At 40.8% G+C, this 144,179-nt stretch overlaps 1 protein-coding gene and 1 pseudogene across 1 annotated transcript; both read left to right on the top strand.

Moving 5' to 3' along the window:
* The first annotated feature begins 25,261 nt into the window (after positions 1-25,261).
* LOC124550960 (poly [ADP-ribose] polymerase tankyrase-1-like) lies at positions 25,262-136,540 on the top strand. The gene is made up of 6 exons (XM_047125775.1): positions 25,262-25,280; positions 35,433-35,997; positions 54,845-55,315; positions 78,582-79,154; positions 105,450-106,016; positions 136,251-136,540. Exons 2-6 carry the CDS (start codon positions 35,444-35,446, stop codon positions 136,252-136,254), a joined length of 2,169 nt encoding a protein of 722 aa, XP_046981731.1. The 5' UTR covers positions 25,262-25,280; positions 35,433-35,443; the 3' UTR covers positions 136,255-136,540.
* LOC124551439 lies at positions 65,305-65,422 on the top strand (annotated as a pseudogene).
* Positions 136,541-144,179: the final 7,639 nt, after the last annotated feature.

Raw genomic sequence — 144,179 nt, 5'->3', positions numbered from 1 at the left:
TATTCCTACAGGCTGGATGATGCAATAATTTGGAATTTTACAGAGACCAGGTTTTGAAATTTGTATATGTTCTAAAGAAAAATGTATTATTTATAGTAGATAACGATGATTTACGTATCACTGCTGCAGAAATTAACTGTTAGAGCAATGATATATTGTTCGAGTTTCCACTATTTAAGGCCATAAACTCCAGTCTCTGGGTCATGGAGTACATCTGTATAAGTTTGAAAGCTGTAATGTTTAATGATGATGCAAGGGCCCAAAATCAACCTTGGCAGACACAACTCACAAAATGGGTGGAGATGCCAACAAAGAATATTATGTGTAGTAGGTAAGCATAATCTTGCAGAAGCCTTTGTAAAGATCTTGGAATTTGTGCTCACTTTCCAATACATTTACTGTTTATCTGATAATAAAAAAGTAGTTTGAGGCGAACTGTGATTCACACAGTCAAAAAACAGTACTCGGAAATAATTTTCAATGTTGGTCCAAAGTCATGTCACACATTCCTGTGCATAGATTTTCCACAAGTTATCGTATAAATCAAGCAAGCAACTGGTAATCCCAACCAGTTCAAAAGCCACTGTGTCTACAAATTACCTGTATACATAAATTCAGAGGTACATGGTAAGTAGTAATGTACTGTAAGCAGGACTCAGTACGTATACACATTGGTAAATATTTTCTTTGAAAAATACCAGTGTAATAAAGTAAATATTAAGCTACAAACAGCAGCTGTATAATAATACTGAAGAGGCAACGGCTTGTTTCATAACAACAGCTTTGTTAGTAATTCATTCAATTACAGATTTCAAAACTAGATTTTAAATTGCAAACCGCTCTGTGTCAGATGTGTTCTCTGGCCATGATATATTGGTCATGAACTCCAGATTAAACCCAAAGAAATTAAAGAGATTGGGCCTGGATAAGTTGAAAGAACCAGAGGTCATTGAAAGTTTCAAAGGGAGCATTAGGTGATGAATTTCTGAAACAAAGGCGAGGAATACAATAGAAAATTAATGGAGAGCTTTAAGGGGTGAAATAGCATAGAAAACAAGAGATATTGAATCTAATTGACTAAAGGAGAAAACATAAAAATGGAGCGGCAGAGGAAAAACAGACAAACAAATAAAAAATTCCAGGAATAAGACTAAAGCAACCTGGAGTATCATAAAAAGAGAAACAGGTACTACATCATTAGCCCACAAAAATATAGAACTTCATGAAAACAACAATAAAATAATTAACCCCACAGTAGTGGCTAATAAATTTAACTACTACTTTTCTAATGTAGCACACCACCTGATTACTAAACATTACAACTCACAACGAGACAGCAATACACTCCAGTCAGATACAAAAATTTTTACAAGAACCCTATTCATGTCTCCAACAACACCTGAGGAATTATCTGTCATTATAAAAAGTTTACCCAATAAGTATTCAGCAGGTCCTGATGAAATACCAGATATTATCATCAAAGCAAGTGTAACATCTATCGTAGAACCATTAACGGATATTTTCAATTCATCGTTCGTGAGTGGTATATTCCCGAAAAATCTGAAAATGGTAAAAGTGACACCACTATACAAGAAAGGGGACAAACATGAAGCTGCAAACTATATACCTGTATCAGTATTGTCAGGCTTTGGTAAAATTCTTGAAAAACTATTTCTTAGAAGGCTGAGAGCCTTTCTAAATAAAGAAAACGTAATAAGTTATGCGAAGCATGGATTCAGAACTGGCAGATCAACACAGTCAGCTATTTATACCTTCTTAAATGAAATTCTAACTGCAGTAGATAATAAGCAACATGTGTCTGGCATATTTCTTGACCTTAGTAAAGCCTTCAATGTAATTGATCATAATACTCTGTTGCAGAAGCTAGGTAATTATTGAATACGAGGCCTGCCAAACAAGTGGATACATTCCTACCTTCATGACCGTCAGCAGGTCACTCAAATAAAATCCAAAGACATAAAAATACAAAAAATTGTAATTTTTACAGTAATGCACAAAACATTACATATGGAGTTCCTCAAGGGTCAGTCCTTGGACCAATTCTTTTCATTCTTTATGTTAATGATTTGTCAGAAAAAATAACTAAAGGGACAACAGTACTTTTTGCAGATGACACAAATATCCTAATTAAATCAAGTGATGAGGAAAGCCTACAAAAAACAGCTACAGGTATAATACAAAATTTGACACAATGGTTCAGAACAAACAAGTTAATAATAAATAATGAAAAAACAGTGACAGTCAATTTCCACAATTCACAGAAACTACATCCTGCAAGACCAATTTTTAAAATTGATGGTAAAACTGTCTCATCTGTGAGCGACACAAAATTTTTAGGTATACATATTCAGCAAAACCTAAAATGGGAGACACATCTTAACCATGTAAATAAAAAGCTAAACACACGTATGCAGTAAGAATCCTCGCACAAAATACAAGCCATGCGTATGTGATCACAATGTACCATGGCAGTATTCAGTCACTGCTGATGTACAGCACTATCTTTTGGGGGAACTCCGTAGGTACAAACAAAACATTTAGGCTACAGAAAAAGATTGTTAGAATAATAAACCATGCTACGTACAGAGACTCCTGTAGACCAATATTTAAAAATCTCTGTATTCTGCCTCTTCCTTGCTTATATGTGTATGAAATATTAAATTTCACAAAAGGAAGTATTTTGAAAGATGGAAATATCTTCAAGTATAACTGTGATTACCACCCTCATGATACTAGGCAGAAGCATTACTTGCATGTCAATACAGTAAGTACAAACATTTGTAAGAGAGGAGTGTATCATATTGGCATAATGCTGTACAATCACATGCCAACCTATTTGAAACAGATGCAAAATTTACAAAAGTTTAAAGTGAAACTGAAAGAGTACTTGCTTGACCACTGCTTCTATTCTGTTTCCGAGTTTTTAGAGTACCAGAAAAGTGTAGTGTAATTGCTCAAATATTCTTAATAAGTCTATCATTTTATTTTATTATATTAAATTTGTCATCAATATTCAACATGTATTGAATAATTTTTAATTATTTATCCTTTCAAAATAACAATGTGTATGATGTTGTATATACTGTACCAACCTGACTTGTCGTACATCGTTTGTGCAAAATATGTACCTAAACAAGACATCTAAAAAGATTGCCACAAAGTGCAAAATGGCAAACCAGGTACAGCTAGGTGATAAATGCAAGGCTGTAGAAGGTAGATACCATCTGTAGGAAAATTAGAGTGACGTTTGGTGAATAGAGAAGCAGCTGTATGAATATCAAGAACTCAGATGACAAGCTAGTAGCAGGCAGTGAATGAAAAACTGAAAGTTGGAACATACAGAAAACCTATACAAGGAAAATGAACTTCAAAGCAATATATCAGGAAGGAAAGATGAAGAGTCGAGAGATATGATACTGCAAAAAGAATTAGATAGAGCCCTGAAAGATTTAAGTCAAAACAAAGCCCTTGTAGCAGATGCTTGTTTAATGTGAAGGACAGAGAAATTTGTGTAGCATACAGAGAACAAATTTGACCTTCTTGAACATAAAGACTGTACACATGTAGGAAAAGGAATTGTAAGAAAAACTGGTGATTGGGAAGATAATGATAAATCTGGAACAAAAGTGGACAAAAAAAGTTAAGTGCATATGACCATGAACCAAAGAAAATTCACAATACATGTTTTTGCAGATAGCCTTGGTAGAGGAATTGCCAAAATTTTACATAATGCTCAAGAGAGGCTTGAAATACCTGGCGCTGTCAAACCAGGAGCACCTTTATCTGAAATTCCAAAGAAATGTGAAAGCTTCTTACAGTCTGAAAGCAAGTGTATTGTGATAGGGGGTGCAAATGGCATCAGCTGTAATGAAAGTAGGCAGCTAATGAGGATTTTGAAAGATAAACTTTGAAGTAACAGACATATTCCATGGAGGCATGGTATAGTAGAATAATTGTGTATTAATATTGAATCACAAACACCAAAAGGAAACTACAAAAAGTTGTAAATCATTTCCCAATGCAACTTTCATTTCGGTTGAAATCTCTGTGAGAGAGAACATTACAAAACATGGTCTGCACTGAAATAATAAAATCTGTTCTGTCAACAAGTAAATAGAAGAATCAACGGGGATATTAGTATAAACTTCAGGTGTAGCAATAGTGGTCTCAGAATCTCCAAATGTAGCCATCAAACCGACAACTAGCACCCCCTGCATTCACCAGCAACAGTGTCAGAAACTTCATCTGCTGTTGACCTCCCTCAGTGGCTCAAGACCTCTCATCAGTGTTACTCCCTCCACAATCTTCAGGAAGCTTGCATATGTTACTGCTGATGATGGTGGAGATACACAAGGTGGGGAAGGGTCTTGCTGTGGTGTCACCGCCAGACACCACACTTGCTAGGTGGTAGCCTTTAAATCGGCCGCGGTCTGTTAGTATACGTCGGACCCGCGTGTCGCCACTATCAGTGATTGCAGACCGAGCGCCGCCACACGGCAGGTCTAGAGAGACTTCCTAGCACTCACCCCAGTTGTACAGCCGACTTTGCTAGCGATGGTTCACTGACAAATTACGCTCTCATTTGCCGAGACGATAGTTAGCATAGCCTTCAGCTACGTCATTTGCTACGACCTAGCAAGGCGCCATTACCAGTTACTATTGATGCTGTAAAACATGTACCGTCAAGAGTGATGTTCACCAGTTATGGATTAAAGTTAAGTATTCCACAAGCTACGTACGTTTTTTACTAGTCTCATTTCCGTGTCCTGTTCCAGACCTCACGCCAGCCTGCGTGAGCTTAAACGCGTGCCTTTCGGCTTCCTCATAGTGGGTTGCTGTCTTGCCAATTCACAACACTTGCACTCTGGGGAACCGATAACATAACTACCAGAGTCTTGGGTTTCAGGACTAACTTAAGTCAGTGACCTGCATGTGCACTTCCTATAATTGCTAATTGCAATTTACAACAAAACAGTGACATCAGAACAAAGAGTTTAGGGAACGACAAACTTCGTATTTTTCACCAAAATTTAGTGGGTCTAAGAAACAAACTGGACCAGTTTGTTTGAATTAATGACAGTGATCCAACAAGCAATGCCCGTATATTGTCAGGGTGTTGATTCTCCTAGAAAACCTGCAATGCTAAGGGAATTAAATTTTACTTGAAAAAATCAAGGAAATCTCAGGAAATTTAAGGAATTTCATAAAGTCACAGGGAATGCTGTGTTTCTAACCTAGCATTCAAATTTAATTTTATTGAGTTTTATAAATAACAAATTTTAAATTACTTAATGTTTCGAAGTGTGTTAATTATATGATACTAAGATGGTATCAGTGACCAAGCAGCTCGTTAGAATGAAATTACATCCCTTAGCTGCTTACAGGCGTTGACATACATCAACGGGGACAGATGAAAATGTGTGCCCCGACCGGGACCCGAACCCGGGATCTCCTGCTTACATGGCAGATGCTCTATCCATCTGTGCCACCGAGGACACAGAGGATAGTGCGACTGCAGGGACTTATCTCTGGCATGCCACCTGGGACACTCACATTCTCAACGTATTGTCCCACACTACATTCGTAGTGCCTCCTGGTCGGGGCACACATTTTCATCTGTCCCTGTTGACTTATGTCAACACCTGTAAGCAGCTAAGTGTTGTCATTTCATTGTAATTTAATTATATGAATATTATTCCATATAAATTATCTATGTTTAAAAATTGTAGTTAAACTATGCACGATACTTGCTGACTTAAATGTAAATTTTCTTAAGCATAATAATTGTAGAATATACATTGATAATGGAATGAGCTCTTTTACTCTTAGAGCAGTCATTGAAGTACTGCACAGATTTGATTGACAATGTTTTTACATGTAATTGATAACATACATGCAACACAATTCTTAAAAGGCCTTTCTGACCATGATGGACAGCTGTTAAAAATGCATGATGTAAGCCCTCCTAACAAGAGTAGTTTTACAAATAGATCTTTTATACTAATCAACAGTGAGAAACTGGAACCTTCAGCAGATATTTGCAGCAGTTAGATCGGGACACAGTGTAGCAGGCTAAAAGTGTCAATGATAAATTCAATCTATTCCTGTACGAATTTGTTACCCTTTTTGAAGTGTACTGAGAATTCCAAAAAGTACCAACCAGAGTGATTGCAGGAGACAATAGCACTCCTAATGCTAAAGCATTGTAAAGAATGTAATTAAAAAATCAAGGAGTGTGTTTGTTAAATATGAAATTGATAGTTGAAATAATAAAATAAAAGCTGGCAAACATTATCAGGGAAATCTTAACAGGTACAACTTCTAAAGTGAAGTTTATGGGAGAATTGTCCCAACCATTTGAAATGAAGACAGGGCATTAGATTATCACCAATACTATTTAACTGTGTCCCGGAGAAGATTGTGAGAATTTGGAATTCCAAACTGTCTAGGAAGAAAATCGGGAGGAATAAAAGTCAACTACTTTGCTTTCACTGATGGTTTTGCAATACTCTCAGAGAACTTAAAAGAAACGGCCATACAGATCAACCTACCAGAAAGGATCGCTGACAAGACAGGGCTTAAGATCACGAAAGAGAAGACCCAATTCACGACAAGTGACAAACATGGGCCACAATTCCTTGAAACAGAGATTGGACAGATTGAGAGGGTAAAAAAATTCAAATACCTTGGTGGAGCCATACAGGAGAATGGGCTGGAGAAAGCTGCTGTGGGGGACCGGATTTCAAAAATAGAGTGCGGAGGGATTAACTAAAAACATTTACAACAAAAAGTGCAACTCTTGGAATGCCATAATAAGCACTACAATGCTGTGGTAAAAACAGAGTGCCTGTATGTCAGTGAATGTCTCTCAATGAATTACAAGTTGGAGATACTAGAAAGAAGAATATTACAGAAAATCATGGGTCCAACCCAGGTTGAAACTGGCTGGAAACTAAGCAGCAACAAAGAAATCCAAGAGGTGGAGAAAGTCACAGAGGTCATGAAAAAGAGGAGGTTATCATTTATAGGAGACCTGTACAGAATGGACAAAACCAGACCAACCAAAAGGGTATTCGGCTACCTGTGGAAATAGAAGACAACGACATGGATTGAGGAAGCTTGTAAATACCTGGAAAGGTTCAACATTCAGGAAGTTCAGACGTTACATTTCAGACCATGATTCAAAATTTGGAAGGATTTCAAGTGAAAAGAACTAAGAAGACTGGAAGAGCCTGGACGGATGAACAAAGCAACAGCACAGTGTCCATGTGAAAGAGTACTGGAGAAAGAGGAAACTTCAGACAAAGAAGAATAGAAATTGTAGCGTGATCTTGAGTGGTCAATTTGCAAATAAAAAAAGGTCATAAAAGCTATTTAGAAAGTGGTCAAAAGGGAGACAGGAAAAAATTCAGAAGATACAGTCAGTATTGAAGTGTCATATAAAAGCATTATAGATGAAGATCGTATAGTCAATATCTTCAAAAACCATTGTTTGACATTTGCAGCTCACATTGGTTGTAAAGAGCTTATGGTTGAAGCCATGAATCTGTTACAAAAAGTAGTGCCGAAAAAAATTAGTCAGATGTGTGTACCATATCCTATGTTACCAGTGAGATTGAGAAAGTAATAAGCCAAATGAAAAATAAAAATTCCACTAGTGTGGAATATATATATGTACATCAAAGGGTGTGGATGATATATTTATCAAAGTACTGAAGCACTACTACAAATTTATTCTTACAGTTGTTTGTCACATATATAATGCATCTAAAAATCAAAGTATTGTACCTAATAGACTCAAATATGCAATTCTTAAATCACTGTTCAAAAAAGGTGATAAAGCAGAGGTTTACAACTACTGGCCGGTTTCATTGCTAACACATCTTTCTAATATCCTAGAGAAACTTGTGTTCAAGAGAATTGTGGATCATCTTAACAAATATTACATCCTTAATAAAAATCAGTTTTGATTCCAAAAGGGTATTTCAACTGAAAATGTGATTTTCTCATTTGTCAACAAACTCCTCGACTCCATAAACAATAAAATGGTGCCAGTTGGCATCTTTTGTGATCTGTCTACAGCAATTGACTGTGTACTCATAGATCACAAAATTATACTTACAAAGGCAGAGCACTGTAGCTTAAATGGTAAAGTAGTAATGTGGCTAGAATCATATCTAGATGACGGAAGGCAGAAGGTAGCATTGAATAATTCTGCAATGGCAACTGCATGCTCTTAATGGTGCACAGTGAAATGTTGAGTACCATAGGGCTCAATGCTTGGTCCATAATTTTGCCTGATCTTTATCAGTGACCTGCCATGGTTATGACACAAAAGGCACACTTCATCCTATTTGCAGACTATACAATTGTTCTGACTGACAAAATACCCAGTTATAGTCTAGAGAACACTGCAACCACTATATTCAAAGAATCTCTGGTCAGTTCATTTCAAATGGTCTGCCCCTCAGTGTTAAGAAAACTCAGTTCATTCAGTTTCAAATAGCAAACAAAAAACAGTAAAATATTGAAATAAAATGCGTTGACAAAGAAGTATTGAGAGTTAGTTGAGTCTTCCATATTCCTGGGATTACACGTTAACACCAGTATAAACTGGTCAGTTCACATCATCAAGACTGAATTCAGCAGCATTTTACATTCGCTCAGTGTCGTATGTTTGTGGCTTGGAAACAATCAAAGCTGCATACCTTGGAGATTTTCATTCACTTATAGCATATGGCATTGTGTTCTGGAGAAACCAGTCATGGACAAATAAAATGTGTATTGCATAGAAGAGTTTCATCAGAATTATGTGTCCTAGATGCTGTTGCAGAAATTTATTCTAACAACAGCTGGAGACCCTCACCGTGCAATGCCAGTACATTTTTTCCATAATGTGCTTTGAGAACAATAATCATACAATTTACAAAACAAACAGTGATTATCTTGATCATGATACAAGAAGTAAACATGATCTTCACAAAGATGTAGAAAATCTCAGCATGGCACAGAGAGGAGTACAGCATTAAAGCACAAAAGTATACAATAAACTTAACAGTTCATGTTAAAATGGTCATCGGGGGGGGGGGGGGGGGGGGGGCTTAAGAACTGCCTGTGTAGCACTGGTATAGCAATTTTGACAGAATTCTCTTTATATGAACTGGAATATAAGTCTTACAATTTGTACACGTAACCATCATTACTGGTATAATCTGTTTTGTTATATGAACACTTGAACCCCATTTGTTTGTTTACATATGATTTAGATTATAAGCATCATGACCATTTACATGCAATTATTACTAGAATGATCTGACACATTCTACATCCTGCTGGTACACTCACATTGAAGATCCAGTGGAACTCAAAAATAAATATTAATATAATAAACATTTCCTCATAATTAGTGATGTCCTTGGAAGTCGGCTACAATAAAACTATTCCATCTGCTGTGCAAGATATCAGACATGCAAACTCTTAAAGAAGAGTGCAATAATTCCAATTCCATAGAAGGCAGTTGTTGACAAGTGAGAATATTAGTGAACTATCAGTTTAATAAGTCATGTTTACAAAATACCTGCAAGAATTATTTACAGAAGAATGGAGAAACTGCTAGGTGCCACCTTTGGGAAGATCAGTTTGGGTTCTATAGGTGTGCACAAACTTGAGGCAGTACTGCCACTATGACTTATCTTAGAAGATAGGTTTAAGAAAGACAAACCTATGTTTGTAACATTTGTAGATTTAGAGAAGCCCCTTGACAATGGAATACAGTCTTTGAATTAAAAACACAGGGAGCAAAAGTTTATTTATAAGTAGTACCAAAACCAGACTGCAGTTACAACAGTCGAAGGGCTTGAAAGAGAGAACTGATTGAGAAGGGAGTGAGACAGGGTGGTAGCTTATCACAATGTTATTCAATCTGTATGTGGAACAAACAGCAAAGGAAACAAATGAGTGATTTGGAAAGGGAATTACAATTCATGGAGGAGAAATAAAAATTTTGAGGGTTGCCCATGACATTGAAACAGCTGGATAGTGTCCTGGACAGCAGTTATAAGATGTACATAAAAAAAAAGTTAACCAAGATTAATGGTATTTATTCAGATTGAATCAGGAGAAGCTTAGAGAATTAGATTATGAATTAAGACACCAAAAGTATAGATGAGTTTTGCTATTTGGGCAGCAAAACAACTGAAGTAGACCAGTCTAGACAAGAACATTTGTAACAGTTGGGAACTAGACAGTTTGTTTCTTTCTTGGTGCACATGTGACTATCGATCACAGAGCATGTTGTAGACGAACCTGCAACTCCACTCTTAACCACTGCCCTTTCTCATTGCAGAGTAATTTGAAATGGACTGTAACGAGGAAGTACTGAATTGAATGAAGGCATAAAGGAAGTTTATAGCATAACTTGACTAAAAGGATGGATCAGTTGATAGATCACATCCCAAGGCACGAATGCATCATTAGTACGGTGATGGGAGGAAGTGTGTGGGTTAAAACTTGTAGAGGGAAACTAAGGGATGAATACACTAAACAGCTCAAATGAATGTCAGTTGCTGTAATTATTCTGAGATGGACATACTTGCAAACAATAGAGGAGCATGGAGAACCAGCCGTTGAACAGAAGATAACTTTAATGGGAACTAAGCAGTATAGTGATATTTTATTTGTGGTGCAGTATATATGTTAAATTTCAGTGATTTCCTTGTCTTTTCTTAATGTAGACCTTGACTCACTGCATATCACTGAACGTTTTTCTTCATGGGATGTACAGAACACAATGAGTGAACAAAACACCTAAAAATTTTCTAAATATACGCCTTTATGTGATAGCAAAAGGAAATAAATATTACAGTTCTCATCCCTCTTGGAGCCAACAGTTTGCAGGTATTGATTACAATAAAGGAAGAGGTTAATTTTTGCAAAATTTGTGTAGAAGTATTAGAAGAAAATTATTTTAAAACCGAATATTAATACATTTAGTGAGACCTCCAAAGAAAATCTGACACAAATGAAAGAAAACTGAGCTCATTTCATAAAAATCGCATCTTCCCTCCATTACTTGGGGCTGCAATGACTTGCAATGCAGGGGCATACTGATGAAATAAGTAACGTGGACAATTTTTTGCACCTTATATGTGATAACCACCAACTTTTAATATGGCTGTAGAGCAGATCTTATTAGTGGACATATTCTGGTGTACAGAATGAAATTTTGGTTATTTGAAGTCATACACTTCTTAGAAAATTACTGAATGATGCCAAAAGTGCAAAGTATTTCACAGTAAAACCAGATGAAACAACAGACATAGCCACTAAAGAGCAATTTAGTGTCTGTAAAACATTTGTTTTATGCTTTCTTAGAGTAGAAGTAGAAATTGAGAAGAGTGTGATATTTCTGTACTGCCATGCACGCTCTTTACGCCAAACACTACAAGACACTGTGAAAACAGTCCCAGAATGATCAGATGCATTGAATGTTATGCAGGATTTAATACAATTTGTTAGAGACTCAACTAAAAGATTAGATCTCTGTGTTCACTTAAAGGCAGATCCCTCTACAAGTTTGAAACCACTCAGTCCTACAAGGTGGGCTATAAGGTACTGGATAGCATCTTACAGAACTTAAAAAGATTTTTTTCTAAATGTTTTAAAAAAATGAAAATTCACACTGACTTTTTAATTCATGTGGTGACTTTTGATTTCTTTTTCAAGTTTTCAGTTTTGATAGAACTGGTCACATTATTACAGTAAACATAGCACTACAGAGGAGGCCTCTACAGTTAGAGAAGGCCAATAAAATGAGTTTCACACTTGTAACTTTGATTAAATTTATGAAAAACAATTTTGAATCATTCTGGGCTGAAACTACTTCAAAATGTAAAGATATTCTTGTCAATTTCCCAAAATTTCTCCAATAAAAAAATCCCTAAGAAATACAATGACTCAAACATTTCATCTGTAGATACATTCACTGAAGTGTGTGATAAATACAGAATATTTTATTACAAAACAATGGATTCATCCAAAAGCTTCTTGGAATCACACTTCAACACTCAAGTTATTCATGTTTGTAAAGTAAATTCCAGAGGTAAAATAGACCCCCATTCGGATCTCCGGGCAGGGCTACTCAGGAGGACATTATCAGGAGAAAGAAAACTGGCGTTCTACGGATCGGAGCGTGGAATGTCAGATCCCTTAATCGGGCAGGTAGGTTAGAAAATTTAAAAAGGGAAATGGATAGGTTAAAGTTAGATATAGTGGGAATTAGTGAAGTTCGGTGGCAGGAGGAACAGGACTTCTGGTCAGGTAAATATAGGGTTATAAATACAAAATCAAATAGGAGTAATACAGGAGCAGGTTTAATAATGAATGAAAAACATAGGAATGCGGGGTAAGGTACTGCAAACAGCATAGTGAATGCATTATTGTGGGCAAGTTTGATACGAAGCTGACACCTACCATACTGGTACAAGTTTATATGCCAACTAGCTCCACAGATGACGAAGAGATTGATGAATTGTATGATGAGATAAAAGAAATTATTCAGATAGTGAAGGGAGGCGAAAATTTAATAGTCATGGGTGACTGGAATTCGATAGTAGGAAAAGGGAGAGAAGGAAATGTAGTAGGTGAATATGGATTGGGGCTAAGAAATGAAAGAGGAAGCCGCCTGGTAGAATTTTGCACAGAGCATAACTTAATCATAGCTAACACTTGGTTCAAGAATCATAAAAGAGGGTTGTATACATGGAAGAACCCTGGAGATACTAGAAGATTTCAGATAGATTATATAATGGTAAGACAGAGATTTAGGAACCAGGTTTTAAATTGTAAAACATTTCCAGGGGCAGATGTGGACTCTGACCACAATTTATTGGTTATGAACTGTAGATTAAAACTGAAGAAACTGCAAAAAGGTAGGAATTTAAGGAGATGGGACCTGGATAAACTGAAAGAACCAGAGGTTGTAGAGAGTTTCAGGGAGAGCATAAGGGAACAATTGACAGGAATGGGGGAAAGAAATACAGTAGAAGAAGAATGGGTAGCTCTGAGGGATGAAGTAGTGAAGGCAGCAGAGGATCAAGTAGGTAAAAAGACAAGGGCTAGTAGAAATCCTTGGGTAACAGATGAGATATTGAATTTAATTGATGAAAGGAGAAAATACAAAAATGCAGTAAATGAAGCAGGCAAAAAGGAATACAAACGTCTCAAAAATGAGATCAACAGGAAGTGCAAAGTGGCTAAGCAGGGATGGCTAGAGGACAAATGTAAGGATGTAGAGGCTTATCTCACGAGGGGTAAGACAGATACTGCCTACATGAAAATTAAAGAGATCTTTGGAGAAAAGAGAACCACTTGCATGAATATCAAGAGCTCAGATGGAAACGCAGTTCTAAGCAAAGAAGGGAAAGCAGAAAGGTGGAAGGAGTATATAGAGGGACTATCCAGGGCTGATGTTCTTGAGGACAATATTATGGAATTGGAAGAGGATGTAGATGAAGATTAAATGGGAGATATGATACTGCATGAAGAGTTTGACAGAGCACTGAAAGACCTAAGTCGAAACAAGGCCCTGGGAGTAGACAACATTCCATTAGAACTACCTGCAGCCTTTGGAGAGCCAGTCCTGACAAAACTCTACCATCTGGTGAGCAAGATGTATGAAACAGGCGTAATTCCCTCAGACTTCAAAAAGAATATAATAATTCCCATCCCAAAGAAAGCAGGTGTTGACAGATGTGAAAATTACCGAACTATCAGCTTAATAAGTCACAGCTGCAAAATACTAACACGAATTCTTTACAGATGAATGGAAAAACTGGTAGAAGCCGACCTCGGGGAAGATCAGTTTGGATTCCGTAGAAATGTTGGAACACATGAGACAATACTGACCCTACGACGTATCTTAGAAGAAAGATTAACGAAAGGCAAACCTACGTTTCTAGCATTTGTAGTCTTACAGAAAGCTTTTGACAATGTTGATTGGAATACTCTCTTTCAAATTCTTAAGGTGGCAGGGGTAAAATACAGGGAGCGAAAGGCTATTTACAATTTGTACAGAAACCAGATGGCAGTTATAAGAGTCGAGGGGCATGAAAGGGAAGCAGTGGTTGGGCTGGGAGTGAGACAGGGTTGTAGCCTCTCCCCGATGCTATTCAATCTGTATATTGAGCAAGCAGTAAAGGAAACAAAAGAAAAGTTTGGAGTAGGTATTAAAATCCATGGAGAAGAAATAAAAACTTTGAGGTTCGCCGATGACATTGTAATTCTGTCAGAGACAGCAAAGGACTTGGAAGAGCAGTTGAACAGAATGGACAGTGTCTTGAAAGGAGGGTATAAGATGATCATCAACAAAAGCAAAACAAGGATAAATAAGTCGGGTGATGCTGAGGGAATTAGATTAGGAAATGAGACACTTAAAGTAGTTTTGCTATTTGGGGAGCAAAATAACTAATGATGGTCGAAGTAGAGATGATATTAAATGTAGACGCAATGGCAAGGAAAGCGTTTCTGAAGAAGAGAAATTTGTTAACATCGAGTATTGATTTAAGTGTCAGGAAGTCATTTCTGAAAGTATTTGTATGGAGTGTAGCCATGTTTGGAAGTGAAACATGGACGATAAATAATTTAGACAAGAAGAGAATAGAAGCTTTCAAAATGTGGTGCTACAGAAGAATGCTGAAGATTAGATGGGTAGATCACATAACTAATGAGGAATTATTGAATAGAATTGGGGAGAAGAGGAGTTTGTGGCACAACTTGACTAGAAGAAGGGATCGGTTGGTAGGACATGTTCTGAGGCATCAAGGGATGACAACTTTAGGATTGGAGGGCAGCGTGGAGGGTAAAAATTGTGGAGGGAGACCAAGAGATGAATACACTAAGCAGATTCAGAAGGATGTAGGCTGCAGTAGGTACTGGGAGATGAAGAAGCTTGCACAGGATAGAGTAGCATTGAGAGCTGCATCAAACCAGTTTCTGGACTGAAGACCACTACAACAAAGTAAATATTACTAGTGCTTGGTGTCTCAAATTCTTGAAGAGAGCCATCAGTCTAAGAAATTCAAAGTTAGTGTTCTTTCTCCAAAAGGAACTGGTGCAGCATTTTTATCCTTATTTAAACACTAATATCGTAGATAAGCTAACTGGTTTTATTGGCTGACCTAATTCCTGTTTGTGTCATTTAATGTAATTATATGTATCACAGTTCAATTGAAACTTATTTTTATTGTCAGCAACAAAAGCAAGTAATTGTGATTTTAAGATTAGATTAGATTAGTACTTGTTCCATAGATCATGAATACGACACTTCGTAATGATATGGAATGTGTCAGGTTAATAAAAGGTGTCTATACAAGATATTACATTACACAAAATGTTACACCACACTTAATATTTTTCAGTTTGTGTGTGTGTGTGTGTGGGAGGGGGGGGGGGGGGGTTTGAGTAAATTACCTACTTACTATATCCAAAAATTCATCTAATGAGTAGAAGGAGTTGCCATTAAGATCATCCTTTCTCCTAGTGTTGTAGCCACGTACACCGCTATTACTTTTGAATTCATTCGGATTGTTAATAACAAATGTCATAAGTGAATATATATATATTGTGAGGCTACAGGGAAGATCTCTAGCTTTTTAAATAAGTGTCTGCAGGATGATCTTGGATGAGCTCCAGCAATTATTTTGATTACATGCTTTTGTGCAATGAACACTCTTTTACTCAATGATGAGTTACCCCAGAAAATGATGCCATACGAAAGCAGAGAATGAAAATAGGCGTGGTAAGCTAATTTACTGAGATGCATATTACCAAAATTTGCAATGACCCTAATAGTGTAAGTAGCTGAACTCAAACGTTTCAGCAGATCCTCAGTGTGTTTTTTGCAGTTCAACCCCTCATCAATGCATCACCTAGAAATTTTGAATATTCTACCTTAGCTACCAATTTCTGATCAAAGTCTATATTTATTAATGGTGTCATTCCATTTACTGGGTGGAACTGTATATACTGTGTTTTGTCAAAGTTTAATGAGAGCCCATTTGCAGAAAACCACTTAATGATTTTCTGAAAAACGTCGTTTACAATTTCACCAGTTAATTCTTGTCTGTTGGGTGTGATAGCTATACTTGTATAATCGGCAAAAAGTACCAGCTTTGCATCTTCGTGAATGTATAATGGCAAGTCATTAATATATATATTAAGAACAGCAGAGGACCCAAGACTGAACCTTGCGGCACTCCTTTCTTGATTGTTCCCCAGTTTGAGAAATCACCAGTTTTTTGCATATTATGTGAACTGCTTATTTCAACTTTCTGCACTCTTCCAGTTAGGTATGATTTAAACCATTTGAGCACTGTCCCATTCTAGAAGTATTCCATGATTTACACAATCAGAAGCCTTTGATAGATCACAAAAAATCCCAACAGGTGACTTCCGGTTACTCAGAGCATTTAATATTTCATTAGTGAAAGTATATATATTATTTTCCGTTGAAAAACCCTTCTGGAAACCAAACTGGCACTTTGTTAAAACTTTATTTTTACAAAGGTGTGAAGCTACTCTACAATACATTACTTTTTCAAGAATTTTGGATAAGGCAATCAGAAGAGAGACTGGGCGGTAGTTGTTGACATCAGACGTATCCCCTTTTTTATGCAGTGGTTTAACAATGGCATACTTCAGTCTATCTGGGAAAATACCCTGCTTCAGAGAGCTATTACATATGTGGCTAAGAATCCCACTTATTTCTTGGGAACAAGCTTTTGTTATCCTGCTGGAAATGCCATCAATTCCATGTGAGCTTTTATTCTTGAGAAGAGTTTATTCTCTTCCTAATTTCAGAAGGAGAGGTGGGTGGAATTTCAATTGTATCAAATGGTGTGGGTAAGGCCTCTTCCATTAACTGCCTTGCTTCTTCTAATGAACATTTAGATCCTATTTTCTCTACAACATTTAAAAAATGATTATTCAAAATGTTTTCGACTTCCAGCTTGTTGTTTATCAAGTTTCCATTCGCTTTGATGGTGATGCCGTCATCCTGTAATCTTGGTTGCCCTGTCTCCCGTGTAATAATATTCCAAATTGTTTTGATTTTTTTATCAGAGGTATTAATCTCAGACATGATGCACATGCTTCTGGACTTTTTAATAACCTTTCTTAATGTAGCACAGTAGTTTTTATAATATTTGGCTGTTTCTGGGTCATTACTCTTTCTTGTTGTTAGATACAGTTCCCTTTTGTGGTTACAAGATATTTTTATTCCTTTAGTAAGCCAAGGTTTTTTTGCATGGTTTCTTGTAATTAGATTTAACTACTTTCTTGGGGAAACAGTTTTCAAATTCTCTTACAAGCGTATCATGAAATAAGTTATATTTTAAATTAGCATCAGATTCATTGTACACCTCATCCCAGTCTAACTGCTGAAGATTTTCTCTGAAATTTCTAATTGTAGAGTCATTAATTGAACGCACACTTTTGGAGGGTAGTTTTGAATTACTGAATGGAGCTATGTCATATACTGTAACTAGCTGAGCATCATGATCAGAAAGGCCATTCACAACAGGACAAGAATTTATGTTTCTAAACCTATCTTGGTCTATAAAAGTCCTATCTATCAATGTGCTGCTGTCCTTTACTACCCAAGTAAGAAAATTAATGACAGATGTCAAATTGAAAGATCCAAGCAACACTTCCAGGTCATTCTTCCTATTACACTCTTTCAGTGAATTGACATTGAAGTCCCCACAAATAATAATTTGCTTTCCCCTATCTGACAGATAGCACAACAGGGCATCTGAGTTTTCCAGGAATAAATGAAAGTTTCCTGAAGGTGACCTGTATACTGTTACAATTATAAAAGCGCCCTCCTTCAATTTAAGTTGACAGGCACATGTTTCTATATGTGGCTCTAGACAAAACTTTTTTGTATCGAAGCTTTCTACACAGTGATAACTTTTGACATATACGGCAACTCCTCCTATCACCTTATTCTCTCTACTCATATGTGCAGCTAGTTTATAACCACTGATATTTACCTTTTCCATATCAGACACAATGTGATACTGAGACAGGCATAGTATATCTATTACATTATAAGATTCAGTGTCATCTAAACAAACCAGGAGCTCATCTACTTCATTCTTCAATCCCAGGATATTTTGGTGAAAAATGGTAACATTATTTTTTACTTTACTTTTGTGAGAATCTACTTTTTTCTTTACTCCACCAATATTTTGGTTAAATATACTAACATTATTATTTACTTTACTGTTGTGAGAATCTTGTGAGTTTTGGACTTCTTTAGCACCTGCCTGCCTGAACTTCTCATTGGACACTGATATCAGTGTAAAAAAAGAGGTACATCCATGAGTACTAGTGTCCCCCCTTATGGATTTCGCTAACAACCCTGCCAGTTTACCCTTTCCTATTGATATGTAGGCCATGCCTTGTGAAATCCCCCCTATCAATGGCCTCGACAGGAACCAATTCAATGTCTGACAGAGTGGCCGCCCTATGCAACTGACCCAAGTCCATATTTACCCTCCTGACAGAGCGGTTCAACTGGGGCTGATCATGCCGCACGAAAGCAGGCACCAGCCCAACATTGGTAAGGGTCATTGCAGAGGCTATTTTCACCAGGTCGCACTCAATACTGTAGCCCTGATCCCTATCAATACTGTTTCCCACTCCACCCACTATCATCACATGATCCTGCTTTATGAAACCCTTGCGCAAGGAACATATATCCTCTACCACTTGGCTTGAAAAAGTTTGTGACCTGGTACCTGTCACCTAATTTTTCCTGCAAAATCTGGCCCACACCTCTTCCATGGCTGCTACCTAGCAACAAAACTTCCCTCTTACTTTCTACTTTTTTTTCAAACAGTTGGTTTCCTAGAGAAATTCTGTTGCATCTTAACTACATCTACTTCTACTGCAGCCTCTTCCTTGCTTAATTGTGGTTGCAAGGCAAATCTATTGGTTGTGCCAATTGGGAAACTGTCAGACACTGTCCTCTTTCTGTGGCCCCTGTTCCCAACTACCACTTCCCACCACTGTTTACCCTCCTCCCCTCTTAACATCTTCAGTTCCTCCCTCGCTCTGTCCAAATCAGCCTGAAGGGCTCTAATTTTCTCCTCCTGTTCAACTATAATCCTATCTCTTGAGCAAACCCTGCAAAAGAACGGAAGAGCCTTGTTTGCTTCCCAAATTCTCATGCCACCATGGGCGTACCCAGCGAGGGGCAGGGGGGGCAGCTGCCCCCCCCCCCCCCCCCCCCCCTAGAAGATATTTGAACTCGTTCGCACAGATCCGGGAGTAATTTTTTTGTCTTCGGCACGTTACTGTCGGCAAATCCTAGAAGATTATTACTGAATTAAAAAGTTGTATTTTTAAACAAGTGCATTCTTATACTTAAAATGTTTATTGAAAGCAGTTTTTCACTAGTTCAGGTCCTGGGTACGCCCTTGCATGCCACTACAATTTCCACAATGAAACAACCTGTCACAACAGCTGCACAAAACCCCTGAACTAACTTTTTACTGCAGCTCACACACTTAGTATCCATAATAGTTTGGAAATTAGTTAAGAGACTTACTAAGTGATAACGATAATATATTAAATACAGATGCAAAAGGACACTAAATATGTTTTGGAAACTAATATGTAAGTAAACTATTACCAGATGCAGTTAAATTTGTGGTATAATACTAAATATGCACGATCAAAAATCATGCCTAAACAGCCGAATGTAACCAAAATGAACTTTTTGCGATAAGTGGAAGAATCCGTAAATAAAAGAAAAACCTTTAATGGCAAGCTTGAAGAGTATACTAATGAACATATTTAATTAGTTAATCTATACCAAATGCACTTAAGATTGCGGTATAAGCTAAGTATGCACACTCGGAAAGTAAGGCAAAGCCACAAAATATAAACAAAATGAACTTTTTCGCAATTACTGGAACAATACGCAAATAAAAGAAAAACCTTTAATGGTGAGCTTGAAAGGCACCCTAATGAACATACTTAATCAGTTAAACTACAGCAAATGCACTTACAATTGCGGTATAACGCTAAATATGCACACTCGAAAAATTAGGCCTAAGAATTCCAAAATCCTTAAAAAGGTTTCTGCAAGATGTGTGATTATCTATTTAACACGATATTCTTACCTAATTACAGCACCTCTTGTACCCATGGAGTGAATGACAGCTCTTTGCAGCCTGAAGAAAATCCAAGTAATTCAAAAGAACTACCAATAAAGGACAAAAAACTGGAATTCAACAAAAAGATAAAAACAGGTTCAGATTGGGAACATCAAGTGTAATAACCTTGCCAGGAAAGAGTGAAGAGGTTGTAGATATGATGGAGAGGAGAAGGATTCCTCTCCTTGGAATGAGTGAGACCAAATGGAGGGAAAAGAACGCAAGACTGCTGAGAGATGGGTACAAATTATACTGGCGTGGTCACAATAAAGTGGAAAAGAATGGGGTGTGCCTTGTGTTTCACAAAGACATTAACCTGATGTAAGTTTTATAAGTGAAAGGATAATTAAAGACAGAGTGAACATGGGAAAGAGTAGTTTCACTGTACTCCAAGTGTATGCACCTTAACAAAGGTATAGTGAGGGCAAAAAAGTGAAATTCCTTGAAGAACTGGAAAATGAAGTAAGAGAGGATAACATAATGATAATTGGGGATTAGAATGCTCAGATTGGCATGATAGAAATGGATATGAGGTACTGATGGGATCCTTAGGATGTTGTTGTTGTTGTTGTTGTGGTCTTCAGTCCTGAGACTGGTTTGATGCAGCTCTCCATGTTACTCTATCCTGTGCAAGCTTCTTCATCTCCCAGTACCTACGGCAACCTACATCCTTCTGAATCTGTTAAGTGTATTTATCTCTTGGTCTCCCCCTACGATTTTCACCCTCCACGCTGCCCTCCAATACTAAATTGGTGATCCCTTGATGCCTCAGAACATGTCCTACCAATCGATCCCTTCTTCTGGTCAAGTTGTGCCACAAACTTCTCTTCTCCCCAATCCTATTCAATACTCCCTCATTAGTTATGTGATCTACCCATCTAATCTTCAGCATTCTTCTGTAGCACCACATTTCGAAAGCTTCTATTCTCTTCTTGTCCAAACTATTTACCGTCCATGTTTCACTCCATACAAATACTTTCAGAAATGACTTCCTGACACTTAAATCTATACTCGATGTTAACAAATTTCCCTTCTTCAGAAACGCTTTCCTTGCCATTGCCAGTCTACATTTTATATCCTCTCTACTTCGACCATCATCAGTTATTTTGCTCCCCAAATAGCAAAACTCCTTTACTACTTTAAGTGTCTCATTTCCTAATCTAATACCCTCAACATCACCCGACTTAATTTGACTACATTCCATTATCCTTGTTTTGCTTTTGTTGATGTTCATCTCATATCCTCCCTTCAAGACACCATCCATTCCGTTCAACTGCTCTTCCAAGTCCTTTGCTGTCTCTGACAGAATTACAATGTCATCGGCGAACCTCAAAGTTTTTATTTCTTCTCCGTGGACTTTAATACCTACTCTGAATTTTTCTTTTGTTTCCTTTAGTGCTTGCTCAATATACAGATTGAAAAACATTGGGGAGAGACTACAACCCTGTCTTACTCCCTTCCCAACCACTGCTTCCCTTTCATGTCCCTCGACTCTTATAACTGCCATCTGGTTTCTGTACAAATTGTAAATAGCCTTTCGCTCCCTGTATTTTACCCCTGCCACCTTAAGAATTTGAAAGAGAGTATTACAATCAACATTGTCAAAAGCTTTCTGTAAGTCTACAAATGCTAGAAACGTAGGTTTGCCTTTTGTTAATCTTTCTTTAAGATACGTCGTAGGGTCAATATTGTCTCATGTGTTCCAACATTTCTACGGAATCCAAACTGATCTTCCCCGAGGTCGGCTTCTACCAGTTTTTCCATTCATCTGTAAAGAATTCGCGTTAGTATTTTGCAGCTGTGACTTATTAAACTGATAGTTCGGGGGGATCGTTAGGATATGGAAAAAGAAATTTTGAGGGTGAAGAAATTCTAAATCTGTGCACAAGGAAAAAGCTTTTAGTAAAGAAACCATGCTTTAAAAAAATGAGATAGCCATAAACTTATTAGATACGGCTGAGATGGAAAATCTAGGTTATCAACAATGTCTTAACAGACAAATTAATTGGAGAAAAAGTGAGGGAATGAAAGTTATACCAAGTGAGTGTTTGGATACTGATCACAGGTTAGAAGTAGCTGATCTAAACTGTCAGATTAACAGTGAGACTGCTGTGCAAAGAATGCTTAAAATTAATGAATGGAAGCTTAAAGATAAAGAAAATAAGAAAAGTTTTCAAAAGTTAGTAGCACAAAAATTGCAGGAACATATACCGGTAATGTGGACAAAGAATGGAACGTGTTTAGAACATCAATAGTCAGTAATGCCATGCAAGCATGTGGCAAAACAAAAGGCAAAGTGAAGGAGAAAGAAACAGTTGGTAGAACTTAGCAAAGAAAAAACATGAAGATTGGAAAAAGAGAGCAGAACCAAGGGCTGGTGCCAAAAGATGAGCACAAGGTGATTACACTGAAGCAGGAATACACAGAAGAAACTCCAGGCAAAGAAAGTAGTGAAAGAAGAAAAGGAGACGAGTTGCTAAATATTCACCTAGGAACTAGAGAAAGACAGCAAGGGAACCAAAAACTGTTATACAGGTTATTGAGGAGTAAAAGAACTGACATAGAAGATATGAAAGTAAATAAATGTAAATGTCGTGCGACTAGGGCCTCGCGCTGGGTAGACCATTTGCCGGGTGCAAGTCTTTCGATTTGATGCAACTTCGGTGACTAGCGCGTCAAGATATGAAAGTGACTGAAACAGAGGATGGGAATATTATCAGGTACATGGAAGGCATCAGGGAAGTGATGAAGAATTATTTTGAAAACTTACTGAAAGAAGAAAATGAACAAAAAAGTGACATCAAAATCGTTGAAGTAGAGGAAGAACAGCAGCCAATTTCTTGGACAGAAACTGAAAATGACCTAAAGCAGATGAAAGGCGGGAAGGCAGCAGGAGTGGATGAGCTGATATCAGATATGATTAAGGCAGTTGGAATTCAAGGAATACGGTGGTTACATTGGATGCTAGGGGTGATATGGAAAGAGAACAGAGTGCCAAATGATTCAAAAAAAGGGAACTATAATACCACTGCCTAAGAAAGGAAGTAAAAAGAAATGCACCAGTTTCTGCGGAATCACACTGTTATCATATTGCCTTAAGGTAATGGAAAAGATCTTCGAAAAGAGACCGAGAAAAATCCTAGAACATCAATCTGAGGAACAACAGCATGGTTTCAGAAGCAACAGAGAATGATAGATATCATTTTTTCCCTTTGTCAGTTAATGGAGAAGCACTGAGAAATAGAAAGGATCTGATAGTAGTGTTCCTGGATTTGGAAAAAGCATATGAGAGTCTACCAAGGGTTAAAATATGGGAAGTCTTGAGAAAAAAACTAATGTCCCTGAGTTATTAATTAAAGAAGTTCAGATACTGTATGAAATTTGTGAAAGCAGTGTACAAGTCGGAAGTGAAAGATCAGAATGGTTTAAGACAAAGCGAGGTGTTCAGCAAGGCAGTTTGCTTTCACCATTATTCTTCTTTACGCTTACGGTCACAATCACAAAAGAAATCAAGGAAGTAGAAAATGAGGATCTCAATGCTTTTGCTTTTGCTGATGAAATCACCATTTGGGGAGAAACAGGTGTGGAGGTTCAGAAGAGGCTAGACTACAGGAGTAGAACACACACACCTAGTAAGATCATACTGGAAGGAGAGAATGTTGAATGTATGAAAAGTTTCCAGTTTCTTGGTAGTGTCATATAAAGTAATGGAAGTGCCAAACTAGAAGTTTTAAACATAGTAGCTAAAGGATCCAGCTCCTTCCATCAAGTAGAAAACCTAATCTGAGACAAAGGAGACCTTTTAAGAGCTAAACAGACCATGTATAAAATGTATCTTCTGCCAATCATGATATCCAGTCTGGAAAAGAAGAAGAAGAAAGAAAGAACAGGAGGGACAGAGTCAGAAATGAATATGTAAGGAGAGACCTGCAGGTGACCTTAACAATGGAGGAAAGAATGAGCACTGCAAGACTGAACTGGTTAGGTCATGTGAAGCGAAAGCATCTGCCGCTAACTCCGTGTTCAGAATTTGGAGATGGAGGTACGCGTTATGCAGATCTTGGTGTCTCTTGTGTCCATCTAGAAAAGATAACCTGAAGATGCCTAAACAAGGCGAAATTCATCGTTGAAAAATAAAAAACTAAAATTGCAACCAAGACTGTTTTTAACCAACATGGAGGTACTAGGGAAAAATTGACTTGGAGCCTAGTAAGACCCAACAGACCAGAATAATGAAGCTCTCAAGAGGAGAGGAGTAATGGGGGATGCAGTGGAGAGAGAGAACAGCTATACCAAGACAGAAGACAATAGAAGCACATCATTCAAAAAGCTCCTAGAACTAATTAATTAGTTTATCCATTTATTGACCCCATTAAAAATTATTATACAGCTGGAGGCAAAGTTATTTTACACATTTTGCCTCATTCAGTGTATGACTATTAATATCTAAGACTGGTGCCAGATGTCATTATTGCTTGTTTGAAATTGCAGAATACAAGTCTTTGTGAGACTCAGACTTAAGTCTTAGCTGTGAATCACCTGCAAGCCTGTTCAGTCCTCCTATGAGCTGTGTCTTATAGGATTGAGTTGGGACTCTTGATTAGTATGATTGTGTCATAGACATACATAACAATTTTTGCAGTTCCCTTTGTAGCCATTGGAAAATAATTTATGTAGTTTAAAATCAAGAAAGGGCCCGGTGTCAATCCCTGTGGCACTACGCATTGTGTGTTCCCCAATTCTGATGTTATTTTCATGTACAAGATACATTGGAGATCCTATGCTTTCTGTTGGAGAGTTAATATTCTATCTATATTAGAGGGATGTCATTAAAGCCATAATACTTCAGTTTTCCATGTAGAATTTTGTGATTCACCCAGTTAAAGACTTTGACAAGGGCACAAAATATACTAACAAGATAATTTTATTTTTTCAGCTGGCTAGCATTTCATTTGTAAAAGTCTGTCATGCTTTCTGTGGGGAGAATCCTTTATGGACAGTAACCTGTGAGGGTGTTACCAAGTTCTGCTAAGTTAGGTGAGTTAGTATTTTATTATAGGCTGCTTTCTCAAATGCTTTTGAAAAGCCTAGGAGGAGTGCTGTAAGTCTGTAACAAGAGGTGAATGTTTAATCTCCAATTTTGTTAATGAATGCTACTACAGAATATTTAAGTTTGAGAAAATGTGCCCCAAGTTATTGATTGTTTACAAAGATAGCTTATAGGTAAACTTTGAAGGAAAATTGAGGATGGAATATTGACAATATTATGAAAAGCATAGATTGCTACTCGCCATATAGTGGAGATGTTGGGTCACAGACAAAGTACAATAAAAAGACTGCTAAACAGGTAAGCTTTTGGCCAAAAGGCCTTTTTCTGAATTAGACAAAACACACACACACACACACACACACACACACACACACACACCTGACCCTCTGGCTGTCAAGGCTAGACTGTAAATAACAGCGTATGATGGGAGAAGCAATCTGGCTGGTGGGGTATGGAATCGGCTAGGGTGGGGAGGGGGAAAGATTTATTTATTTCATTTATTTATTTTCTGTCCATATAACAAAAAGTTTTCGGACATTGTCAGGAAAATTTAGATTACATTACACATACACAGTAAAATATTTACATTTTTTCATAACAACATATGGATCAGACACATGTCTGTACACATTATTTTTCAAAAGGGCACTACAAATATATTCCTCTATAGTGTAACACAATTTAGCTTATATTTACAATAGTACAGTACACATAATACAGTGTATAATTACATTCCTTCATACCACTGATAGATCGGAGACATTGTCTATATACACTGTTTTCCAAGATGGCACTACAACTTAAAGTCCTCTATTGAGTAACAGTTTTTCTCTATTAATAATTGCTTCAGTCTACTCTTGAGCATATTTAGATTTACTTTCTTAAGTTCACATGGTAGTGCATTGTAGAAAATTGATCCCATTCTGTGTGGGCTGTGGTCCGTTGCCTTTTTATTGGTCACAATTCTATGAAAATTTTCCTTTCCCCGTGTATCATAGCTGTGTACATTACTGTTTTTCATATTAAATTCAGGATCTTGTTTCATGATCATGACTGTCTGCAGTATATACATGGAGTACACCGTAAGAATTTTATATTTTCTAAAGATGTCTCTACAAGGCTCTCTCTTCTTTACCTTCGCTACTATTCTTACTGCCTTTTTTTGTAATCTAAAATGTCTATCTATATGAACTGCTGATGCCCCACCCCATATCTCAATACCATACTGAAGGTGCGGATGAATTAACCCAAAATATATTTGCCTTAAAGTATCGTGGTATCAAGATAGCAGGGTAGGGGTGGGTGGCAGTAAAGTGCTGCTTTGTGGGAGCAGCAGGGATGAGCTGGGAGAGGGTAGGGCAGCTACGTGCAGTTGTGAGGTTAGATGTAGGATTGGGGGTAAGGTGGGGGTGGCAACAAAGGAGAGAAGTAAAAAGACTGTGGGTGTGTTGGTGGAATAGAAGGCTGTGTAGTGCTGGAGTGGAAACAGGGAAGGCAATAGGTGAGTAATGAAGGAAGTGACTAATGAAGGATGAGGCAAGGAGGGTTACGGGAATGTAGCATATGTTGAAGGGAGAGTTCCCTCCTGCGCAGTTCAGAAAAGCTGGTGTTTTGTGGGAAGGATCTGGATGGCGCAGGATGTGAAGCAGTCATTCAAATGACAAAGCTGGTGTTAGCCAGCGTGCTGGGCAACTCGGTGGTCCAGCTGTTTCTTGGACACAATTTGTCAATGGCTGACAGTTTTTTGGCCTTGTCATGCCTACATGGAAAGCAGCAGAGTGCTTGCAAGGTGGCTTGTATATTACATGACTGGTTTCACGGGTAGCCCTAGCTTTGATGGATAGGTGGTACTTGTGACCAGACTGGAGTAGGTGGTGGTGGTGGTGGTGGTGGTGGTGGGAGGGCATACGAGATAGGTCTTGCATCTAGGTCATATTACAAGGATATGAGCCATGACACAAGAAGTTGTTAGCAGGGGTTGACTGGGGATGCATGAGGATATTGTTATTGTTCTTGTTATTTATTGAGCATCCATTTTATCATATACAATGATATAGGAGTTGTCATGTTACATTATATGAGTTTGTAATTACACAGTAAATTAATAACAGGCCTACGGTGGTAAAACATATATAAATATATATCTCGTGTAGTGCATAGTAGAGAATAACAAAACAAACAATAATTAATTATTTGTAGTGCATACTATTTTCATACATTTGTTTTTTATATATGACTTATCATTATCATTGACCACTACAGTAGAGAATAACAGAACAAACAATAATTAATTAATTACAGTGTGTACAGGCAGACTATTTTCATACATTTGTTCAAATATGAATTATCATTATCATTGACCACTATGTCCTGAAATCCATGTAATCTGTAACACTGTAAAAACATTCTCTTAATAACATTTTTTAAGCTCATTTTTAAAAATATAAAACTTTTCTATCTTTTTGATGCTTAATGGAAGAGCACTAAAAAGGATTTTGCGGTGATATGTTCCACTTTTGTGATATTGGGCTGTTTTGTGTGTTTCTCTGTGGAAATCATTCCTGTGTCTTGTTGGGTAGTCATGTCACTCACTATTTAAAGAAGAAAATTCGGGGTGAGATTTGAAAAAGCAGATACTTTCATATATATATATAAAGGTGGAAGAGACATTATTTGAAATTCTTTGAAAATTTCCCTGCAGGGCTCTCTTGGTGCAGCCCCTTTCATTATTCTTAATGCTCATTTTGGAATAATGAATGACCGGTTTGCCAGACTTGAATTACCCCAAAATAAGACACCATACCGCAATAGACTATGCATAAGAGCATAATAAGCACATATTACTGTTTTTTCACTGCAGCAGTTTTTCAGCATTCTGAGTATGTAGCAGCATTTACTTAGCTTTTTATTGAGCAATTCAATATGTTTATCCCACTTTAGATGCTCATCTAGCCAGATACCTAAAATTTTTGTGCTTGAAGTTTGTAAAATCTTCTGTTCACCAAGTTTCCAAGTTATATTGGGCTTCACTTTATTCGATACGTGGCTGAAATTCATCCATACTGTTTTTTCTCATTTACAAATAAACAGTTATCTCTAAACCATTTCCCTGCTTCTTCTTTTGTTATTTCTACTTTGTGTTGCAAGTCAGTCTCATTTTGAGCTTTAATAAAAAGACTTTTATCGTCCGCATACAGTACAGCATTAGCTAGTGTTAAACAGTTTAGTAGGTCATTTATTGTGTAGATTTGGTGGGCAGTGGAACATCACTATGAGAAGGGTGGAAAGGATAATGGGCAGAACATTTCTTATTTTAAGCCATGACAAGAGGTAGTCAAAACTCGGTGTAGAATGTGATTCAGTTGCTCCAGTCCAGAGTAGTGCTGAGTCACAAGGGGAATGCGCCTCTGTGGCCAGACGGTGAGACTTCGGAGGGTAGTGGCTGACTGGAGAGATAAGGTGTGGGAGATGTGCTTTTGCACAAAGTGGGGCAATAATTGTGGTCTGTGAAGGCCTCGGCGATCCTCGGTGTATTTTGAGAGAGACTGCTCGTCACTACAGATGTGATGCCACAGGTGGCTAGGCAGTATGGAAGGTACTTCTTGGTATGGAATGAATGGCAGCTGTCGAAGTGGAAGTATTGCTGGTGGTTGTAACATTTGATGTGGACGGAGATACTGACATAGCCTCCTTTGATTTAGAGGTCAACATTGAGGGAGGTGGCTTGTTGGGTTGAGGAGGACCAGGTGGAGCAAATCGGGGAAAGGTGTTGAGAGGTTACGGAGGAATATGGATACGGTGTTCTCGCCCTCGATCTAGATCCCGAAGATTTCATCAGTGAATCTGAACAAGAAGAGGGGTTTGGTGTTTTTGGCAGGAAGGATTACACTAGATGGCCCACGAGTAGATTAGCATAGTATGGTGCCGTGCGGATACCTATTGCCATACTCCAGATTTGTTTAGAGGTGATGCTTTCGAAGGAGAAGTAACTGTAGATGAGGTTATAGTTGGTTGTGGTGACGAGGAAGGAGGTTGTAGGTTGGGAATCCTTCGGACATTGGAAAATGTAGTGCTCAATAATGGCAAGGCCGTGCGCATTAGGAATGGTAGTGCAAAGGGCGGTGTCATTAATAGTGACAAGCAGGGCGCCATGTAGTAAAGGAACAGGAACTGTGGAGAGTCGGTGGTTGGTGTCTCTTACAGGTAGGTTGTGGATAAAAGGCTGAAGGTGTTTAGAAGAGCAGAGATTCAGTGGGGACAAGATAACCAGCCACAATGGGGTGGTTGGGTTTCTAAACTTAAGAAGCATGCAGGAAGTAGGCGTGTGGGGAGTGGTAGGGGTGAGCAGAGAAATGGACTTCAGGGAGATGTTCTGGGATGGGCCTATGAGGAGAGACTGCTGGATTTCTGAAATAGGATCACTGTGTCAGTGACAAATCTGACAGCTGGTGGAGTCCTTCTGCCTAGTAATCCCTGCGGTTCACAACAACGGTAGTGGAGCCATCATCAGGTAGGATTATAAGATGGGGATCAGTTTTTAGGTGTGAATTGCAATTCTTTCTGTGGATAGAAGGTTAGCTTGCATGTTGAGGGATTTGAGGAATGATTGTGAGGCGAGGTTCGAGGTTAAGAAATTTGAAAAGTTAATGGGGCAGTAGGGGTGGGTCATGGTAGGATGGAGGAGTGAACTAATCAGGCAGGGCTCAACACTGGTTGGTTGAGTCTGAGATATGGTTGGTGGTGAAAAAATGTTTCTGATGTAGGGACTGGGAGAAGGAGTGGAGGTCTTTAACAAGACTTGCATGACTGAGTTTTAGAGTGGGGCAAAAGGTAAGGCCTTTGGGAAAGATTGATACTTTTGTTGGACTAAGGCTTTTGGAGGAAAGGTTCATGATTGTGTTTGACAACTGCATAGATTCTGGATGGTGGTGGGAGGGAGTTTTTGAGTATGGGGTAAATGTAGTAGGTCAGCGAAGCAAGGTTTGTCGGCTGTGAGGGGATGTTGGGGAGATTTGGAGGCTGTTGTAGAGATGGTGTATAGTAGTAGTCCGGGGTGAGAGTAATTAGTGAAGAGGTTGGGAAGTTTTTTGAGATGACATTGTGCATGCTCCTCTAGATCCTGGAGATGTAAGAGATGCAATCCAGGAATTTGGGACTGCAAAGCAGGAAAGTTTTATGGATGGAGAGGAGATATTGCAAGGAGGTTTGGGCCATGGTTTTTCAGGACTGAGTTGGTGAGGGTTAAGGACTGCTGGAATCTGAACAGATTGAGGTCACTGTGAAAGGAGGGGTTGAAACTGGAGATGGGAAATTCGATGGTAAGGTCACTTGGAAATGTGGATTCCATGAGCCAAGTGACAATGCAGGAACAATATGTGGGACTGGGTTCTTAATAGGAATAAGGAAACATTTCTGTATTGGTTTAAATGGAAGGAGCAAAGATCCATGGTGGAGGATGAGGATAAAAATATATTAGTAACATAGAAATACGTACAAAAGAATTCGCAAAAATATGCCAAAATGCAAGGGAAACATCACAAAAGGGACAGAATGAATGAAGTATGAGGAAATAAGATGAAACCTGAGGGAGTAGGCTGATAGTGAAACTGAAAGTGATGTGAAAACACAATGAGATCAAAGATAAAAGTAAATATAAAGCTTATATTTTGGGTTGCAGGTTGGTGGGCGGATATGACAGCTGCCATTTATTCCATACTATGAAGTCGCGTCCATATAGCCTAGCCACCCAGAGCGATGAAGAAGAGAAATTCATCTGTGGTGAAATTATGCCTTAAGGATCAAGTTGAACAGCTTAACACTTTCTTCAGTGTGGCTGTGCATGATATCCATGCAGTATGTGACACACTGTACATTGTTTGGATGCCTTATACACTCACATATTAATTAATAAAGTGCAGCCCATAGCCTAAAATCCTTTTGAATTCATGTATTTTTGAGGGAAAGTTGCAACAGTGATTCCAGCTCACACAAAATAATGAAGGCAGTGATCAAATGGATAACAGAAAGAAAGGTATTCATGTGGGTTCCTTTGTTGTTAAGTTTGGAACCAAAGAAGTAAAATAAACACTTCATAGAACGAGTTATAACAGTAGACATTGCTGAACAAGAAATGATCTTTCTAAAGAATGGCACAGACAATAAATTTGCGATTTAAGCTGATAATACTCTCTGAGTGCCAAGGTCTGATATTGATCTAGTGTTGTATGTATATACCTGATACTGACCTTGAACAAAGATTCTCATTCCCTTGCGCAGCAATCAGTGTTATTTCATAGGCTTGAATATTTTCATTAATATTCAAATTAAAACACATTAAAATGAAACTGTTTTACTCTAGTTCTACTTTGTCATCATGACTGTCCCATAACTGATGGTAGTAAAAGAATATTATTGCACATCGAATTACTGGCTAAACGTATAAAGCACAAAAAATTTCACAGTCTAGAGTGTAATTTTACAGATTTTGATACTGTGTTACCACAGATAGATTGTATATCCTGTCGTAGTCCAGTTCAATCACACACCTATTTTCACTTATTTACAGAGTACTGAATAAGATTTCTGTAATTTTATTTTACTAAAATTATATTTAGGCTAATAACGTTTTATGGTCACAGAAAGAGTATCTGCTTCAGTATAAATTAAATTTTGTAATGTATAACATATTAAAATGTTAAACAAATGTCTCATTTCATCACATGGAATCCCCATAACTCATGTGTTATTGAAATGTCCACATAAATAATTCAAACATATTAATTTTCATTTAACTAGTATTGACAAGTTATTATTTCCCACCACACTGTTGAAACTTTCAAGACCAGAAGTTTGAGATTTCTTATAATGCTGTGACTTTATTGAGTACTTGGTAATTTTTGTAATTCTGCCAGACATATCAATGGATCGGTCAGTATAATTATATATACGTCTAGTGAGGTCCACAGGCACAGTGCAGAAGGATACTTTGGCCAGCTCCAGATTTTGTTGCAGAACACCCATGGCAGATTCAAGGCCTGCTGCAGACCACCACAGTCTCACTTGCCACAACTAGCCTATTGACGATGACTCTGCCTTATGTGTTTTCACCTAGACTGTGATTTAGGCCTGTTGTTAGTTGTTACCTGCTGTTGACATATGGCTTGCACACAGGCTTGCCTGTCTACATACTACGGTACTGTCTTCACTCACCATTCATCCGACAGTTCCGTTATTCAGTGTACAAGCCAGCATACGAGAGCAATGAGAACACGATTCGTATTTGAATGCTTCTCAGTTGAACCTATGTGTAGTTTTCTTCTGCACGAAATGGTGAGTTACATGAAAAGCTTCTGGAGTGCTGTGTTGGCCAATAGGTATACATCTGCAGGAGCTTTTGTTGTGCGTATGTCCAGAAAAGTCAGGCACATGTCACTTTCTGTGACATGTTTCTAAATAAAATCTGAGTTGTTGAAGAAGCTGATTTACAGGTATCGCCCACCAGACTCATCTCCTGATGTAACCGAAAACATCAGAGAAAACCTCAGGTCACTTGTACCTAAGTTCCCCAATCGTACAGTAATCATTGGCAAAGACTTATAATCGTTTGAAAATTAATAGGGAAAATTATGGTTTTATTAGTGGTGGCATGATAAGACATCATGTGAAACTTTACTAAATGCTGTCTCTGAAAACTACCTAGAACAGATAGATAGGAACCCATTAGATATATTGGATCTAATAGCAACAAATAGTCCTGACCTCTTTGAGGATGTCCACGCAGTTGTGGCATCAGTGGTTACCAAAGTACAAAGGACAAATAAAACAAGCATATGTTCAATAAATTAGATAAAAAATCAGTTATGTCATATCTCAATGAAGAGTGTGAAACTTTCAGCACAGGTTGGGAACATGTAGAGGAACTCTGGCTCAAGTTTGAAAGAATAGTTGGCCACACACTGGATAGATATGTACTCCATAGAACAGTTCATAATGTGAGAGAACCTCCACTGTATACAGTCACGGTAAAGAAAATTCTAAAGGAACAGAGATTACTGCATAATATGTGTAGGGCCTAAAACAATGTGTAGGGCTGTAGATAGACAGATGTAGAATGAAATATGTTCGGCTGTCAAGGGAGCAATGCATCATGCTTTCAATGATTACCTTAGCAGAAAATTGTCAAACGACATTTCACAAAATCCAGACAAATTCTGGTCTTATGTAAAAGCTGTTAGTGGCACCAAAGTTAGGGTCCAGTTTGCTAGTGAGGGAGACAGGAACTGAAACTTAGGGTGGCAAAGCATAATCTGAAATTCTTAACTCCATTTTCAAATGTTCCCTTACAAAGGAAAACTGAGGAGAATTGCCCATTTAATCCTCATACCTCTGAAAAGATGAATGAACTAAGTATTAGTGTCAGTGGTGTTGAGAAACAGCTGAAATCATTAAAACTGAACAAAGCTCCAGGCCCCAATGGAATCCCTATCAGATTCTATACTGAATTTGCAGCTGAGTTAGCCCTCTCCTAGCTATAATCCATCAAAGATTCCTCAAAAAACTGTACCCAGTTGTTGGAAAAAGATACAGGTCACACCCATCTCCAAGAAAGGTAGTAGATGTGATCCACAAAACTACCATTCAATATCCTTGTCATTGATTTGTTGTAGAATCTTAGAATATATTCTGAGCTCAAACATAATGGGGTATATTCAACAGAACGACCTCCTCAATGCCAACAGGCATGGACTTTGAAAGCATTGATCATGTGAAACCCATCTCATCCTTTTCACACTTGACATTCTGAAAGCTGTGGATCAAGGCAATCAGGTAGATGCAGTATTTCTTGATTTCCAAAAAGCATTTGACTCAGTACCACACCGAAGCTTATTGTCAGAAGTACAATAATATGAGGTATGAAGTGAAATTTGTGATTGGACTGAGGACCTCTTGGTAGAGAGGATGCAACTTGTTATCTTGGCTGGAGAGTCATCATCAGAAGTAAAAGAAACTTTGGATGTGGCCCAGAGAAGTGTCTTCTGACCTAAGCTGTTCATGTTGTATATTAATGACCTTGTAGTCAATATAATAGTAAAATCAGGCTTTTGGTAGATGATGCAGTTACCTATAGTGAAGTACTATCTGAGAGAATCTGCATAAATATTCAGTCAGATATCGATAAGATTTCAACATGGTGCAGAGATTGGCAACTTGTTCTAAATGTTCAAAAATGTAAAATTTTGCACTTCACAAAACGAAGAAACATAATGACCTATGACTATAATATCAATGAGTCACTGTTGGAATTGGCCAACTCGTACAAATACCTGGTGTAACACTTTGTAGGGATATGAAATGGAAGGATCACATAGGTTCAGTCGTGGGTAAAGCAGGTGGTACAATTCAGTTTATTGGTAGGATATTGGGGAGGTGCAATCAGTGTACAAAAGATATCGCTTACAAGTCACCCGTGCAACTCGTCCTAGAATATTGCTCAAGTGTGTGGGACCCATACCAATAGGACTAATATGAGATATTGAACATATACAGAGAAGGGCAGCACGAATGGTCACAGGTTTGTTTGATGCATGGGAGTGTGTCACAGAGATACTGAAGGAACTGAACTGGAAGACTCTTGAGGATAAACTATCCTGAGAAAGTCAATTAACAAAGTTTCAAGAACTGGCGTTAAGTGATTACTCTAGGGATATACTACACTGAGAAAGTCAATTAACAAAGTTTCAAGAACTGGCGTTAAGTGATTACTCTAGGGATATACTATAACCCCCTACGTATCCCGTCACAGAGGGATCGTGAGGATAAGATTAGAATAATTACTGCATGCACAATGACATTCAAACAATCATTCTTCCCACGTTCTATAAGTGAATGGAAAACAACTGGTACAATAGAATTTACTGTTGCTGTGTACCACACAGCAGTTTGCAGAGTATAGATGTAGATTTAGGTATCAATACATTTGATATCGAAATAGAAGTATTGGTGCTTAACTCCTGTAAGTTATATTGGAATGTCCCTAGTGAGTTTCAACCCTTCAACTTGTTAACATGAGCTTGTGTTTTTAGGGGTTCAACTTTTTAAGGACAAATAACAGCATAATCTTTGTGTGTTTGGTGTTTCAGGTTCAGCAAAGATGTCTGCGTTAAAAAAGAATCCAAACACTCAGACGTGTGACTTTGGCGGTCTGCTGGAGGCCAGAGATGTGGCGCTCATAACTTTGGTAGTGGGAGAAACACACCTGGTGGTACACAGGTCTGTCTTGGTGGCCAAAAGCCCAGTGTTCGCTGCAATGCTGACCCACGACACAGTGGAGGCCAGCAGCAGTCGCATCGTCGTCACAGACGTCGAGCCAAAGGTGCTGCAGCAGCTGCTGCTGTTTATGTACAAGGACTGTGTTCCTCAGCTTTGCAGTATGGCAACACAGCTCTTGGTGGTTGCAGACAAATATTGCGTTCTCGACTTGAAGGCACAGTGCGAACTACAGCTGGTCATAGATCTGGCTGTGGAGAATGTCGTGTCGAGTGCATTGCTCGCATTGCGCCATTCCTGCCCACGTTTGAAGGAAACTGCTGGGCACTTCCTTAAGGCTAACCTCACCAGGGTGATGGACACAGAAGGATGGGCAGAGGCAGTACGAAACAACCCAGAAGAATTCATGGAACTCAGTCGCCTGCTCGCTTCGACCAGGTTTGTGACTGTCATAAAAGACAGCCTGAGAAAAATTACCGACATCTGTACTGTATTAATCACTATAAAATGTGCTGCAGGATGTACTCTTTACTGAACAGTAAGTTAGGGATTTCGATTTTCATTTCCAGGAGCATTTTTATTATACGGTAGGTAGTAAGTGGTACTAGGTGTCAGTATTTGTGACTGTCTGTCATATTCCATTTGTAAATGGTGTGAGGAAACAGTTACAGGGGACAACTTTTCTCTCTCATATTTATTTCCCATTATTCTTGTGCAAGACATTTCATATGGTTGCAGCAAAATTTTTGCACAGTTTTCTTCACACAAAAAACTAGCTTCCTAGACATATATACCTCATACAGTGTAGGCTTTCACAGCTGGTACTGACTCCACTTAAAACTTCCAGGTCAATAAGCCTCAGTTGGTGTATAAAACATTTCATCTCCAACTGCAGGAGACATTTAAAGGTGAAACAGCAAACTGCAGCAGGAACTTGAGGGAGCACCGAATGTATAAGCAGTTTAAAGGGTACCACAGTCCATCATGTGACATAGGTTAAGAGATTATCTCTGGTAAAGCCAACATTCTTGATTGAAAGTAATCAATTGCCATTCTTACAGTGCAACATAACATCCACATTTATGTAATTAAACACCTTCCTCTGTTCTGTTAAAATTATTAGATTGTTTATAAATCTCAATAGCCTCTCTATACACACATGCATGATAATGCAATTTTTTCGATATGACATTCGTCTCACTGAATTTTATTTCGTGATTACGCTCTTGGTAAACATCCAAACATGACTCATGATCTGCCCTCACAGCTTTACTTTTACTTTTCCAGGAAGTTTTGGACTAGTGAGCACTCCACTGCAGAGTTGACATTCATTCTTAAAACAGTTCCCTAGACTGTGGTTGGGCCATTTCTCCACAATATCCTTCCTTCTAAGAGTGCTAGTTCCATAATATATGCAGAAAAAGTTTCTGTGAAGTTAGGGAGGTACTGACTGGTGATTCCCAGACTGGCACTCTTTTAATTTGCAGGGAGTTAAATTTGTTTTCATGGGAACTTAAAGTTTGGTATTCTGTGACTCTTTACATCTTGTCTCTAAAATATTATCCTGTTTTATGGAGATTACAAGGATAATCCCAAAAGTGAGGTCTCCTATTTTTTTGTAAGTACATAGACCTGTTTATTTCTACAATGGTTTACATCAGTTTACAGCTTGAACATTTAGCTATTTTTCAACATGATCACCATTTCTATCGATGCATTTCTGTAGGCAGTTTTCGTATGGCCATGCCATATCAGCTCGCCACCATGCTGTTCAGAAAGTTGTGAACCTCTTCTTTCACCTCGTCGTCTGAGCTGAATCGCTGTGACTACAATTAACTCTGACAGGTACTGTGAGACTCTGAAAAAACTCAAACGGGCAATTCAGAACCAAAGAAGAGGAATGTTGAGCAAGGGCATACACATTCTCCATGACAACACTTGCCCACACATTGCTCAGCAAACCGTTGCTCTCCTGCAACAGTTTCAGTGGAACATTATCACCCACCCACCCTATAGTCCTGACTTGGCGCCCAGTGACTATCACTTATTCCCCAGGTTAAAAGAACATTTGGCTGGAAAGTGATTCAGCTCTGACGACAAGGTGAAGTAAGAGGGTAGAGCAGAGATTCTCTCAGTGTAGGCACAGTAACCGGCCACAATGGGGCATCCTGGGTGGTTAGGTTTATGGGCTTTAGGAAGCATGTAGAAGGTAGGAGTGCAGGGAGTGGGAGAGGTGAGTAGAGAGATGGACTCTGGGGAGAGGTTCTGGGATGGGCCTAAAGATTTGAGTAGCAACTGGAGATCCTGCTGGAGTTCTGGATTGGGGTGGTGGTGGTGGTTGTTGGGATGTTTAAGGGGGACTAAACAGCTAAGGTCATCAGTCCCCCATTCCAAAAACAAGCGAGACAAAGTCGCAGAGCAGATAAAACCCCAAGGGGAAGGAGACTGCCCCCCCCCCCCCCCAGGTGCTAAAGAACACAAATTAGGCAACGAACACTACAGAAAAGAAGAGTACAGACGAACACCAGACAGAAAGAAATAGAAGAAAAGAAGATGGCCGGAGACTGGTTGACTGACCACGACAACAGAAAAGGGAAAGAGTCAACCATCTGATGAGACACCAAAACAGCAACAAATATGGAGAGACGCGAGGACAAAAGACACAGAAACGGAAAAGTGCAGGACCCCCCTAAATGGATCCATAAAAAGGACTAGCACGGATAAAATGTAAAACATTGTCAGCCATGGGGGCATCGTCGCATAAAATCAAAGGCAAGGTGCCCGGGAAATTAAAAGACTGCCGAAGGGTGCGCAGTTGGGGACACTCCAATAAAATGTGGGCGACCGTCAGCCGGGACCCACACCGACACAGGGGGGGATCCTCCTGATGCAAAAGATGGCCGTGCGTCAGGTATGTATGGCCGATGCGGAGCCGGCTCAGGATAACAGTCCCTGCGAGAAGACCGCAGGGAGGAGCGCCACACATCGGTCGTCTCCTTGACAGCCCGCAGTTTATTAGGCATTGTCAAGCCTCGCCACTCAGCAGACCACACCCCAAGCACCTTACGGCGCAACACCAGCTGCTGATCGGGAGCCGTGAGGCCGATCTCCAAAGCTGGGACGTCGAGCGCCCCTTTGGCCAGCCTGTCAACACGTTCGTTCTCCGGGATGCCAACATGACCTGGCGTCCAAACCAAGACCACCGAACGACCAGAACGGGCAATGGCGGAAACAGACTCCTCAATAGAGGACACCAGAGGAGAAGAGGGATAGCAGCGGTCGATGGCCTGAAGGCTGCTCAGGGAGTCACTGCAGATGACGATGGACCTACCTGAGCAGAAACGCATATGCTCAAGAGCGCGCAAGATGGCCACCAGCTCTGCAGTAAAAATACTGCAGCCAGCCGGCAAGGAGCGTTGCTCAACATGGGCAGCATGAGCAAAAGCGTAGGCAGTGCGACCATCAACCAGGGAACCATCAGTGTAGACAGGCTCACAGCCCGGAAATGATTCGAGGATCGCAAGAAAACGGCGACGGAGGGCCACAGGTGGAACCGAGTCCTTAGGTCCCTGTGCCAAATCCAGACGGACGGACGGCCGGGACAAACACCAGGGAGGCGTAGGTGTACGGACCCGGAAGGGAGGCAGAAGAGGGAATGACCCCAGTTCTGACAGCAGGGACTGGACACGGACAGCTACGGAAAGCCCAGACCTAGGTCGCCGTTCGGGCAGATGGAGGACCATGGCAGGGAAAAGCAGGCGACGATTGGGATGGTCTGGCGAGCAATGCACGTGGACAGCATAGTCGGCGAGCAGTCGATGGCGGCGAATCCGCAGTGGGGGAACCCCGGCCTCCACCAGTAGACTATCTATGGGGCTGGTACGAAAAGCGCCAGTTGCAAGCCGAACCCCACAGTGGTGTATGGGGTCTAACAACTTCAACACTGAGGGTGATGCAGACCCATAGGCCAGGCACCCGTAATCAGGCCGGGACTGCACAAGGGCTCTGTACAATCGCAGCAGCGTGCAGCGATCTGCACCCCAAGACGTGTGGCTAAGGCAGCGGAGGGCATTGAGGTGCCGCCAGCATTTTTGCTTCAGCTGAGTAACATGAGGAACCCATGTGAGCCGGGCATCAAACACGAGTCCCAAGAAGCGGCAAGTGTCCACCACTTCAAGCAGGTGGCCGTCAAGGTAAAGTTCAGGATGAGGGTGGACCGTCCGACGCCTGCAGAAGTGCATAACTCGAGTCTTGGCTGCAGAGAACTGAAAACCATGAGTCAGAGCCCATGATGCTGCCTTGCGAACGGCGACTTGCAGCCTGCGGTCGGCGACTCCCGTAGTCGTGGAGCTAAATGAGATGCAGAAGTCGTCGGCATACAAAGAAGGAGACACCGACGACCCCACTGCTGCAGCCAGACCATTAATGGCCACTAGAAATAAGGAGACGCTCAACACTGAGCCCTGCGGGACCCCATTTTCCTGTATATAAGATGAACTAGAGGTGGCACCGACTTGCACCCGGAAAGAGCGGCGCAATAAAAAGGTTTGAAGAAAAGGCGGGAGCCGACCACGAAGACCCCACTCATGCAACGTGGCAAGGATGTGATGCCGCCATGTGGTGTCATACGCCTTCCGCAGATCGAAAAATACAGCAACGAGATGCTGACGTCGGGCAAAGGCCGTACGGACTGCAGATTCCAGCCGCAACAAATTGTCCGTGGCAGACCGGCCCCGACGGAAGCCACCCTGGGATGGAGCGAGGAGACCGCGCGACTCAAGGACCCAACACAAACGCCGCCCCACCATACGTTCGAGCAATTTGCACAAAACGTTGGTGAGGGTAATGGGACGATAGCTGTCCACCGCCAGTGGGTCCGCACCGGGCTTCAAGATGGGGATTGGGGTTACTGTGGCAAGGTTTGTAGATGGAAATATCTGACAGCTCACAAGAGTCCTTCCGCCAGGTAATCCTTGTGGTTCAAAACAACAGTGGTGGAGCCTTTGTCCACAGGTAGGATTATAAGGTTGGGATCAGTTTTTAGATTGTGGACTGTGGTTCTTTCTGTGTATGTAAGGTTAGTTTGCATGCTGAGGAAATTGGGGAATTATGGTGAGACAAGGTTCAAGGTTAAGAAATTCTGAAAAGTTAACGAGGTGATTTGGGGACAGTGGCGGTGGATCACAGTTGGATGGAAGAGTGAACTGAGTTAGTTAGGATTCAATATTGGTCTTTGATTGAGTCTGATGGGTAGGGTTGATGGCGAAAAAGTATTTCCACTGTATAGACTGGGAGAAGGAGAGAAGATCTTTTAGCAAGTCCTGCATGATTGCATTTAGGATTGGGGCAAAAGGTGAGGCCTTTGGAAAGGATTGATAATTCTGTGGCACTAAGGCTTCTGAAGGAAAGGTTCATGACTGTGTTACGGGTCTGTTTGGATTCTGGATTCTGTGTGGTGGCAGTTTTGGAAGGTGGGGTATGTGTAGTAGGTCAGCTATGAGGGGCCGTGGGGGAGATTTGGAGGTTGTTGTAGAAGTGGTGGGCAGTGGTACTCCAAGGCGGGAGTAGGAGCTGAGCAGGATTGAGAGCTTTTTGAAGTGGTGTTGTGCATGTTGCTCAAGTTCCTCCAGGGCAAGAATTTTGATGTGTGTTATGGGTTTCAGGAATTTGAGATTGTATAGCAGGAGAATTTTGTGGATGGATAGAAGGCACTGCAATAAGGTTTGGGCTTGGTTGATGTGGCTTTGCAGGACTGTGTTGGTGAGGGCTAAGGATTGGCGGAATCTGAAAAGGTGGAGGTCATTGTGGAAGGGAGGGTTGACAGCCAAAGATGGGTAATTTGATGGTAAGGCCATTTTGGGGGATTGCACAAGCCAAGCAACAATGCAGGAATAGTATGTGGGACTGGTATGTGGTTGGCATAAGGAAATTTTTCTGTATTGATGCAGATGGAAGGAGCAAGGATTCATGGTGGTGGGAAAAATGCGAAAAATCACTGAAATAATGTAGAATTACATCTGATAAAGCTCACAGAAATGCACCAAATACAATTCACGAAAAGGAGGGAGTCGATGATAGCAAAAGGTGAAAACTCACTAAAATTCATGAGAAGTCACAAGGATCAAAGTGGAGAATAAATAATAAAAAACTATGTATTACTGTGAGTAGCAGGTTTGAGGATGGATTAGTGTGAAGAAGGGGGACGGCAATGTGACAGGATGAGGTGGAATTAGTGGGTGCAGACTGGGGTAGAATAGAGAAAGAGTTGGGGGTGGGGAGGGTTTCATAGAATGAGATATAAGATCATGTGGCACCGCAAAGGTGTGGGAAATAGCTTGTGAAAATACAGGAGACTGAGGCGGGAAGAGTGATTAATTGAAAAGTATAGGATTAATTACATCAGTGGGAGTAATGTGGGACATAAGACGCTGCACCAACAATCAGAGTGGTCTTGTAGCTGTCTGTTGTGCACAGCCGAAACGGTTGATACAGTGTGGCTCAGAAGTAGAGCATGCAGTGTGGTTTGTAGGCTACAAGAGAAACACAGGGAAGAAGAGAAAGAAGGACGGACACTGAGTAGTGGCACGAAAGAAAATAGTAGCAAAGAAAAACAGCACTGGGTTACGATCGAAGAAAAGCCATCAGGAAAAAATCAAACAGTGGAAAATCCAGGATGGAATGCAACAATATTATGAAAAGGAAAGTTGCTACTCACCATATAGTGGAGATGCTGAGTTGCAGATAGGCACAACAGAAAGACTGTCACAGAGAAAGCTTTTGGTCATTAAGGCCTTCGTCAACAGTAGATGTATATACACACACACACACACACACACACACACACACACACAACTGCAGTCTCAGACAATTGCAACCACACTGCGAGCAGCAGCACCAGTGCATGATGGGAGTGGCAACTAGGTAGTTGCCCCTACCTAGGAGGCTGGGGTGGGATAGTGTGGTGGGGGCGGCAGAAAGTGAAGTGCTGCAGGTTTGACGGAGGGCTGGGGAGAGATGTGGGAGGAGGAGGGAGGGGGGGGGGGGGGGAAGGTAGCGGAAAAGGACAGCGAGTTACCACCTGCGCAGTTCAGAAAAGCTGGTGTTTGTTCGTGGAAAGGATCCATGTGATCACTAGGGAGAGATGTGGAGGGGAGGGGGGGGGGGCGGGGGGAAGTAACAGAAAAGGGCAGCGAGTTACCACCTGCACAATTCAGAAAAGCTGGTGTTCGCGGGAAGGATCCATGTGACAAAGGCTGTGAAGCAGTTACTGAAATGGAGGATGTCATGTTTGGCAGCATGTTAAGCAACAGGGTGGTCCACTTATTTTTTGGCCACAGTTTGTCAGGGGCCATTCATGCGGACAGACAGCTTGTTGGTTGTTATGCCCACATACAATGCAGCTTAGGTTGTAGATCACATGACTTGTTTCACAGGTAGCCCTGGCTTCGGTGGGACAGGTGATTTTAGTGACCAGACTGGAGTAGGTGATGGTGGGAGGATGTATGGGACAGGTCCTGCATGTAGGTCTAGGGGTACGGAGTTGGGAGCAGGGGTTGTGTAAGGATGGACCAATATATTATGTAGGTTCGGTGGATGATGGAATACCACTGTGGGAGTAGTTGAAGGATAGTGGGCAGGACATTTCTTATTTCAGGGCACAACGAAAGGTAGTCGAAATGCTCGTGGAGAATGTAATTCAGTTACTTAAGTCCTGGGTGGTACTGAGTTACAAGGGGACCTTGCCATTGATTGGGAGGCTTGCATGTGTCAGCGATACAGATAGCCAGTAGGTGCAACCACAACAGAGTGGAACCTGTTGAGAGGCCAGACAAACATGTGGTTCCCGAAAAGGGGCAGCAGCCTTCTCAGTGGTTGCAGGGGCAACAGTCTGGATTATTGACTGCTCTGGCCTTACCGCGAGCAGCTGAAAGCAAGAGGAAACTACAGCTGTAATTTTTCCCAAGAGCATTCAGTTATACTGTATGTTTAAATCATGGTGGCATCCTCTCGAGTAAAATATTCCAGGGTAAAATAGGCCTGATTTGCATGTCTGGGTGGGAACTAGTGAGGAAAATGTTATCAGGAGAAACAAAACTGGCATTCTGCAGATAAGAGCATGGAATGTCAGAGCCCTTAATCAGGTTGGTAGGTCAGAAAATTTTAAAAGGGAAATGGACAGGTTAAATTTTGATATAGCGGGAGTTTCTGAAGTTTAGTGGCAGGAGGAGCAGGACTTATGGTCAGGTGAATACAGGGATATAAATACAAAATCAAATAGGGGTAATGCAGGAGTAGGTTTAATAATGAACAAGAAAATACAAATGTGGATAAGCTACTATGAACAGCATAGTAAGCACATTATTGTAGCCAAGATACACACAAAGCCCACATCCGCCACAGTAATGCAAGTTTATATGCCAACTAGTTCTGCAGATATGATGAGGAGATTGAAGAAATGTACAATGAGACAAAAATAAAAGTCAAGGGAGATGAAAATTTAATAGAATGGAGTTCGATAGTAATTTTGCACAGATCATTGCTAGTACTTGGTTTAAGAATCATGAAAGAAAGTTGTCTATGTGGAAGAGACCTAGAGACACTGGAATGTCTCAGAATGATTATAAAATGGTAACAGATTTTGGGACCAGATTTTAAATTGTAAGACATTTCCAGGGGCCGTTGTGGTTTCTGCCCACAATTTATTGGTTATGAACTGTAGATTAAAACTGAAGAAATTGCAAAAAGGTAGGAATTTAAGGAGAAGGGACCTGGATAAACTGCAAGAACCAGAGATTGTGAGAGTTTCAGAGGGAGCATTAGGGAACGATTGACAAGAACACAGGAAAGGAATACAGCAGAAGAAGAATGGGTAACTTTGAGATATAAAATAGTAATAGCAGCTGAGGGTCAAGTAGGTAAAAAGTAGAGTAATAGTACACTGTATGAATATCAAGATCTGAAATGGAAAACCAGTCCTAAGCAAAGAAGGGAAAGGTGGAAGGAGTATATAGAGGGTCTATACAAGATATATGTACTTGATGGTAATATTATGGAAATGGAAGAGGATGTAGATGAAGATGAGATGGGAGATATGATACTGTGTGAAGAATTTGACAGAGCACTGAAAGACCTAAGTCAAAACAAGGCCCCAGGAGTAGGCAACATTCTGTTAGAACTGTTGATAGCCTTGGGAGAGCCAGCCATGACTAAACTCTTCCATCTGGTGAGCAAGATGTATGAGACAGGTGAAATATCCTCAGTCTCCAAGAAGAATATAATAATTCCAATTTCAAAGAAAGGAGGACTGACAGGTGTGAATATCACCAAACTATTAGTTTAATAAGTCATGGTTGCAAAATACTAACACGATTTTTTTTTTAATTTTATTTATTTATTTATTTATTTATTTATTTATTTTTTTTAATAGAAGGATGGAAAAACTGGTGGGAACCAACCATGGAGAGGATCAGTTTGGATTCCAGAGAAATGTAGGAATGCACAAGGCAATACTGACTCTACAACTTATCTTAGAAGATAGATTAAGGAAATGCAAACCTACGTTAGCATTGGTAGCCAAAGAGAAAGTTTTGTCTATGTTTACTGGAATAATCTCTATGACATTCTGAGGGTGGCAGGGGTAAAACACAGGGTGTGAAAGACTATTTTCAACTTGTACTGAAACCAGATGGCAGTTATAAGAGTCAAGGGGCATGAAAGGGAAGCAGTGGTGGAGAAGAGAGTAACACAGGGTTGTAGCCAATCCCAGATGATCAAGCAGTAAAGGAAACAAAGGTAAAATTTGGAGTAGGAATTAAAGTTCAGTAAGAAGAAATAAGAACTTTGAGCTTTGCCTGTGACATCATAATTCTGTCAGAGATGGCAAAGGATTTGGAAGAGCAGTTGGACAGAATGGACAGTGTCTTGAAGGGAGAATATAAGATGAACAGCAACAAAAGCAAAATGAGGATAATGAAGTAAATCAGATGATGCTGAGAAAATTAAATTAGGAAACGAGGAACTTAAAGTAGTAACTGAGTATTGCTATTTTGGGAGTAAAATAACATGACGGCTGAAGTCGTGAGTATATAAAATAAAAACCAGCAATGGCAAGGGAAGTGTACCTGAAGAAGAGAAATTTGTTAACATTAAGTATAGATTTAAATGTCAGGAAGCATTTTCTGAAAGCATTTGTATGGGATGTAGCCATGGAGGTGAAACATGGATGATAAACAATTAAGACAAGAAGGGAATAGAAGCTTTTGAAATGTAGTGCCATGGAAGACTATTGAAGATTAGATGGGTAGATCACATAACTAATGAGGAGGTACCAAATAGAATTGGGGAGAAAAGTAATTTTTGCCAGAGCCTGACTAGAAGAAGAGATCAGGTGGTAGGACACATTCAGAGACATCAAGGGATCACCAGATCACCAATTTAGTATTTGAGGGAAGTGTGAGGGGTTTAAAATTGTAGAGGGAGACCAAGAGATGAATACAATAATGAGATTCAGAAAGGTGAAGGTTGCAGTAGTTACACAGAGATGAAGAGGCTTGCAGAGATAGAGTAGCATGGAGAGCAGCATCAAACCAATCTTTGGACTGAAGACTACAACAACAATGCTAAAAATTACAAGATATTAATATATAGTGTTTGTATTAAATAATCTGGTTTCATTATCATTACGCAAATATGGTTTCATAAACAGTAGCTTTCTAATAAGATAAGTTTTGTCAGTTCTGCCAATATTAGCGCATAACTTTCCTTAAATGACATTTGTGGGTAACATGTACATTTACAAATATAACCTCCAGGACAGAGTTCAAGTTACAACAGTGCGTAAATATAATAAACAGTTTGTGTTTTCATTGATACAAATTATTTTTGATCTCTCTGCATGTTGTTATATTCATTCTGATATTACTATTACTCTGTCTGCAGAGCATTGCATAAACTCATAAAATGTGACAATATTAAATAATAAAAATCTTTTGTTCAGTTGTGGGAAACATTGCACATGCTTTTATGCTAATGTCCCTCTCATGTCAGCAAAGTGATGCATGATAAGGTAATACAATTAGTAATTAAAAAATTCCTTCCTTCAGTTTCTCAGTACTGTTAAGATATCATCATCTAAGGTAAGGAACACTGTAGAGGTACACGTTCTTGTGCAAGTATTCCTGTCATTGATATTTTATAAATCTTCATACAATGACAGATAATTATGTTTTGTGTTTAAATTATAAGATTAATACTTATTAATTCTTGATGTCTAATTTCATTGGGATCTGTATGCACCTCTACCATATTATTGTCAATATATTTTAGATGAATGAAATCCTTTATTTTACAAATTGATTTTGGTCGCTCTGTGACCATCTTCAGTGCAAGACTATCCAAATCTTGTAGGCCCATATCATAATAGCACAACATTTTCTATGAGGTGTAACATGTATGTGGGATCAGCAACTGTGAAGGTTAACTGTAAATTTAAAAATTATTGTATGCAATAAAAATGAAGATACCTGGTGGAAGTAATCATCACAGTATATATTACACCTCATAGAAAATATTGTGCTATTAAGATATGGGCCTACAAGGTTCAGATAACTAGCACTGGAGATGATCACAGTAATCGAAATCGATCCGTAAAATAAACCATTTCAGTATTTATGATTGATGCTGCCATTCATCCAAAATATATTGAATTATTAATCCAGTCAGATGTCTCTCTACAAGTGATAACTTACATGTAAATTCAGTTAAACCAACTCCTTCTCTGAACCAATTAAGTTACATTACAGTTAGGCAACAAATACCCTTCACAATTTATCTCCTCACTTATTATCAGCAATTTCACAAACATATAATCCAAAGTAACCCACCTTTCAAATTACTTCAAATGTATTGTGTAAATAGCATTCATATTGTCTGTGATACAAATATTCTTTTGATGTAACATGCTGAAAGTGTACACATCATGGCTGAAGAGTAAACTTTCATTTCAACATCTCTGTGACCTACCATAAATTATTCATATAAGTTTTGCTAATACACATCTCTCAGGATGAAATAAAAGCAAAATTAAGTATACAAGTGCATCTCTCAACAAACAAATGAACTCAAGTGTAAGTTTATAAGTGTGCCACTAAGGCTATGTGCCTTTAACATACAAGGGTAATCCCAAAAGTAAGGTCTCCTATTTTTTTATAAGTAAATAGACCTGTTTATTTCTACAATTTTTTACATCAGTTTACAGCTTGAACATTCAGCTATATTTCGACATAATCACCATTTCTGTTGATGCATTTTTGTAGACGCTGTGGCAGTTTTCGTATGCCCATGTCATACCAGCTTGCCAACATGCTGTTCAGAAAGTTATGAATATCTTCTTTCACCTTGTCATCAGAGCTGAATCGCTTTCTGGCCAAATGTTCCTTTAACCTAGGGAACAGGTGATAGTCACTGGGTGCCATGTCAGGACTATAGGATGGGTGGGTGATTATGTTCCACTGAAACTGTTGCAGGAGAGCAACGGTTTGCCGAGTGATGTGTGGGTGAGCGTTGTAATGGAGAATTTGTACGCCATTTCTCAGCATTCCTCTTCTCTGGTTCTGAATTGCCTGTTTGAGTTTTGTCAGAGTCTCACAGTACCTATCAGCGTTAATTGTGGTCCCAGCGATTCCGCTCAGACGACGAGGTGAAAGAAGAGGTTCACAACTTTCTGAATAGCATGGCGGTGAGCTGGTATGACATGGGCATACAAAAACTGCCACAGCGTCTACAAAAATGCATCAACAGAAATGTTGATTATGTTGAAAAAATAGCTTAGGAGACCTTACTTTTGGGATTACCCTCGTAGTAAAAGGTAAAATACAGGTGGAGTAAAATACTGTAATACACAACAAAACTCTCTAATCATCTTGGTCCCTGACCACTGATCTTGCAATACATGAACAGTGAACAACTCATAAATACAAGGAAGGGCATTTATATGACAAGATTATTGACTAAAAGGGTTCACAATGTGCTGTGACTTGCATCACAAAATCTTTTCTGCATGTTATTCAATATGTCTCTGCATAGATTCTGTACATGTCCCATAAAACATAGATAACTTATGCCTTATCAGTCAAATATTTCCAGTAACATAATGGGGTATGTAGACATTCATTTCACTGAAAATAATTTTTAGTAGTGTGTGCAGCATGGACAGTGTAGAACTCTTTCATGTAAGAATGTTTGAGACATTATATTGATAAACCCTAATTATTTCTCCCTCATGGTCTGCTAGACACTCAGCAGCTTGATGACAAGAACAAAATTGTAGAGTAACAATGTGTATCACAAACTCTGTTTTCCCTTTATCAGCAGCATTGAAATCATGTGAAATTTGATATGAAGCCAATATGTATCTATAAAGTAGCTTCAAATGAAATTGTGTGCATTGTTTCAAAACAGTAACCATCTCCTTCCTACTCAATACAACTGAACTACAAAATTATTCACAATATATATGTGAAGTATGTAACGTGAATTTGTAGCAATATTCTCATTATAATATGGTGATTTGTAATAGAGTAATTCTTGCATAGTAACATTTAAACAAAGTACCTCCCTCTCATCTCTTAATAGTCTGAAGAAATGTATCTTCCAGCATCAGTAGTAATTCATGTGTGTAGCATGTTTCTATGATTGCTAGTACAACTGACTGATTTCAAGTATATAATTACATGTGCGTAGTTAACTATTCGCTTCAGTTTGACTCTGCATAATTTAATTTTAAGCAGTATGTATACAAATATGCTGAAATTAATTCAGAAAGAAAATTAAAAAAAATGTTTTTGTTCACAGATGAGATTTTTTGAAAGATTAGCATTTCATCTTCTGTAACTGAGTAACTTTGCTACATGACTTTCTGTTGGATTGGTAGCCAGAAAATATACAGAAATTAATTTGTTTTATGTTTTCATGCCTCAAGAAGCTTTCCTCTGTGTTGAAAGTGAATTGTGCCCCTATATCATAGAGCTTTTCTCAGTGGGTCTTGTGATTAATTTTGAGAATAGATCAACCATTACAAAAATGTAGCTGTAACCACCTTTAGGTTTTGGTAACTGGCCAAAAAAATTCACCCTTACTAATTCTGTTTGTGTTTCAGGTAGAATGTTTTGCATATACACCACTGGCCATGAAAATTGCTACACCACGAGGATGACATGCTACAGACATGAAATTTAACCAACAGGAAGATGTTGTGGTATGCAAATGATTAGCTTTTCAGAGCATTCACACAAGGTTGGCGCCGGTGGCGACATCTACAACGTGCTGACATGAGGAAAGTTCCCAACCTACTTCTCATACACAAACAGCAGTTGACCAGTGTTGCCTGGTGAAATGTTGTTGTGATGCCTCGTGTAAGGAGGAGAAATGCATACCATCACGTTTCTGACTTTGATAAAGGTCAGATTGTAGCCTATCGCGATTGCAGTTTATCATATCGCGACTTGCTGCTCACATTGGTCTAGATCCAATGACTGTTAGCAGAATATGGAATCGGTGGGTTCAGGAGGGTAATATGGAATGCCGTGCTGGATCCCAATGGCCTCGTATCACTAGCAGTTGAGATGACAGGCATCTTATCCGCATGGCTGTAACGGATTGTACAGCCACATCTCGATCCCTGAATCAACAGATGGGGATGTTTGCAAGACATCAACCATCTGCACGAACAGTTGGACAACGTTTGCAGCAGCATGGACTGTCAGCTCGGAGACCATGGCTGCAGTTACTCTTGATGCTGCATCACAGACAGGAGTGCCTGTGATGGTGTACTCTACGATGAACCTGGGTGCACGAATGGCATAACATCATTTTTTCAGATGCATCCAGGTTCTGTTTACAGCCTCATGATGGTCGCATCCGTGTTTGGCGACATCGCAGTGAACGCACATTGGAAGCGTGTATTTGTCATCGCCATACTGGCATATCACCCGGCGTGATGGGATGGGGTGCCATTGGTAACACGTCCCGGTCACCTCTTGTTCGCATTGACGGCACTTTGAACAGTGGATGTTACATTTCAGATGTGTTACGACCCGTGGCTCTACCCTTCATTTGAACCCTGCAAAACCCTACATTTCAGCAGTATAATGGACGACCGCATGTTGCAGGTCCTGCACGGGCCTTTCTGGATACATAAAATGTTCGACTGCTACCCTGGCCAGCACATTCTCCAGATCTCTCACCAATTGAATATGCCTGCTCAATGGTGGCCGAGCAACTGGTTCGTCACAATACGCCAGTCACTACTCTTGATGAACTGTGGTATCGTGTTGAAGCTGCATGGGCAGCTGTACCTGTACACACCATCCAAGCTCTGTTTGACTCAATGCCCAGGCATGTCAAGGCCGTTATTATGCCCAGAGATGGTTGCTCTGGGTACTGATTTGTCAGGATCTATGCACCCAAATTGCGTGAAAATGTAATCACATGTCAGTTCTAGTATAATATATTTGACCAATGAATACCCATTTATTATCTGCATTTGTTCTTGGTTTAGCAATTTTAATGGCCAGTAGTGTAGTCTGTACATGTTTTATTACTAACTGTTGTTCTCTGACATATCTGTTACAAGTTGCTAAAAGATTTTTATTCCTTCTTGTTGTGTTATAAAAATACAAATTAACTTGATGTACAGTACAACTTTTGCTTTTCACTTCATTCCAATATAGCTTTTTACTAGTTTCCAATTTGCATCATGATTCTGATTCCACTTGATGTCCTTACAAATGTTAGTTATCTCCTTCTCATCTTTAATTCCCCTTGTAAACATAATTTTGAAATTTTTATCATATTTCCCCACATTCTTTTCATTCTCAGTCCCATGCACACACACCCCCCTCCCCTCTCCCCCACCAGTGGTGATCTGGATATGCATCAGCCATCATATTTGCTTTGCCATTAACATATCTAATGGTGCAATTAAGCTGTTGTAGAAAAATTGCCTAGGATGTGATCCTCTTGTGGTATAACAAAACATTCCTGTAAATAGCTCAGTGCTATTTCTAACTGTGTAAATTTTTTTCATGTTTCTGTAAAGTTGTACTTGCAAAAGTGATTGTACAGTGCTCCACCTTCCCATCTACAGATTTTGTTTTAAATAAATGGGGCCCAATCTTTACTATGCCTGCTATCACACGTTATACAAAACAGTAGCGAAAGATCAGGTGTGTATAAGATTTTGCAGTCAGTAAGTTGTTTCTTTCTTTTCTAAAAGGCTTACTGGCAATTTTCATCCCAAATCCAAATACTGTTTTTCTTAAGAAGAGTATTTAACCCTTTCTGCATCTTGATTCCAAATGGCATCACTAAGTATTCCTGGCTTTTTTGAGCTTCCCAATGCTTCAATGATACCGCTTGGCATCGCTTCACGTAGTTCCAAGTTTGGCCAACAGATCACAGTGGCATTTGCTTTCATGACTCACCATTTGTTTGAAGTGCAGAACAGAAAAGTGTCGTGAGTTGTGCTACTGCATTTGTGAGTGAACAATAACTGTTGTGTTTAGTTTAATTTTGTGTATACTGAAATTCTTGGTTATGGAACCAACTGTACTTAGTTCCTCAAGGGCAAGGGAAAGAAATACGGTAAGTTTACAATACAGTTATGTATGCATCTTTTTGAGTAATTATTATGTAATTTCTAATGATGCCATTTGGAATCATTGTTTTATTTATTAACCAATAGCTTCAAAAGAACTTTTGCAATGGATATGGCGTATGTGGAACATATACAGTAAATATTCATCACAAAAAAATTTTCCCCAATTTTTTTTCCAAATGTGATGCACAAAGGGTTAAACATGGTGCATTAAGGGCTTGTGTTTTTACATATTTTCTGTAGAAGTTAATTAACACAATGAATGACTTAAACTCTTTTTATAAAAGAAGAAATTTTGCTGTGACCGAGGTTTCTCCTCATAGGGCAAAACTCCCTTCTTTGTTAAGCTGTGTCCCAGAAACTTCAATATTGTCACTGCAAACTTACTCTTGTCTAAGGTTATTGTATTCACTACATCCCCTTTCTATGCTCCCACCCCTAGCTGTTCATTTTTTGTAGTTCCCCCTCAACAATTCCTATTTTTCAAATTTGAATAGAGTAAGGTTTTATGAAAAATGGCTCAGGAGGTTTCAACTTTAATTTACACTCTCAGTTCCTCATTCTTGCAGTCTTCTCACTAAACACATCTTGATATTCAAATAAAAATTCTTTCAGTTCCTTTTTCTGATCTAGTCAGGCCGAAATGCCTCATTAACTTTTGAATTTGGCAATTCATAATACCCATCATTTCTTACTGCATTCTTCATCAATTACATATAATTGTTTATGTATTCTTTAAGTATCAATTAACAGCAGTTGAACCAGAGCAGATGTTTTTGTACTTGATAAAACTGAAATGAAATCGATAACCAAATATGAAGCAACACAATCAGTTGAGTTTTAAAATTAACATATAAATGGAATAAGAATGTTACAAATTTATGTAAGCCTGTGAATGTGGCAGCCTGATATCTCAGGTCAACACTTCCTGTCTTTCATATTATAACAATCAAATATTGGTACATTTCATTTTGTTATAACATTCTCCCATGTCATTGACCTATCCCCCATTACGCCCAGCAATTTATAACTTGCACTCTTTTAGATCTGAGCCTCTAAGCTTGAAGTAATATTGTTAAAGCTATGTGCTTCGTTTGCATGTACTTTCATTTCATCATTTTCTGAGTATTGATAATGTATTACTTTCACTGAAGTAATTGTTTCCATTTGTTCATATTTAGAGACCTTCTCTTTTGTAAGTTGCCTTTCGAAGCACTGCTGATGGCAAATGAGTTATCATCTGCTTACATGACAGCATTTCCACCTATTATTTTGGATATATTATTTTCATATGAAATAAGTTATATGCCAAGCACTGATCATTGTGGCACACCATATTTAACATATTCAAAATTAGAATACACTGATCCACCAGAACATTATGACCACCTACCTAACACCCGATATATGCACCTTCGGCACGGATAGCAGCGGTGATCCATTTTTGGCAAGCAAGTAATAAGGCTTTGGTAAGTCACTGGAGGGTGCTGGCACCACACTACACAAGTGACCTGATTCCTGTAAACTCCAGAGAGGGGTGCAATGAGCTATGATGCCATGTTCAATCACATCCCAGATGTGTTCAGTCTGGTTCAAATCTGGTGAGATGGGGGTCAGCACATTAATTGGATCTCACCACCGTGTTCCTCAGACCTCTCCATCACACTCTTCGCTTTATGACATGGTGTATTATCTTGTTGAAAACTGCCACTGCTGTCGGGAAACACGATCATCATGAAGAGGTGTACATGGTCTGCAACCAGTGAAGATACTCCTTAGCCATCGTGGTGCCTTGATGAGGTCAACAGGACCATGGATTCCCATGTGAATGTTACTCAGATCGTAATACAGCCACCACTGGCTTGCCTCCATCCTGCAGTTCGGGTGTCAAGGAGCTGTTCCCCTAGAAGAAGAAAGATTCATGCCCTCCCATTGGCATGATGAAAAAGGTATCAAGATTCATCAGATCGTGCAACACTGCCACTGTGCCAGTGTCCACTGCTGATGGTCACGTGCGCATTTCATTTGTAATTGCCGATGTCGCGGTGTTAATGTGGCTCGTGCACAGATTGTCAGCTACAGAACCCATCGTTAGGAGCATTCGGTGTAGTACTTGTTCAGACACACTTGTAATATCCCCATCGCGCTTAGTTTTGCCACAGTTCGCTACCTGTCCTGTTTCACCAATCTGTCCAGTCTGCAGCATCTGACATCTGTAATGAAAGGTGGCTGCCCAAACAAGACATCTGGACTTGGTTTCGCCTTTGTTTCTCCACATGTTGAAAATACTCATCATGGCACTCCTCAAACACCTGACAAGTCGTACTGTTTTCGAAATACTCGTCCGAGCCTCTGGGCCATCACACTCCACCTTAAGTCACTCGGGTATATCACGCACCTTCCCTATTCTACACAAGGAAAGCACATTCACTGATACTGTATGCTCCGTGAGTGTGTCGGACTAGCAGTCATTCCTCACTAGGTGCCGCTGCTATTGCCCGCACGAGGTTACATCTACAGTAGGTCAGTGGTTGTAATGTTCTGGCTGATCAGTGTTTACTCTTGCAATAGTACCTGTAATATGCATGTGTATTTACAGTGGAGTGTCAGATATTAACTTCTTTTTTACAGAAACACTTGTCAGGAGGAGATGGACAGAAAACTACTCCAGGCAGTTGAAAACAAGGGGCCAAAGGAGGTCGAAGATCTGCTAGCCACAGGAGCATACGTGGGGGCACGGGATGCGAGCGGGAGGAGTGCCCTGCACAGTGCAGCTACCACGGGAATTGCATCGTGCCTGCTGGAGGCTGGTGCGCTTGTCAGTGCGAGGGACAAGTGGCACCGTACGCCTCTGCATGCAGCCATACAGAGGGGCAACACAGATGTGGCTCGTCAGCTGGTGGGGGTCTCTGGTAATGTGAATGCTGCTGACTTGTACGGGGACACGCCACTGCACTTGGCGGCACAATTGGGCAAATACGATATCGTAAAGGTGCTGCTGACTGTGGGTGCAGATAAGGGTGCTAGAAACAATTTGGGTGAGACACCCTCGGATGTGGCTGAGCGTTATAAAAGTGAGAGTCTAGTACTGGCCATGCTCAGGTAATTCTTACTTTCTAACAAAAACATCAGTAAAATAAAATGTACACAATTGCTTCTTTGATTTGTTATATGAATGTTCACACAACTGCAATAAACACTGTGTCCAGATGGTGTAGCAGTTCATGCAGCTGCCTAGTAAGCAGGAGATCCCAGGTTCGAATCCCAGTCCAGCTCACATTTTTCACTCACTGCCATTGGTTCCTCATAGATAAAGTCCCAATGCGACTGACATCAATAGTTCCTTCTTTTTTCTTTCCTTTTCATTCTCCCCCCTCCACCTTCAATTTATGTAATTTGCTTTGTTAGTTAGTCTAACATCGTCCCCTTCGTCTTCACCTAACGTCCCCTCTCTTCTTGGAGTCTCAATAGCCTGCCCTTTCTTTTTAACATCCAGAACTATCAGTTCACTTTTACTTTCTATGTGTCCATTGGCAGTACTACACAGTTCACCCACAATACTCTCATAAGTTATTAGCTCCCTCGACTGACAAGTGGATAACTGCCCACTACTTCAACTGTTTTTGTGATTGGGCTATGTTTGACATTGCTGTTGTTTAAAAAGGATGATAAAGAGTCGGAAAACTTATGTTACATTAAAAAGTGTAGTGGGAAAGACGAGACGTTTATCGATAGCAACAGTGTATTTTTGTGCATCACATTTGTAAGATATTAGATGACACCCATCTGTGGTCCTGAATTTGATGGGAAAAAAACATGTTCTTTTAAGGACACACGGATGATTTGTGAAATATACAAATATGACAGGGAACAAATACAGCATTGAGGGACTAAATGGTGTTAATTTTGTTTCCTGGTCGTACTAAATGGAAATGATGTGATATATTCTGATTCATGAAGTATATTTGAGACTGACAGAACAGAATCTGGTGAAGATGGATCATTTGTTGAGATATATATATAAAAAAATAGAGGGAAACATTCCACGTGGGAAAAATTATATATAAAAAAACAAAGATGAGGTGACTTACCGAACGAAAGCGCTGGCAGGTCGATAGACACACAAACATACACACAAAATTCAAGCTTTCGCAACAAACTGTTGCCTCATCAGGAAAGAGGGAAGGAGAGGGGAAGACGAAAGGAAGTGGGTTTTAAGGGAGACGGTAAGGAGTCATTCCAGTCCCGGGAGTGGAAAGACTTACCTTAGGGGGAAAAAAGGACAGGTATACACTCGCACTCACGCACATATCCATCCACACATACAGACACAAGCAGACATATTTAAAAGACAAAGAGTTTGGGCAGAGATGTCAGTCGAGGCAGAAGTGTAGAGGCAAAGAAGTTGTTGAAAGACAGGTGAGGTATGAGTGGCGGCAACTTGAAATTAGTGGAGATTGAGGCCTGGCGGATGACGAGAAGAGAGGATATACTGAAGGGCAAGTTCCCATCTCCGGAGTTCGGATAGGTTGGTGTTGGTGGGAAGTATCCAGATAACCCGGACGGTGTAACACTGTGCCAAGATGTGCTGGCTGTGCACCAAGGCATGTTTAGCCACAGGGTGATCCTCATTACCAACAAACACTGCCTGCCTGTGTCCATTCATGCGAATGGACAGTTTGTTGCTGGTCATTCCCACATAGAATGCATCACAGTGTAGGCAGGTCAGTTGGTAAATCACGTGGGTGCTTTCACACGTGGCTCTGCCTTTGATCGTGTACACCTTCCGGGTTACAGGACTGGAGTAGGTGGTGGTGGGAGGGTGCATGGGACAGGTTTTGCATCGGGGGCGGTTACAAGGATAGGAGCCAGAGGGTAGGGAAGGTGGTTTGGGGATTTCATAGAGATGAACTAACAGGTTACGAAGGTTAGGTGGACGGCGGAAAGACACTCTTGGCGGAGTGGGGAAGATTTCATGAAGGATGGATCTCATTCCAGGGCAGGATTTGAGGAAGTCGTATCCCTGCTGGAGAGCCACATTCAGAGTCTGGTCGAGTCCGGGAAAGTATCCTGTCACAAGTGGGGCACTTTTGTGGTTCTTCTGTGGGGGATTCTGGGTTTGAGGGGATGAGGAAATGGCTCTGGTTATTTGCTTCTGTACCAGGTCGGGAGGGTAGTTGCGGGATGCGAAAGCTGTTGTCAGGTTGTTAGTGTAATGATTCAGGGATTCCGGACTGGAGCAGATTCGTTTGCCACAAAGACCTAGGCTGTAGGGAAGGGACCGTTTGATGTGGAATGGGTGGCAGCTGTCATAATGGAGGTACTGTTGCTTGTTGGTGGGTTTGATGTGGACGGACGTGTGAAGTTGGCCATTGGACAGGTGGAGGTCAACGTCAAGGAAAGTGGCATGGGATTTGGAGTAGGACCAGATGAATCTGATGGAACCAAAGGAGTTGAGGTTGGAGAGGAAATTCTGGAGTTCTTCTTCACAGTGAGTCCAGATCATGAAGATGTCATCAATAAATCTGTACCAAACTTTGGGTTGGCAGACTTGGGTAACCAAGAAGGCTTCCTCTAAGCGACCCATGAATAGGTTGGCGTACGAGGGGGCCATCCTGGTACCCATGGCTGTTCCCTTTAATTGTTGGTATGTCTGGCCTTCAAAAGTGAAGAAGTTGTGGGTCAGGATGAATCTGGCTAAGGTGATGAGGAAAGAGGTTTTAGGTAGGGTGGCAGGTGATCGGCGTGAAAGGAAATGCTCCATCGCAGCGAGGCCCTGGACGTGCGGAATATTTGTGTATAAGGACGTGGCATTAATGGTTACAAGGATGGTTTCCGGGGGTAACAGATTGGGTAAGGATTCCAGGCGTTCAAGGAAGTGGTTGGTGTCTTTGATGAAGGATGGGAGACTGCATGTAATGGGTTGAAGGTGTTGATCTACGTAGGCAGAGATACGTTCTGTGGGGGCTTGGTATCCAGCTACAATGGGGCGGCCGGGATGATTGGGTTTGTGGATTTTAGGAAGAAGGTAGAAGGTAGGGGTGCGGGGTGTCGGTGGGGTCAGGAGGTTAATGGAGTCAGGTGAAAGGTTTTGCAGGGGGCCTAAGGTTCTGAGGATTCCTTGAAGCTCCGCCTGGACATCGGGGATGGGGTTACCTTGGCAAACTTTGTATGTGGTGTCGTCTGAAAGCTGACACAGTCCCTCAGCCACATACTCCCGACAATCAAGTACCACGGTCGTGGAACCCTTGTCCGCCGGAAGAATGACGATGGATCGGTCAGCCTTCAGATCACGGATAGCCTGGGCTTCAGCAGTGGTGATGTTGGGTGTAGGATTAAGGTTTTTTAAGAAGGATTGAGATGCAAGGCTGGAAGTCAGAAATTCCTGGAAGGTTTGGAGAGGGTGATTTTGAGGAAGAGGAGGTGGGTCCCGCTGTGACGGAAGACGGAACTGTTCCAAGCAGGGTTCAATTTGGATGGTGTCTTGGGGAGTCGGATCATTAGGAGTAGGATTAGGATCATTTTTCTTCGTGGCAAAGTGATACTTCCAGCAGAGAGTACGAGTGTAGGACAGTAAATCTTTGACGAGGGCTGTCTGGTTGAATCTGGGAGTGGGGCTGAAGGTGAGGCCTTTGGATAGGACAGAGGTTTCGGATTGGGAGAGAGGTTTGGAGGAAAGGTTAACTACTGAATTAGGGTGTTGTGGTGCCAGATTGTGTTGATCGGAATTTTGAGGTTTTTGGAGGGAGTGGAGCTGGAAGTGGGAGATTGAGTAGATGGGAGAGACTGGGTTTGTGTGCAATGAGAGGAGGTTGAGGTTTGCTGGAAAGGTTGTGAAGGGTGAGTGAGTTGCCTTTCTGGAGGTGGGAAACCAGGAGATTGGATAGTTTTTTGAGGTGGAGGGTGGCATGCTGTTCTAATTTACGGTTGGCCTGTAGGAGGATGCTCTGAACAGCCGGTGTGGATGTGGGAGAGGAAAGATTAAGGACTTTTATTAAGGATAGGAGTTGACGGGTGTGTTCATTGGCTGAGTTGATGTGTAGGTGAAGGATTAGGTGGGTGAGGGCAATGGATTGTTCAGTTTGGAACTGGTATAGGGACTGATGGAAGGAAGGGTTGCAGCCAGAGATGGGAACTTTAAGTGTGAGGCCTTTGGGGGTGATGCCAAATGTCAGACAAGCCTGAGAAAATAGAATATGGGAGTGTAATCTGGCTAGGGCGAAGGCATGTTTGCGGAGGGAATGTAAATAAAACTTAAAGGGGTCGTTGTGGGGGTGTTGTGAGGGTGACTTGGTATTAGACATGAGGTGAAATGAAAATGAAAATAAAAATATATGGGGAGAGATGAAGGTGAACCGGAAAGTAACTGGAGATCTGTTTAGCCTCATTTTCATAATCTGCCACCCAATACCACTCCTAGCAATTGTTAGCCTCATTTTCATAATCTGCCACCACAATACCACTCCTAACAATTGTTAGCCTCATTTTCATAATCTGCCACCACAATACCACTCCTTTTAATATACTACGCGCAGTTTTTTCGAAATTTTCCCGAATTTCTCCGTCCTTTAACATGTTTTGGCGGCAACACAACCACCTAACCTTTATGCACATCGTTGTCTATCAACCCAAGTCCAACATAGCCCAGCTGTACCCAACACCTTTTCGCCTTTTTTCATTCCAGATCTCCAGTTACTTTCCGGCTCACCTTCATCTCTCCCCATATATTTTTATTTTCATTTTCATTTCACCTCATGTTACACTTTCCACCTTCTAATACCATGTCACCCTCACAACACCCACACAACGACCCCTTTAAGTTTTATTTACATTCCCTCCGCAAACATGCCTTCGCCCTAGCCAGATTACGCTCCCATATTCTATTTTCTCAGGCTTGTCTGACATTTGGCATCACCCCCAAAGGCCTCACACTTAAAGTTCCCATCTCTGGCTGCAACCCTTCCTTCCATCAGTCCCTATACCAGTTCCAAACTGAACAATCCATTGCCCTCACCCACCTAATCCTTCACCTACACATCAACTCAGCCAATGAACACACCCGTCAACTCCTATCCTTAATAAAAGTCCTTAATCTTTCCTCTCCCACATCCACACCGGCTGTTCAGAGCATCCTCCTACAGGCCAACCGTAAATTAGAACAGCATGCCACCCTCCACCTCAAAAAACTATCCAATCTCCTGGTTTCCCACCTCCAGAAAGGCAACTCACTCACCCTTCACAACCTTTCCAGCAAACCTCAACCTCCTCTCATTGCACACAAACCCAGTCTCTCCCATCTACTCAATCTCCCACTTCCAGCTCCACTCCCTCCAAAACCTCAAAATTCCGATCAACACAATCTGGCACCACAACACCCTAATTCAGTAGTTAACCTTTCCTCCAAACCTCTCTCCCAATCCGAAACCTCTGTCCTATCCAAAGGCCTCACCTTCAGCCCCACTCCCAGATTCAACCAGACAGCCCTCGTCAAAGATTTACTGTCCTACACTCGTACTCTCTGCTGAAAGTATCACTTTGCCACGAAGAAAAATGATCCTAATCCTACTCCTAATGATCCGTCTCCCCAAGACACCATCCAAATTGAACCCTGCTTGGAACAGTTCCGTCCTCAGTCACAGCGGGACCCACCTCCTCTTCCTCAAAATCACCCTCTCCAAACCTTCCAGGAATTTCTGACTTCCAGCCTTGCATCTCAATCCTTCTTAAAAAACCTTAATCCTACACCCAACATCACCACTGCTGAAGCCCAGGCTATCCGTGATCTGAAGGCTGACCGATCCATCGTCATTCTTCCGGCGGACAAGGGTTCCACGACCGTGGTACTTGATTGTCGGGAGTATGTGGCTGAGGGACTGTGTCAGCTTTCAGACGACACCACATACAAAGTTTGCCAAGGTAACCCCATCCCCGATGTCCAGGCGGAGCTTCAAGGAATCCTCAGAACCTTAGGCCCCCTGCAAAACCTTTCACCTGACTCCATTAACCTCCTGACCCCACCGACACCCCGCACCCCTACCTTCTACCTTCTTCCTAAAATCCACAAACCCAATCATCCCGGCCGCCCCATTGTAGCTGGATACCAAGCCCCCACAGAACGTATCTCTGCCTACGTAGATCAACACCTTCAACCCATTACATGCAGTCTCCCATCCTTCATCAAAGACACCAACCACTTCCTTGAACGCCTGGAATCCTTACCCAATCTGTTACCCCCGGAAACCATCCTTGTAACCATTAATGCCACGTCCTTATACACAAATATTCCGCACGTCCAGGGCCTCGCTGCGATGGAGCATTTCCTTTCACGCCGATCACCTGCCACCCTACCTAAAACCTCTTTCCTCATCACCTTAGCCAGATTCATCCTGACCCACAACTTCTTCACTTTTGAAGGCCAGACATACCAACAATTAAAGGGAACAGCCATGGGTACCAGGATGGCCCCCTCGTACGCCAACCTATTCATGGGTCGCTTAGAGGAAGCCTTCTTGGTTACCCAAGTCTGCCAACCCAAAGTTTGGTACAGATTTATTGATGACATCTTCATGATCTGGACTCACTGTGAAGAAGAACTCCAGAATTTCCTCTCCAACCTCAACTCCTTTGGTTCCATCAGATTCACCTGGTCCTACTCCAAATCCCATGCCACTTTCCTTGACGTTGACCTCCACCTGTCCAATGGCCAACTTCACACGTCCGTCCACATCAAACCCACCAACAAGCAACAGTACCTCCATTATGACAGCTGCCACCCATTCCACATCAAACGGTCCCTTCCCTACAGCCTAGGTCTTTGTGGCAAACGAATCTGCTCCAGTCCGGAATCCCTGAATCATTACACTAACAACCTGACAACAGCTTTCGCATCCCGCAACTACCCTCCCGACCTGGTACAGAAGCAAATAACCAGAGCCATTTCCTCATCCCCTCAAACCCAGAATCCCCCACAGAAGAACCACAAAAGTGCCCCACTTGTGACAGGATACTTTCCCAGACTGGACCAGACTCTGAATGTGGCTCTCCAGCAGGGATACGACTTCCTCAAATCCTGCCCTGAAATGAGATCCATCCTTCATGAAATCCTCCCCACTCCGCCAAAAGTGTCTTTCCGCCGCCCACCTAACCTTCGTAACCTGTTAGTTCATCCCTATGAAATCCCCAAACCACCTTCCCTACCCTCTGGCCCCTATCCTTGTAACCGCCCCCGATGCAAAACCTGTCCCATGCACCCTCCCACCACCACCTACTCCAGTCCTGTAATCCGGAAGGCGTACACGATCAAAGGCAGAGCCACGTGTGAAAGCACCCACGTGATTTACCAACTGACCTGCCTACACTGTGATGCATTCTATGTGGGAATGACCAGCAGCAAACTGTCCATTCGCATGAATGGACACAGGCAGACAGTGTTTGTTGGTAATGAGGATCACCCTGTGGCTAAACATGCCTTGGTGCACAGCCAGCACATCTTGGCACAGTGTTACACCGTCCGGGTTATCTGGATACTTCCCACCAACACCAACCTATCCGAACTCCGGAGATGGGAACTTGCCCTTCAGTATATCCTCTCTTCTCGTCATCCGCCAGGCCTCAATCTCCGCTAATTTCAAGTTGCCGCCACTCATACCTCACCTGTCTTTCAACAACTTCTTTGCCTCTACACTTCTGCCTCAACTGACATCTCTGCCCAAACTCTATGTCTTTTAAATATGTCTGCTTGTGTCTGTATGTGTGGATGGATATGTGCGTGAGTGCGAGTGTATACCTGTCCTTTTTTCCCCCTAAGGTAAGTCTTTCCGCTCCCGGGATTGGAATGACTCCTTACCCTCTCCCTTAAAACCCACTTCCTTTCGTCTTCCCCTCTCCTTCCCTCTTTCCTGATGAGGCAACAGTTTGTTGCGAAAGCTTGAATTTTGTGTGTATGTTTGTGTTTGTTTGTGTGTCTATCGACCTGCCAGCGCTTTCGTTCGGTAAGTCAGCTCATCTTTGTTTTTTTTATATATATATATATATATATATATATATATATATAGTTACAATAGAGGGAAACATTCCACGTAGGAAAAATATAACTAAAAACAAAGATGATGTGACTTACCAAATGAAAGTGCTGGCAGGTCGACAGAAACACAAACAAACACAAACATACACACAAATTCAAGCTTTCGCAACAAACTGTTGCCTCATCAGGAAAGAGGGAAGGAGAGGGAAAGACAAAAGGATGTGGGTTTTAATGGAGAGGGTAAGGAGTCATTCCAATCCCCGGAGCGGAAAGACTTACCTTAGGGGGAAAAAAGGACGGGTATACACTCGCACACACACACATATCCATCCACACATATACAGGCACAAGCAGACCCACGTGATATATATATATATATATATATATATATATATATATATATATATATATATATATATATATGTGTGTGTGTGTGTGTCACGTCAAGGTAAGGGGCTAGCAAAAATTTCACTCCCTATATGCAATGAACAGCAAATATGTGTATGAAACTTTGCAAATCCAAAAATAGTATGTGAAGAACTTCAACCTTATGCACCCCAAAGGGTAGCAAATTCTGCATTGTGCAATTGAAATTTACTAAAAATGAACACTTGTAAATCTATGGAAAGTTATCTGGGACTAATAAACAACACTGTAGCAGATCTAACAAACAATGGTGACAAAACTGAAGATGGAGGTTCTAGCAATTACTATTCAACATGGACTTCCGGACGAATGGGATGCAGTATTTACAGCTTTATGAAATTTGCTAAATAATGATTTTAGGTGTGGTATTATTAAAAGGCATCTGCTTGCTAAATGTGGTAGACATTATGAATATGATAAGATGAACATTGTGCAATGTCATTGAAAGCTAATACTGGTGATCAAAGATACCAAAAATGCACCATTTTCAGAACATGGAAAAAGGACAGGAACAAATAAAAACTGTGTGGTGTTGTGGTCACGTGACGAATTTTTCACGATACCACGATCATGATATGCAGTCTGTTTTTCACATTTACTCAAGTTCAACACTACGGAAGGATCGGAAGGGGAACAGTGACACTAGCATGGCTGAGAGCTATAATGATTGTGGAGAAGGGAGTGGTGAGCATGCAGCAAATTTCATTGTGTTGCCAACAGCGGTAATCTGTACAATGTACTTTGGCATTTTATGAACATCTGCCACATTTAAAGTGCAATTTGCCTAAATCCCTTTGGAGTTCAAACTGAACTGACTTTAAAATTGGACAAATGCTTAACAACAGTACTCATTTCTGTGAGACACTAGAAGACTAGATAGGGGCCAGTGGTGCGCTTACATTTTCTTGTTGCCATGCTGTCAATGCTTGCCTTGGAGTATGATGGGAATGAAAAGGGGTGTACCAGATGGTTCAACACTGACAATGAGAGAGTGGCGGGCAGGCAGTATGTTTGGAAGCAAGAGACATTGTAACATTCTCACGTCATATGAAGACAGTAAGTGTTCTCCTGCTTACATGGCAGATGCTCCATCCATCTGAGCCATCGAGGTATATCAACAACACCTTTTGGCAGCTGAGGTTTCAATTAATTATCATTTATCCTAGAGAAGCTGCACGGTCATCAATGATATCTGTTCTTTCGAGAACAGTTACTATCTTAATATATATAGTTAAAGGCTACCCAGCCATTAAGCTCCGTCTGTGCGAATGCGCACAGGTTGCCCAAACTCTTACAGGAATCGACACCTTAGTGTGTGTGATTAATGAGTGGATGGGAAATATCTACTACAAACATTACGTATGTAGATTGTGGACAATTGGGAATGTGGGTCTCACAGGAAGCATGCAAGGGATAAGTCCCTGCAGTCGCACTATTGATCTGTGTCCTCAGTGGCTCAGATGGATAGAGCATCTGCCATGTAAGCAGGAGATCCCGGGTTCGAGTCCCGGTCAGGGCACACATTTTCAGCTGTCCCCATCGAGGTATATCGACACCTGTTGGCAGCTGAGGGTTTCAATTAATTATCATTTATTCTCACATCAGTATAGAAATGAATTCCAATATGTATTGGGAGAAAAACGGCAATGGCCTTGCCGCAGTGGATACACCGGTTCCCGTGAGATCACCGAAGTTAAGCGCTGTCGGGCGTGGTCGGCACTTAGATGGGTGACCATCCAGGCCGCCGTGTGCTGTTGTTATTTTCCAGGGTGCACTCAGCCTCGTGATGCCAATTGAAAAGCTACTCGACTGAATAGTAGCGGCTTCGGTCAAGAATACCATCATCACGACCAGGAGAGCGGTGTGCTGACCCCACGCCCCTCCTATCCGCATCCTCCATTGATGATGACATGGCATTCGGATTGTCCCAGTAGGCCACTTGTGGCCTGAAGATGGAGTGCTGTGTCCTCAAGTTCCATCAAAATGACAGCCTACAGAAATAGCAACATATTTGGAAGAAACAGCCAAATATTTGTGACAGTGGAGATAGAAATTTCACAGACATGCTATTAGGATCATGATGATGATTACTATTATTATTATTATTATTAAAAATAGTGATATCACAGACTACAGGTTTAGTAAGCAAAAAAAAAAAAAAAAAAAAAAAAAATAGGTAGAAAAGGGAAGTCCAAAAATAAAGGAAACCCTTTCTTTTTCTTTCCTAATATGATTAAAATTCAGACAATGAATGCATGGCGTAAGTTTTCAATGGATATAATATTAACTTTTTGCAGGTACTTCATGTTAATAAAACAGTTTGTAGTTTTGATTAGTCATCACAAGTTAAAAAATAATTTTTTTTTCTCTGGGAGCCTCTTATAGGAAAGTGGGTCATCTCATATTCAGTGTCATTGTATACTCAGGTAAATCAGTAATAATATCCATTCAAGAAAATGACAAGATAGATGGGATTTCAGCAGACTTATGCATATCAGAACACTGCATGAAAATTGTTGAAATTGTACAGATTCATTTTTCTGGATAAAAGGTAACATCATACTTCTGTAGAACCAATAAAATGAAAAGGAGGGCTGTATGTGTTTATTCTTGGTAGGTCGTGCTAAACACTTGCCAGTGCCGATGAATTTTCTCCCTTCCAGTTTCGCCTGCACAAACAATAAATGGGTGCACTATCCCATGTTCATCCTTACGCCCTGCTTTAACATAATGCGTGTTTGAAATGGCTGGAACACAAGGATCTGCAGACTTTCATAAAATTCTGGAGGCACTACATATCCCTACCCTTAGCTCGAACACTCGTTATTTTGCACACAACATATATTTTAATAATTTTTTTTCTTAACGCTTATCTTGTTACTTTGTACTACATAAAAACATTAGGTACAAAAACTCTCTTCCATCTCCGGTATTTCATTAAGCTGTTGGTAATATCTTTCATAGACATAGTAGTATAATAAACTAATAGTACAACAAGTATTAGCTATTTCCAATAGATTTATCTACTCTTGCTTCCAGGATTGAGCCAAAATAAATCCCTCCCCTTAACCAGTTTCAAAGTTCAGACATTATTCTGAGCCTTTCTTTTTTTTTTTTTTTTAAAAAAAAAAAAAAAAAAAAGCTGTTGCAATGATAACCACTGGTTTTCCAGGTCTGAAAAAAATTTGTGGTACTGGGGGTTTTCTATTTTGTCTATCTCCTCGCGCAGGACTTGTCTTTTCTATTTAAAAAAAATTTTAGAATTCAAATTTACCAGAAGAAACTTCCACTACAATCTCAGGTCACTATACCACCCTCTCCCTTTGGGTTCCAATCTACGTAAGGGTTGATACTATGAAAACATCTCCTTCCTCATCGTTGGGTAGGTACGCCCCTTCCATTTATACTAAACTATGGTACCAGTCAATCCCCTTTTTGGTGCCCCTGCCCGCACAGTATAGGTCACCCTCCTCTGGGTCTGCCTACCTGCCTCTCTTTCTCTCATTTCTTCTATATTCGATGCACCCTCCCGATCTTCTCTAACAATGATTCCTAGTCTTGCCTCTTTTGTACTCCTCTGCATACTATTTTATTTAAAATTTCCTGGTAAAATTTCTATCTACCTCTCCTTTCCTCCTCCTGAGTCCTTCAGCTTACCCACTTAAATTCTTCGCTTGTTCATTGCTTACAGCTTACTTATATAGCCTTAATAACTAAATATGTTTCGTCCATGGTTGTAACTTTATTTCTTTTCATCAGGCTATTCGGTCTGCACAATCCTATTATTCATCAGAAACTTATTTGACTCGATACCTCCGGCTTAATATCTGTACTACTATAGCTATGAACACAGGTGGATATACACTTCGTCCCCCCTTGTTCCTTTAGAACTTACGATGTGCAACCGTCATTACTTAGCACATGTGCTCGAGCTGTTCCTAAGCACTACCTCCCCCCTTATCTATGACAGTTGTTACATCTCCCTATGTATTACTTCTCCGCATCTTTGTATTTAATTGTTTGGGTGTGGAAGTGTGATCGCGTGTCCTGATTCTTCGGCCCACTAAGGTTCTTAGTTGAAGATTTTTAGAAATCACGGAAAAGAGATGGACTTCAGTGATAGAAGTATATGAATGTGGACTGAGGGAAAGATAGATTGGTGCTCTTAAGAGAAGTAAGAAAGGAAATAAAAGAATTGGTTGCTAAGATCGAAGAAAGAAAGAAGACAGCCCCAAAGACAGGAAACCCTTCCAACCCCCCTCCCCCAGGATCCCCACTTCGCCGGTACTTAAGTGTGAAGCCGGAGGAGGTATGATGTTCAGCATCTCCTGCAGAATGGACATTCTCACCATCGCCTTTGAAGTCCCCGAAGAAAAGATCTTAGCAACTCCTATCGAATGGCAAGTGATGAAGAACCAGTCACACTTGTTTGCGAGGGTTGTATGAAGGGCATGGTGTGTAGGTCATGTCTGTGCCTATGCTACCCACCCCTTTCAAAATTAGCTATAAACCCTTCCTAACCACATCACACTTCACAAAAAATATAAAACATTCTATAAAAATAGAAATTATATACACTATAATCAAATAGTTATTCAGTTAGTCACTTCACTTTATATTTCATACACATGTTCAGTTTATGTCATCTAGCTATCATTCTTCATAACAGTACCATCATGTTATATCTCCTGTTAGAATGTTACCCTGTTAGTTTTATCTCATGCTTAGAGGTTACTGTTTATTGTGACTCCTTAAATTAGTCATAATTGTGTAGTCATAATTGGTCTCTTTTAATACTAATATGATAGGATAGCTTAAGGGCTATAAATAGATTACAGGATAGTCGAAGATTTGAAGGGAGTTCGATGTAGGAAAACTAATGTGGAAGCAACACCGAACCCAAATCAGGAACCGGTGGACGTCACTTCACCCGTTGACACAGAACGTCAACGTCCCTGGGGGTTTTGTACATATTGTTTTACATACTTGACATTATACATTCCCTTTTCCTCTCCTGCCACGGGATCTACTAAATATAGGTTTTTTGGTGTACTATTGATTGAATACAATAAGGTCCTATGTATTTCAGAAAAAAATTAGTGTGTTTCTTTTTTCAGTGCTGAACTTCGAAGGTGTTGTTTTACTAATATTAAGTCATCTATGTGGTATTCTGGGTCAGTTGCGGTTGCATTGTATTTATCTACCCTTTGTTGGGCGCTTCTATGTAAGTTTCTACCAACTCTTTCCTGAATTGTTTGGTGGTCAGTAGCTTTTTGCTACGGCCACGTAAAACACTGAATTAGAGGTTCTCCTATAAATGGCTTGCCAATGGCTTCTGCGGGTGTCATTCCTGTAGACAAATGTGGTAGTTAGTTTAAAATAAGCTCAAAATCTTTAATCCTTTCCGCCCATGAGGTATGAGTGTCGTGGCAATAAGTGCTGCACACCCTACCAATCTCTTTCATTACTCTTTCACAAGGGTTCGAAGATGGATTATAGTTGGATATTAAAATGTGACGTGTATTTTCCCAGGCTAAAAATTCCTTAACTTCATGGCTGGTAAACTGAGGTCCATTAACAGAAAGAAAACGTCTTGGTTTACTTGTAGCTATAAAATATTCTTGCAAACACTTGATCAGGGTTTGCGCATTAGCCTTCTTAATAGGATACAGTCTTACATATTTCGACCAACATTCTGTAAGAACTAATATATAAGCCAACCCTCCCTTCCCTTTGGGTATGGGTCCAAAAAAATCGGCAGCTGTGAGGCCATGTAATGCTTTAGGATTAATCAGATACATCTTATACTTTACATGGGTATTATTCTCCTTAGCTATCTGACAGATGTCACACGTTTTAATAGTAGTAGTTACCTTACGTCCTAATTGCTTAAAATAATAAAACTTATTCATGTGAGCTATACACTTTTTCACTCCAAAGTTTCCATATCCACTATGAATGTACTGTATTAATTTAGACTCTGCTATTTGTGGTATACACAGCCGCCAATAGCTTGACTCTTTGCTGTTTCTCCAGAGCAAGTTGTGATTTGTTACCTTCCACTGTTCCCTTTTGTTTACCGGTAATGACTCTCTTATACACATGGCATAGATCTCTGTAAAATGAAGGTCATGTTTAATATTTTCCGTTATCATTTGGGCTAACTCATGTACTTCCCTTGCTGAATATTCTGTTGTCATAAAATTGATCGCGAAAACCACCCCAGGTCCTTCTGTACATTGTAGATCTTTCATGTTTTGAGGTACTCGCGACAAAGCATCGGGTACTATATTCTCTGATCCTTTTATATATTGTATTTTAATATCATATTCTTGTAAAAACAACATCCACCTCATTAGTCTACTGTGTAATGATCTACTACTCATTAGGAATGACAAAGCCTGGTGGTCGGTATAAATGTAGATTTCTGAACCCCATATCAAAGTTCAGAAGTTTTGTATACTCCACACTATCACTAGCAATTCTTTCTCGGTAGCAGTATAATTTCGTTCATGCTTATTTAAGCTTCAACTAATAAACACTATAGATCTATGATCATATGTTTCTATCCCCCATTCCCCTTGGAATAATTCTGCTGCAATACTGTAATGTGAGGCATCAGTTGCTATCTTAAAAGGTTCATTCATTACGGGATGTTGTAAGATGGGCGCATTTACTAAAGCTTGTTTTAGTTTGTCAAAGGCTTCTTGGGTCCCTTGGTCCCAATTCCAAGATATACCTTTACGTAATAATCTTAATAGTCTAGGGTCGTTCATTTCTTGGCTTTTCACATAGCGTCGATAATAACCTGCCATTCCCAGAAACCCTTTTAGTTGTTTAACGTTTCGAGGAGATGGACAGCTTTTAATAGCCTCGATTCTCTCGGGGTCTGGTTTAATGCCTTTTACTCCCACGATGTGTCCTAAAAACTTTAATTCCTGCCTCGCAAAGTGAGATTTGCTTAACTTTAAGGTGATATCCTTTTCCTTAAATTGCTCCAAAGTTTTTTCCAATGTCCTACAATGTTCTTCCCAAGTAGGTGAAATAATCAGATGTCATCCACATAAGTAACTAGTTCTTTCAATAACTCTCATCCAATAGCCTTATCAAGTGCTCGTATAAATACCGATACTGATATATTTAGTCCAAAAGGTAGTACATTAAAGTGGTAAGATTTTCCGTCGAACAAAAAAGCAGTATACTTTTTTGAATCGGGATGTAACCGGATTTTCCAGTACCCAGCTGTCAGATCAACGGAGCTAAAATACTGGGCATCCTTAAATTTAGTTAATAATTCATCTATATTAACCGGACGATCTCTTTTGGTTTCAATATGATGGTTGAGAGTGCGTGCATGTAGCACCAATCTCACTCCACCTGTAGCTTTTTTCACTACTACTAAGGGATTATTGTAGACACTCATACTCCTTTCTATTATATCTTGGTCAATCATTTTATTAATCTCATCCCTAACCGCTTCTTTAAGGCTTACAGGTATAGGGTATGGTTTGCAAAAAAATGGAGTCTCGTCCTTAATCTTAAATTTGCCAACATAATCGCAAACGGTACCCAGATTCTCTGAAAATACTGAATGGTATTTAGACAAAATTCTCACTAAATCCATTTGCTGTTCAATATTCAACACTTCAGATTCACTTACCTTTTTGTGAAAGTCGTCTTGTGGACATGCAGTATTAGTTAACTCTATCTCTGGAGACAACTGAGCTGACGCGGTTAATTGTAATCTTTGGTGTCCAGATGTTTGTTTATACACATCGCTGTCCGTCACAAACTTAATGCAATGTTTATTCTCAGGTTCCCCCACATAAATACAGTTCTCGTCGAAATTTAGTATAACATTAAAATCGGTTAACCAGTCTAAACCAAACAATACGTCTCTATTTATGTCTTCCACTACTAGCAAAGGTTGTCGAAACATCATATCACTTATACGGCAGCATGCCAAGGTTTCGTATTTAACAACCTTACTCTTCTTTCCAGTTATACCAACTATGTATTCCCCAGTTACTGGTAAAACAGGTAAATTACTTTTAGTTTTTAATTTATTAAAGTATTCCTTAGATATAAGTGATACTTCACTACCAGAATCGATGAATATGTCTACTTTGTGGTTTTCTATCTCTCCTGTTATAATAGGCTGTGGTGGCGTAGTTATTTTGTCCGTTTCCTCCAGCAGTAGCCACTTCTTGGTAGGTATTTTATGCATAAAGGAAACCTGTACCCTCTTATTTAGGCCTCTCAGTGTATTTTGATGACCTGGTCCCCGGCCCTGGGTCCAGACCACTCCACGTTTTCCTCATGGGTAGCAACCATGGGACGATTTCCAAATGTTGGAACTGTGTTACCCCCTGTTCCACAGTTGTTGCTGGGCACGAATTCCTGCATAGTTACCGGACCAAGGTTGGACGTTAACGGTCCTCATGAGCAACCCCCGCTATTTACATTCCTGCTAGGTCGGTGGACTCGGGTAAGATTGGATTCATAAGGCTTTGACTGGTTATTATGATTCATATTATTCCTCCTAAAATTCGGAGTTTCTTGCGCATGCAAGTTCTCGTTCCTGTCTTTATTGATTGCATCGAGTGCATCTACAAAGGATAACAGTTCCTCCACCGTTTTCCACCCACTGCATAGAATGTAGGTAGACATCATATTAAAATTCTAACTAATCCCTCTTCTTCCATTGGTCGATCTAAATATTTCACCCTTGTCAAATTCCAGTCAAAATTCTTGCTCATTGTGCCCCAGGCACTACTATAGTATTTAGGATCCCACAAATCTGAGATCAACTTCTCTTGTGCACTTGAAGACCAATATTTTTCCTTAAACTTTCTCTGGAAATCTTCCCAGGATGTGAAGTTTTTAATATTTACTGTGTCCCATTCTGAAGCTCTAGCCTCCAAATACCCTACCGCAAACTCTATTTTCTTAGCATCCTCCCAACTTTTAGGTATGGCTTAATTAAACCGTTCTAAGAAATGGGTGGGGTGTACCTCCCCATCTGGTTTGAATTTAGGAAACTGTCACAAGCCTGAATTTGATCCCCATTGCAAATCAGTTATCATGTCCTTATTTAATATAATATTTTGGGGAACTGTGCCTTTCTCTAGTTTCTCCTGCATAAGCTCTAAGACTTTCTTGGTGTTATCTAAATCGGAAGTTACTATAGGCGAAGAGATATCAACACTTAGTTTCTCTTCAACCTTCCATCCTATTAATTCTTCTACTTGTTCTTCTAAGTCATTCAAACTTATAAGCTCTGGAGTCATTAACTTTTCTTTGAAGTTCTGTTCTAAGGTTTCCACCCATGATTTGACCTCTGAAATTTGCACCTGTACTAGGGGGAGCAACTTATCTTGTTTCTGCACATTGGTTTTTAACGCAGTTAGTTCTTGTTCGACCACATCAAATGTAACATTACATACATTTTTCAAAGAGTCATATTTTTCGTTAAATTGTGTTCCCAAATTACTACATTTACAGTCTGCATCAAATTCAAATTTTTGAAGTAACCCTTTTATATTGACTTCATTTCTTTGTTCTAAATCCCTGTTCACTCAGGGAATCGGACAATTCTTTTTTCCATTCTTGCATCTGATTACTTAGGATATTAACTTGAGCCTCTAGTTTTGTATTTTGTGATTCAAACTGCACTTTGATAAACCTCATTAATTCGCCTAAATCTGGCTCCTGTTTTTCAATTCCCATAGCCCCAACAGACTCTACTGATTGATGTTCCTTTTCCATTGTGTTTTGTTTTGCCTTTAATCTAGTTATCATTAAAAGTACACTCGCTTATTTCCACAACACCCCATACTTCACAAACAATCAAAGGTCAGTAGTAGCTCACCCAGCGTCGGTGGAAGGCAGCATCAGCAGCGGTGTACGGCGGCGTCAGCGTCGATGGACGGCTGCGTCGGCGTTGGTTTGATGCGACTTCGGCGGTGGTGTATGGCGGCAGCAGCGTCAGCATTTGTAGACGGTAGTGTCGGAATTTGAGACTAACTGCAGTGTTGTGCGATTTTCTTGATTCCCTTAATCATTTCGCCATTTATCAACACAATATTTCTGGATAAGTATCGTGGAATCGCTCTTCAACCTCGCTGTTATCGGTTGCTATGGAAACTCCTTTTTTTTTTCTCCCCCTCTGACCCTTTCTTTACATTTGCCACATTCTTGCGGTGGCCCGGTGTAATGTTAAGTTCCCTCTATACAGCTTAAGTGTATAGAGGAACTTACTTGTTGAAGAATGCTGGTTCTGCTTTCTTGCAGCGCTGATGTCTTCTGCTAGCACCGGACACTTCTCCAAAGATTTCACTGCTAGGAGGGGGAAATTTTCACCCTCTTGCTCTCTCTCTCTCTCTCTCTCTCTCTCTTCTTATTTAAAAAAAATACGCTACTCTCGGAATATCATTCAATGCAAGAGAACATATTTATTTCCACTTTGTACAAAAAAACAACTAAACTTTATGATGTAAGCCCACACATTACCGGGCACCCAAGATCAGTTAATTACATATTTTTGAACACAATTAACACATAAGCTTTTATTGTGGCTGACTATCCACGTCCAGTCCACGTACTCTCAACAGCAGTTCAACGTCTACTAAAACAGTCACTATCTCAAGTCACTCCATTTGTTTTTCAACAATACAAAGCTAGATTACTCTTTGCAACCGGCCACGGAGCTTCCGGGCTGTGTGTGTTTATTCTTGGCAGATTGCGCTGAACACTTGCCAGCGCTGACGAATTTTCTTCCTTCCAGTTTCGCCTGCACAAACAATAAATGGCTACAGTATCCCATGCTCATCCTTACGCCCTGCTTTGAAATAACACGTGTTCGAAACGGCTGGAACACAAGTGTCTCCAGACTTTCGTAAAATTCTGGGGGCACTACACCGCTCGACTGCTACGGTCACAGGTTCGAATCCTGCCTCGGGCATGGATGTGTGTGATGTCCTTAGGTTAGTTAGGTTTAAGTTCTAGGGACTGATGACCTCAGAAGTTAAGTCCCATAGTGCTCAGAGCCATTTGAACTGGATATCAGTGTCGTTCTTGCACGATATTTCGGTAACGTAGCTCATAACCTTCATCAGGTGTGACCCAAGACTGCTCCTCGAGTGGACCTAGTCCAGTATTTATGTCTGTGGCCTTCCCCCTTTACAATCGGTTGCAGGCATTCCATCTGCGATCTGCACCCACTCGCTGTGACCTGCTGGAGCGCTGCTGTTCCGTTTTCCATTCACTGCAGTTCTGGGCATTCCCTCTGTGGTCTGCGCCCACTAGACCCACTCCTGAGTGTTCCATCTTCGGCCTGATGCATTTGGAGTTCTGTCTGGGTTGCCACGCTTTCTCCCTGCAGTCTGTTCCTGCTCAGTGCAATGTTATGGAGCGTTGCCATTCCGTTTTCAATCTGCTGTGGTTCTGGATGTTCCCTCTGCAGTCTGCACACGTCAGACCCACTCCCAGACGTTTCATCTTTGGCCCGGACAGCCTAGCATTCTGTCTGGGGATCGTTTTCTGTATTCACACCTTCAGTTCTTCTATTCATGGAGTGCTGCAGCTGTCCCCATTGCTCCTTTAACAATTCCTGAGCAGGATCCCAGGCTCTGCTTAGCTGGCACCCTATGTTGTGGTTCATGAGATTGTCAGTTACTTTTATCTCTATCAATTCCCGTGTAACACTGTCCCAAATTTTGGGTGTCTGTGCTAGAATAACTGGGGTAAAGTACCTTGTGCAAGCAGAATAAAGATTCAAAACTGCATTAGCACCTGTATTATCCAGTCCTCTATCCTTTTACACCAGGATACCATATGACATTTAAGAATGAACTTGACCATAATACGTTGTTAGCAGTGCTTGTGTGTTTATCGTCCTTTACATTTGTAATGGGGTACCTTCCAGTATCGTGTCGGACCTCCTTTTGCTTGTTGTAGTGCAGCAACTCATCATGGCATGGTCTCTACAAGTCGTTGGAAGTCCCCTGCAGAAATATTGAGCCATGTTGTTTCTATAACCGTCTATAACTGCGAAAGTGTTGATGGTGCAGGATTTTGTGCACGCTCTGACCTCTCAGTTTTGTCCCGTAAATGTTCAAGGGGATTCATGTTGGGTTGTATGGGTGGCCAAATCATTGGTTTAAATTGTCCAGAATGTTTTGCAAACCAATCACAAACAATTGTGGCCCTGTGATGTGGCGCATTGTCAGCCATAAAAATTCTGTCTTTGTTTGGGAATATAAGGTCCATGAATGGCTGGAAATGTTCTCCAAGTAGGCGAACATAACAATTTCCATTCTGTGGCCCATGTAAATGCAGCCCACACCATTATGGAGCCACCACCAGCTTGCACACTGCCTTGTTGTTAACTTGGGTCTATGGCTTCTTGGGGTCTGTGCCACACTCAAATCCTAGTATCAGCTCTTACCAACTGAAATCGTACTCATCTGACCAGGCCGTGGTTTTCTAGTCATCTAGGATCCAACTGATATGGTCATGAGACCAGGGAAGGTGTTGCTGGTGATGTCATGCTGTTACCAGAACAGTATCTGAACTGCTCTTTAAAGCCTCTAGAATACTATTTATGTAGGCTCAGTACAGATTCCTGTGACATTTCAAATGTTATATTCTCTCATTTTTCCGTTTTAGAAATAAACAATACCAGCCCTGGAACTTTTCTGGCAAAGTCTGACAAAGGGAATAAAAATTAGTCTCTGCTGTAATTTGCACAATCACAGTACAACTCATAAAACTAATTTCCATGTTGACTTTTCCTCCTTGTCAAGTTTTCTGAATGGAACTGTGAACTCTGGTGAGAGATTTCCAGCAAGCTCTCATCTAACATAACTCAAGAAGTTGGGCATACCTACCCATTCAAAAGAATAATATCTCATTAGCCACTCTTTCTACCAATTAAATGAATATTTACATTCAGAAATTGAAAAATTCTGTTAGCTTCTTGCCAAGTAGCAGTGTCCCTTGCAAGGCTGCTCAAAATAGGTATGTGTTGTAAAAATGACACAGGTAACTATTTTATTTGAAAAATATCAATATAGTCAAACAAATATTGACAATATAATGAGAAGGATAGATTGCTCCTAACCATGAACTTGCATGTTGAGTTGCAGAGAGGCACGAAGAACAGTCTTTACTTTGTACCTGTCTGCCACTCAATGTGTCATGCTTATGGTGAGTAGCGGTCTGTCCTTTTCATAATATTGTTGGTTTTCTAAGATGGACTTTCCATTGTCAAATAAATATTAGTTACAAATAGAAGGTAAACTGCCACTATTTATCATAGCTGAGGAGGGAGTTGCTTTCTTTCTAATTTCTGTTGATGTCTGTATTATTCTATATTCAGCAATGCTAGAAGAAAACTGACAACAAATAGCTCTCTGCGGGGTATCTCTCACTATGACTGTGAATGATTTCTGGTATGGCATAATACACTGAGGTGACAAAAGTCATGGGATACCTTCTAATATCGTATCAGACCTCCTTTTGCTCAGCACGGTGCACAAATCAACACAGCATGGACTCGACAAGTCATCGGAAGTCCCCTGCAGAAATATGGAGCCGTGCTGTCTCTATAGTCATCTGTAATTGTGAAAGTGTTGCTAGTGTAGCGTTTCGTGCACGAAATGATCTCTCTGTTGTGTCCTGTAAATTTTCAATGGGATTCATGTTGGGTGATCTAGGAGGCCAGATCATTCACTTGAATTGTCCAGAATGTTCTTCAAAGCAATCGCAACTGATTGTGGCTTATAATGATGGTGCATTGTTATCCATAAAAATCCCATCGATTTTCGTAACATGAACTCCACAAGTGGCTGCAAAAGTTCTCCAAGTAGCCGAACATAACTATTTCCAGCCAATAGTTGGTTCAGTTGGACCAAGGGACTCAGATCCCAGGTAAACACCAGCAGCTTGCACAGTGCCTTGTTGACAACTTGGATCCATGGCTTCATGGTTCTCCACCACACTCAAACACCACCATCAGCTCTTACCAACTGAAATTGGGACTTATCTCACCAGGCCACAGTTTTCCAGTCATCTAGGGTCCAATCAATGCGATGATGAGTCTGGGAGAAGTGATACAGGTGATGTGCTACTAGCTGACGTCGTCCCATTAATGCCAAATCTCACTGCCCTTTTATAACGGATACATTCGTCGTATGTCCCACATTCATTTCTGCTGTTATTTCCTGCAGTGCTGCTAGTCTTTCAGCACTGAAGGCCATCAGACACTGCATTGTTCACGGTGAGAGGTAATGCCTGAATTTTGGTATTCTCAGCACGCTCTTTGACACTGCGGATCTCGGAATACTGAAATCCCTGACGATTTCTGAAATGAAATGTGCCAAGTGTCTAGCTCCAACTACCATTCTGCATTAAAAGTCTGTTAATTCCTGTCATGTGACCATAATCACATTGGAATCCCTTTTGTGTAAATCACTCGAGTAGAAATGACAGCTCCACACATGCGCTGCCCTGTTATATCTTGTGTACATGATACACATTATACTGCTGCCATCTGTATATGTGCATCTTGCTGTCCTATGGCATTGTCTCCTCAGTGTATAAAAAAGTGATTGGAATTAAAACATTGAAAAAAAAACTAGAATTTAGTTCAGCCATAGCAAGATTAAAGGGTACATGGGACATAAATATTGTGTTGTTTGTTAATCGGATATACAAGTTACATTGTAGGACAGATCTAAAAGAAAAAGTCCAATGGCTGAGAAGAACTTGACCAAAAACTGGTGACATTCTAACTACTGGAAACCCAAGAAGATACTAATAAGCCACAGCTGCGTGTTACAGATTCTTTAACATGAGTTCATTTATTGGAGGTTTACTTTCTAAGGACTAGTAACAGCATAATCTTTCTGTGTTTAGTGTTTCAGGTTCAGCCAAGATGTTGGAGATAAATGGGAATTCGAAAACCCCAGCATGTGACTTCAGTGCTCTCCTAGAAGCCAGGGATGTGGCACTCGTAACATTGGTGGCGGGAGAAACACAGCTGGCAGTACACAGGTCTGTCTTGGTGGCCAAAAGCCCAGTGTTGGCTGCAATGCTCGCTCACAACGAGATGGAGACCGGCAACTGTAGCATTGTAGTCACAGATGTTGAGCTGAAGGTGCTGCAGCAGCTGCTGCTGTTTATGTACAAGGATAGCACTCCGCAGCTCTGCAGTATGGCGCCACAGCTCTTGGTGGCTGCAGACAAGTATTGCATTCTCGACTTGAAGGCACAGTGCGAACTGCAGCTGGTCGAAGATCTGTCTGTGGAAAACGTCATGTCGACTGCATTGCTCGCATTGCGCCACTCCTGCCCACATTTGAAGGAAACTGCTGGGTGTTTCCTCAAGGCTAATCTTGCCAAGGTGATGGGCTCTGAAGGATGGGCGGAGGCAGTGCGAAACAATGCTGAAGAATTCGTGGAACTCGGTCACTTGCTTGCAACAACCAGGTTAGTGACTATCGTAAAAGGCAACTTGAGGGAAATCACTGACATCTATACTATGTGTGTCACTGTAAAATATGGGGCATCAGGTACTCTTTCCTGAACAGTAAGTTAAGGCATTCACTTTTCATTTCCAAATAAAATGGAGAAGAATGGCAACTTGTATGCTTCATACCAAGTTGTCACTTGCCTGAACATTTTATCTTGATTTTCATTTTTCAGGAGTTACACTTTGGACATTTGTAAAAAATATAAGTTTAAGAAAAATTTGGTTGCTTTTACTTTTACTGTATCAGATAATACTAGGATCAGTGTTTTTGACTGTCTGTTGTATTCCATTCATTGGTGGAATGAGGAAACAGTCACTACTTACATGCTTTGTCTCTCATATTTAATTCCCATGGTCCTTGTACAAGACATTTTATACGGCGCTAACAGAATTTTTGCCCAGTTTTCTTCACAATTACTAGCTTCTTAAACTTATCAGTTAGGTTCCACATGAACAATGTCATCATTCTTCAAAAGATTGTCCCTTAAATTCCCCAAACACTATCAAATGAACCTTACAAACCTGTTAAGATCATAGCAGCCTGTCTGGAAATTTATTCAGTGTTAATCAAAGAAGGCACAGATAGTGGTAAAGCCAAAATGTAGTCTCTGCATACAAAAATGCCGCAAATTGCCCCAACTTCCCTGCAACAGGTGTTTGTTTCCTGACGTGGATCCCAAATGATAAATATTGGCATTCTAGATAATTTGCAAAAAATTCTGTTGGCCTTTCCACAGCGGTAACACTGGTTCCTGTGAGATCACCAGACCTAAGCACTGTCAGGCTTTGCTAGTATTTGGATGACTGGCTGTCCAATCTGCAAGCAGGATGCACTCAGCCCTTATGAGACCAATTGAGGAGCTACTAGACTGAGAAGTAGAGGCTCCTGTCTTGAAAACTAACAATGACCAAGACAGTGGTGTGCTGACTACATGCCCCTCCATATTTGCTTCTAGTCATGCGGCATTCTGTCGGTACCATTGGACCCCTGAATCCTGCTCAGTTAGTTGTAGTTTAGCTTTAGTGTTATTTTATACAACATATTCCTTTCATGTCTGATCTGACACGTAATCTTGCCTGGAAAGTTCACAAATCCGGTATCAGAGGAGCAAAACTTGGTGTTAATTCAAAGTTCAAGTTAACTCAATAAACAGAGAAATTCTTTAACTAAAACTGGCTTTTACAAATGTTTATTTGCCCTTCAGATCAAAAATCCTGTAAAGGAGGCGATAGTTTGCTGTTCATTGAAAATTGGAGTTAAAAACACGTTCAGAAATACAGAATTCGTTATATATATATATATATATATATATTAAAAACAAAGATGAGGTGACTTACCGAACGAAAGTGCTGGCAGGTCGATAGACACACAAACAAACACAAACATACACACAAAATTCAAGCTTTCGCAACAAACTGTTGCCTCATCAGGAAAGAGGGAAGGAGAGGGAAAGACGAAAGGAAGTGGGTTTTAAGGGAGAGGGTAAGGAGTCATTCCAATCCCGGGAGCGGAAAGACTTACCTTAGGGGGAAAAAAGGACAGGTATACACTCGCGCACACACACACATATCCATCCACACATACAGACACAAGCAGACATGTTTAAAGACAAAGAGTTTGGGCAGAGATGTCAGTCGAGGCAGAAGTGTAGAGGCAAAGAAGTTGTTGAAAGAAATATCACTTTGCCACAAAGAAAAATGATCCTAATCCTACTCCTAATGATCCAACTCCCCAAGACACCATCCAAATTGAACCCTGCCTGGAACAGTTCCGTCCTCCGTCACAGCGGGACCCACCTCTTCTCCTCAAAATCACCTCTCCATCAGATTCACCTGGTCCTACTCCAAATCCCATGCCACTTTCCTTGATGTTGACCTCCACCTGTCCAATGGCCAGCTTCACACGTCCGTCCACATCAAACCCACCAACAAGCAACAGTACCTCCATTACGACAGCTGCCACCCATTCCACATCAAACGGTCCCTTCCCTACAGCCTAGGTCTTCGTGGAAAACGAATCTGCTCCAGTCCGGAATCCCTGAAGCATTACACCAACAACCTGACAACAGCTTTCGCATCCCGCAACTACCCTCCTGACCTGGTACAGAAGCAAATAACCAGAGCAACTTCCTCATCCTCTCAAACCCAGAACCTCCCACAGAAGAACCACAAAAGTGCCCCACTTGTGACAGGATACTTTCCGGGACTGGATCAGATTCTGAATGTGGCTCTCCAGCAGGGATACGACTTCCTAAAATCCTGCCCAGAAATGAGATCCATCCTTCATGAAATCCTCCCCACTCCACCAAGAGTGTCTTTCCGCCGTCCACCTAACCTTCGTAACCTCTTAGTTCATCCCTATGAAATCCCCAAACCACCTTCCCTACCCTCTGGCTCCTACCCTTGTAACCGCCCCCGGTGTAAAACCTGTCCCATGCACCCTCCCACCACCACCTACTCCAGTCCTGTAACCTGGAAGGCGTACACGATCAAAGGCAGAGCCACGTGTGAAAGCACCCACATGATCTACCAACTGACCTGCCTACACTGTGACGCATTCTATGTGGGAATGACCCGCAACAAACTGTCCATTCGCATGAATGGACACAGGCAGACAGTGTTTGTTGGTAACGAGGATCACCCTGTGGCTAAACATGCCTTGGTGCACGGCCAGCACATCTTGGCACAGTGTTACACCGTCCGGGTTATCTGGATACTTCCCACTAACACCAACCTATCCGAACTCCGGAGATGGGAACTTGCTCTTCAATATATCCTCTCTTCCCGTTATCCACCAGGCCTCAATCTCCGCTAATTTCAAGTTGCCGCCACTCATACCTCACCTGTCATTCAACAACATCTTTGCCTCTGCACTTCTGCCTCGACTGACATCTCTGCCCAAACTCTTTGTCTTTAAATATGTCTGCTTGTGTCTGTATATGTGTGGATGGATATGTGTGTGTGTGTGTGCGAGTGTATACCCGTCCTTTTTCCCCCTAAGGTAAGTCTTTCCGCTCCCGGGATTGGAATGACTCCTTGCCCTCTCCCTTAAAACCCACATCCTTTCGTCTTTCCCTCTCCTTCCCTCTTTCCTGATGAGGCAACAGTTTGTTGCGAAAGCTTGAATTTTGTGTGTATGTTTGTGTTTGTTTGTGTGTTTGTCGACCTGCCAGCACTTTACCTGTTTAATTAGCTTGAGATCTCAAAATTTGTCTGGTTAAAATGCTAAAACTCTTTCTGAAAATCAGGGAATTTCACTTTGGGATACTTTTGACAACCGTGTTTGGCGCTCTTTCTGCTGTATTTCCTGTCTGTGTCTTTGTGTACTTCATTTGCATAATGTGTGTTTTAAGGTGTGTTACATCTGTGTCATCAATAGTTTAATAAAGTGCTTTGTGTTAACGCTGATATTATTTAATTTTGGTTAGTCGTTCCCACACCTGCATCACGACATCACACACCTCTTGCCTCAGACATACTTCTATTTCACTACACTTTTTTCCCTTTCACCACAGAGATGGTGTTCTCTCTGTATAATATTCTTCCCTTAACAAAGATGTGGGTCCTCTTTCCTTAGTAAACCTACCATATTTCTTACCATGCCAAATATAAACTGAAGTGCCAAAGAAACTGGTATAGGCATGCATATTCAAATACAGAGACATGTAAACAGGCGGAACACGGCACTGTGGTCGGCAATTCCTATATAAGACAAGTGTCTGGTGCAGTTGTTAGATCATTTACTGATGCTATAACGGCAGGTTATCAAGATTTAAGTGAGTTTGAATGTGGTATTATAGTTGGTGCACGAGCGATGTGACACAGCATCTCTGAGGTAGCTTTTCCTATGTGACCATTTCACGAGTGTACCATGAATATCAGGTATCCAATAAAACATCAAATCTCCGACATCACTGTGGCCAGAAAAAGATCCTGCAAGCATGGGACCAACAACGACTGAAGAGAATCATTCAGCATTACACAAGTGCAATTCTTCCATAAATTGCTGAAGATTTCAATGCTATACCATCAACAAAGGTCAGCATATGAACCATTCAACGAAACTTCATCGATATGGGCTTTCAGAGCCGAAGGCCCACTGGTATACCCTTGATGGCTGAATGAAACAAAGTTTTATGCCTCACCTGGGCTTGTGAACACTGACATTCCACTATTGATAACTTGAAACATGTTGCCTGGTTGGATGAGTCTCATTTCAAATTGTATCAAATGGATGACGTGTACGGATATGGAGACTACCTCATGAATCCATGGACCCTGCATGTCAGCAGGACTGTTCAAGCTGATGGAGACTGTAATGCTGTGGGGCATGTGTAGTTGGAGTGATGTCAGACATCCGATATGTCTAGATATGACTCTGACAGGTGACACATACATAAGCATCGTGTCTGATCACCTGCATCCATTCATGTCCATTGTGTATCCCGACAGACTCGGGCAATTCCAGCAGGACAAAGCAACATCCTGCATGTCCAGAATTGCTAAAGAGTGGTTCCAGTAACACTCTTCCGAGTTTATACACTTCCGCTGGCCATCAATCTCACCAGACATGAACATAATTGAGCATATCTGGGATGCATTGCAATGTACTGTTCAGAAGAGATTCCACCCCTTCGTGCTCTTACAGATTTATGGACAGTCCTGCAGGATTCATGGTGTCAGTTCCCTCGAGCACTACGTCGGACATTAGTCGAGTCTATTTCACATCATGTTGCAGCACTTCTGCATTCTAGTGGGGCCCCTACACGATATTAGGAAGGTGTACCAGTTTCTTTGGCTCTTCAGTCTATGAGGACACAGCATCCTGTTTAAGAAGCAATACCTTTTCTTTTTATTTTTATTTTTTTTGTTTTATTTATTTTTTATTTATTTATTTATTTTATCTTTGTGTGAATTAATGCATTTTTACTCCTGCTTGTTGCCTGGTTTTATCTCATCGCCATCTACTAAGTACCTGTTTCTCATTCTAGCTAATCTTTGAAGAACTCAACTTTTTTTGTAGCCAGCAATCCTTGTGATTAAATTACTCATTATAAACTTGTATTACCATTCCATAAATGATATACTCACATTTGCTGAAGGCAAATAACTATTATTATCTTTAACACTAAAGCTAGCACATCATAAATTATGTTACTTGTTCTTCCTCTCATCAGTGTGACACTGCTAACATCTGAAAAATACATCTCATCGCTATAGCATACACTTAACATTGATGCATGGATAAATGTGCTCACTAATCATTTTATGTTACTCAGAGAAAATAATCTGGATACAGCTCTGACACCATCTCATGAAGGAAAATAGAAAGGGTCAGCAAAAGAGGAGCTCTTAGAATGGTTGCACGTCAGTCTCACTTGAGGCAACACTAGAAACAATACCTTTATATTTTGTAAGCATTCTGATGGCATAAAACCAGAGTTAACTATACCATCTGAATAGTCAGAGAAAGAAGGTACTCATGCTGTCATTTACTCATGGTACCTGTGGAAAATATCTGGAACAGAAATTATCTCTTGTGTGTGTTGACCACAAAAATTTTCTTTGGCCCGTCATCCAAAGGTAGCTACAGGTAGGCCTCCAATTTTTGAAAAGAAATGACCCTGACCTAGTTTTCCATCAAATCTTCAGAGTGGGGGAATAACGCAACTGAACATACAATTTATCGGATTGGTGATTGACATGTTCGATGTTTGTATCTTTGCAATCTGGTGAAACAACAACAGGATCTGTGGACTGTTGTGCAGCAGACACAACACGCACCTCATTATAATAACTGTCTGACATGGAATGTGAACGCTGCCTAACACCATCTATAATTAAATGCCCTATTGTGTGTGTGAAAGCAACACAGGCAGGACTTCTGTGATTGTGCAGGTTGCGCTGCGGCCCGATGGTACGATTGGTTAGAATGTGATCTAGACATCAGACGGCATCTGACCTGAATGGAGGAGGGGGTATCCCCTGAACTGTCTTGCTTCTGGCACCAGATATTGCAGGTGCGTAAAAATCATGAAATTGTGCTCAGTTATTTCGACACTGTCTTGTGACTCAATAACTGACAATACTGTACTGTCACAGTTTGGAGCTTTCGTATGGCAGCGGAAATACGGAATCGGACACATTCTGGGTAATTGCATCTCTCATCATAGTGTCGCTGTAACTGAACCCATATGAACACTGAAAGTGATATTTCCTAGTTTGTAGGACTGTTCTGGCTGCTGTTTCAATCTAAACAACTTATAATGAGCAGCTGCTGCACGCATTTGTGATTTAAAATGATTTGACTGTTTGTCAACTAACTTGTCATAGAGGACCTCATGAGGTTGGCAATCAGGAAACTGTTTCATCACCAACTGAAATAGATCTGAGCCTATGGTCAAGAGAAAATGGTAAATACGCTGGTTACCTGTTATGCTGTACGCATTAAAATGATCAATCAACTGCACACCGTAATCAGCCCAATCTTCACTTTGCCTCAGAAACTTTCTCAATTTAGGCACTTGAAGCATTTGTTGAGTTGTTGCTAATTGAAATCGCTGGGGCTGTGTTCATGGTGCTGCCATAATTTCTGCAGTGCTTGTAATATCTATTCAATCCTTTGCCCCTGCAATTGCATAGCTTGCATTAAAGACACAATTGTGGAAAACACATCCTGAACACCCAATGTAACAACACACACAAACAGAAAAATAGCACAGCTGCAAGAGTGATTGTTACACAATATGCCACAGCAACGTAATCACGATCTGCACATTCGGTGTCACTTTACTTGTTGTGTCTGACTTCTTGAACACTGAGGTGACTAGTAATAATTCAGCTAATTAAAACACTCTGGATAAGTAATTGTATTGTATTGTACGGGACTGTGGACCTAGAAACAATGGAGAGGCTTCGTCACCACTGTAGCCCTCATTGGTTCACAACCCCTCAACTGGCTACAGCAATCCACTCACGCCACCGCCACCCCACACTGAACCCAGGGTTACACATCCTCCCCCCCCCTCCCCCTCCCCCCTCCAGGAACGTCTCACACCAGACGAGTGTAACCCCAATGTTTGCTTAGTAGAGTAATGATGGTGTATGCATACGTGGAGAAAGCATTTGCGCAGCAATCGCAGCCCACATTCGCCGAGGCAGATGGAAAACCGCCTTAAAAACCATCCACAGACTGGCCGGCACACCGGACCTTGACACTAATCCACCGGGCAGCAGTGTGTTAGACCGCACAGCTAACTAGGCAGATGAATAGGTAATACTTTATTAATTATAACAAAATTCTTATCAGGCTTGGCTGTAGCTATGAAACTGCACATGTGGACTTGCGATGCAGAACACACTAAATGACCCACAATTACTGAGTGGCAAATTGATAAGAGTTCAGAATGACCATACTGTTTCTTCACTACAGTCACTAGAAAACAAAACTTCATAGACACTTGTTGACGCAGTTCTGATAGCACTAGCATGTAGGCACAGTTCACACTAGACAGAAGCCTCGTCAGTCCCCGATGGTTGACACGGGCTGTGTCATGGCGAGTAAGTAGCATGACGGCATTATTCCGATAGTACCTTTCTGGAGGTGGAAGGATCTGACCTCGGGCAGAACTGCCCTGCTGGCCTCTGGTGACACTATTTCACAGCACAGGTGCAGCGGTGGCACCTCGGAACTATGGGAGACACAGCTTCTTCCTAGCATCTCATTAGCTACCACATTGCTGTGTAGTACCTCTGCAGTGGTCAATACTTCTTGCGCTGCTCTCAATACTTGACAACACTGCACCCCATACAATCTTGTTTAATAATAAACACCGAGGTAGTACTGAGTCAAATGCTGTTTGGAAATCGAGAAATATTGCGTCTACCTGGACTGCCTCGATCCGAAGATTTCATTGTGTCATGCGAGAAAAGTGTAAATTGAGCTTCACGCGGTTGACGTTTTTGCAATCGTGCTGTTTGGTGTGGAGGAGATCATTCTATTTGAGATACCTCATTACATTTGAGATCGGAATATGTTCTAGGATTCTACAACAAACGGGTCTCAGGTATATTGGACAGTAGTTTTGTTGATCACTTCTATTAGTCTTTTTGTATATGGGTGTAACCAGTGCTTTCTTCCAACATATTTGGATGATTTGATGTTTTAGCTGCTGCATAAAGTTCTCTTTTCATCCTACAAGAAACTTTGATGTCTGTAACAATACAATATCTATAGACCAATTTAAATAGGTTTTCCCTCAGTACCTTTTTAAGAAAGATTTCTTCAAATAGACTTGTAAACACAGTCATAAATATATTAAATTGCAAGGTAATATCAATAGCATCATATACACAAGATCAACCCACCAGAAGTTTTCTGTAGTTTATCCTAAAGTTTATCAAAATGAAATTTACTGCTCTGTTTGTTTACTATATCAGTGATGAGGAGCTGCCCATCATGCTCAGAAAGGCCATTTGGAATACACTAAAAAAAGGGTGGGTGGAAATTGATAGATCTGATGTACATTTACAGACAAATAAATGATTACAATTTCGGAAAAATTGGATGATTTATTCATGAGAGAGAGCTTGACAAATTGAGCAAGTCAATAATGCATTGGTCTAGACGTGGCCCTTATAGAAGCAGTTATTCCACTTGCCACTGATTGGTAGAATTGTTGGACATCCTCCTGAGGGATATCATGCCAAATTGTGTCCAGATCGTCAAAATCCCGAGCATGTGGAAGGGCCCTGCCCATAGTTCTCCAAACTTTCTCATTTTGGAAGAGATCCAGTGACCTTGCTGGCCAAGATAAGTTTTGACAAGCATGAAGATAAGCAGTAGAAGCTGTCACTGTGTGCAGGTAGGCATTATCTTTCTGGAATGTGAGCCCAGGATGGCTTGCCATGAAGGGCAACAAAATGGAGGTGTAAAATATTGTCAGTGTATCACTGTGCTGCAGATGGCAAACAAAAGGGATCCTGCTATGAAAAGAAATGGCACCCAAGACCATCGCTCCGGGCTATCAGGCCAGATGGCGGGCACCAGTCTGCTTGGTATCCACTGCTGTCCAGAACATTTCCACACGAGTCTTCACTGGGCATTGGGGTTCAGTTCAAAGCGGGATTCTTCACTAAAGACTATTCTACTCCAATCAATAAGGTTCCAAGCTGATTGTCACCAACAACACTGTATACAAACTTCTTGTTGTACAGAGGTCAATGGTAGTCCACACCAGGGGTGTTGTGAGCTCAGCCTCCCTTCTTTGAGCTGCCTAGTAGTCACTGAACCACCAGTTGCATGTCAGAGTGAAGATAACGATGAACCTGGTGCTGTGAGTGCCTCTGTGGCCATTGCACAGTTCTCTCATTGTTATGTCTAGGTCACCCGATTCCTTCTTGATACTCTGGTTGGCCATTGTTCACCCATTCCTGCCAACATCGTCAAATAGTGGCATTGCTCTCATTAGAGTGTCGAGTGAATTGATGATTAGTCCAATCAGCTTCTTTGAGCCCAACAACACATCCTCTCTCAAATGCTGACACATGTGCATATTGTTTGCGCAACCAGTCTGTGAGGCATAGTTACTGTTCAGCTGAGTACGCAGGATGCCAGCTGAGTACACGGGATGAAATTCACAAAGACTTTGTGCCCTGGTATCGACATGCCCCCTGTATACTGTCATTGCCAGCTGTGCAGTTAAATTGCACTGCTGCATGACACATTCATCCATCAGCTGCTAAAGATAATAGTTTTCCACCTTCCTTTGATACCTGTATGAATATCAATTTGCGACTAAAGTGTGTAATTCCTTCGTGGTACATTGTTGTTGTTTTTTCGTGTATTTTTTTAGGGTTAAATTACAATATCAAATCTTTTCTATCAATACGTTATGTATGAAAGTACTGAAACTGGCTATTACTCTTGTTGGACAGACTACCATTTTTACTATATTGTAAGAGCACATCAGGTATTAAAGATCCATTAAGTTCCTATTATCTGTTAGGAAGTTCACATTAGTCACCAAATATGGTGAACAAATTACACATGGGCAACAAGTGTGATTCAGTGTGCCTCAGAAAAACATTGAAATATCCAGCAGTTGCCCTGTAAATTGACAGAACAATAACTGTTACAATATATGCTGGTATCTTGATACAACACGCATGAAAATACTGCCCAACACATCTGCTTAAATATGGAGGTTTATACACCACATTGTTTCTAACAAAAATTGCAACTCCACCTTCTCCCATATTAAATCTACAGTAACGAGCAACTAACAAAAGTTTTTAATCTCTAAAATGTGAATTCCATTTCTAATCTGATTTTCAAAGAAACATAGTATATAAGGTACACTTCCACATTCTTCATCTTTTAGATGAAGTACCAATTAGTGTATTTATTCTTCAGATCTCATATTTTGAAATGGAATGCAGACATGGTCTCCTCCCAGTGTACCTGAACTTTACCAAAGTGGACATCTCGAGTGCATCAGTGATCACCAACACAGACAGCTGTACCGTAGGTGCAACCACAGTGGAGGCATGTCTGTGGAGAGCCAGACAAATGTGTGGCTCCTGAGGAGGGGCAGCAGACTTTTCAGTAGTTCGAGGGGCAACAGTCTGGATGATTGAATGATCTGGCCTGGTAATGGGCCGTGCTGTGCTGGTACTGCAAATGGCTGAAAGCAAGGGGAAACTACAGCAGTTATTTTTCTCCAGGGCATGCACCTCTTCTGTATGGTTTGGTGTTGATGGCATCCTCTCATGTAAAATATTCTGGAGGTAAAATTGTTCCCCATTCGGATCTCTGGCTGGGGACTAATAAGAAAGATATCGCCACTTGGAAAACCAAAACTGGGGTATGTGGGTTGGAGTGTGGAATGTTAGCTTTCTTAATTGGCTAGAGAGGTTAGAAAATTTAAAACAGGGAATAGATAGGTTGAAGGTTGATATACTGGGAATTAGTAATGTGCAGTGGCAGGAAAACCAGGGCTTCTGCTCAGGCAAGTAAAGGGTTCATAATACAAAGCCAAAAAGTGATAATGCAGGAGTAGATATTATGATGAAAGAAAACAGGAATGGGGTAAGCTACTATATACAGCAGAGGGAATGCATTATTGTAACAAAGATACTTATAAAGCTAACACTGACCACAGTAGTAGAAGTTCATATACTGACCAACTCCACAAATGATGAAGAGACTGAAAGAAAGTATGATAAGATAAAGAAATTATTCAGATAAGAGGAGGGAAAATGTAATTGTTATGGCAGACTGGAATCTCATAGCAGGAAGAAAAGGACATGAAGGAAAAATAGTAGAAGCATGTGGACTACAGGGAAGGAATGAAAGAAGATTTTTGCAGAAATCATAATTTAACAATTGCTAACATTTGGTTTAAAAATCATGTTGTTGTTGCCGTCTTCAGTCCAAACATTGGTTTGAAGCAGCTCTTCATGGACTCCATTTTGTTCGAGCCTCTTCCTCTCTGAATAGATACTGCAACCTTCTGAATATGCTTACTGTATTCATCTCTTGGTCTTCCTCTATGATTTTTACCCTCTCCCCACCTCCCTCCACACTTCCCTCCAGTACTAAATTGGTGATTCCTTGATGTCCCAGAATGCATCCTATCAACAAGTACCTTCTTTTAATTAAGTTGTGCCACATATTTCTTTTCTCCCAATTCTGTTCAGTTGTTGTTGTTGTGGTCTTCAGTCCTGAGACTGGTTTGATGCAGCTCTCCATGCTACTCTATCCTGTGCAAGCTTCTTCATCTCCCAGTACCTACTGCAACCTACATCCTTCTGAATCTGCTTGGTATATTCATCTCTTGGTCTCCCTCCACGATTTTTACCCTCCACGCTGCCCTCCAATCCTAAAGTTGTCATCCCTTGATGCCTCAGAACATGTCCTACCAACCGATCCCTTCTTCTAGTCAAGTTGTGCCACAAACTCATCTTCTCCCCAATTCTATTCAATACCTCCTCATTAGTTATGTGGTCTACCCATCTAATCTTCAGCATTCTTCTGTAGCACCACATTTCGAAAGCTTCTATTCTCTTTTTGTCCAAACTATTTATCGTCCATGTTTCACTTCCATACATGGCTACACTCCATACAAATACTTTCAGAAACGACTTCCTGACACTTAAATCTATACTCAATGTTAACAAATTTCTCTTCTTCAGAAACGATTTCCTTGCCATTGCCAGTCTACATTTTATATCCTCTCTACTTCGACCATCATGTTATTTTACTCCCTAAATAGCAAAACTCCTTTACTACTTTAAGTGTCTCATTTCCTAATCTAATTCCCTCAGCATCACCCGATTTAATTTGACTACATTCCATTATCCTCGTTTTGCTTTCGTTGATGTTCATCTTATATCCTCCTTTCAAGACACTGTCCATTCCGTTCAACTGCTCTTCCAAGTCCTTTGCTGTCTCTGACAGAATTACAATGTCATCGGCGAACCTCAGAGTTTTTACTTCTTCTCCATGAATTTTAATACCTACTCCGAATTTTTCTTTTGTTTCCTTTACTGCTTGCTCAATATACAGATTGAATAACATCGGGGAGAGGCTACAACCCTGTCTCACTACTTTCCCAACCACTGCTTCCCTTTCATGCCCCTCGACTCTTATAACTGCCATCTGGTTTCTGTACAAATTGTAAATAGCCTTTCGCTCCTTGTATTTTACCCCTGCCACCTTCAGAATTTGAAAGAGAGTATTCCAGTTAATGTTGTCAAAAGCTTTCTCTAAGTCTACAAATGCTAGAAACGTAGGTTTGCCTTTTCTTAATCTTTCTTCTAAGATAAGTCGTAAGGTTAGTATTGCCTCACGTGTTCCAACATTTCTACGGAATCCAAACTGGTCTTCCGCGAGGTCCGCTTCTACCAGTTTTTCCATTCGTCTGTAAAGAATTCGCGTTAGTATTTTGCAGCTGTGACTTATTAAACTGATAGTTCGGTAATTTTCACATCTGTCAACACCTGCTTTCTTTGGGATTGGAATTATTATATTCTTCTTGAAGTCTGTGGGTATTTCACCTGTCTCATACATCTTGCTCACTAGATGGTAGAGTTTTGTCATGACTGGCTCTCCCAAGGGCATCAGTAGTTCTAATGGAATGTTGTCTACTCCCGGGGCCTTGTTTCGACTCAGGTCTTTCAGTGCTCTGTCAAACTCTTCACGCAGTATCTTATCTCCCATTTCATCTTCATCTACATCCTCTTCCATTTCCATAATATTGTCCTCAAGTACATCGCCCTTGTATAAACCCTCTATATACTCCTTCCACCTTTCTGCCTTCCCTTCTTTGCTTAGAACTGGGTTGCCATCTGAGCTCTTGATATTCATACAAGTGGTTCTCTTCTCTCCAAAGGTCTCTTTAATTTTCCTGTAGGCAGTATCTATCTTACCACTAGTGAGACAAGCCTCTACATCCTTACATTTGTCCTCTAGCCATCCCTGCTTAGCCATTTTGCACTTCCTGTCGATCTCATTTTTGAGACGTTTGTATTCCCTTTTGCCTGCTTCATTTACTGCATTTTTATATTTTCTCCTTTCGTCAATTAAATTCAATATTTCTTCTGTTACCCAAGGATTTCTATTAGCCCTCGTCTTTTTACCTACTTGATCCTCTGCTGCCTTCACTACTTCATCCCTCAGAGCTACCCATTCTTCTTCTACTGTATTTCTTTCCCCCATTCCTGTCAATTGTTCCCTTATGCTCTCCCTGAAACTCTCTACAACCTCTGGTTCTTTCAGTTTATCCAGGTCCCATCTCCTTAAATTCCCACCTTTTTGCAGTTTCTTCAGTTTCAATCTGCAGTTCATAACCAATAGATTGTGGTCAGAATCCACATCTGCCCCAGGAAATGTCTTACAATTTAAAACCTGGTTCCTAAATCTCTGTCTTACCATTATATAATCTATCTGATACCTTTTAGTGTCTCCAGGTTTCTTCCAGGTATACAACCTTCTATTATGATTCTTGAACCAAGTGTTAGCTATGATTGAGTTATGCTCTGTGCAAAATTCTACAAGGCGGCTTCCTCTTTCGTTTCTTCCCCCCAATCCATATTCACCTACTATGTTTCCTTCTCTCCCTTTTCCTACTGACAAATTCCAGTCACCCATGACTATTAAATTTTCGTCTCCCTTCACTACCTGAATAATTTCTTTTATCTCGTCATACATTTCATCAATTTCTTCATCATCTGCAGAGCTAGTTGGCATATAAACTTGTATTACTGTAGTAGGCATGGGCTTTGTGCCTATCTTGGCCACAATAATGCGTTCACTATGCTGTTTGTAGTAGCTAACCCGCACTCCTATTTTTTTATTCATTATTAAACCTACTCCTGCATTACCCCTATTTGATTTTGTATTTATAACCCTGTAATCACCTGACCAAAAGTCTTGTTCCTCCTGCCACCAAACTTTACTAATTACCACTATATCTAACTTTAACCTATCCATTTCCCTTTTTAAATTTTCTAACCTACCTGCCCGATTAAGGGATCTGACATTCCACGCTCCGATCCATAGAAGGCCAGTCTTCTTTCTCCTGATAACGACGTCCTCTTGAGTAGTCCCCGCCCGGAGATCCGAATGGGGGACTATTTTACCTCCGGAATATTGTACCCAAGAGGACGCCATCATCATTTAATCATACAGTAAAGCTGCATGTCCTCGGGAAAAATTACGGCTGTAGTTTCCCCTTGCTTTCAGCCGTTCGCAGTACCAGCACAGCAAGGCCGTTTTGGTTAATGTTACAAGGCCAGATCAGTCAATCATCCAGACTGTTGCCCCTGCAACTACTGAGAAGGCTGCTGCCCCTCTTCTGGAACCACATGTTTGTCTGACCTCTCAACAGATACCCCTCCGTTGTGGTTGCACCTACGGTACGGCCATCTGTATCGCTGAGGCACGCAAGCCTCCCCACCAACGGCAAGGTCCATGGTTCATGGGGGAAGTTCAGTATCTCCTCATTAATTACATGATCTACCCTTCCAGTATTTTTGTGTAGCAGCGCATTTCAGAAGCTTCTATTCTCTTCTTGTCTAAACTGTTTATCATCCATGTGTCGCCCCTATACATGGCTACACTTCATAAAAGACTTCGTAACATTTAAACCTATATTTGATGGTAACAAATTTCTCTTCTTCAGAAACGCATTTCTTGCCATTGCTAGTCTACATTTTATATCCTCTCTACTTGGGCCATCTTAAGTTATTTTGCTGCCCAAATAGCAAAACTCGTCTACTACATTCAGTGTCTTGTTTCCTAATCTAATTCCCTCAGCACCACCTGATGTAATTTGACTACATTCCTTTATTCTTGTTTGTCTTTGTTGATGTTCATCTTATATTCTCCTTTCAAGCCACTGTCCATCCCATTCAGCTGCTCTTCCAGAGACCTTTGTTGTCTCTGACAGTTACAATGTCATCCGAAAACCTCAAAGTTTTTATTTCTTCTCCCTGAACCTTAATTCCTACTCCAAATTTTTATTTGCTCTACAGATTAAATAACATTGGGGATAGGCTGCAAACCTGTCTCTCTCCCTTCTCAACTGCTTTCTTTTCACACCCTTCGATTCTTATAGCTGCCATCTGGTTTCTCTACAAGTTGTAAATACCCTTTCACTCAATGTATTTTAACCCTCCTATATTCAGAATTTCAAAGAGAGTACTCTAGTCACCATTGTCAAAAGCTTTTGCTAAGTGTACAAATGCTATAAATATAGTTTTGCCATTCCTTAAGATACCTTCTAATATAAGTCATTGGATCAATATTGTCTCGCATGCTTCTGCTTTTCCCCAGAATGCAAACTGATCTTCCCCAAGGTCAGTTTCCACCAGTTTTTACACTCTTTTGTAAATAATTTATGTTACTAATTTCAACAATGACTTATTTAATTGATAATTCAGTAGTTTCCACACCTGTTAGAAACTGCTTTTTTTGGAATTGGAATTATTACATTCTTCTTGAAGTCAGGGTTTTGCCTGTCTTACACATCTTGTACACCAAATGGAAGCATTCTGTCACTGCTGGCTGTCCTTGTACATATTTGATATTCTGCTGCTTGTACTATTTCAGCTCTTAAAGCTACCAATTCGTCTTCTTCTGTATTCCTTCCCCCTGTTCTAGTGAATCATTGCCTAATGCTTCCTCTGAAATTCTCTCAACAACTCCTGGTTCTTTCAACTTACCAAGCCCTATCTCCTAAATTTCCTACCTGTTTGCAGTTTCTCCAGTTTTAATCTGCGGTTCATAACAAATAAATTGTGGTTTAGAGCTCACATTTGCCATGTAAATGTCTTGCAATTTAAAATCTGGTTCCAAAAATATCTATCTTACCATTATATAATCAATCTGCAACCTTTTGATGTCTCCAGATCTCTTCCCCACATACAACCTTCAATCATGATTCTTAAACCAAGTGTTAGTGATGACTAAATTATGCTCTATGCAAAATTCTACCAGGTGGCTTCCTCTTCCCTTTCCACCAGTCCATATTTACTTACTACTTTTCCTTCTCTTCCTTTTCCTACTGCCAAATTCCAGACACCCATCACAGTCAAATTTTGGTCTCCCATAACTATCTGAATTTCTTTTATCTGATCATACATTTATTCAGCCTCTTCATCATGTGCAGAGCTAGTTGACATATAAAGTTGTACTGTTGTGGTAAGTATGGACTTCATGTCTACCTTGGCTACAATAACGTGATTATTATGCTGTTCATAGTATCTTACTGCCATTCTTATTTATTATACATTATTAAATATGCTCCTGCATTATCCTTATTTGACTTTGTATTTATAACCCAGTACTCACCTACCCAGAAGTCCTTTTCCTCCTGCCACCAAATTTCACTAATTCTCACTATATCAAACTTCGACCTATTCATTTCCATTTTTAAATTTTCTAACCTATCTGCCTGATTAAGGGATCTAATATTCCATGCTCTGATCAGTTGAATGCCAGTTTTATTTGTCGTTAATGACGACATCCTCCTGAGTAGTCCCTGCCCTGTTTTACCTCTGAAATAGTTTATCTAAGATGAGGCCATCATCTTTAACAATATAATAGAGCAGCATGCCATCTGGAAAAATTACAGCTGGAGTTTCACCTTGCCTTCAGCTGTTCACAGTACCAGCACAGCAAGGCCGTTTTGGTTGATGATACAAGGTCAGATCAGCCAATCATCCAGACTGATGCCCTGGCAACTACTGAGAAGGCTCCTGCCCCTCTTCAGGAACCACACGTCTGTCTGGCCTCTCAACAGGTACCCCTCCATTGTGATTGCACGTACAGTAGAGCTATCTGTATCGTTGAGACACACCACCAATTGTGTGATTCATGGGTGGGTGGGGTGGGGGAAGGGGGGGGGGGTCGCATAACAATGTTCTATACGTAAAAGAGACCTGGAGATCTCAGACCCAAATTTTAAACTGTAAGGTGATTCCAGGGGCACATGTGTGTCCTGACCACCATTTGTTGGCTATGAATGTAGATTATAACTTAAATTGCAAAGAGATAGGAAATTAAAAGGAAGGGAGATAGATAAATTGAAAGAATCAGAGATTATTGATAGTTTGAGAGGAAGTATTAGGCAATGTTTGACTGAAACAGAGGAAGGGGATACAGTAGAAGAAAAATGGGTAGCTTTGTGAGATGAAATAATGAAAGCAACAGATGATCAAGTAAGTAAAAAGACAAGGCCCAAATAGGTAAAAAGACAGGGCCTAGTAAGAGTCCGTGGATAACGCAAAATATGTTGAATATAACTAACAAAAGGAGAAAATATAAAAATGCAGCAAATGAAGCAGGCAAATGGAATACAAATGTCTAAAACAAATAGATTGGCAGAAAGTGCATATTAGATAAGCAGGAATGGCTAGAGGAAAGATGCAAGGCTGTAAAGAATGTATATCTAGGAGGAAGATAAATACTATCCATAGGAAGATTAAAGAGGCCTTTGGAGAAAAAGAAGCAGCTGTAAGAATACCAAAGCTCAGATGGCAAAACAGTACTAAGCAAGAAGGGAAAGCTGAAAGGTGGAAGGAGTATATAGAGTATCTGTATACGGGGAAGCAAATTTGAGCACAATATTATAGAAAAAGTGGAGGAAGTAGGTGAAGATCTGATGGCAGATACGATACTGTGATAATTTGACAGAGCTCTGACAGATATAAGTTTAGGCCCCTGGAGTAGATGATATTCCTTCAGTATTACTGGTGTCCTTGGGAGAGCCAGCCGTGATAAAACTACTCCACTTTGTGTGCAAGATATATGAGATGGGTGAAATATCCTCAGACTTCAGGCAGAATATAATTGTTCCCATTCCAAAGAAAGCAGGTGCTGACAGGTGTGGATCTTCCTGAACTATCAGTTTAATGTGTCATGGTTGCAAACTGCTAACACAAATTCTTTACAGAAGAATGAAAAACCTGGTGGAAGCCAACATCAGGGAAGATCAGTATGGTTTGTAGAGAAGTGTAGGAATACATGAGTCAATAATGACTGTATGACCTACTTTGGAAGGTAGGTTAAGATAAGGCAAACCTAAATTTACAGCATTTGTAGGGTTAGAAAAATATTTTGACAATGTTGACTGGAACACACACTTTGAAATTCTTGCAGCTATAAGAGTCGCAGGGCGTGAAGGGGAAGCGGTGGTTGAGAAGGGAGTGAGACAGGGTCGCTGCCTATACCAGGTATTATTCAGTCTGTAGACTGAGTAAGCACTAAAGGGAACCAAAGAAAAATTGGGGTAATTAATTAATGTTCAGGAAGAAGAAATAAGAACTTTGAGCTTTGGCAATAACATTGCAATTCTGTGAGAGGCAGCAAAGAATTTGGAAGAGCAGTTGAATGGAATGGACAGTGTCTTTAAAGGAGGATATAAGATGAACATTAACAAAAGCAAAGCAAGGGCAATGGAATGCAGCCAAATTAAATCAAGTTATCCTAAGTGAAACAGATTAGAAAATGATACACTAAAAGCAATGTGAGTTTCACTAGTTGGGCAGCAAAATAACTGATGCTGGCCAAAGTAGTGAGGATATAAAATGCAAATGGCTGTAGCAAGGAAAGCATTTGTGAAAGAGAGAAATTTGTTAACATGTATATAAATTTAAATGTTCAAATGTTTTTTTCTTGGATGCAGTGTAGCCTTATATGGAAGTGAAATGTGAACAATAAGCAGTTCTGACGTGAAGAGAGTAGAAACTTTTGAAATCTGGTGCTGTAGATTGGATGGGTAGATCATGTGATTAATGAGAAGGCACCAAATCGAATTGGAAAGAAAATAAATCTGTGGTACAACTTGACTAAAAGAAGGGATTTGTTGATAGGACACATTCTGAGGAATGAAAGAATTGTTCATTAAGGTATTGAAGGTATGCACAGGGGATAGACATTTTAGAGAGAGAACAAGGGATAAATACAGTAACATGGTTCAAATGGATGTAGGTTGCAGTAGTTATTCTAAGATGAAGAGGCCTGCTCAGTATAGAGTAGCACACAGAGAGCTGCATCAAACGAGTATTCAGACTGAAAACAACAACAACAGCAGCACAGTTGGAGCCTTCTACATCTATGTCAATACTCTGAAAACCACCATGAGGTGCATAACAAAAGGTACATCTCGTTGTACCAGTTATCAGGGTTTCTTCGTGTTCCATTCACATGTGGAGCATGGGAAGAATAATAGTTTCAGTGCCTCAGTGCGTACAGAGATCCTCACAGTCCCCATGTGAGTGATACGTATGTGGTTGTAGTATATTCCTAGAATCACCATTTAATGACGGTTCTTGAAACTTTGTTAATAGACTTTCTTGGGATAATTTACATCCATCTTCAAGAGTCTTCCAGTTCAGTTTCTTCAGTATCTCTGTGACATTTCCCCGTAGGTCAGACAAACCTGTCACCATTCATGCTACTCACCTCTGTATACATTCAATATCCCCTGTTAGTCCTATTTGGTACGAGTCCGACACACTTGTGCAATATTCTAGGATTGATTGCATGAGTGATTTGTAAGCAATCTCCTCTGTAGACTGGTTGCACTTCTATCAATAAACTGAAGTCTACCACCTGCTTTATGAGCCTATGTGGTCATTCCACTTCATATCCCTATGAAGGGCTACACCCAGATATTTGTATGAGTTCGTGGATTTGAACAGTGTCTTATTGATATTATAGTCATAGGATATTATGTTGTTTTTTTTTTTTCATTTTATGAAATGCACAATTTTATGTTTTTGAACATGTAAAGCAAGTTGCCAGTCTTTGCACCACTTTGAAATGTTATCGAGATCTTCCCGAATATTTATGCAGCTTCTTTCGGATAGTAGTTAATCATAGATAACTGCATCATCTGCAAAAGTCTGGTGTTGTTATTAAGATTGTCTCCAAGGCCATTAATATACAACATGAACAGCAAGGATCCCAACTCGCTTTCCTGGGGTACAACTGAAGTTACTTCTACATCTGACGATGACTCTCCACCCAAGATAACATTCTGCTTCCTCCCTAGCCCTCAATCCAGTCACAAATATGACTTGACACCCCATGTGATCATACTTTTGACAGTAAGCATAGATGTGGTACTGAGTCAAATGCTTTTCAGAATGCAAGGTTTATTGCATCTACCTGATTGCATGGATCCAAAGCTTCCAGTATGTCATTTGAGATAAGTGCAAGCCGGTTTTCACATGATCGATATTTTCAGAATCCGTGCTGGTTGGCAGTGAGGAGGTCATTCTGTCCAAGATTTCTTATTATATTTGAGCTCAGTTGAGCTCACAATATGTTCTAAGATTTGACAACACACCATCAGCTTTATAATGGAACGATAACAATGAAAATTTGTGCTCGAGGGGGATTCAAAACCGAATTTCCTGCTTATTGCTAGTGGTCACCTTAGCATTAGGCTATCTGAGCAAGCTCCCCAGCCAGACCCAGACTTCCACTTGTCATCAACCATCTGGCTGTGGAGTGTGCTCAGATAGCCTAACGGTAAGGCAATCACTTGCAATAAGTGGGAATCTGGGTTCGAGTCCCGGTCCAGCACAAATTTTCATTGTCGTCATTCCATTATACAACTAATGGATGTCCATATTCACAACTGGGAATACGTTTCATGTATTTTGTAATGGCTGTTTTCACCACAGTACCTATTCCTCTGGATATGCACGCATGTCTGAAGAAACATTGCATTGTGCTTCTGAACAAAACAGGCACTGCAGTATCATATTTTAGAACTTCATCTCACCACAACATTATATAAACAATGTTTTTCTTTCTCTGTACTCATATTGTTCATGTGTAAACTTAGTTTTTCTTCTTCAAAACTATATTTACCTAAATATTCATTATATCATTATGCACAATATTTGATTGCATTTACAATGTCAGTTTTAGATTCCACTAGAAAATGACTTCAATAGAAAAAGTCCCAATCGGTGTGGACTAAAGTAAAGAACTTCTTAGCAAATGGAACATTTATTCATCAGTTCAACACATATTTGCGGAGCAGCACTGCTCTCCAAACTGCACTTATTTTGTTGTGGGTTCTGGTGTGCCAGAGTGCAGAGGCCCAAGTTATTAGGCTGAGGCACCTTAGTTGTAGTTGTAAGTTATTGTTGGTAGATTTTTTGAGATATTCACATGTCTTCGGACGACCATACAATGATTACTTTATTATCTACACTGATGTTTGTCCATTGGATCTGGAACTGTTGTGATGTGGCTATGCAATGAGAATGCTGTCACTCAAAAATACAATTTATTGGTTACAGAGTGATAGCATAACAATTACACATCAGAAACTGACAACGCACAGAATGGATACAGATTACAACTGTGTTCAATCAAATGACTAGTGAACACATGTTGATGCATTCTGAATAACAAATACAAAACAATTACAAGTATGTAATGGTTGAGAAGCACAGACACACAGACAGACTGACTGACTGTCTGATACAGACTGCTGGCCAGGGATGGTGCATCAATACTATATATTTAGAGAATTTTTTTCCTTTATGGGCCACTGGCTCTCAGCTACAGGTAAATGATGTGCTGTCCACAGTCAGCGGCCTCTGGTAGGTGCCTGGAGCAGCCAAATGGCATGCTACTCCAAATGAGTGATACCACAGTAGTGTTAGCAACTGTGTAATAACAGGCGGATTATTACATAGACATGCAGTATTAAGATGTTTTATAGGTAACACTGAGAGGCAGCCAATTGAGTGCAGATTGAGAGAAAATTTGTATTTTCCCCAGGCTGTATTTGATTTAGGACTCAGGTCACGACAAATAGCTTGGGCACAAAACTGCAGCATGTGCTTACTAATGACTGCTGTTTTATCATTGTTCTGAGACCTGGTGTACATCATTTCCAATATGGGGCATTCATTTATTGTGCATTGTGGTAGGGAAGGCAAATAGTCAGCTTTGGTTTAATGAAATAATTTTGGGAAAGTGTGGCTCATCTGGAAAGGAGACCACGTATGGGACACTGGTGTGGCCTAATCTTGAGCACTGATCATGTGTTCAGGATCTGCAGCAGGTCATATTAAAGAAAGACATCAAAGTAATTCAGAGCCAGTTGCCAGCTGTGTTATTGATAGGTTCAGGCAACTTGCAAGTACTACAGAGGTACTTTGGGAACTCCTAGAGGGAAGGTGACATTCTTTTCCAGAAATACTACTGGGAAAATTTAGAGAACCAGCAGCTGAATGTCACTGCAAAACGATCCTATTGCCACCAACATACATTTCATGTAAGGACTACAATGATAAGATACGAGAAATTATGGCTTATTTGGAGGCACATAGACAGTTATTTTTTCCCACTCTAGTTGCGAGTGGCTCATGAAACTTTGTTAATTGAGTTTCTCAGGATAGTTTATGTCTATTTTCAAGAGTTGTCCATCTCAGTTCCTTCAGTATATCTGAGACAGTTTCCCATGGGTCAGACAAACCTGTGACCATTCATGCTGCCCTTCTCTGCATATGTTCAATATCCCCTGTTAGTCCTATTTGTTACAGGTTTCACACATGTGAAAAATATTCTACGATGGGTCACATGAGTGATTTTTGAACGATCTTATTTGTAGACTGATTACACTTCCCACTATTCTACCAATAAACTGAAGTCTACCACCTGCTTTACCTACAACTGAAGCTATGTGATCATTCCATTTCATATCCCTACAAAGTATTACATCAAGGTATTTGTATGAATTGGCCAATTCCAACAGTGACTCATCGATATTATAGTCATAGGACACTAAGTTTTTTCCCTTTTGTGAAATGCATAGTTATACAATTCTGAACCTTTAAACAAGTTGGCAATCTTTGCACCACTTTGAAATCTTATTAAGAACTGACTGAATATTTCTGCAGCTTCTTTCAGACAGTACTTCATTATTTAACTGCATCATTTCCAAACTATCTTGAGTTTACTATTAAAATTGTCTGCAAGGTCATTAATATATGATATGAACAGCAATGGTCCCAACATACTTTCCTGGGACACACCCGAAGTTAATTCAACATCTGACAACGACTCCCAATCCAAAATGACATGCTGCATCCTCCCTATCCAAAAGTTCTCAATACAGTCACCAATTTCACTCGATGCCCAATATACTCATGCTTTTGAGAATAAGTGTAGGTGTGGTACTGAGAATTTATGTTTGAGCTCAGAATATGTTGTAAGATTCTACAACAAATCAATGTCAAGGATATTGTTTGGTAGTTCTGTGGATCACTTGTACTTCCCTTCTCGTAGACGGATATGTCCTGTGCTTTTTGTCAAGAACTGGGCACGGTTCGTTTGAGAGATAATACGATGAAGAGTGGCTAACTCAGCCGCAAATTCATTAAAGAATCTTGTTGGGATTTCATTGGGCCCTGGAGCTTTATTCAGTTTTAACAGTTTCAGCTGTTTCTCAACACCACTGACACAAACACTTATTCATTCATCTTTTTAGTGGTACGAGGATTAAATTGCGGTAATTCTCCTGGCTTTTCTTTTGTAAAGGAACATTTGAAAATGGAGTTAATCATTTCAGCTTTTGCTTTGCTACTCTGTTTCAATTCCTGTGTCATTTGCTAAGAACTTTACACTAACTTTGGTGCCACTAACAGCATTTACATATGACCTTAATTTCTTTAGGTTTTGTGAAATATCATTTGACAATATTCTGCTATGGTAGTCATTGAAGGCATCATACACTGCTCTTTTGACAGCCAATTTGGCATTGATATTTAAATCTCAATATAAAAATAATAGTTTGATTGTATATTAGTAGAGATTTATTTGTAAGTGGATTATTATTTGCCCAGAAATTATTGATTATTAGACATATCAAAAAAAGTTTAGCGTCACCTCAATTCTGAGAGATCCAGAACCTGTGCGGAAAATTAGAATAGAGATCAACATAAACATCATTTCCACCCTTTTTCTTGCTCATGAAAACCATACGTTGCATATTGTACCACCATACAGTGAGACCTTCAGAGGTGGTGGTCCAGATTGCTGTACACACCACCTAGTAGCATGTCCTCCTGCATTGATTCATGCCTGTATTTGTCATGGTATACTATCCACATGTTCATCAAGGCACTGCTGGTCCATATTGTCCCACTCCTCAATGGTGATTCAGCGTAAATACCTCAGAGCGGTTGGTGGGTCATGTCGTCCATAAACAGCCCTTTTCAATCTATCCCAGACATGTTCAATAGGATTCATGTCCGGAGAACATGTTGGTCACTCTAGTCGAGCGATGTCGTTATCCTGAAGGAAGTCATTCACAATATGTGCAGTATGGGGGGGGGGGGGGGGCTGAATTGTCATCCATGAAGACGAATGTCTTGCCAATATGCTGCTGATATGGTTGCACTATCCATCGGAGCATGGCATTCACATTTAGTACAGCTGTTTACGGCGCTTTCCGTGACCACCAGGAGCGTATGTCAGTGCCACATAATGCCACCCCAAAACAGCAGGGAACCTCCACCTTGCTGCACTTGCTGGACAGTGTGTCTAAGGCATTCAGCCTGACCGGTTCGCCCCCAAACATGTCTCAGATGATTGTCTGGTTGAAGGCATATGCGACACTCATTGGTGAAGAGAATGTGGTGCCAATCCTGAGTGTTCCATTCGGCATGTTGTTGGGCCCATCTGTACTGCACTGCATGGTGTCGTGGTTGCAAAGATGGACCTCACCATGGACGTCGGGAGTGAAGTTTCACATCATGCAACCTATTTCGCACAGTTTGAGTCGTAACAAGACATCCTGTGGCTGCATGAAAAGCATTATTCAACATGGTGGTGTTGCTGTTAGGGTTTCTCCGAGCCGTAATCTGTAGGTAGTTGTCATCCACTGCAGTAGTAGCCCTTGGGCAGCCTGTGCGAGGCATGTCATTGACAGTTCCTGTCTCTCTGTATCTCCTGTGTCCAAGCAACACCGCTTTGGTTGTCTCTGAGATGCCTGGACATTTCGGTTATTGAGAGCCCTTCCTGGAACAAAGTAATAATGCAGACATGATTGAACTGAGCTATTGACCATCTAGGCACAGTTGAACTACAGACAACACAATCCGTGTACCTCTTTCCTGGTGAAATGGCTCGAACTGATCGGCCATCGGACCCCGTCTCTGTAATAGGCGCTGCTCATGCATGGTTGTTCACGTCTTGGAGTGGGTTTAGTGACATCTCTGAACAGTCAAAGGGACTTAGTCTGTGATACAATATCCACAGTCAATGTCTATCTTCAGGAGCTCTGAGAACTGGGGTGATGCAAAACTCTTTTTGACGTGTGTATTTTGTTGCTAAATAAATGGAAATTGAGTTTTTACCAATGAGGCACTAGTCTCTTAACATACACAGCTTTTCTGTCTGTAGGCTACATGTGCGTAGGTACGGGCACTTCTTTAAATCATACACGAATGAAGAGGTTTTTTTATTTTCAGCTGTGGGCAGCTGTCGTACTATACTTTCCAAACTTATAATAACTTTATTGTTTTGTGGCTGTAGAGCAGTGTCGTGTTCAGTTATCCCACAATATGATAAACCTTCACACCCACAAAACCATTATGTTGAATAATTCTGGCTGCAGATGTCTACACGATTATGATAGTAATTTGTTTTCTTGATCATTGCTTTTAATGGGTATGTGTTTGCAGTAGTGACAGATCTTTATTTTGTTTTGCAGGAGTGCTTCTCAGAAGGAAATGGACAGACAGCTGCTTGAGGCGGCTGAATCCAGAAGCAGTTTGAAGCATCTCCTAGCCACAGGGGCATACGTGGGGGCACGAGACAGGAGGGGGAGGACTGCCCTTCATTTTGTTGCAGGCTACATGTATGGCAAGGACGACATGAAGTTCCTGCTGGAAGCTGGAGCAGATGTGGAGGCACAGGATTCGAATGGTAGGACTGCGCTGCACTATGCCAGTTCACACAAGCAAAGCATAGAGTATCTGCGTCAGGCTGGTGCGCGAGTGGATGCGAGGGACAGGTGGCTCCAAATACCTTTGCATTGTGCCGTGCAGGCTGACGATCTGGAAACTGTTAAGGAGCTTTTGGCAGCCTCCAGTGACGTGAACGCTGCTGACGTATATGGGAACACACCACTACACCTGGCGGCACAGAGGGGCAATGCAAATGTGGTAAAGGCACTGTTGGACCTGAGAGCGGAAAAGGATGCCGAGAACAGCTTGAAAGAGACACCTCTGGATGTGGCCAAGAAGTGTAATAATAATCGGCTGTTAGCCATTCTTAGGTAAACCTCACTTTATAACAAATACCTCTGTACAATAACACAAATATGACTCTTTGCTTTGTTAGTTAAGAATGTTACTGCAGTTATATGCAAGTTGACCTTAACCCCTAGGATCAAATTTATACAGATGGTAGACAATCGTACCAGAAAAGGAGAGCAGTAAAAAGACTGTGGTGCTTTTCTAGTTGAATAGAAGGCTTTGTAGCACTTGAGTATGAACGGGGAAGGGGATAGGGGACTGGAGAACAAAGATTGAGGCCAGGAGGATTATGGGAACATGGGATATATTTCAGGGAGAGTTCCCACCTGCACAATTCAGAAAATCTGGTGCTGGTGGGAAAATCTGGTGTTGGTGGGGAGGATCCAGATAGCACAGTATGTGAAGCACTCATTAGAATAAAGAACTTCATGTTAGGCAGCATACCCAGCAACTGGGTGCTCCAGCTGTTTCTCAGCTATGGGCTGTCATTGTCCGTTTGTGCAGACCGACAGCTTGTCGGTTGTCGTGCCCATATAGAATGAAGCACAGTGGTTGTATCTTAACTTGTAGATCACGTGACTCCTTTCACAAGTAGCCCTTCCCCGTGCGGATCCGGGGGTTAGAATAGGCCTGAGGTATTCCTGCCTGTCGTAAGAGGCGACTAAAAGGAGTCCCTCCCCCTCAAGGGGGTAGTTAGCGCCTGCGTCCGGAGACGGACGGTTCCATGACCTATATTTGCGGTCATTTTGGTTTTTCACTTCTTCTGGTTTCTTCCATTTTTTGGTTGGTTCCTTTCTTTGTTCTTCTCCATCTCACTGTCTTACCTACTTTTTCCCTTGCCTCCTTCTCCTTGCCTCCTTCTCCTTCTCCTTGCCTTCTTCTCCTTGCCTTCTCTGGTCTCCACCTCGGCATTTGAGACAGTCTGTCCTTTCTCTCCCTCTCTCCCTTCTTTTTCCTCTTCTTCCTTCCTCCCTGTGCGTGCCTGAAGGCCGACCCACGCGTTTGCAAGCATAGCCGGTGACGGGGTAACGCGTAATTCCGCACCCTGGGTAGACAAGTAAGGCACGCACATACCCCCTGGTAAAGGCCAGGCCCAGGGAGGGGTGATTGCTGAGCTGACACCTTCCGACAATACCGATTGGTCCCTCCGTCCGTTTCTCGGAAGGTGTGACCTGAGGTGTAAATGTTCACCTAAGGCGAGAGTGCCTTCTGAGAGGGTCCCCACAAGGAAGGAGCGCGCCATCGGAGACGTTGGCAATCATGGGGGATTCCTCCGCAATGGATTTCTCTTCTTCTTCTCTCTCGACTTCTGCCCAAAAACGGAAACTTGACCAGCCACCAGTGACAAAAGTACTACCGCCTGTCCCACAGTTCCTCGTGGTTTCTCAATCTGAGGACGAAAAGGATTTTTCCTCTGTCAACCCTTTCGTTATCCAGAAGGGCGTAGATGCCATAGCCGGATCTGTCAAGTCTTGTACCAGGTTGTGTAACGGTACCTTGTTACTAGAAACTGAGAGCGCCTTTCAGTCACAAAAACTGCCTCGGGCCACACTCCTGTACACATTCCCTGTCCGGGTGGAGGCTCACCACACTTTGAATTTGTCTCGTGGTGTGGTATATACTAGATCAGTCGACGGATTGACTGACGAGGAGATTCAGTCTTTCCTCACTGAGCAGGGTGTGACGGGTATCCATAGGGTCATGAAAAAGGTCAACAATGACCTTGTACCAACCCGGACACTTTTCTTGATCTTTGATAGTGTTCAGCTGCCGTCGCGCATCAAAGCGGGCTATGAGGTTATTTCTGTTCGCCCCTATGTCCCGACACCTACGCACTGCTACCAGTGTCAGCGTTTTAATCACACTCGCCAGTTTTATTCTAATGTGGCTAAATGTGTCACTTGTGGCAGGGATGCCCATGAGGGTGACTGTCCACCTCCGTCTCCTCGTTGTGTGAACTGTCAGGGTGACCATGCAGCATCCTCCCGCGACTGTCCCATCTACAAGGAAGAACGCTGTATACAGGAAATTCGGGTCAAAGAGAAAGTGTCCACCTCGGCTGCTCGCAAGCTATTTGCTAGTAGGAAGCCCACACTGCTCCCAGCGGGGAAATACAGTACTGTCCTCACCTCTCCTCGGACTACCAGGGAGGTGGTGACGCAAACATGCGATCTGACCTTCAGCACTACGGTCATCCGTTCGGCCAGTGCTGAGATCGCCCGGTCGACGTCTCCTCTTCCTCCCGTCACCCCTCAGACACAAGCACCTGCATCAACTTCTGCCAAGACGAAGACCCAGAAGTCAGATGCAAGGGCCTTCAAGACGGAACCGTCCCGTGCAGACTTCCTACGTACCTCGAACTCCCGGCCATCGACCAGTACTTCCACTAAACGACCTTCCAAGAAGGCCCATAGGGAGCACAGTTCTCCTTCTCCGCCACGGCGCATTTCTTCTCCTGCACCACCCAGCGGTTGCCGCCCCAGGCCATCATCTGTTTCGCCTGGCCGCACTGCTGGTAGCCGAACATCTGGCCATTCACCGGCGGAGGACACTGCCCCTCCCGGCCATCTTAACAAGATGGCCGATGAACCTATTGAACCAATGGACGATGACTCTCCGCCTACTGATAGCGGCGGCAGTGCTCGCTCGAAGCCAGGCCCTCAGCGGCCTTCGAGGTGACCCCTTCTTGCATCTTCTTTCTCTTTTTCTTCTCACGATGGCACTTATTCACTGGAATATTCGCAGCATTCACTCCAACCGAGAGGTCTTAAAGTTGCTGCTCCGCTTGCACCGTCCGCTCGTCGTAGCCCTCCAGGAAACGAAGCTACGCCCATGCGATCAAATTGCCTTGGCACACTACACCTCTGTGCATTTTGACCTACCCCCTGTGGCAGGTATTCTGACTCATGGAGGGGTTATGTTGCTGGTCCGGGATGATATTTACTACGATCCCATCACATTGCACACCGGCCTGCAGGCAGTTGCCGTCCGAATTACTCTCCCCACTTTTACATTTTCCATTTGTACCGTTTACACTCCATCGTCGTCTGCCGTTACCAGGGCAGACATGATGCAAATTATTGCTCAGCTACCTGCACCATTTTTGTTAACTGGAGACTTCAATGCCCACCATCCCCTTTGGGGCTCTCCAGCATCCTGCCCGAGGGGCTCCCTGTTAGCAGACCTTTTCAACCACCTCAATCTTGTCTGCCTCAATACTGGCGCCCCTACTTTTCTTTCAGACACATCTCACACCTATTCCCATTTAGACCTCTCTATATGTACTACCCAACTTGCACGCCAGTTTGAGTGGTATGCACTTTCTGATACATATTCGTGCGACCACTTCCCGTATGTTATCCATCTCCTGCATCATACCCCCCTCTCCGCGCTCAACTAGTTGGAACATCCCCAAAGCAGACTGGGGGCTCTTCTCTTCCAGGGCGACCTTTCAGGATCAAACCTTCACAAGCTGCGATAGTCAGGTCGCACACCTCATGGAAGTCATTCTCACTGCTGCTGAATATTCCATCCCTCACACTACTTCTTCTCCACATCGCGTACCGGCCCCCTGGTGGACCGCAGCATGCAGAGACGCTTTACGTGCTTGTCGACGTGCTTTACGCACCTTTAAATGCCGCCCTACATTGATGAATTGTATCAATTATAAACGATTACGTGCACAGTGTCGTCGTATTATTAAAGAAAGCCAGCTGGGCTGCTTTCACAAGCACCTTCAACAGTTTTACTCCTTCTTCTGTTGTCTGGGGTAGCCTGCACCGGCTATCTTGCACTAAGGTCCACTCATCAGTTTCTGGCTTGACAGTCGCGAATGACGTCCTTGTGGCCCCTGAGGATGTCTCCAATGCCTTCGGCTGCTTTTTTGCTGAGGTTTCGAGCTCCACTCATTACCACCCTGCCTTCCTCCCCCAAAAACAGGCAGAGGAGGCTAGGCCACCTAACTTCCGCTCCTCGAATCGTGAAAGTTATAATGCCCCATTCACCATGTGGGAACTCGAAAATGCACTTGCCCGGTCACGGTCCTCCGCTCCAGGGCCTGATTCTATTCATATTCGGATGCTGAAGAACCTTTCTCCTGCGGGTAAAGGTTTCCTTCTTCATACTTATAATAGCATCTGTATTGAGGGACACGTTCCCGCATGCTGGCGCGAGTCTATTGTTGTACCAATTCCTAAGCCAATGTACAATGTGGATTACGTAGACGCCGCTCTGCTGTTGACCATCTGGTTACCTTGTCGACCTTCATTATGAATAACTTCTTGTGGAAGCGCCCGACCGCGGCTGTGTTCTTTGATTTGGAGAAGGCTTACGACATCTGTTGGAGGGCGGGCATTCTCCACACCATGCATACATGGGGCCTTCGCGGTCGCCTCCCTCTTTTTTTCGTTTCTTTTTAATGGATCGACAGTTCAGGGTACGTGTGGGTTCTGTCCTGTCAGACACCTTTCGCCAGGAGAATGGGGTGCCACAGGGCTCAGTTTTGAGCGTCACTCTCTTCGCCATAGCGATCAATCCAATAATGGATTGCGTCCCAGCTGATGTATCAGGCTCCCTTTTCGTGGACAATTTTACCATCTATTGCAGTGCGCAGCGTACATGTTTCCTGGAGCACTGTCTTCAGCATTCTCTTGACCGTCTTTACTCCTGGAGTGTCACCAATGGCTTCTGTTTTTCTGCCGAAAAGACGGTCTGTATCAACTTCTGGCGCTACAGAGTTTCTCCCACCGTCCTTACGACTCGGTCCCGTTGCTCTCCCATTCGTAGAGACAACAAAATTTTTAGGTCTTACATTTGACAGGAAACTTAGCTGGTCTCCACATGTGTCATATTTGGCTGCCTGTTGTACCCGTTCTCTAAATGTCCTCTGTGTTCTCAGTGGTATGTCGTGGGGAGCGGATCGAACCGTCCTACTTCGCCTATATCAGTCGATCATCCACTCAAAGCTGGATTTTGGAAGCTTTGTATACTCCTCTGCATGGCCGTCCATCTTATGCCGCCCTAACTCCATACAACATCGGGGTTTACATCTTGCGATCGGAGCATTTTATACTAGTCCCGTCGAGAGTCTTCATGCTGAAGCCGGTGAATTGCCACTCACCTACCGGCGCGATATACTGCTTTGTCGGTATGCCTGTCGGCTACTGTCAATGCCCGACAACCCGTCTTATCGTTCCTTTTTTGACGACTCTCTCGACCGTCAATATGGGTTGTATGTCTCTGCCCTGCTACCCCCTGGAGTTCGCTTTCGTCGCCTCCTTCAACACCTTAATTTTTCACTCCCTGCAACCTTTCGAGTGGGCGAGAGCCACACGCCACCTTGGCTCCAGGCTCAGGTCCGCGTTCACCTTGACCTCAGCTCGCTCCCAAAAGAGGTTACCCCCAGTTCGGTCTACCACTCCCGTTTTGTTGAACTTCGTTCGAAGTTCATCAATATGACCTTCATTTATACAGATGGCTCCAAGACCAATGACGGGGTCGGGTGTTCTTTTATTGTCGGGGCACAAAGTTTCAAATACCGGCTCCATGGCCATTGTTCGGTCTTCACAGCTGAGCTCTTTGCCCTCTACCAGGCTGTTCTTTACATCTGCTGCCACCGACATTCTGCTTATGTCATCTGCTCCGATTCCCTGAGCGCCATCCAGAGCCTCAGTGATCCGTATCCGGTTCACCCTTTCGTGCACTGGATCCAACGCTTCAGCAGCTGGTGGACGACGGTTCTCCGGTTAGTTTTATGTGGGTTCCTTGCCATGTCGGTATCCCTGGGAACAAAGCTGCAGATGCCGCGGCCAAGGCTGCGGTCCTCCAGCCTCGGACAGCTTCTTGTTGTGTCCCTTCATCAGATTGTAGCAGGGTCATTTGTCGGCGCATTTTGTCGCTGTGGCATGCCGATTGGGCTGCACGACAAGCTTCGGGCCTTGAAACCTCTTCCCGCAGCTTGGACGTCCTCCTCACGCCCTTCTCAGCGGGAGGAGGTCATTTTGGCCCGGTTACAAATTGACACTGCCGGTTCAGCCATCGTCATCTGCTGACAGCTGCGCCGGCGCCGTTCTGCCCATGTGGGCAATTGCTGACGGTCCGCCACATTTTAATGTCCTGTCCAGATTTTAATACACTGCGTCTTGATCTTGGCCTGCCATGTACTCTGGATGCCATTTTAGTGGATGACCCAGGAGCAGCTGCTCGCGTTCTTCGTTTTATCAACTTGACAAACCTGTCTAAGGACATTTGATTATGCTGGTTTTTTTATTTCCTGTCTATGTCTTTTATAGTATTGTCCCTTTTAGTTGCTGTTTTAACCTTGTGCCTTGCGGTGCATTCCTAACTTAGTCTGGGCGCTAATGACCATTGTAGTTGTGCGCCCTAAAACCACAAAAAAAAAGAAAAAAAACAGGTAGCCCTGCCTTTGATGGGATAGGTGATGCTTGTGACCGGACTGGAGTAGGTGGCGGTGGTGGTGGGAGGATGTGTGAGACGGGTCTTGCATCTAGGTCTGTTACAGGTATATGAGCAATGAGATGAGGGGTTAGGGTAGGGGCAGAGCAGGGATGGACAAGGATATTGTGTCAGTTCGGTTGGAGGCAGAGTTCCACTGTGGGAGGGGTTTTGTTGCACCTGTCTTACTCAAAATCACCACTATACGGTGAGGACCAATCTATCCATTTCATAATATTGTCATTATTCCATCCTGGATTTTCTATTGTTCGATATTTCAGTCTACTTGTTGTGTTCTCAAATCTGCAGATTGCTAATTGCTTCCAATTCTGACAACGGTTTTTGGTGATTTTTCCCCATTATGGTGCAATATTGGGTTTGTTCAACATTCCACCAGACACACACTTGTGTGTAGGGTAATCTATACTCAAACAGCAGCTGCCCACTCTTGTAAGGGATGTGGCAGTAGAAAAGTAAAAGAAAAGTAATAAAATATTAACTGCTTTGTGAACTGAAATTGTCTGGAGGTTTGCTCAATAGTCAACCTACTTCTGTCTACTTACTCCACAAGCAACCATTCGGTGCATGACAGAGGGTACCTTGTGCCACTACTAGTCATTCCTTCCTGTTCCATTTGCAAAAGGTGCAGAGGAAAATCAACTGTCTCCATGCCTCTGTACGACCCTTAATTTATATTATCTTGTCTTTGTGGGCCTTATATGAAACGTATATTGGCAACAGTAGAATTGTTCTGCAGTCAGCCACAAATGCTCTAAATATCCTTTGTAGTGTTTCATGAAAAGAATGTTGTCTTCCCTCCATGGATTCCCATTTGAGTTCACTACGCATCTCCATAATATATGTGTTTTGATCAAACATACCAGTAACAAATGTAGCACCACACCTCTGAATTGCTTCAATGTCTTCCTGTAATCCACTACTGAGCTGTATGTTGTCTCCTTTATAGATGAGCTACAGTTTCCTCGAATTCTTCCAATTAACCAGCATCAAGCATCCACCTTCCCTACTATGCTCATTCCATTTCATATCGCTTTGCAACGTAACATGTGTATTGAGCAGCACTATATTCAGACATTAAAGAGTTGTGTTTCTTACTCATATGTGTTTAACTTACATTTTCTACATTTAGAACAAGCTGCCATTCAACACACAAAATAGAAATTCTGTATAAGTCATCTGCATCCTCCTTCAGTCACTCAACAACTCTTTCTGGTACAGTACAGCATTATCAGCAAGCAGTCATGACCACTGCTCACCCTGTCCATCAGATCGTTAATATATATAGAGAACAAGAAGGTCCTATCACACTTCCCTGGAGCACTCCTGACAATACTTGTGTCTCTGATGAACAGTTGTCACCCAGGCTCTGTTAGTTAAAAGTTTTTGGGACTCTCACATATGTGAGTACCTGTCTGCACGTTACCCTCCATCCATATTATGGCAGATACTGAGTGAGAAAAGAGTAAGCTGAGTTTTGCACTGGCAATGTTTTCAATGTCTGTGACGATTTGTGGAAGAAGCTTTTCTCTCTTGAGGAAATTTGCTATATTTGAACTTAGAATATACTTAAGAATGCTGCAGGAAAATCGATGTTAAAGGTATTGGTCTGTAGCATCGCAGGTCTGTCCTTTTACCCATCTTGTACACAGGAGTCGCATGACATTTCAAATGTGCTGGGTGAGAGATTTGTCATAAATGCAAGTTAAATAAGGGGCCAGTACCTAAGAGTACTCTCCCTAAAACCAAGATGGGGTTTTGCCCAGCTGTGGCAACTTTGTTTTCAGTTGCTTATCAGCATCAGGGATACTTGTTTCTGTGTCCCCCGTACAGGAGTCTGTAAAATAGTACGTCTGCACAGTCTTCCTCCGTGAATGATTTTTTAAATGCTAAATGTAGAACTTCAGCTTTTCTTTTGCTGTCTTCCGTTGCCACACCAGTCTGGTCAGTGAGTGACTGAATAGAAGCCTTAGTTTAGTGATAGGACCAGAAATTTTCGCAAAAAATTTAGCCATCAGTTCGAAATATGTATTTATTTTGCTTTATTTACATATAAAAATGCAGTAAATGAAGCAGGTGAAAAGGAATATAAACATCTCAAAAATGAGATTGACAGGAAGTGCAAAATGGCCAAGCAAGGATGGCTGGATGACAAATGTAAGGATATAGAGGCATATATCACTGGGGGTAAGATAGATACTGCCTAGAAGAAAATTGAAAAGACCTTTACAGAAAAGAGAACCACCTGTGTAAATATAAAGCCCCCCGGTGGAAACCAGTCCTAAGCAAAGAAGGGAAAGCAGAAAGGTGGAAGGACCACATAGAGGGTCTACCAATGGCAATGTACTTGAGGGCGATTTTATGGAAATGGAAGAGGACATACATAAAGATGAAATGGGGGGATATGATACTGCATGATTTGACAGAGCACTGAAAGACTTAAGTCAAGAAAGGCCCCAGGAGTAGACAACATTCCATTAGAACCTTGGGAGAGCCAGCCATGACAGAACTCCTCCATCTGGTGAGCAAGATGTATCAGACGGGTGAAATACCTTGAGACTTAAAGAAGAATATAATAATTTTAATCCCAAAGAAAGCAGGTGTTCCAATAAGTGTGAAAATTACCAAACTATCAGTTTAATAAGTCACAGTTGCAAAATACTAATGTGAATTCTTTACTGATAGATGGAAAAATTGGTTGAAGGCGACCTCGAGGAAGATCAGTTTTGATTCTGTAGAAATGTTGGAACACGTAAGGCAAAACTGACCCTACAACTTATTTTTGAAGATAGATTAAGGAAATGCAAACTTACATTTCTAACATTTGTAGACTTACAGAAATCTTTTGACAATGTTGACTGGGATACTCTCTTTCAAATTCTTTAGGTGGCAGGAATAAAATACAGGGAGCAAAAGGCTATTTACAATTTGTACAGAAACCAGACGGCAGTTATAAAGAGTTGACGGGCATGAAAGGGGAACAGTGGTTGAGAAGGGAGTGAGACAGTGTTGTAGCCTATCCCCGATGTTATTCAATCTGTATATTGAGCAAGCAGTAAAGGAAACAAAAGAAAAATTCGGAGTAGGTATTAAAATCCATGGAGTCTTTTAAAAACTTTAAGGTTCGCCGATGACACTGTAATTCTGTCAGAGACAGCAAAGGACTTAAAAGAGCAGTTGAACGGAATGGACGGTGTCTTCAAAGGAGGATATAAGATGAACATCAACAAAAGCAAAATGAGGATAATGGAATGTAGTCGAATTAAGTCGGGTGATGCTGAGGGAATTAGATTAGGAAATGATACACTTAAAGTAGTAAAGGAGTTTTGCTATTTGGGGAGCAAAATAACTGATGATGGTCAAAGTAGAGGATATAAAATGTAGGCTGGCTATGGCAAGGAAAGCATTTCTGAAGAAGAGAAATTTGTTAACACTGTGTATTGATTTAAGTGTCAGGAAGTCTTTTCTGAAAGTATTTGTATGGAATGTAGTCATGTACGGAACTGAACATGGACGATAACTACTTTAGACAAGAAGAGAATAGAAGCTTTCAAATTGTGGTGCTACAGAAGAATGCTGAAGATTAAATGGGTAGATTACGTAACTAATGAGGTACTAAATTGAATTGGGGAGAAGAGGAACTTAGGGCACCACATGACTGAAAGAAGGGATTGATTGGTAGGGCATGTTCTGAGGCATCAAGGGATCACCAATTTAGTATTGGAGGGAAGTGTGAAGGGTAAAAGTCATAGAGAGAGACCAAGAAATGAATACACTTAGCAGATTCATGAGGATGTAAGTTGCAGTAGTATCTCGAAGATGAAAGAAGCTTGCACAGGATAGGGTAGCATGGAGAGCTGCATCAAACGAGTCTCTGGACTGAAGACCGCAGCAGCAGCAACCGATTTCAATAAATTAATTAGTCATCTTCACGAACATACAAAATTAGGGATATTCTGAAGATTACAGAAACTTACTTAGTATTTGTTTAGCAGTCTTCTTCATAAAAGCAAAATGCCATGATTTGCCCATAAATGTACATATTACATGTGATTATTGTAAAAACAGATCGACGGTTTACGGTAACTGAATCAAATCTATGTATCTGTTGTTCTAGCAGCAAGGAATGTATATAAAAGCATTATACAGGGCTATTACAAATGATTGAAGCGATTTCATAAATTCACTGTAGCTCCATTCATTGACATATGGTCACGACACACTACAGATACGTAGAAAAACTCATAAAGTTTTGTCCGGCTGAAGCCGCACTTCAGGTTTCTGCCGCCAGAGCGCTCGAGAGCACAGTGAGACAAAATGGCGACAGGAGCCGAGAAAGCGTATGTCGTGCTTGAAATGCACTCACATCAGTCAGTCGTAACAGTGCAACGACGCTTCAGGACGAAGTTCAACAAAGATCCACCAACTGCTAACTCCATTCGGCGATGGTACGCGCAGTTTAAAGCTTCTGGATGCCTCTGTAAGGGGAAATCAACGGGTCGGCCTGCAGTGAGCGAAGAAACGGTTGAACGCGTGCGGGCAAGTTTCATGCGTAGCCCGCGGAAGTCGACGAATAAAGCAAGCAGTGAGCTAAACGTACCACAGCCGACGGTTTGGAAAATCTTACGGAAAAGGCTAAAGCAGAAGCCTTACCGTTTACAATTGCTACAATCCCTGACACCCGATGACAAAGTCAAATGCTTTGAATTTTCGGCGCTGTTGCAACAGCTCATGGAAGAGGATGCGTTCAGTGCGAAACTTGTTTTCAGTGATGAAGCAACATTTTTTCTTAATGGTGAAGTGAACAGACACAATGTGCGAATCTGGGCGGTAGAGAATCCTCACGCATTCGTGCAGCAAATTCGCAATTCACCAAAAGTTAACATGTTTTGTGCAATCTCACGGTTTAAAGTTTACGGCCCCTTTTTCTTCTGCGAGAAAAACGTTACAGGACACGTGTATCTGGACATGCTGGAAAATTGGCTCATGCCACAACTGGAGACCGACAGCACCGACTTCATCTTTCAACAGGATGGTGCTCCACCACACTTCCATCATGATGTTTGGCATTTCTTAAAACCAATGGATCGGTCGTGGTGGAGATCATGATCAGCAATTCATGTCATGGCCTCCACACTCTCCCGACTTAACCCCATGCGATTTCTTTCTGTGGGGTTATGTGAAAGATTCAGTGTTTAAACCTCCTCTACCAAGAAACGTGCCAGAACTGCGAGCTCGCATCAATGATGCTTTCGAACTCATTGATGGGGACATGCTGCGCCGAGTGTGGGAGGAACTTGATTATGGCTCTGAGCACTATGGGACTTAACTGCTGTGGTCATCAGACCCATAGAACTTAGAACTACTTAAACCTAACTAACCTAAGGACATCACACACATCCATGCCCGAGGCAGGATTCAAACCTGCGATCGTAGCAGTCGCGCGGTTCCAGACTGTAGTGCCTAGAACCACTCGACCACTCCGGCTGGCGCGAACTTGATTATCGGCTTGATGTCTGCCGAATCACTAAAGGGGCACATATCGAACATTTGTGAATGCCTAAAAAAACTTTTTGAGTTTTTGTATGTGTGTGCAAAGCATTGAGAAAATATCTCAAATAATAAAGTTATTGTAGAGCTGTGAATTCGCTTCAATCATTTGTAATAACCCTGTATATAACAGATTTGAAGAAACATGGCACATAGTTCAAATATCTTAAAGGAATGTATCAGTTTTCACATGTTATGAGAGATGATACCTAATTAAAATCGTACTTCACATAAATATATAGCCAACATCTAAAGATGTAGAATACCCCTAATTTTGTGAGCTTCTGAAAATGACAAATTAATGTGTCAAGACTGATAAAGCGTAACAAAAATATATTTGCAACTGATGGCTAAAAGTTATTGTGAAAAATATATACTACAGTTGCTGAACATTACAGTCACGAATAAAATACTAGACCAAAAGACCTGAATTTTCTCGGATTCTTGGCAGGATCATTTGCAAAGTAATGACAGTGGATGCTGTTGTATGCTTTGCACTTTTTATAAATACACATATTTTTAGTAAATTTTTGCTGTTGACAATTCCACATTCCTTTTTTTTATAATTGAGCATAGATGTAGTTCACTTGGTAGATCCTGTGGTATTGGTTTTACCAGCTTAACTTCGTGCACCATGTTGAGCCTCATCTTGGGATATTGCCCAAGTGTGGGGGACCCTTAAATGTAACATGGGCTATTCGTGAGAATGACTCATTGAAGATGCTCTTGCTGTCAAAAGATGGTCGTGTCTTTTATATACATTTTATGTAGTGGGAAAAATATATTGTGTGCACCCCGATCTGTGACTGTGCAAATGGTGCGTATGCAGTGGCATAACACAGCCACCGGGTAGAGGCACTAGCACTTGCTGGCCGTGGACATTCATGCCTTGGTGGAGCCCCTTAAAGGTGTCATGAATACCACAGAGAAAACAGATATACTACAAAGTAAATGCTCAAGACAAATGAAGACTGTAACTCTTACGTATTAAGTTGAGTTCAGTGTGGTCAGACATATTGAATGATGTATTTGAAGGTATGTATTACTGATAGTTGGGTCTGTCTTCACAATTGATGTAAATAGTTGAAAGAATACAGGAGATTGTCATTGAAGATATGCTCATCATTTAGTAGCTGGAAGTAATGAGACACACTCTTACAGCATCACCCTATCTGTAGACAAAGTAGAGAAGAATAAGTCTGTGCACAGCTGTGATTTGGAGTATCTGGACCATGATAACAAAACAAAAAGGTGACCGTATTTGAAGAACATTAAAAGATAACCTAGGTGACATCATACTGACACACTGTTGTCTACTCACAGTGTTACAGTTAAGTCGCCATATGCACACACGAAAAGGAAATGCCACAACCCCTACCAAATAGGACTATAGGGGATATTGAACATGTACAAAAAAGGGCAGTATAAATGGTGAGGGGGCTGTGTGAGCTGTGCAAGTGTGTAACAGAAATGGTGAATGACACGAAAACTTACTTACAATGATTCAAAGCCTAGTGTTAGGTGAAGAATTGAAAGTTGAAAGTTATTCTTCACCCCCCCCCCCCCCCCCCAATACTTGTCGCTTTCATAGGGACTGTGAGGACAGGATTAGACCAATTATAGAATGCACAGAAGCAGTTAAGTGGTCATTCATTGCAACAGGAAGAAAGTCTTTTAACATTTGGTACCATGCTAAGTACCCTTTGCAATGCACTTCTCTTAGAGTATGCATGTAGATGCAGAATGACATTTGTTGTTTATAATAAGAGTGGATTTAGAATGTACTATGAAACTCACAACCAAAGTATCAGAATGAAAAAACTCATAAGCACAATACTAGAAGTAAAAATAATTTCCATATACATTAAATGCATCCCTGTCTACGGTCAGATTGGAGTTTTATATTCTCATGCAAAAGTGTACAGAATATGTTGTTGGTAGACATCAGACAAGAAACTGAAAAAACGCCAGATATTCAAAACAAGGTAAGAGTATCTTATTAGTCACTCCTATAATTTATCAGCATATTTGGACTTGGAGATGTAAATTCCATTAATGTTCACATTAAACAGTACTTTAACTTTTCCCATACGTAGAAAGCTATAGTGGTCTCTGATGTCAGTGAAGTTACATAAATGCTTAGTATGAAGTAGTGATTAGAAATGAAGGTGAGTATTGTGAGAGAAAGAGCAGTGGTTTGGACATCTGAATTGTGTCCTGAGCCATTGACCATTCACTGCTGCAAACCTGCTACTTCCATATCTTGGTGAATAAAAAAGTTTTGAGTATTTACCATACGATGCATGTGCATAACTGCATGCTGTCACTTGCAAAAACCTTATTTTGATACCTCAAATGGTTTATGAGATGTGATGATTGTTACGACCACACAATTCGCACCACGCAAGGACGTGAACAGGCGTATCATGTGTGATGGTGCTTCAGATGTAACTCGAGAACGAAATGAGATGTCCTTCTCCTATCAGTTTTAAACAAAATTTCGATATCTTTTCTACAGTTCATTCACTGCAGTGTTTCAGTAAAAATCAACCATATGCAAAGTTCACGCAATGCAGTTTTTCCTCTGCGAAACCTTTAAAATTTCATGCTATGTTTCACTTAATTTGATGCAGTGTAGTAAGTATCAGCAGTAATAAAAAATAATTCAGTTCTTTATCAAGTGAAGGTATCAGACTGTAAGATGTCACAGTCAAATTTTTTCACCTAATATTTTTCAAAAAATCTGACAATAAGTATTTCGTATCGCTCAGAACACCGTCTCAGCACAGGCACCAGCATTTAGTGAACAGTACAGCCATAATAAAAGCAACCTCGGCACAGAAGTACATTTGTAGCAGCAAAAGGGATAATGTATCCCTTCACTTGTTACACATACACATCCCAGAAAAGTCTCTCCTTTGGGTGTGTGTGTGTGTGTGTGTGTGTGTGTGTGTGTGTGTGTGTGTGTGTGTGTGTGTGTGTGAGAGAGAGAGAGAGAGAGAGAGAGAGAGAGAGAGGAATAATGCTCTATTTATTTAAATGCAGCTTGTCAATGTAGGCATGTGAGTTTCAATCAAATGGAGTGCTGTACCACCATAAAAAGCATCATTTTTAACTACTTGTATGAGCTCCTGTTTTAATATTATAGTGTTGAAATCTTTTAAAATAATGATTTTTGTTTGGGGTCTTCAGTCAGAAGACTGGTTTGATGCAGCTCTCCATGCTAGACTATCCTGCACAGTCCTGTTCACCTCTGTGTAACTGCCACAACCTACAACCATTTGAACCTGCTTATTGTATTTGAACCTCGGTCTCCCTCTACAGTTTTTGCCACCATCATTGCCCTCCATTGTCAGATTGACAATTCCGTGATGCCTCAGGATCGTCCCATTGACCGATCCTGTCTTCTAGTCAAGTTGTGCCATAAATTTCATTTTCCCGCACCTCTTTTCTCTACATACTTGTTTTTTATTTGATCTATCCAGCTGGCCGGGGTGGCCGAGCGGTTCTAGACGCTACAGTCTGGAACCACACGACCGCTACGGTCGCAGGTTCGAATCCCGCCTCGGGCATGGATGTGTGTGATGTCCTTACGTTAGTTAGGTTTAAGTAGTTCCAAGTTCTAGGGGACTGATGACCTCAGCAGTTAAGTCCCATAGTGCTCAGAGCCATAATCAAGTTCCTCCCACACATGTGTAGAACCACATTTCAAAAGCTTCTTTTCTCTTCTCATCTGAACTGCTTATCACCAACATTTCATTTCCATATATGGCTGCACTTCAGAAAAAGTCCTTTAGAAATGAATTCCTAACATTTAAAGTGGCCCAAGGTTTTCTACATCTATGTCTACAACGGTGCTCTGCAAATCACACCTTTTATTGATGTTCATCATATAATCTCTTTTCAAGACACTATCCATTCGCTGAACTGTTCTTCCATATTCTGTGCCGTCTGACAGAATTAAAATGTCATTGGCAAACCTTAACATTTTTATTTCTTCCCGCTTAACTTTAACTCTCCTTACAAATTTCTCCTTGGTTTCCTTTACTGCTTGTTCATTGTAAAACTTGAATAAATTTGGTATAGGCTTACTCTGCTCTCACCTATTCCGTTTCATGTTCTTTAACTCTTACAACTGCAATCTGGTTGGCATAGGAGTTGTCAATAATCTTTTGCTCCTTGTATCTTCAGAAATGCAAAGAGTTTAGTTCAGTCAACATTTTCAAAAGTTTTCTCTAAATTTACAAATGGTGTAAATGTAGGTTTGCCTCCTTCATACTACCTTGTGGGATTAATGGAGGGATTGTTATTGCCTTGCATTTTCCTGGAACAAAAGATGATCTTACCCAGGATCAGTTTCTACCAGTTTTTCCATTCTTCGGTAAATAATTTGTCTCATTATTTTGCAAGCATGACTTATTAATCTGATTGTTTGGTAATATTCACACTTGTGACCACCTACCGTCTTTGGAATTTGAGTTGTTACATTATTCCCAAGCATGAAGATATTTTGGCAGTCTCACATACCTTACATGTGAAGTGGAATAATTTTTTCGTCGCTGGCTCACCTGAGGTTCAAGATAATTCCGAGGGAATGTTTTCTAGTCTGGGGGCCTTTGTTTCTACTAAGGTCTTTCAGTGCTCTGTCAACTTCTTTTTATAATGTCATATCTTGCATGTCATCTTCAGTACTTCCTCCTCTCTTCCTATAACATTTCCTCAAATTTGTTTCCCTTAAAAAGATCCTCAATGTATTCCTACTACCTTTCAGCCTTTTTTCTTTGATTAGTACTGGTTTGCCATTTGACCATATTTTGCACTTTCTGTCAGCCTTATTTTTTAAACGTCTGTATTATCTTTTGCCTGCTTCATTTACTGAGTTTTATGCTATCTTCTTTCGTCAGTTAAATTCACTGTCTTCTGCATATCCAGAGATTTTCACTATGCCTTGCCTTTTTAAGATTTCTACTAGGCATTGCCTTTATACATACGTAATCCTCTGCTGCATACTTTATTTCATCTCTTAAAGCTACACACGCATCTTGTGTTGTATTCCTTTCCTCTTTTTCATTTCATTTTCGCCTGATGTTCCCTCTGAAACTCTCAACAACCACCTCAGGTTTCTTCAATTTTTCCAGGTCCCACATCCTTAATTTCCTACCTTTCAGCAATGTATTCAGATTCAATCTCCACATGTGCTCCTGGAAATGTCTTACACCTTAAAATCTGGTTTCAAAAGCTCTGTCTTACCACTGTCCAATCAATCTGAAGTCTTCCAGTGTTCCCAGGTCTCTTGTATATGTACAATCTTCTTTCATGATTCTTAAACTGTTAGCAATGATTAAATTATGCTCTGTGCAACATACTATGAGATGGCCACCCTGTCATTCCTTTCTTCCAGTCCATGTTCTCCTGCTGTTTTTCATTCTCTTCCTTTTCCTGTTACTGATTTTCAGCTACCTATCACGATTAAATTTTTGTCTCCCTTAGCTATCAGAATAATTTCCTCTATCTCATCATACATTCTTTCAATCTTTTCATCGTCTGTGGGGCTAGTTGATGTATAAACTCATACTCTTGTGGTGGGTCTTGGTTTTGTGTCTATCGTCTGCAGAGCTAGTTGGTGTATAAACTTGTACTTTTGTGGTCGGTCTTAGTTTTGTGTCTATCTTGGGTACTGTGCCATTTCTCTGGCCCGTTGCGTATCCGGCACTATTGATAGCGACTTCTATTTCTGTTTCCGTCAGGTTCAGCCTGCACAGGCACTGAGGCAGCTGCTCCCTCTGGAGCGTTTTTCATGGGGGGCTGAGCTCGCTCGGCTCGGCAATTGGATTCGCACCGAGCTGGCGGTATTTTGCCTTCCGCCCGGCACAGAGGTGTGGTCTCGTTGGCGAGCCTCGTTGATTTGGCCGTTGGGCGGTGTGGCGTGTTGGTGACATGCTGGAGTGGACAACTGATGGATCCCCGCACGCGATCGCATGAGGTTCTCTGCCTCTGAAAAGGGTGCCATGATATCGCTTGGGCTTCCGCACCCATGAGTTGTAAGGACTGCAAGGCAGGCTTTCTGTGTGTTTGCTCTGTCCGGTCTGCATGGCAGGGTTCGTTTCACCTTACTTCAGCTGTTGTTTATATTTTCTGTGTGATTCCATTTTGGCCGGAGTCTAGGTATCGAGTTTTCTGCTGGTGTGTACCCGGTAGTCGCCCCCATTTTCCCGCCTGGGGGGGCAGCCGTATCTGTTGGTGGGAAGTATTTTGCAATGTGTGTTTTGCGTGGACCCGGTGTGCTCACACGCCCTGATTCTGAGTTGAAATTACTGTGGTCAGGCTGGCTCAGTTGCTGGAGGGTGTGTTACTGGTTTTCTGGATTGCTGGGGACTGCGAGCACGCCTGTTCCGTTTTGTGATGTGGCAGCAGTCTGATATTTTTGTGTGTGCTTGTTAAGTTGCTAGCAATTGCTTTTAGCCTTGTGCTTACATATTTTTACTTAAATTGCTGGGCATTGTCATTTGCCTGTTCTTTTACCTTTATTTATTTGTAGTGTCAATTAAGCCTAAGACGATGTCCAAGGTGCTAGCAATTGATTTTAGCCTCGTGCGTACTTAATCCTATTTAAATTCTTGGGCATTGCCATTTGCTTGTTCTTTTACTCTTATTTTATTTGTTGTGTCAGTTAGCCCTAAGATGATGTCAGACCTCGGTATTTGTCAACCTTATTTTGGCTACTAGCACTCAGGTGCAATATTGCCGGGCCTATCCCGAATTTGGTCATTAATTGAGATCCTTTTATACTGTACTTTAGTAGTAAGTTTGCCCCTCCCCCCTCTTCCTCCTTCGAGTAAACTGATTTTGGTAAGATTGCTAGGTGGCCTGTGTTCTTTTATTACCTATGTAAGTTTGCCCGCTGCCGCAGTCGTAACATGTTTTGACCGGCAAGCGGCCCATGTTGGCTAGAGTTTGAATGTGGTCTGCGCTGTTGAAATCAGCAAACTTTTTGTAAGTAACCAAATGTTGGGCTTTGTCGTACATATATTTATTATTTGAGCTAGTCATGTATGTGTTGTTGTGTTAAGGGTTTTAGGGCATTTTTAATTGAGATACCTTTGGAAAATTTTATCACTCTTTTAAAGAAGGTATAGGAAGGAGTAACTTCGACTGAAAATTTAATTGTAAATTACACATTTGTGCTTCACATTATAAAATTTAACTGTATTAGGTGAAAGTATGTAGTTTAAAGTATGTAGTTTAATGCACGATGATTATTTGTTAATGTATCAAATTGTAAACAGTTTGTTTGGCAGTGATTCATATGACACAAATAAGTTTCTCTGTTCACCTGTGGCATATAACATTTTTATTACCTCATATTGTAAGCAGCTTGATTTGTTTGTATCACTGTAATTTGTAAGCCACAGCATAATTTATTACAATTAATTAATTGTTTTGGGGAAATAAACCTTGAATTGTATGTCCCCTTTTCATTAACCAAATCCCATCCAAATTGCCTGCTCAGCTACAATAATGCATTCACTATGCTGTTCATGGTTGTTAACTCGTGTTCCTATTGTCTTAAGAATGAGTAGACCTACGACCTACTCCTGCATTATTCCTGTTTGATTCTGTGTAACCTTGTACTGATGTAACCAGAAGTCACGTCCTTCCTGCTACTGCACTTCACTAATTCCCATTAGATCTAACTTTAACTTATTTATTTCCCTTTTTAAATTCTCTAAGTCACCTACCCAATCAATGGATCTAAGATTCCACACTCTGAGGTTCAAAATGCCAGTTTTGTTTTCCCTGATGATGACATCCAGATGGTTGACTATTTTACCTCTGTGATATTTTACCCAAGAGAATGCCATCATCATTAAGCCATACAGTAGAGCTGCATGCCATCAGATGCCGGGGTGAAAGAATAATAGCCGTAGTTTCCTGTGGATTTCATCTGTTCACAGTACCAGCACAGCAAGGTCTTGTTGGCTAATGTTACAGGGCCATATCAGTCACTCATTCAGACCTTTGTCCCTGCAACAACTGAAAATGCTGCTGCCCTGAACCGTGGGTTAGTCTGGCCTCTGCACAGGTACACCTCCATTGTGGTTACACTTACAGTATTGTTGAAGTGTGCAAGCCTCTCCACTTGGCAAGATCCTAGATTCATGGGGGCAGGAGGGTGGTCATGGCACAAAGTGCCTCATAATTTGTTGTATTTCCATAATAATTATGATTTGGACCATAGCTAAATTGATGATCTCCCATGGTGTACTGAAGTTTTTGCACTGGATATGCTCTTATGTTTTGTTGTCTATTTCTGTCCCTAGTCGAATTATTTGTTAGCAGCTGTTGTTGCTCTAAAATAACTACCACATTTTCCTCACTAAGAAACATACACATCTAATTGTATAATTCACAAGCTACCTTGCGGTGTGCAGCAGATGGTACCACTGGTATGTCTATCATTTTCTCCCTTCCGTCTTCCTTTTTTTAATGTTGCGTGGGAAGAAGTTATTATTTTGCAAGATGTATCTAAGGAAGTAATGTGTTGCCAAACTTTTCTCTGAATGTACACTTTTGGAATTTCATCAGTAACTCTCTCAATGACACACAGTGCCTTTCTTGAGTGTCTGCCACTGGAATTTGCTAACCATTTACATAAAGCTCTCACACCTATGGAGTGTACCAGTGATGAAATTTGCCACTCTTCGATACATTTTCTCATTCTCTTTTCTGTTAATCCTATGTGGTAAGTGCCATAGACTGGTGAACAGTACTTTGAATTGCTTTGCACACTTCTCCTAGAATGAGAGCGCTTCAAGTGTTTGCTTTGCAATCGAGTAACCAAATGGTAACGGGCCTTTTCTGCCTATTTGTGTACAATACATTACATTTGCTTATGTTGATAGTCAACTGCCAATCCCTGAGTCAAGATTCAGTCCTCTGCAGGTCTTCCTGCATTTTGGTACAATTTTGTAGTGTTGTGACTTCTTGGCATACAACAGCATCATCCACGAAAAGCTTCAAGGAACTTTCGACTTTATTCAGCATGGCATTTGTATATCTTGTGAAAATTAATGGTCCTATGACACTCGTTTGGGATCTTTTCATTAAGTTTTGGTCTACTTAGGTAGTACTAAATGGCGATCGATTTATTGCAGTATCCAGGTTGAGCTGAGTTATATTAATTACATTTGCTGATTATAAACAGTACACTTAACAGCAATATTTGTAGTCAATTAAAATGGCAGTTAAATTTTATAAGAAAGTGTTTGTAGAATATAAATACTGTGGACCAATCATTGAAAGGCAGAAGTGCTGAGTAATAGGCACACACAAAAGAAAGAAAACTTGTTAGCTTTCAGAGTTATCCTTTGGCAAGCTGTAGGACACACACACAGAGGGAAAAGATTGCAAAATTTTAATAAAACAAAGAAAAAGGGGAGGGGGAGGGGGGGGGTGACTGAAGTCAAGCAGTGTGCAAGGGCGATTCCTTTTCTGTAAAATATGAAGTGGAATTGTGTATATAGAATAAATAATTACATTAAAGAAAAAATATGCAACAAAATGAAACTCCAAAAAGGTTGAGAGAAAAACTAAGTGGAACATTTAGAGTTGCACATGTGAGACAATGTGCCATTACCAATGCAGATTTACATGACTTTCAGAACCACAGGTAATTTCCAGGCATTTTTGAGCATATAAAACAGATTCAAGAGATCATACAAAATAAGGAGTAAAATTACAAAATGTATTTAAGTAACTGCTATTAATTGATAATACTGTACTTGTTATTGTTGTGCTCTTCAGTCCAGAGACTGGTTTGATGCAGCTCTCCATGCTACTCTATCATCTCCGAATAACTACTGCAACCTACATCCTTCTGAATCTGCTTAGTGTATTCATCTTTCAGTCTCCCTCAACAATTTTTACCCTCCTCACTTTCCTCCAATACTAAATTGGTGATCCCTTGATGCCTCAGAACCAACCAATCCCTTCTTCTATTCAAGTTGTGCCACAAATTTCTCTTCTCACCAATTCTGTTGAGTACCTCCTCATTAGTTACGTTGTCTCCCCATCTAATCTTCAGCATTCTTCTGTAGCACCACATTTCAAAAGCTTCTATTCTCTTCCTATCTACACTGGTTATCATCCATTTTTCACTTCCATTTATGGTTACACTCCATACAAATACTTTCAGAAAAGACTTCCTGACACTTATCTCTATACTCGATGTTAAAAGTTCTCTTTTCTTTAGAAACGCTTTCCTTGCCATAGCCAGTCTACATTTTATATCCTCTCTACTTCGACCATCAGAAGTTATTTTGCTCTCCAAATAGCAAAACTCATTTACTACTTTAAGTGTCTCATTTGCTAATGTAATTCCCTCAGTATACCTGATTTAACTTGGCTACATCCCATTGTCCTTGTTTTGCTTTTGCTGATGTTCATCATATATCCTCCTTTGAAGACATTGCCCATTCCAGTCAACTGCTCTTCCCGGTCCTTTGCTGTCTCTGACAGAATTACAATGTTATTGGCAAACCTCAAATCTTTTATATCTTCTCCATGGATTTTAATTCCTACTCCAAATTTTTCTTTTGGTTCCTTAATTGCTTGCTTAAAATACAGATTGAACAACATTGGGGATAGGTTAAAGGCCTGTCTCAGTCCCTTCCCAACCACTGCTTCCCTTTCATGTCCCTCGACTCTTATAACTGCCATCTGGTTTCTGTACAAATTGTAAATAGCCTTTCACTTCCTGTATTTTACACCTACCACCTCCAGAATTTGAAAGAGAGTATTCCAGTCAACATTGTCAAACACTTTAAGTCTACAAATGCTACAATTGCCTTTCCTTAACCTATCTTCTAAGATAAGTCGGAGGGTCAGTGTTGCCTCTTGTGTTCAAACATTTCTACAGAATCCAGACTGATCTTCCCTGAGGTCAGCTTCTACCAGTTTTTCCATTTGTTTGTACAGAATTCGTGTTAGTATTCTGCAACCATGACTTATTAAACTGACAGTTTGGTAATTTTCACACCTGTCAACAGCTGCTTTCTTTGGGATTGGAATTATTATATTCTTCTTGAAAGTCTGAGGGTATTTCACCTGTCTTGTACATCTTGCTCACCAGATGGAAGAGTTTTGTCATGGCTGGCTCTCCCAAGGCTATAAGTAGTTCTAATGGAGTGTTGTCTACTCCTGGGGCCTTGTTTCAACTTAGGTCCTTCAGTGCTCTGTCAAATTCTGCACGTAGTATCATATCTCCCATTTCATCTTCATCTATGTCCTCTTTCATTTCCATAATATTCCCCTCAAGTACATTGACATTGTATAGACCCTCTATAAACTCCTTCCAACTTTCTGCTTTCCCTTCTTTGCTTAGGACTGGTTTTCCATCTGAGCTCTTGATATTCACACAGGTGGTTCTCTTTTCTCCAAAGGTCTCTTTAACTTTCCTGTAGGCAGTATCTATCTTACCGCTAGAGATATATGCTTCTGCATCCTTACATTTGTCCTCTAGCCATCCCTGTTTAGCCACTTTGCACTTCCTCTTGATCTCATTTTTGAGACATTTGTATTCCTTTTCGCCTGCTTCATTTCCTGCATTTTTATATTTTCTCTTTTCATCTATTAAATTCAATATATCTTCTGTTACACAAGGATTTCTGCTAGCCATCATTTTTTTACCCTTTCAATCCTCTGCTGCCTTCACTATTTTGTCTCTCAAAGCTACACATTCTTCTTCTACTGTATTTCTTTCCTGTGTTCTTGTCAACCGTTCCCTAATGCTCTCTCTGAAACACTCTACAAGTCCCATAAATTCCTACCTTTTGCAGTTTCTTCAGTTTTAATCTACAGTTCATATCCAATAGATTGTGGTCAGAGTCCACATCTGCTTGTGGAAATGTCTTACAATTTAAAACCTAGTCCGTAAATCTGTGTCTTACCATTATATAATCTGTCTGAAACCTTCCAGTGTCTCCAGGCCTCTTCCACGTGCTCTAGAGAAATTTGCAACTGATGTGAAGATAAAAAGTTGCTGTTATCCTTGCAACTGCTATGTAGAACACCAGTCAGTCAGGCCTCATGCAAGACCTGCATGCAGACCTCACTTTTATATTTTCCTGTACAATAATGCTACTGATAAGTATCATTGAATTACCATTTTCCATATCTTTTATAAATCCTGTGGGCAAATAAGGACCAAAAATTAAAATATGTCTCTTTATTTGCAAAATATCATGTAATGAAGAATTGAAATCTGTAAAAATGGGGAAAAAGTATTTTCCAACATTTCATTTGAAACATTGTCTCACAAGAGACATTATAAGTAGAGCAACCCAAATTGCTGCTATGTTTAAAGTATTTAGTGTTTTACTGGTTTACAGTAGGCCTGTTTCAAAGACAGTGCCATGTTGAGCTGCCTGTGATTTCGTTAACTTTTGTTTCTGTTCTTATGTACAATTATTAACAGTATTTGGTGATTATAGTATAGTACTTATGTCTAACCATGGAAAATCCAGGATGGAATGTAAATGCAGCTCACACCCACATATGACCACAATCTCTGGCGGCTGGAGCCAGACTACGAGCAGCAGCGCATGATGGGAAAGGCAACCGTATGGGGTAAGGAGGAGGCTGGGGCAGGGAGGGGAAATGACAGCAGGGGACAGTGAAGTGCTGCTGGGGAGTGCGCAGGAATAAGCTGGAGAGAGGATACTGTATTTACTTGAATCTAAGCCGCACTTTTTTTCCGATTTTTGTAATCCAAAAAACCACCTGAGGCTTAGAATCGAGTGCAAAGTAAGCGGAAGTTCTGAAAAATGTCGATAGGTGCCGCCACAACTAACTTCTGCGGTCGAATACATGTAGCGCTACACAGGCATGCTTTGTAAGCACAGAGATAAATACTGGCGCCAAAACCTCTGTGTCAGTAAATAAATTAAAAAAAAAAAAAAGGTGGAAGACGAGCTTTTTTTCTCCGCCCGAGTTTCAACCACCGCATTTTCATACATTATCCAACAAAGTAAATACAAATTCCATATTGCTCATCTTCGAATGTAGCAGAATTTCAATATACTACGAAAATCTGACTGGAAAGACTGTTTGGGATGTTTGTCAATATGGTCAACTCTACATTCTGAATTTTTTCCTACCTGTGAGAAGAGATGGTTGCTAATAGGAACCTGATGAAATGTGAATCACATGCATTATTCTCTTCACCATAAGAATAATATGAATATAAACATTTTGCCACATATTCTTTCGTGTTTGCTGCTATCTCGTTTAAATCCTGTGTGCCTAATAAGCTTCGAAAATAGAGTGAGACAACAGCAAACGTGGACGAATATATGTATCGTGTCATGTTTATATTCGTATTATTCTTATGCCTAATAGTGATACAGTCAGAAATGAAGCACGGCAACTGACTAGATTTTTAAATCTAAGCCGGCCGAAGTGGCCGTGCGGTTAAAGGCGCTGCAGTCTGGAACCGCAAGACCGCTACGGTCGCAGGTTCGAATCCTGCCTCGGGCATGGATGTTTGTGATGTCCTTAGGTTAGTTAGGTTTAACTAGTTCTAAGTTCTAGGGGACTAATGACCTCAGCAGTTGAGTCCCATAGTGCTCAGAGCCATTTGAACCATTTTTTTAAATCTAAGATGATTCTAATTTCTGTGCAGAATTTGATGTACTAAAGAAGCGGCCGCAAAGATTTTCAAATGGAGAAAAATTTTCACCTAACTCTCGTTCAGAACATGTTCTATCATACACAGTCTATTATTTGGTTCTTGTTGATCATTATCAAAGAAAGCAGCAGTGTAAGTAACAACAAATAGCAGTCTCTTGCCATTGTTTCGCTAATGAGGTGATTCCTCCCCCCCCCCCCCCCCCCCCAGCTTAGAATGACATGAACACCTATAACAAAGAAAACAGCACTTATCAGATCAAAGCAAAATAAGCAATCGATTCAAACCAGACGAAGCACGTGAAAATGAAGGGTACCCGTATAAATACGGACAGAGCGCCTGACGCATAGCAATGGCTACCTGGTAAAGCTTAACTGCTAAGCTTACGACTCGAACCACACTACTGTAGCTGTATCGTCATTCATTCGACCTAAATCGTGTCTCATATTACAATGGACCAACTTTGTTTCGATTTGGAGGTGCGGCCTAAAACTTTTCTCTCCCCTGGAATTTAGTCTCAAATTTCAGGTGCAGCTTACATTCGGGAAATTTTTTTTCCCTTTATTTCGAGTCTCATTTTTCAGGTGCGGCTTAGATTCAAGTGTGGCTTAGATTCGAGTAAATACGGTAGGGCAGCTGATACTGTCATGAGGTTAGACGAAGGGTGGGGTCCAAGAGAGGGGGGTAGCGGAAAAGGAGAGAAGTAAAAAGACTGGTTCAGTGGGTGGAATAGAGGACTGTGTAGTGCTTGAATGGGAACAGGGAAGGGGCTAGTTGGGTAAGGACAATGACTAATGGAGGTTGAGGCCAGCAGTGTTACAGGAACGTACAATATATTGTAGGGAGTGTCCCCACCTGTGCAATTCAGAAAAGCTGGTGTTGGTGGGAAGGATCCAAATAGCTCAGACTGTGAAGCAGTCAGTCTCTCTCCCACCCACCAGCCAACCTCCCAACTGTACCTAGCTGCCCTACCCTCTCTCCACATCATCACTGAATGCTCCCACTGGCACCCCAACTCTGCAACCCCTCCCCTTCCCCACCCCAGCCTCCTCCTTACCCCCACCTGGTTGCCTCTCCCATCATGCGCTGCTGCTCATAGTCTGGCTTTAGCTTCCAGAGACTGTGGTCATGTGTGTGTGTGTGTGTGTGTGTGTGTGTGTGTGTGTGTGTGTGTTTGTTTGTTTGTTTGTTTTGTCTTCTTCTGGTGAAGGTCTTGTTGGCCAAGAGTTCATTTTGTGACAATCTTTTTGATGTGGATATCTGTGACATAGCACCTCTGCTATATGGTGAGCAGCAACTATCCTTTTCATAATATTGTTAGCACTTATATGTAGCTGTTTTTGACGTCCATCAAACATTAATTGGTGCTGTCACTGTCTAAGGGCATGTTTTTATGTCTTAATAGGCAGTGTGATTATATGATTTTTGTAGCTGTACTGCCATATCTTGATTGTTAATGTTGTTGTAGATAAGATTCTTTTGTTGGCTCTGGCCTTCATGTTGGTTTACAAGTTTTAATACTTTTGACAGCTTTATTTGATAGAACACAGATAGATGGTTACAGTTTCGTTGCTTTTTTTAATCTGTGCTTCTGTATATTAATGATTTGATCTTTGCTGTTAATTTTATTGTTTCTTGTAAAATGTTACTGACTGTGTATGTTTATCCATTATCAGTATTTAAGATGTCAGCAAAATTTTTAATGTAGTGTTTGTGTTTAAGCTCAGTTTCTTGATTTCATATGCTCTGTGGGTAGTTATGTGTGTGCATATAAGTCTTTATTTCTTCTGGAATATTCATGGTTATTCCCTTTGGTATTATGTGTAATATTTGCCTATCTCATTCCATCTGGTCTACTTTGCAGTTTTATTGTAATTTCTGGTGTTTTGTCGATATCTAATCCTAAAATTTCTTCCTGTTCGTCCTATATAAAATATATTGCAATCTGGACATTTGATTTGTATATGCCTGAATTTGTGTGGAGTAGTAATTTTGTTTTCCCTGAATGAGTTTGTGTTTTTAAATTTTGTTTAGATCAGTAAGCTAATCTTATTACTCTGTTTTTCAGTAATGCACATTTCCCATGTATGTTCTAGGTATGTGTAAGATTTTCTGTTTTGCTGGTGATTCTCTTGGTAGTTTAATGTCTTAATGGATGTCACAGTGTGCTGGTTTGGTGTCTTTTTGATGGAGTTGAATGAATATGTTTTGGTTATAGTCATTTTGTTGTGCTATATATTGTAGAATTTTTAGTTCCTTTTGTATTGCATCTTGTTATAGTGGTAGGTTGGTTGGTCTGTTGCTTGCAGTATGGAAATATGCATGTTTATGTGATTTAGAATGACCTGATTTTTCACTTTCGATGTTGTGTGTCACTGTGAATTTTCTGAAAATTCTGAAGTTGTATGTGTTGTGAACATTTTTGTCAGTTGTAGAACATTTATTGTCTTATTGATCTCTGTTTCCATTGTAAACTTCATTTTTGTATGTACTTCGTTCAGTGTGTTATATGTTTGTTGAATGTCTGTGTTGGTTCCATCAATTAAGAGCAAGGTATCATCAACATATCAAAGTAGTATACAATTCCTTTAACTAGTAGGTTTGTGGATCTGAAAAGTTTTCCTCTTAAAGTGTCTAAAAAGATGTCTGCTATAGTGTCTGCAATGTTGCAACCCATGGCTACTCCATCCTCTTGGTTTTGTGGCCTAGTGTATGTGTGTAAAGGTTAGTGAAGTCAAATGATACAAATGTTCCATTTTCTGGAATTTATATATCTTTTATTTTGACTGCCAGCATTTGTGAATATTTTATTGTGAACTTTTTGTTATATGTGTAATACTTTGTAAGTAAGTTGTTCAGTTTTTTTTACTAATAAGGTAAGTGGGGCTATCTATGCAAATGACTGTGGGACGTGTAGGAGTAAATTCTGTATGGATCTTTGATTGGTTACATAATATGGTGTCCATGGATTCATAACTGTAATTGCTCTTTTTTCATAATCTGTAAGTACTGTGTTGCAATATTTTATGACCTTTTTAGTCTGTGCTACAAATTTATTAATAGGGTTGCTACTGATTTTTGTGATGTTGCTATCTGTAAAGAAGTCATTTATTTTAATTATGTAATAATTTTGGTTTATTATAATCAGACTATGGCCTTCATCCACTTTTATGGCTATTGCATTTTTATCGTTTATTTGATTTAGTATAGTGTGGCCTGTTTTCTTTTGTTGGCCATATGTATGTTTATGGCTTAAGTCTTTTTCTGTTACACTGGATGCTCATAATGTTATTGTGTTCTGGTGTCTTATTGGCAGTTTTGCTGAATCGGTTGTGACTTTTGTTATCACTGTGAGGTTTCTTATTGTTAATATTTGGTTTAAGCAGTGTATTATATTTAAGGCTTCATTGTCTGGAGTAGAATAGTCTTCAGGGATGAGTCTCACTTCGAATTGAGCCCTGACGACCAGCAAAGAGGTGTCCGGAGATACCGTGGACAGTGGTGGGATTAACCCAACTGTGAGCTGACATAGGCCCAATAGTCAGGAGTGATGGTCTGGGGGTCACTTCTTTTCATAGCAGGACCCGTTTGGTTGTCACCCACAGTGCACTTGCAGCACAGTAGTACATTGACAATATTCTATGCCCCATTTTGTTGTCCTTCATGGCAAGCCATCCTGGGTGTACATTTCAGTAGGATAATGCCCACCCACCCACAACAAGAGTATCTGCTTCTTGTCATTGTGCTTGCCAAACTCTACCTTGGCCAGCCGTCAGATCTTTCCCCAACTGAATATGTTTGGAGCATTATGGGCAAGGCCCTCCAACTAGCTTGGATTTTGACAACCTAATGCCACAGTTTGAAATAATTTGGCATGGTATCCCTCAGGAGGACATACAACAACTCATATCAATCAGCGCCAAGAAGAATAACTGCTTGCACAATGGCCAGTGGTGAACCAATTCATTATTGACTATCTCAGTTTGTGGAGCTCTTTCTCTTAGTAAATCATCCAGTTTTTCTGAAATAGTAATCATTTGTTTGTCTGTAAATGTAAATGTATGATCACATTGACTATTTTCTGTTCCATAAGATTCAAGTAAATCCATTAATATCATTTTCTTGGGAGACGTAGTCACAAAGTCTATATTGAAATCTCCACACAAAATCAAGGTCACGTGTTAAGAACTGAGCCTAACATACCATCAAGTGTTGAGGGAGAAGCCATGTCATCTGAACTGGGAAATCTGTAGAGGCCTTATAATGAAAGTTTTCTTCCTGAATATTCAAAATGTCCTGCACGACCTTCAAATATTTGGTCTTTACAGTATTTTGGTACATCATATCGTTTGAATGAGTGATCCCATTTGGTAGAAATGGTAAGTCCTCTCTCCAACTGTATTGGAATAGCATCTAAGCATACATATATCATAAATGTTTGAGACTTGAAAAGGTCTCTGGAACCATAGTTTCATTTGAGTTGTTGAATCTGTTTCTTCTTGCTCAGCCATAAGACATGTTTCAAATTAATGGTTTTTATTTTCAGCTGACTCCGCACAGTGCCATTTTGTGTTGAAGGTGTGAATTAATTTTGCACCTGAAGCTTCTCGGCAGATTAAAACTGTGTGCCAGTTCGATACTCGAACTCAGGACATTTGACTTTCGCGTGCAAGTACTCTACCAACGGGAATTTACACCTTTTTGGACTGATTTTGTCACCGTGGAATGGGGAGCTTCCTGGATGTGCCTTGTGCCTATTAGCATATGCATGTGAAGAGAGGAAAAAATTATGTCTTTTTAAATATTTTACATTTATTAAAAGAGCTACAAAATTAATATTGTATTAATTTTTATTATTACTATTTTACTAATTGACTAGCTATGGAGAACATTAAGCTTCATTTATCATTCTGATGATTTTATTTTTTACTTGATCTCCTGTCTTTCCATCAAAACAATGTCTATTGTGATGTTCACCTATCCATTTTGCACTAGTTAGGCAAATGTCACAAAGTCCCAAAAGGCAGAGGAATCCTAAAGTCATCGTCATTTTCATCTTCTGGACCTAAGTCCATTCCTTCAAGATCTTTTTAGACACTGACATACCAGTGAACTGTTTTATTGTAGTATTATAATTATTAATATTACTGTTATTTAGAACCAAAGATGTTGAATATCCTTTTGTCTGACAAGCACTGTGTGTCCGTCACTTATCTCCTGTATTCTAAGTGTCTGTTCTGTTTAAAATGTCTAATGTGGATTCCAATTCAGCAAGAAATACAATCCCCCCCCCCCCCAACTCTCTCTCTTTCTCTCTCTCTCTTTCTCTTTTTGTGGTGGAGGGGGGGGGGGGGGGGGGGGACATTACCAGTTGGGAGACTGCTTTGATGTGACCCACCACAATTCCTCTAGGAATGCCTTTTTTGCTAGTCTGCGTTTTGCACTCTTGCTTCGTCCATCATGGGTTATTCTGCTTTCAAGGTAGCAGAATTCCTTAAATTTGTATACTTCCTGATTACCAGTTTTGATATGAAGCTTCTCACCATTCTCATTTCTGCTACACCCCACTGCTTTTGTCTTTCTTCACTTTACTCTCAGGTCATATCCTGTACTCTTTAGACCGTTCACTCAATTCAATAGGTTCTGTAATTCTTTTTCACCTTCACCTTCACTGAGGATAGCAATGTCATAAAAAAAATCTTATCATCGATACCCTTTCACCCTGAATCTTAATCCCACTCTTGAATGTTTCTTTTATTTCCATCATTGCTTCTTCGATATATAGATTGAACAGCAGAGGCAAAAGACTGCACCCTCAAATTACACCGTTTTTAACCCATATTCTTGATCTACCAGTCTTATTGTTCCTTCTTTTCTCTTTTACATATCATGTATTAGCTGTCTTTCCCTATAGCTCACTCCTACTTTCCGCAGAATTTCGAACATCTTGCACCATTGAATGGGCTGAAAACTTTTTCTATGTTGATGAATCTTGTGAACATGTTTTAATTTTTCTTCAACCTTGCATCCATTGGCAAGTGTAACAACAGGACTGTCTCTCTGGTGCCTTTACATTTCCTAAAGTCAAACTGATCATCATCTTAACAGACATTCAAATTATTTTCTATTCTTCTGTATGTTATACTTGTCAGTAACTTGGATGCATGAGATGTTCAGATGATTGTGTGATAGTTCTTACACTTCTCTGCCCTTACCATTGTCAGAATTTTTAGATGAAATTTTTCCAAATAGACTGACCTGAATAGTCATTTAGTTGACACTTCCCACCAATGATTTTAGGAATTCTGAGAGTGTTACCTATCCCTTCTGCTTTATTTGATCTCAAGTCTTCCAAAGTGCTTTTAAATTTTTGCTCTATCTCTTCCATATTGATTCTGATTTCTTCTTCCATCATGTCATCATCAGACAATTCCGTCCCCTCATAGATGGCTTCAGATCTGGAGTGGATTGATTTTGGGGAAGAGACCAAACAGCGAGGTCATCGGTCTCATCGGATTAGGGAAGGATGGGGAAGGAAGTCAGCCATGCCCTGTCAAAGGAACTATCCTGGCATTTGCCTGAAGTGATTTAGGGAAATCACGGAAAACCTAAATCAGGATGGCCTGACGCGGAATTGAACCATCTCCTCCGAATGCAGGTCCAGTGCGCTAATCACTGTGCCACCTCGCTCAGTCACCAATCTGCTCTCTCCTCTGTGTTTAACAGTGGAATTCCCATTGTACTTAATGGGTCACCATTGCTTTTAATTTCATGGAAGGTTGATTTGTTTGAATGTCTTATACACTGAGTCAGCCCTTTCTTTTTCTATTCCTTCACATTTTTCTTGCACACATTTCACCCTGGCTTCCCTGCCCTTCTTATTTATTTCATTCCTAAATGATTTATATTGCTGTTTTCCTGTCTTTACCAGATTTTACTTCCTTATTTCATTGACAAGTTAAAGTATTTCATCTGTTACCCAAGATTTCTTCACAGTTATCTTTCTTGCACCTATATTTGACTGTATGACATCTGTGATTGTCCACTCAACTCTTCAACTGAACAACATACTGTGGTATTCCCCCACTGCAGTGTCCACATATTTTAGTAGACATCAAATACATCTCCTCTTTCCTCAGTACTTCAGTGTCCCCCTTCCTTTTACACCAATTGTTCCAAATGGTTCTCTTAAGCTTCAGTCTACTCATCATTACTAAATTGTGATCTAAATCCATTATCTGCTCTTGGGTATGCCTGATTATACCCCCTTCTCTTGTGATCCTTGAACAGTCTTCACTGTTAGTAGCTGGCATTTATTGCAGAACTCAGCCTTTCTCTTCCCAAGCCTATATTATCCTGAACTCTTTCTTCTTCTCCTTCCACTACAACTGCATTCTGATCCACAATGATTATTAGATTTTATCTCCCTTCACATACTGAATAACCTGTTTAATACCCCCAATAGGCTTTCTGTATTTTTTCATCTTTTGCTTGTGTCGTTGGCATGTATACCTGAATTAAAGTTGTCGGTGTTGGTTTGTTGTTGATTCTGATGAGAACAACCCATCACTGAATTGTTCACAGTTATTCAATCTCTGCCATACCTTCCTATTCGTATTCCATTGTACTACTTTCTGCTGCTGTCAATATTACCCAATATGCGTCTGACAAGAAATACTTATGTCCTTTTGATTTCACTTCACTGGCCTCCACTATATCTAGATCATGCCTTCATGTTTCTCTTTTCAGATTCTGTTGACTACTGGATGTTGTATATTATATTTCCATCTCAACAAAGAGACTTGTTTCAGCTTCCTCAGTATATGATGATATATCTTTATAAATAACATGAAAAGTTAGTGATGTGAGACAGTGAAAATGTTTTCTTCACATAACTGTACACATTTTATATAATGTGCAGTTGCACTGATCACAGGGGTTTACTAATATGTTAATAATAATGATTGGTTTTATTATTTCTAACTGCTGTTTAGTACTTTATGTGTCTGTACCTACTCATAGTAGTTTCAATTACTTTTGAAAAATTGTTAACTGAGACTTTTGGACTTCTGTCAAAAAAGTAACCTCAAAGTAATAGTTCCACTACTGGTTGGGCAGACACTGAAAAATTTAAGTAAAGAACACTTTCTTGTCTTGCTGATATTGTTGTACCAACGGAACTGGGCATCACATTACTACTAACAATATAACTGATGAAATTTCATCAGAGACAATATTTTGAAAACTCTTGCATGAAATAGTGACAAATCTTTACTCTCAAAGCTAGCACAGTTCCCAATCATCTTTAACCAGCAGCACGTTTTCTACCTAGCATCTGATTGTGTTCAGTTTGCACTATTTGCGATGAGCATTACTGTTCACCCGATAGTTTTCTCACCATAAATTGGAACCAATTTATCAATATCCCACTCGGCATGTGGTTCATCCATTACAATCATTACAATAGTTAGTGCAGCACAACAAAATGAAAATGGAATACAGAATTGAAGTGCAAGGAAATTTTCAAATCTGGCATCTGTTTACATCTGTCGAAAATGAATTTCACATTTTGCACAGTACAGTCTGTTACAAATGAATTTCACGTTACTTACTAAATGGCACAACTTCTCTCCATACTGTAAGCCTGACCATTCAAAGATGGCATCTGAGGTGTGGATTGGAGGGACAAAGTTGTTGCCTCATTTCAAGACTTCATACTGAATTCCTACTACACTGCAGCCAGGCCTGTAATAACTTCACTGGTGCTCACTGAATTGTGAGTGCCAGGTTTATAGCAATACCTTTCTTGCAAACACATAGCAGTCACCAATAAAGTGTGTGCACCAGGCAGTATTAAGGAGCAGTTAGACAAGTATTAGCTCAGCAGGAAAAAGCAAAATGACCCAAGTTCCAATAAAAATTCAAAATATCCTATCCACGTCAGATAATTATTTCCATATGACAGTTTTTCCTAAGTATTGCCTTCTCACTCAAGGTGATCTGTGAATATCAAAAACTAAAGTTGTACCATTATTTACTAATTTAAAAAAAATCAATTTATATCGTACATCACTTACCAAAGCTGTTTAAATATACAATAATTCCTAAATTAATGACTGATCCAACTTTCATTAGATCACAACTATGCACAGCCTTTCAAGTCTGTATTTAGATCACTCAGGAAGTTTACATTAATAATTCAAAAACACCTTGTCAGGAAAGCATGTACTAACAAATTTTATATTCTTGATCTTAAAGATTGAAATCCTCACAAAATCTATAATTTATGAAATATAAATTCCTAGGTAGCACTTGAATATATTAACTCATGACAAATAAAAAGCTTGATGTGCTCAGTCTAGTGTAAACTGAGAACAATGATGGCATATGGGAACATGGTGTAGCATATGGTGTGCAGATATTCTGTCACAAAGGTTACTGAGGTAACATACTTAACTGTTTCTGTAAACCAAGAGTTCCTTATATCAACACACTTAGGATCTACAACTTCAGATTTACTTTGAACTCACCCTGTAAGTACAGTGTTGTCCTGCATCTGGTACAACAGTTTTAGCGTTGAGTGACAAATCACATCATTTAGCACACAAGCTTCTGGGCTTCAAGGACAACGGCCATATATGTGCACAGAAGATAATCTCAACACACTGTCACTTTACCTAAGGATGGATGTTAGAGATTACTCTGAAAAAATGGATCAAATGTGCTGACATTTTATATGTCTCGAATCACAGACTCTTTAAATTACAGAGCAAATTACTGTAGTTCAGTACCTCAAAGTTTGAACAACAACACAATCCTAGATGAACTAATAATAACATGAATAAGGATGATAAGAATTATAGAAGATTGCTTCTTACCACACAGAAGATGCATTGGATAGCAGACTGGCATACTTAAAAGAAAAGAAGACTGTTGGGTATTTTTAACACTTAAGGTGCTGGTTTCTTACACTATGTGATCAAAAGTATCCAGACACCTGGCTGAAAATGACTTACAAGTTCATGGTGCCCACCATCAGTAATGCTGGAATTCAATATGGTGTTGGCCCACCCTTACCCTTGATGACAGCTCCCACTCTTGCAGGCATACATTCAGTCAGGTGCTCAAAGGTTTTGTGGGAAATAGTAGCCCATTCTTCACATGGTGCTGCACTGAGGAGAGGTATCAATGTCAGTCGGTGAGGCCTGGCACGAAGATGGTGTTCCACAACATCCCAAAGGTGTTCTATAGGATTCAGGTCAGGACACTGTGCAGGCCAGTCCATCACAGGGATGTTATTGTTGCGTAACCATTCCGCCACAGGCCGTGCATTATGAACAGGTGCTCGATCACGTCAAAAGATGCAATCACCATCCCCGAACTGCTCTTCAATGGTGGGAAGTGAGAAGGTGCTTAAAACATTGTTGTTGGCCTGTGCTGTGATAGTGCCATGGAAAACAACAAGGGATGCAAGCTCCCTCCATGAAAAACATGACCACACCATAACACCACCATCTCCAAATTTTACTGTTGGCACTACAGACGCTGGAAGATGACGTTCACCGGGCATTCACAATACCCACAGTCTGCTCTTGGATTGCTACATTGTGTACCATTATGCGTCACTCCACACAATGTTTTCCCACTGTTCAATCGTCCCACGTGGATGCTCCTTATGCCAAGCGAGGCATCGTGTGGCATTTACTGGCATGGTGTGCAGCTGTTGAGCAGCCGCTCAATCATGAAATCCAAGTTTTCTCACCTCCCGCCTAACTGTCATAGTACTTGCAATGGATCCTGATGCATTTTGGAATTTGTGTGTGATGCTCTGGATAGATGTCTGCCTATTACACATTACGACCCTCTTCAACTGTCAGCAGTCTCTGTCAGTCAACAGATGAGGTCGGCCTGTACACTTTCGTGCTGTATGTGTCCCTTCACGTTTCCACTTCACTATCACAATGGAAACAGTGGTCCTAGGGATGTTTAGGAGCGTGGAAATCTCTCACATGCAGACATATGACGCAAGTGACAGACAATCACCTGACCACATTCAAAGTCCGTGAGTTCTGCAAAGTGCTCCATTCTGCTGTCTCACGATGTCTAATGACAGCTGAGGTCACTGATATAGAGTACCTGGCAATAGGTGGCAGCACATTGCACCTAATATGAAAAACTTATGTTTTTGGGGGTGTCTGGATACTTTTGATCAGATAGTGTAAGTATCAGCCATTACCTGTGGTCAGGCTGAAATCTGTGGTGTTTTCTTTTTTAACTTGGAATTTCAAAATATTTGTGGGTTTATTGGTCTTTCCACTTTTAATAAACATGTTTTGGTATTGCTTGTGAAATCTGAATAAGCAGATGAAACTTCAAGTTAATAGTACAGATTTTGTCACAACAAACAAAATGAAAAGGAATTCTGGTACTCAGATACATAAACAAGCTCATTAACTTTCTGTTCAAATTTATTTTACAGCCAAATTACATTAAAAAGAAACATACAAAAGACAAGATCAAGGCAGAATTTAGCATTCATTGTGGAATGCAGTGTGATACAACCATAAATATATAGCACAATGAAAACAATCAATATTTGAGAAAATAATGTAATTGGGTAACTAAAAACTCTACTCACCAAGCAGCGGCAGAACACACACACACAAAAGAAAGTTATAATGAGGCAACTTTTGGAGCCAGTGGTTCCTTCTGCAGGCAGAAGCATGGAAGGGGTAGAAAAAGGGGTGAGGGAAAAGGTCTGGAGAGATCTAGGAAAAGGTGTAGATTTCGGGAAATTCACCCAGAACCTTGGGTCAAGGGAGACTTACCAGACAGTATGACACGTGCTACCCTTTCCCCTAGACCTCTCCAGTCCTTTTCCTTCACCTGTCTTCCCTCCCCTTCAACCCTTTTGCCTGAAGAAGGAGTGACTGGCCCCGAAAGCTTTCCTAATTATAACTTACTTTTGTGTGTGTGTGTGTGTTCTGTCGCTGTTTGGTGAGCAGATTTTTTTATCCAACCAATTAAATTATATTAAATTATTTTGTCTGAAATTATAGAGATACACAATACAACATTATTCACTGGCCTCACATGGTAACACAGTACCTTAGTATTCTGCTAGATACACCATCATATCCATGAAAGTCCTTAGTCTTCAGTGATTTATCTGTTGATTCAGTCTCCCCCTTGTCAGTATTTCAGATATCAGTCTCGGAAAGCCATTTGCCAAGGGAGTTATATGATCCCCTGTGTAAACTTATGTTTTTATTTAATTCACCAACTATGTTCAGAAATTGATTGTTAAGTATTGTACATATATCTGACTTATCTGTAACAGAAACATTTTTTTCTGTGTACTGATTTTATATCTTTGACCTTGTGCTGCCAATCGGACACTTCACAACTGACCATACAGTTTTAATTGTATCCTGTGAATTAGTTATTCTATTTGTCTACCACATACTCTTTATCT

This window comes from Schistocerca americana, chromosome 9 (genome assembly GCF_021461395.2).
Source record: "Schistocerca americana isolate TAMUIC-IGC-003095 chromosome 9, iqSchAmer2.1, whole genome shotgun sequence".
NCBI lineage: Eukaryota > Metazoa > Arthropoda > Insecta > Orthoptera > Acrididae > Schistocerca > Schistocerca americana.
Note: the sequence above shows the minus strand (reverse complement) of the source record. Positions and strands in the feature narration are given on the sequence as shown.

Bases quoted from the DNA above. Each gene is read 5' to 3' on its own strand.
- LOC124550960 (XM_047125775.1), top strand. From the start codon at position 35,444: ATGTCTGCGTTAAAAAAGAATCCAAACACTCAGACGTGTGACTTTGGC. The intron at 55,316-78,581 runs GTAATTCTTACT...TTCTGTGTTTAG, and splicing joins CTAGTACTGGCCATGCTCAG to TGTTTCAGGTTCAGCCAAGA. The intron at 79,155-105,449 runs GTTAGTGACTAT...TTTGTTTTGCAG, and splicing joins CACTTGCTTGCAACAACCAG to GAGTGCTTCTCAGAAGGAAA.